General features: G+C 40.6%; 1 protein-coding gene across 3 annotated transcripts; it reads right to left on the reverse strand.

Annotated features, from left to right (window-relative positions):
* Positions 1–398: 398 nt before the first annotated feature.
* rab6a (RAB6A, member RAS oncogene family) lies at positions 399–75939 on the reverse strand. 3 transcript variants are annotated; one of them, XM_048532345.2, is made up of 8 exons: positions 75786–75939; positions 32090–32148; positions 27837–27890; positions 24322–24427; positions 14499–14610; positions 12093–12186; positions 4510–4576; positions 399–2586 (listed from the first exon to the last, which is right to left on the reverse strand). In XM_048532345.2, exons 2-8 carry the CDS (start codon positions 32117–32119, stop codon positions 2522–2524), a joined length of 528 nt encoding a protein of 175 aa, XP_048388302.1. In that variant the 5' UTR covers positions 32120–32148; positions 75786–75939; the 3' UTR covers positions 399–2521. The 3 variants fall into 3 exon arrangements, with proteins under 3 accessions (XP_048388302.1, XP_048388300.1, XP_048388301.1); XM_048532343.1 differs by lacking the exon at positions 75786–75939 and adding an exon at positions 75444–75779; XM_048532344.1 differs by lacking the exons at positions 24322–24427; positions 75786–75939 and adding exons at positions 24518–24623; positions 75444–75779.
* Positions 75940–101232: the final 25293 nt, after the last annotated feature.

The raw sequence follows: 101232 nt of genomic DNA on the forward strand, positions 1-101232 counted from the left end.
TTTGTGCTCAATATGAAAATAAGTAATGTTCAGATATTCAAAGAAGGGACAGGAAAAGTAGATGCCGTAATGCCCAAAAATGGTTCAGAATCAAAAACATGCCTTTATGTGGCAACATTAAGCCATTAACTACTTGCAAAAAACTTGGTAAAATGATGTCCACTATAGTTGGATGCTAAAAGCTTGTTCTAATACTAAACTAAGCACCTTGGTTCTCACTTCTGTAAAAGATGGAAAAAGCTGTACTTCATGAACATGCAATGATTTGACTAGGAAATTGAAAACATGTTGCTTTTGCTCCATGAACTGCCTGATTTGTACGGTCATTTCTCATCCCCTGCACCTCACTTTTATGTTCAGTTTAGGCAATAATAAACAAAAAACAAAAAACAGTTAAATACTTTGAATAGGCAGGTGTTTATTTTGTTCAGGCTTTGGGTTTTTATTTTACATTATCAAACAGAGCTGAGGTACTAGTGATATTTCGGACAAAAATTTTTCTTTTCATAACTTCAAGGGTTATCATAGTAACAAGACATACGCAAAAGTAGTAATGAATATACAGTTGCATGGGTACAACAGTCAAGCCAAATAAGCCATATTCTGTTCAAAAACCAGTACTACTGAAACTGCACACTACTGCACCACAGAAGCCTTGATAGCTTAATTTGTGAAAGAATTTTCAAATCATACTTGAGAAAAATGCTGCTCTCAAAACAGTGTTCACAAGCTTGTTAGTTTAGTCAGTGTATAAAGAAGTTCTGATAAAAATCAGCATGCTCTGGTTTGGTCAAAGAACTTCCTCAGTTGAGCTTGAATAATAATTATTTAATTAACTACTTAGATATTTCGGTGAAAAAGAATTTAGTGTTTTTTCTTGTACTCCCAAGAAAAATGTTTTACATAAAAATACAAATGGCAAAAACATCGAAAAATTAACCCAAGCCACACCATCTTACAGTATTTTCAGTAGCAAAAATTATGAAAAAATTAGTAACCTAACAATGGATAAGCAAAAAATTACAGCTCTGGCATGCAAGGCTGGGAAGCAGCCATTTCCAGGCAAAATCCCGAACTTTGATCGATGTCTCAAAAACCAGGACATCTCTATGCCCATGTATGCCACACCAAAAGTAAGGCAGAATTATGATTCTTAGCAACAATGAGACCAACCATACCTGCAGCCCTACTTTAACAACGCATGGGGTGTAGGCACTTAAAGGATGCAAAAAATCCCAACTGGGAGGGCATGACAGTTCCATTTGTTTATACTTTCTCCAATAGGAATAAGTGGTGTACAGCATTAACTGGAAACAGTTTCTCCACCCCACAACCAGTTAGTCTAAACATACTTCACATACTCAGATCAGAAAGAACGCCATAAGTAAAATAAAGCTATTATGTTCATGAAGTAAAACCTAAACAAAAAATAAAATCTATTGGTCACACATCTAAAAGATTTAAAAACTGGAGTACAGAATAAATTAAAACGTGGGGAGATAATCCAAGTTAAATAAAAATGCTAAATATTAATTCTGAGTGTTAGTCAAACCACACAGAATTACAAACTTCTAACCAAAATGGAAGCCCTAGAACAAAAAGTCATAAAAGATGCATAATTTTACAAGTCTTGCATGTGAAAGTTTTCCTTCCTTCAAATGCACAATTGAAGTGATCTCTGTATGCTAGATGACATTTTAAGTGTGCGCAAGTGAGCAAAGAGAACTTTCCACCGTCCACAGCACAAAGATTTGATTTTGATCTTTTTCTGCCCATTCAATGCAAATTCATTTAGCTGGAAATAGTGCATAATTATTTGAAAATGCACATCTGAGTAGCCATCACCATCTTAGCGCACACAACCAAACAAGTTGACAGAATTTTATAAAAGATATTGGGCTCAGGACGTGCTACAAAAGAAACTCAATTGCATAATAGATGAATCATGCACATAATGATCTGGGTGTTATATCACAAACTGGAACTGTTAAAACTAACAGATTTTTTTGTCAAGTGACATTTGGTGTAAATTAAGATGTTTTTAGTTCTCTTTGCACCCTTGAGAAATTTAGTTTTGTCAACAGAACACAATGAGAAACCTATCATTTAAAACAATTAAAAAGGACTAATTCACTGGTGTCTCATTGTTCAGATAACGTAGTCAATGTCATAAAGCCACTTAGCATTCAGATGTTATCTGTATAAACTGTCCTTTACACTAAACAGTTACAGAATTCCATCATTAAAAGTGCAATATTATACAACGCAAAGAACAAAATGTGTCTTCTGATTAAAAGTAAACTGATGCAAGTTGAGTTTTGGCAATCACATATTTTTGTATTTATTCCCAATGAAGACACTGACATTTTCTCCACGTTTGTGCTAGTGAAGCTAATAGATCAATTACAAGACAGCCAGCAATGATGAATTGCAATACTTTACCAACAGGGTAAGATTACTAGCCAATATTCACACTGTGGTGGATGGTAATGACAAATAAGCACGGCCTATAGAGCCGATATTAGCAAGAACACCCTCCCTCACTGACTGGTTGCTCTTGGGTCTTTTCCAGTTTTATATCGATCACTGAAAGTGAATGGTGTTAAGGAAACTTACCACGCACTGCCTATTTCGAAATCAAAAAACTGACCCCTTTAAACAAAATCTTTTGAACTAGCAACTATAACACAAGAAACCCAAATTAAATCCAGTTTTTGAACTCTGTCCCTGAAACATACTTGCAAAGTGTGTCAATTTTAAAAGAAAGAGAAGTTTTAAGTGACATGGTATCAAGCAAAACAAATTCAAATCTCAGAACTAAACTTCGCCATTACTGCTAAAAAAACTTAGGAAATGAATGAGTAGCATACTTGACAAGCCTGATAATCATCCACTTCATTCAATTCCCATCTGCCTTCTCTTCACTCCACTAGTTTCTCTTGGCTGGTTTTCTGGCACTGCCAAACGATCATTGGAGGTTGAACATTTAGGTAAATGCAAGGGAGTATTCAAAGTTTTGGCAAAGATCTGTAGCTCGGGTTGTGGGTGAGGTTGTTGACTTGCTCGATGATCTGGCTTGTGCTCATTCAGATGTTTCATTAACATGCTAGTTAACATCATCAGTGGAGCCTCTGATGAAGGATGTTATTCTACTCCACTACGACAAACACTCAGGATTAAAGGCCCCATTCCCACAAGATGCAGAGCCAATGAGGTTTATAAAATACCATGCAACAACTGCCAGACACATTACATTGGACAGAAAGGAAACTAGCCATCAGAATACACAAACATCAACTAGCAGCAAAACGGCACGACGAATTCTCCTTAATATCGATGCACTCAGACAATGAAGGCCATCGGCCTAACTGGGGAAAGATAACCATAGTAGCCCAAGCCAAACAAACATGCACGGGAATTCCTAGAAGCATGGTTTTCCACCTGTAATGCAATCAACAAACAAATAGAATTGGACCCTATTTACAAGCCCAAACAGATCAAAATCAGAAAAGACACTACTCACCATTACAGACCAGAGAGTATAAATTCCAAGTGGAGTAAAATAACATTGCTTCAACAGAAGCTCTGTTTATGTCGCCTAGCATGGTGACAAAATATCTAAACAAGAACAAGCCAGCTCAGTGAGCAAGTCAATAACCTAACCTAAATATTTGTTTGTCCATGGGATGTGGGAGCCGTGGGTGCTATGGGCTGTAAATGCTGGCCTAGCCAATCTCTAATCACCTGGGAGAAGGTAGTAGGCAAGCTGATTTATACCCTGCAGTCCTATAGTGTTAGTAACAGAACCGCAGGATTTTGACCGGCAACTATCAATAATAAGATAATTCCAAGACAGCATGGTGTCAGAAGGGAAATTGCAGATGGTATTGTTTTCACATATCTGGACCTCTTATAATCCTTGGTTGCGGAGGTCAAGGATTGGGAACGTGTTATCAAATGAACCTCATGAATTACTGCAGTGCATCTTGGAGATGGTGCATATTGTTGCCAATGTGCATTGGTGGTGAAGAGAGTGAATGATGGAGGTATTGGACTGAATGCCAATCTAACAGGCTGCCAAATCCTGGGTGCTATTAAGTTTTTCCAGGTGTTTTTGCAGCTGCACTCATTCAGCCAAGTGGAAAGCATTTCACATTCCTGATTTATGCCTCGTGTATGTCTAAAAAAGGTTGGCCTAGAACAATACCCCTGAGGAATTCCTGCAGGTGATGATCTGGGGGCTGGGATGGTTGACCTCCAAGATCTACAACCCTCTCATTTATTCCAGGTATGGCTCCAAACAGTAGAGAAATTCCATTTCCTCATATGAAAATACCAGCATTATAGAACAGAAGGAGATTAATTCAAACATGAAAAGCAAACAAAGACCAACATTCTGCTAAAGCTACTTAACTTTTGCCTACGTTGAGCAAGAAACTACAATTTTGCTGTTTTGAACAGATATATTTCAACAAAAAGTTTAAACAGGACAAGCCAAGGAAAGGATACTGTCTTCTCTGCTCTTATCCTGTGTGCTTTCCATTCCAGGCAAGGCAGCAGCTACACGTCGGAAAAGCTGGGGGAGGAGAAGAGGTAGAGATAAAAAATAATTGACGTATGATTTTTATTCATGATTTAGTTTATAGAAAACTGTAGAAAAGTTGATTAAAATTAGAAAACCAAATTAAAAATTAGAGGGGGAAGCTTGGCTATAATTGGGAATAAAAATCTAAGAACAGAAATAGGCAATTCAGGACCTTGCAATTGTTCTGCGTCCTTAAGCAAATCTGAACAGTCACAACCAAAGCCAGATATCATCAAGCTGCAAAAGATCAATGCAGCAAGGATAGATTTATACAAATTCCCATATCAAATGCGATACAGAAATAAATTGCAGAAATAGTTTAATAGACCAAATGCAGCCTGCCTTTCAGGCAAAAGGCAAAATACTGCAGATGCTGAAAATCTGAAACCAACAGAATTCTGGAGAAACTCAGGTCTGGCAATATGTGTCAGAACAGAAACTGAGTTAAAGGCATTTACACAGAAGTTTTGCATTAAAAAGTGGTCTAGAGAACCTGTACACAAATTTAAAGTCAAACAGTCAAATATTGGAATCTTTTATAATGGAGTAAAACTATGCAGGAAAATTCTCCACTTGAACAAATGGAGAACTTGGAGAAACAAACGTTAAATAGAAATACTGTTCAGACTTGCCAACTTCAAAACAGCTTTATGCAGAAATATTCTAACTGCAAGTTAAGGTAAGTTTCAAGCAGAACATCTACATAATTAGCAGACTATTTTAGAGTATAATGGATGGAAGTATTGAACTCAACCTGAAGGATCCTCATGACCAAATGTTTCATCATCATTGGGCTTTAACATTTAACACACATGCTACCAAACAATGCAAACCTGAAGGTTGCAACTCAATGTCGGTGACTACTTGATTACAACCCTAAAGTACCTGCCTATAGCCACTACATGAAAAATACTTCATGTAGCTGATCATGGAAGTAAAATGTCTCCATACCCATTGCAGTAAGATAGCGTTTTTGTCCTCTGCTGGCTTTTAACTAATGATATTAACAAGCTGCATTAAATTCACACTTGCTGCTTTGCATGCATCTTGTAAATTCTTTTTCCTGTTAAAACCAATTACATGGCATGATGAATATGGTGGTTTTCCATGTAGAACACCAAGGTATCATACCTAAAAAAGGTAATACGTTTAATATGTTCGTACAGAATTGTAGATAAAGTGCATGCATCAGGCCAATGAAATATGGTTTCAGAGCTCTGACTAGGTATCAATCACAGTAGATTGCAGACTTAACAGTTCAAATAAGACCAATCACAATTGTAAATGAAAGCAGTTTAGCTCATACACAGTGGAAAAAAAAAGGGGAAGATCAAAGCAAACACAAGTCCCTTAGAAAATTAATCTCAGGTGACAATTTCAGGACATAAGGAAATGGCAGATGTTTTGCAGTCTTTAAAGCAGAAGAACCTAAAGAATATGGGGGAGGAATTATGTACTCTTAAACAAACAAAACGTGGCTAAACGCAGATAAGTCCCCCGGACCCGATGGCTTACATTCCAAGAGGTTGCTACAGAGCTGCTGGGTGCATTGGTTATAATTTTCCAAAAATCACCATTCTGGAGAACAACCAGGTGAATGGCAAATTGCTAACATGACACCCATTCAAAAGGGAGACAGACAAGTAGTGAGAAACTATAGGTCAATGAACCTATTGTTGGAATATACTAGAATCAATTAAGGAAATTGGAAAAAATGATAATGTAATCAAGCAGAGTCAGCATAGCTTCATAAAAAGGAAAGCATATCTGAGCTTCTTGAGGAGGTCATAACCAAAGTGCACAGAGAAGAACCAGTAGATATACTGCTTTCGGATTTTCAGGTGGTGTTGCAAAGGACACCTCATGATAAAGTAAGCCACAAGATAAAAGCCCATTTTGTCGGTTGTAGTTTTTTCATATGGATAGAGAATTGGCTCATGGGCAGGAAGGAGAGAGTGGGGATAAGGGGATTTTGAGGCTGGTGACTAGTGGAGTTCCACAGGAATCAGTGCTGGGACTGCAACTGATTAAAGTATATAAAACAGGACTGGAGGAAGTGAATGCACTGTAGCCAAATTTGCGGGTGACACCAAAATAGGTGGAAAAGGCAGGTTATGAGAGGGATACCAAACAGTTTACAGAAAGATACTGATGAGTCAGTAACTGGGCAAAAAGTTAGCGATGGTGTATAATATGGGGAAAAAGGCAAAGTTGTTCATTTGGAAGGGTGAACAAAAGAACAGAATGTTATTTAAATGGGGAAAACCTGCAACATAGAGGTACTGTGCATGAAATACAAAGCTAGCAAACAGGAGGCAACAAAGCAAGTGCTGGCTCTTATTTCAGAGGGACTGGAGAATAACAACAGGGAAGTCTCAATGTAACCATACAAGGTGCTGGTGAGACCACACCTGGAGTACCAGGGGTTGTTCTTATCCCCTTATTTAATGAAAGACATTATTTCACTGGAGACAGTTCAATGAAGGATGATCTGAGATGGAAGGAGAGTATTATGAGTAAATGTTAAACAGGTCTATTCACTCCTCTATTCGCGAGTTTAAATGAATGAGAGCTAATCTCATTGAAATATACAGCATTATTAAAGGCTTGACAAGGTCAATGCCGAGAGGATGGTTTCCCCACCCTGCTCATGGAGAGTCTAGGACCAGAACAAAAGTCTCAGAATAAAAGGGTACCAATTTAAGACCGAGATGAGGAGGAATTTAATGAGGTTTGCATGTGTTTGGAGATCCTTGCTGCAGAAAGTTGAGGGCAGAAGCCTTGTGTATATTTAAGGCTGGCAAGGATAGACTCTTGATCAGTTGGGGAATCAAACAGGAAAAGAGGATTATGGATGTAACAAATATCAGAATAACCATTACCCTACTGAATGGCAGAGCACGTTCCAGGGCCCCGTTCCTATTTCTTATGGTCTTCTTAATTTAAAATGAAATAAATCCAGTTAAGTTTAATACCAAATTGAAATCTCAAATCCCTGTTAAATAGCCTCAACACAACCACCACTCTTCCTAGGATGGACACCATTGGACGGAACTGAATTTGCCATTTGCACTCAACAGAATCATGTTCAAACATGTGACGCATTCAAGGGACAGGCTATAAACTGAAGGACATCACAAAATTGAGCCCTCCAAATGTGCTTTTGTGCTTGAGCAAATACACTGCAAACCGTTCAATCAATTTCTGGCTAACCACAAAGAGGTGAAACTCTATAGCAAGACTACTTATTAGCTTGAATCTTACTGACGAATGATCTGCAGTAACAATCTGTATTGCTTTCATACATGTCTTCTTGGGAACTACAGAGAGGTGTCCATCAGTAACAGATAATCAAAATTGCTACAAAATCTTTAACCTGGGAGTAAGAACCCGATGGAAGTTGTAGAAAGATTTCCTATTCCAGATCAACAACTACTGAAATCTGTAAACCAGTTGGCCTGGTTCAGTAACCCGCACTTTTGAAAGGTTGATTTACTTCTGGATTTGTTCACTTATAGACAATTCATATTTACCTTCTACAAAAGATTTTAAGGTTGGACCTTGCCATTGCTAAGGCCAAACACAACATGCCACAGTGAATTCCTAATAACACCTAAATACTATCAAAGGCCCTATTCCTTTCTTTCTACTTCAAACATCAGCACTTGGGCTTTTCATTTATTCCAATTACCTGGATATGCCAGGTTGACCTTTCACAACACTGCAGGATGTGCGTAAGTATTTAATTCAGAACAATGAAAATGTAGCTACACAAATTATTCATTTCTATCATACTTCACTCCACAGTTCTAAAAGGCACAAAAATGAAAGACAAAAGCATAAGGAAAAGTGATTTTTTTTTTTAAAAAAAAAGGGATTTAGAAGAATGGCTGCATCTTTTGAAAGCAAATAATTTGATACATAGTGAAGTCTGTTTGCTGTGGAATTCAGCAATGTGTGGATGAACAAGCAGCTGACAGGTTGCTTATATATGTGAGGCAGATTAATTTGTGGACTATGGACTATTTATCACTGAAAGGTCCCGTGCCCGTCCAAAAACTGTGAAATTGGCCAACAAGTTGTTGAACAGCATAGGCAATGAACAGGAGACAGAAAAGGTGCCAGACTAGGAGATAAACCAGTCAGTCTGCAACAGCCTAAATCTCCGTCTCATTTTTCTTCAGTAAGAAGAAAAACTGAAGAAAACCAGTCTCAGTCCTTTAGCTGGTGTTGCAAGTTGTGACTTTAAATGGGATAGATCATAAGTGAACCAGGTATTTTGTGCCTCTTGCAAACCAGTGAAAGCAGTCAGAAAAAGGAAAAGGAAGACTGAAGAGAAACCTTCAGAGCAGCAAAAACCAATAGATCTTGTAAGCTAAGACTACAGAACTGTTCTTCCAGTTTTCTTTCCGACACTGTTTCATATTCATTTGCTTAAGAGGGAGTTTATACAAGACTGCATTTTAACTTGCATTACTGCTGCATGACTGATTGGACCCAAGGGTCTGTTTCTATGCTGTATGACTCACTTCTTCCCAACATTGAGGATCTACCTATAGCTCACGGACTGCAGCGGTTAAGACGGCAGCTCACCCCGCATTCTCAAGGGCAACTAGGGATGGAGAAATTCTTTAAAAATGAAACTTTAACTTTTAACTACTCTAGTAATAACAGGGCTTCATTTCTAACACCAGTCCAGTGAGTTGTGCCACTTTCAAATTAATTTGAGGATTCCTTTTTAACAAGTTTGTACTTTAGATACAATATGGCTGTGTTAACTGAATTAAACGTATTCAATTTAGGTTATTAGGAAAAAAATTAGGAAAGTGAGATTTGCCTGCATGGGTTACTTAAGAAAATGCACAAGGAACAAACTGATGTAGTCAAGTGGATTCATTCTACATAACAGGAAGCAAACAAAGAAGTAAACATCTAAACAAACACCTCACATGATGGACTGTAGCATCAGGCAGGTTATCTTAAGGGAAAGAAAAGAACCACACAACCAGAATCAATTCTGTGACGAGAAAGACACCAAGTTTGTCAAAAGATAGAAACAACTTTCCCAGACATACCTCTCATGTACAACTGCTAATTGACCCACAAAACATTCATTGGTGTTTTTAAACTTAAACTTGCACTCTTTCACATCAGGACCTAGATCAACAAATCTTCCTTATTACATCAGAGCACCCCACCCCTCACCACACACAATCCATGAGGTCACATCACATCACTGAGGCCTGTGCCTCCAACTCAGTGACAGATAAGCATGTTTACTTATTTCCTTTGCAGCTACATCCCAAAGGAGCCAGGTAAAGACAAGCCAGGGCTGCAGAGTTTGGTGGTGGTGGCATTCTTGAGATCCAGAGCATTTTCACAATTTTACTGCTTTAAAAGTCTGCACTGACCAAGTTCTTTATCTGCTAGGTACAACCTTAAATGCAAGTATGGGCTATCAGTCACGTTTACACTTTGGCAAGTCTCAGCAGAACTCAGTGTGGCTGCCCCCAAAGCCTATGCAGACAAACCACAACTTCCAGATTCAAGCAGGAGTAGGCAGCCCATATTTTGGGCATTGTCAATACGGCCCTCAATAGTGGCAACATTCTTAGCATTCACCATCAGAATTGTTAAATCAGGGCCACAATTTTCAAAGACTTGCACAACCTACCAGGTACTCTCTTCCCCTGCTTACAGTAACTCATTCCGAAGGGGCCTCTTTAGTTCTGTTAAATGGCAGTCAAGGATTATTGAACTCGATGAAAATATTCCTCCCAATTAAAGTACAGTTGTAATCAAAGAAATCTTAATTTAGCTTCTACTTCCTACAGTACAAAGCCCCAGTGTACACGAGAAATTGAGAGAACCAAATTATGTTTCAACAAAATTCAAAAGACAGACTATGGCATTGTATAATCCGAATTTGCTTTATTCAAAATCCAAGCTAAAAATACTTGGCAGCCCACAGAATTAGTACCTACTAAATCATGAGAAAGTGAAACTGACAGCAAGCTCTGCTGCAAGAAGACTGCATCAAAAATTCCAGAGCAGGAATAAATTTTTGATACAGTTGCCTTGATAAGCAATAAGTAACAGGCAAATAAAATTCAATAAAACTATATATACGGTATTAGGCAAAGAAGAGGACAAGTTAAAATATATGGAGGGTTTCATAAAGCAAGCAAGAATTAAAAAGCAGAATTTCCATCAATTGCAGACTTGTTTGTTTAATCCAGAACCCTAAAGTCAAAAGCTTTAAAGAACAATCATATGTAATACATTAGAAACACAAGTCCTGAAATCAGGACACCCCGCCTCCCCCCATGTAATAAAAGCTGAGAAATGGTTAATTATTGAAAATGTTGCAAAATGAATGGGTCAAACCTTTAATCAAGAATCCAAAAGTGAAATTCTGAAGATTACAGAAGCAACCAATCTAAAGCTGTTCAGCATTGTCTGGAGCCAAAATACTTCAGGATAATTTGAGTTTCAAACAACTTGACTAAACAGCAATCTCAGTAAATAATGTGGGTTCCTGAAATTCCAGCACATTTCAAAAACTAGAAAACTAACTAGACATCTGACTGATCAGCTGGATTGCTAATTTTGGATTTATATCCTAACTGAACAGGCATAAGGCTTTTATGTCTTCACATGGGATCCTGCAATTATTTGCTAGAAGACAAGGTAATAAAACACCGTTAACTGATGGACATTATAACCCATCTTTGCATCGCTTTCCATAAATTAGACAATCAAGTTTAAGCTGTCTGTTCACCTGTTATTTGCCTGGACAAAAGGCAAGACAAAACTAAAACTAAAACAAAGCACAATGCACATCAATATTTCAACACAGCAGACTTTGTTTGGGCAACAGATTGCATTACGCAAGATAAAATTTTTAAAATCTATAGTGCAGCAAAAAGAAAAATTCCACTTGGAAATTCATTGTTGCTCGTGCACAAGATATTCACAGAGATTGCTGACGGACAATGCAAACAGTACTGTACTTGTTCCAGCTTGTACAGCAGTGGGCAGGGACCTTAAAATTGCTTATGCATAAAACAAGTAATATGTGCACATCATTCTATGAAAGGCCAGTCTTCAACTCATTTGATATCACAGTCAGATAGGTATTTTGCACCTTTGGAGCCAAGGTGAAATATTATGCAGACAGCTAAACGCGCCTCATTGTCAAATTAGTTACCCTGATTCAGAAAGGAAAAAAACTCCGTGTTCCTGCTGCTATTGAGAAAATTGCAGAGGCCCACCATTTTTCTTTTGGGGAAGTAGGGTGAATGCGTCCTGCAGTGTACTCTTAAGAACTGTGAATGTTGGACTTCTGAAACAAAATCAAATTGTGGGCAAAACTCAGCAAATCTAGAAGCACCTGTGGGGAGGAAGCGCTGATGAAAAATCGGACTCAATGTTAACCCTGCTTTCTTCCCAAAGATGCTGCCAGATGTCAAGTTTTGCCAGTCATGTACTCTTATTGCTCACTTACCTGTTTTACGTTGTAGCCAGCTTTAGCACTAGTTTCAATAAACATTACATTCAGTTCTTTGGCTTTTCTTTCTCCTTCCTCAATTGCAACTTGCCTGCAGCAGAAAATAGAACTTACATTAAATTTTCAAATGTAGCAGATGACAGTTGGAAACATGAATTAAATATTGAATGCAAACAGATTATGTAAAGCCAACAGTCAAGTGATAACCCCAAATTAAAGGCTAGTTTTTTGGATTACAGATAATTCTTCCTTAATATAGTAGCTTCAAATTAAATGGACAATCACAATCACATTGAAAGCTACATGAAAAATCCAAAACCAGAACATGCACAGATTCTATGGAAAATAATACTGCTCCCAGTACACACCAGGGTAGTAAGTTTCTGGTCAAAACAAAAAATCCTCAGTGATTTGTTCAAAAACACAATAAAGAGCCAAAGGGCAAGTACAAAATTGACAAAATATATGTGGCATGATGTTAGAACAGAATTCTTATTTCTTAGACAGTCCAAGATGCTTTTACGTTGATGCCATTGGTCAAAAAGGATGAATAGGTTATTCTGCAAAAGTATTTTTGCACAAGGTAAAAATACAGCCCAATTTTCGTGCCCAACCTAGTAATACATAGGATGAATTATCACAATACTCAATCGCCACAATCACAATATCCTGGCACGGAACTATTAGCATTTCTTCACAGTTCGGTCAAAGTCCTAAAATTCCTCACTTAACAGCTCTGCTCATATGGACTGCAGTGGTTCAAGATGGGTTCACTACCATGTTCTCAACAGCAATTAAGGATTGGCACTAAATGCTGCCTTAGACTTTAACATCCACATTCCAAAAATTAAAAGTTTACAGAACAATTTTGTAAACAGCAATATCGTTATAAAATTTTACATCTCAGTCAAACATCCGTGAACGCTTCGATGTACCCCTTCTACACTATTCATTTTCTCCGAGGAGTCAAAAAAAAACAAATCAGAAAACCAGGTCATAAAAATCATTCTTAGAATTCCATTCCTCATTGGAAATTAGGGAACAGCTCCAATTTGGTACTCATCCCCATCACAAAGTCAATATTTTGAAGGACAAACAAGAATTGGCTTCATTATGAACTAACCAGCCAGTATAAATTGCCCTTCATCAATTGCACAAGCAAATAAATGGTTACAATCCAAATATGCTGAATAAAGTCCAGTATCCTGAAAGTATCTGGAATTCTGAATCTTTTGTTTCAAGGTGCAGTACGTAAGAGCTATAAGTAATGATCCTATACAAGACAATGATGTCACAGCAATGCTTGAAGCACTGGAGTCTCCCATTATATACCCGAGTAAAAATGCATTCAATTGGAAGTTGCATAGTGGGAGAAAAACTTAATTGTTGGCAAAATGTAGACGAGGTAAAAAAAAATGACAGAAGTATTTAAAAATAAAAAAGGACCGCACAATCAGGTACAAATTGGTTTCAGTAGTCGAGGCCCTTTAGAACAGTGTAGGAGGAAGTTGTTTTGTCACAAGAGGCCAGGGAATCACTGACTTATTGGCTACAGCTAAAACTGCGACTAGGAAACTTCCAAGAGTTGCTTCACGTCACAGTAACTTTGCTGGAAGAAGAACGCATTTGCATGTGTATTCCCATGTACATCTGGAGCACATGAAGAAATGACTGAGGAATACCTAGGATAATAAACAATATTCAACATTAGATCAGAAATGCGGAAGAAATGGGTCAAAAGCAATGTGGAAAAATGGTGCAGAAACTAACCGGCAATCACTGATTGCTCTAGCATTTTACTATCATTGGCAAAGGAACCAATTCATATTCATTGTGAATTCACTACCTTTGGGTCTGTAAACAAATTAAGGAAAATCACCCACTTACAAAAGATAGGCAAACAACAGGTCACCAAACAAAGATGAAGGAAACCAGTGTAAAAGGAAAATGTTGTGGGAGCTGGAAGCTTGAAATAGAAACAAAGTGTTAGAGAAACTCGGCAGGTCTGGCAACATCTGTGAAAAGAGAAAGAGTTAATGTTTTGAATATTTAGCTACTTAACTAATGGGGAAACATTAACCAAGTTTCTCTCTCCAGAGACGCTACTAGACCAGATGTGTTTCCCCAACACTTTGCTCCTATTTGCTGTGGATGAAGGCTGCTTGGGTTTAAAAGACAGTGGTAATTTTCTGAAGGAGGGCGTTGGCCTGAAACGTCAGCTTTCTTGCTCCTCTTTTGCTGCTTGGCCTGTTGCGTTCATCCAGTTCTACACCTTGTTATCTCGGTAATGAGCCAAGTCATCTTTGTACAAGTATATGCAGAATGTTAATGAAAGATAGAGGATAGTAAGTGAAAGATAACTGACTACTTTCTTGCAGTGGAGGTTTCACAAAGAAATCTTACCTTTTATCAGCGAGATCTGTCTTATTTCCCACTAACATTATGATAACATCACTTCCTCTTTCTGTTCGAACATCATCAATCCATTTAGTGGTTTGTTGGAAGGAGTTTACATCTTTTGTTTTAAAAGAGAAAGAGTATTAGGTGCAAATCCACCCCAGCAATACAAGCAAAGTTAGGTGCTTTTAAAATGTGTCCCATGTGACCAATCTAGGCAAAAAAAAACAAGCTTAAAGAAATTAAAATAGATGACTAATTTCTCCCGTTTTCTAACATCACAATGATCAGGTATAAGATGGACGATCGGGGAAGATACTTGGGGAAAAATGCAACCTATTTCCCTCAGCTGGTTTCACAGAAAAGCAATACCAAATGACAATAAGCAAGGTGATAGAGGAATTATGTAAATGTTTTTCTTAAACACAAAATCTGTTCACACGAATTCATTACATCAAGAACTGTTGCTAACATAGTTGAGGGATGAGTATAAAATTCAACATTAATATAAAACTATAAGATCCTCGTCCTCTTCAAAAACAGAGTCGCTCATTGACTTTAAAAGGCACAATTAATTAACTTAACAAAATAATCCACAAATGAACGAAACAAAAATTTCCTTGCACAAAATAGGAAGAGACCCAGACTGCACCCTCAACACAACCGTCGATACTTTCAATTATGCATATTTCTGAAGTATTACTATCCATTTGGACTGACTCGCTAGACGCAGAATGCAATTCGTGTTGAAAGAAACTATCATTTCAGATCAGTGGGCAGTGGCTGCACCCAGATAATTATACTGAACTGATACCCTCAGAACAGAATTCAACCCTCTTCATAAATGCCTAGATTACCTTCAGCCAACATTTTTCTTCTAATCAATAAGAAATCCGCTTTAGTTTCTTTCAACATTAGAGATTCAGATTCCCTTTTCCTGTACAAGGCAAAGCTTATGGAAATATTCTATCACTATCCTACTTTTACTTTTGATTTAATTTCAATTTCCATATACAAAACAGGATGCTGCACATTATACCTAAAAAGAAAAATAGCTGGGATATTATCCCTGTAATAGGCAACTTATCCAGGACTGCCAAATAAGTAGATCCTTTGGAGATCAAGATACTTAAAATCATGAGGTGTTAAGAGCTATGGAGACAAATTAGGAAAAGACAAAATTAGATTTTAAAAGGAAAGTAAGTAAACATTTGAAATTATGAAAAAACAAACAAAATGGGACATGGACAATGACGGACTTGTGCATGGAGCCAGCCAAATTGCTTTGGTATGTCTTACAAATATCTATTAATTTAAGACTTCCAGTCTATGAGTCAGATTTTCTTGCCTTTGCTTCATAACGAGTTAGATAAAGCTCTGTTTGTCAATGAGCATCCTTAACTTCTATCAACATTACATCTTGGTGCCATACATCCATCAGCTAAATGATGCAAGAATTAGAATTTAAAAATACAGCTCCAGTTTCAAATAGGAAGCAACTCACCTCCTGACTCCCCAAATCTTGTCCATCATCTACAAAGCATAAGCCAGGAGGGTGATGGAATATTCCCCACTTGCAGGGATTGGTGCAGCTCTAATACAAAAAGCTTGACACCATCCAGAATAAAGCAGCTCACTTAATTGGCATCATTTTAACAAGCCTCCATTCCCTCCACCATTGATGCAGCAATGTGCACCATCTACAAGATACACTGCAGAAGTTCAAAAATTCTTGCCATCTCGAAAGACAAAGGCAGCAGATATACCGGAACACCACCACTTGAGAGTCTCTTTCCAAGCCACTCCCATTCTTGACTTGGAAAGAAAACACCTTTCCTTCACTGTTACACATTCAAAATCCTGGAATTTCCTCCCTTGAGTATATGGACTGCAGTAACTGAGGCAGATCACCACCACCTTCTCAAGGGCAACTACGGGGCAAGCAAACTCTTGACAGCTAGCGACATCCATGACCCACCAGTGACTAAAAACTACAGCTGCTAAGGACACATCCACACAAGAGTGGAAGGCAAAGAGACACTGGGGGAAAGAGTACAAGCTCAACATGTTCCCTTTAGGGTGAAATTTAGGAGCAAGAGAACCATGGATATCTATGAATATTGAGAATTGGATAAAAAGGGAAAGACAGATGTACAAGTAGAAAGGCAGCAAATCAGTGGAGGCCAAAGAGTATAGAAAGTACACAAAGCACTCAAGAAAGCAATTAGGAGAGCAAAGAGAGGACACAAAAAGATATTGGTGGGCAAAACTAGGAAAAATTCCAACATATGAAGGGGGAGAAAATAACCAGGAAAGAGTAAGGCCCTTTAGGGACCATGGGGGAAATCTGTGGGGGGAGCCAGAGAACACTGGAGAAGTGTTAAATGAGACTTTGTATTTGTCTTCATGGGGGAGTTTTTTTTTGGGGGGGGGCGGCATTGTCAGAGCTACTGAATTTGGGCAAGACAACTGTGAAGTTCTCAAGTAGCCTGACATAAGGAACGAGGTGGTCTTGGAGATTTTGGCCAGCTTAAAACGGGTAAATTCGTGGGTCTAGATTACCTATCTCCTGCAGCAGCGTGGGTTAATTTTTCAAGGAGGATAGACCAGGAAAGCTCATGTCAATGCTATGGAAGCTGCTAAAGAAAATTCTGAAGGAGAAGATCCATTTCCATTTAGAGGCAAGGTTTGATCAGGGATAGTAAGCACAATTTTCTCAGAGGAAGCTCATGCCTAACAAATCTGGTTGAAGTTTTTGAAAAAAGATTTGTAGATCAGGTTGTGGACAAGGTTATAGACCTGCTTGTGGAGCGGGTGCGTTTGGGTGCAAACGTTTTGTCACCCCACCAGGTAATATGGTCAGTGCGCCTCCCGGTGAAGCATCAGTGTTCTGTCCTGCTGGTTATTTACATGCTTCGGTTCCAACCAAACTCCAAATACATCAAATTAGACCCTTTACACAAACCAGTGAAAAACAGAACTGGAAGTAATACAAGTCACCCCAAAGTGAAGCATATAAATATCAAGCAGAACTGAACATCAATGCAGAGGTGCACTGATGATGTTACTTAGTAGAGTGACGAAATATTTGCAATCAAAGCCATCAGCTCGGCAAGCAGGTCCACAACCTCAAATCTGGTTAAAATTGGCAAGCAAATAAATGAGAATAGTGCAGTTGATGTAGTTTATATGGATTTCAGCAAGGCCTCTGGCTAGGTTCCACATGGACACTGATGAAGGTAGTAAAAGGGTACAGGGTCCACGGTAACTTGGCAGGTTGAATTCAAAATTGGTCATAATAGCAGGAGACACTAGATGGTGGTAGAAAGTTGTTTGTGTGACTGGAAGTTAGTGTCCAATGACATTCAGCAGTGATCAGTGCTGGGTGCTTTGTTGTCTGTGGTCGATAAGAATGTGCATGCATTTGTGTATGTGGTGACGGTGAAAAAGGTGGTCTTAGGTTAAAGAGGACACAAACAGATGTCAGATAGACAGATGAAGCTTAACTCTGCTAAGCGTGAGGTGATGTGCTTTGGAAGAAATAACATGGAATACTTAATGATTGGCAGAACACTAGGAAGCTCAGAGGAATTTGGGGTCCCTTGTCCACTGAACCCAAAAAAGGGTGGAAAGCAGATGGAAAATTAAAATGGAAAATTGTCCTGAGTAGTATCGGCAAGTGACCACAGATGAGAACAGGGAAGTTATGTTGGAGCTGTGCATAACTTGGGTTAGGCCTCAGCTGGAGTACTGCGTGTAGTTCTAGTCACCACACCATAGCAAGGATGTGCACTGAAGGAGATGCAGACGAGATTCATGAGCAAGTTGCCTGGAATGCAGAATTTTAGCGAAGAAGAGAAGCAGGATAAGCTCAAGTTGTTTATTTGGAACAGAGAAGTTTGGGCGGGGGGGCGGAGTCTGAAAGAGGTGTATAACATTATGTGAAGCATGGATGAAACGGACAGAAAACAACTGCTTCCCCCGGGTGAAGGGTAAATAACAAAGGGGCACACTTTCAACGTGAAAGGCCAGAGATTTAGACAGGATTTGAGGAAAATTATTTGCATCCAGACTGTAGCAGAAATATGGAATTCATTGCCTGGGAGTGTAGTTGAGGCTGGTAACCTTATAACCTTTAAAAAGTACTTAGATGAGCACTAGAACTAATATAACTTGCAAGGCCCTGGGCCTAGCACTAGAAATTGGGACTAGAATGATTTAGTGTAGTTTTCAATTTATAGACTCAATGGGCTGAAGGGCTTTTCCCATACTGATTATAATGATAATGCACTTAACCTGTGAATTTGAATAAGAAAGTCCACTGAGCTATTTCCTGCCCTGTAGTTAATTTTTGACTCAAAAATCAAGCAAGATTGGGAGATATGAGCAAACCTTCCCTTTCATACGTAGTTTTAAGAATGTCTTTTTTAAAAAAAACTCACCAACTTAATCAAAAAATGTGACAGGTTGAAATCAACAGGAAATTGCCTCAGTATACTGCTACATAAAACATAACACAATCCTTCAGAGGTCCTAAGTTCAACTGCATTTCTCTGAAGGGCATACTGTGGGGAGTGATGAGCTATCCCAGGATATTTCAGCCCTCGCTGAGATGGTGCATAGCAGATTCAAGGAAATAAAATCTTTTGATTAAAATCAGAGGAATTCAGCATGCACATTTTTCACATTAAATAGACCATCATTGTTCAACCTTACCTGGATTGCTTCTTCCAAAACATGGTGGATAACTCCAATGAATTCATAAGCTACAGGACCACTTTCTTCTGGCCTTGTTACGGTACATTTAATCTCTTCAAGTTGGATTTTCAAAGTAACATTCACATGCACACATGCTTAGTACAATGGCAATACAACTATGTATAAGGCAACATGCAAATTTCACATTTCCCATGGCTCCAGGCCTTAAATGAAAATGGTTGTGTTTCATGTTGACAGTGTAAATAATTCCACCCCACAAACATTCGCATAGGGACTTGAATGAGTCAACTCTAGTCCTGAGATCAACCAAAGACACCACATGATTTGGCTCCACTACTTCTAAAATCAAAACAATCCACACTAAATTCACTGAAGTAACCACGACTCACTTACAATCCAGCACAAAGTTATGAGCATAAACATCCATGAAAACCTCTCCATGTTGAAAGGGGTGCTGTGGGGTTGGTTTTAGGGCAAGTTGGAGTTTACGCAATTGGTGACATTCACTCACCAATTAAGTGAGAAACATTTTCCAGAATCTTTGAAGTTCCCCTCAGAGGAGATGTTGCTTCTTGACCTTAAAATCTGCATAATGTCTGCAGGCCGCTGTGAACACAATCATTGCTATTTCTCTCTCTCTCATTTTTGTAACATACAGAAATACAAGTGAGATTGCAAATTTATCCTGCAAGTTAACTGAGGATACTGCTTCCATTTTAAAAAGTTAGCATTTGCTGCTCAAGTTGCACGTAACCTAGGATCACCATTTCATTTGAGCTGCAAGGGCATCAACTGATCATGGCAGGAACTACGATGGGCCTGCAAAAAAAGTTTTAAGCACGTGGAAGTTGGGAGACCCAGAATGTGATAAAGGGACTAATATTTGTTTTGCAGAGATCCTGAAGCAAAGTACACGGGAGTGAACATTACGGGAGATGAGGAACAAGCTCCACTCTAATGTTCCCTCCCACTTTTGTGCTGCCTGCCAGCTTCACACCATCTAAACCATGAAAAACTGTCACTTGGAAGAGGTACTGGAGGGTTTCTGGTGACCATGTGACAGCATGCTAATAAAAAAGGTCAACATCTTATACAGAGAATGAATGTAAATAAAGTGTTAATTTTATATCAACTGTTAAATTATACAAATGTGGAGACCATTACCTGGTGCTTTGCTTGAACACCTATAATGAGACACTGAAACCATGGGCTTAGAAAGTATGTGCTTTAACATCTCACGCTAAATTACCACAAGACTGAATAAAGAAGGGCTTCAGAATCCTTCAAATGGCTTTCTGGAATACAGTACTATGCTGGTTGTAAAGCAGCTTTCACATGGTCAAATTCCACATACAAAGGAAGAACACTGATTTTATAGTCAAAGGGTTTACTTTTTATTCTCACCAACTTGAAGATAATCATGTGTTTACATTCCTACCAATTCTTTCCACTTAAGACCATAAGACATAGGAGTGGAAGTAAGGCCATTCGGCCCATTCTGCCCACTCTGCCATTTAAATCATGGCTGATGGGCATTTCAACTCCACTTCCCTGCACTCCCCCCGTAGCCCTTGATTCCTTCTGAGATCAAGAATTTGTAGATCTCTGCCTTGAAGGCATCCAACGTCCTGGCCTCCACTGCACTCTGCGGCAATGAATTCCACAAGCCCACCACTCTCTGGCTGAAGAAATGTCATCTCATTTCAGTTTTAAATTTACCCGCTCTAATTTTAAGGCTGTGCCCACAGGTCCTAGGACTCCCCGCCTAACAGAAACAACTTCCGAGCACACACCCCTTCTAAGCCATACATTATCTTGTAAGTTTCTATTAGATCTCCCCTCAACCTTCTAAACTCTAATGAATACAATCCCAGGATCCTTAGCCGTTCATGTAACAAGGAGCAACATCCTAAAGGGTTTTACAGGAAAGAGCAATTTGCAACTGATTTGGACATTGCTTTGTCTGTTTATAGAGCAAACTAAACTCATTGAAATATGTATTTTCATCTGGTTATGTAAACCTCCTGAGGCTAGGTAATTCAGAACAGCCTGTTGTTGCAACTAGACCGATTCCAGTGCAATTCCTTCAATTTCCTTCATAGCCTTCCAACATTAGTTCAGAAAGAAACAAAGATTTTCCTCATTATTTCTATGCTAGCAAAAAGGCAGATAACAAAAAAGAAAATTGTAATTCTCTTCCAACTTGAATTGTAAATATTCTTCCTAAAATGTTGTTCTCTTAAGCCAAGAGACCACTTTCCACATTCAACCCATCAGATTACTGGCATTCCATGATTACAATATAAACATTAGTAAATATGATTTAACACCCACATTTTCATGCCATCCTGGCATCTGCAATAATCAAATACAATGAGGCTAAAAGCATGCAGATGTTCCAGGCCTTACAAATATCCTTAAATGGAACTGGACACATGGCTTTTCTTAAAGTCAGGAATCTAAAGGATTTGCAGAAATCTTTCATGCTGTCCAGAAAAATATCCATTGCACTAAGTAAAACTCAGTTGAAGCACCAACCAGCTTGATGACCTGACATAATGAAACATACTTTTAACAAGTAGTAGTTTGGATTCTTTTTCCAGGTCAACAATATCTGTTTTTCCTCATTGCTTGTCATACAAGAAGCAGTTGAGGCCTCTGGGTCTGCAGTAAAAAGGAGCTTGAAATGATGAGAAGAGATCTCATTGAAACTTAGAGAAAATGAAGGCCTGGATAGACTGGATAGATGTTTCCACTGGTAGGAGGGACGAGAAGTTGACATACAGCCTCAAAGTGAAGGGAAGACCCTTTAGGATTGAGAAGAGAAGTAACCTCTTCAGCCAGAGGGTGGTGAATTTGAGGAACTCACTGTCACAAAAGGCTGTGGAGACCAAGTTATTGCCTTTAAGACAGACAGGTACTTGATTAGTAAGGGGACCAAGGGCTACGTGGAAAAGACAGGGGAATGGGGTTGAGAAACCTATCAACCATAACTGAATGATCTGATGGGCCAAATGGCCTAATACTAATTACATGACCAAAAAATATAGCAAAGAAATTTAGCAATAAAGAGACTATATCCAGCTCATTATACAGGACCACGATTAAAGCTGCCAAACAAATTGTCCTTCAATGTAAACAGAATTTCAACACATCTGAGTTTAAAAGGCCTCATTTGAGAATAAAACTTAAATAAAACAAAACACTGGAATTGCATACTTTCATAAAAATGGTGCACCTTGCAATTTTTATATAAGGTTACTAGCAGGTCAATGCAAAGACATTGACATCAATGAATAAAACACAGAAGCGCTGCAATCCTTCAAAATTACAGAATATCGACAGGCTAACTAATGCCAAAATCTAAAGTGAAAACCTCAAACTTGTTCTCACAAAAGCTATGGATACCGGGTCACCTGAAATTTTCCAGACAAATCAATAGATTTTTACAAGGCTAGAGAGTATTAAGAGATGAGTATGGATAGATGAATCATGTTACAGCACAAATCAGACCTCAGGTTGGTGGGATGTACTCAAGGAGCTGAAATGGCCTTGTCCCACTTGTCAGTTCTAATGTGACCAGTTTAGCTCTATATTCAGACTAACAACACTGAGATGAGTAACATCCATGCATCGTAAGAACCTAGCACATTCCTCAGGCTTCTCATTTTATCAAGGACACAACAAACTTTGCACTGAGCACTGTGGAATATAGCAATGCCTATTGCTTTATCTGTTGACAAGAAATACAAGCAACTTAGATATCTTGTGATCAGCATTCAACTAAGGATAGCCAAAATAACAAATCACTACATGGTCCAAACATGCTGAATTCCTGAGATAAGTGACTGCGCTTGACATTAAGGCTACATTTGACAAAATGTGGCACCAAGACACCTCAAAGCCAAAGGGGATCAGAAGATTATTAAAAGGAGAATGGCTGTGGTTGTTACACAGTCCAATCAACTAAGGCTCAGAACATTACTGCAGGAAATTGTCAGGGCACGGCCTTGCCTGAACTATTTTTAAACAATATCCACTTTCCAGGAGGTCAGAATTGAGATAATTATTATTGGCTGCACGATAATTAAGTTCAATTTGAAATTCTTCAGAAGTTGAAGCAGTTCATGTTCACATGATCAAAACCAGGATAATTCAAGCTTGGCTACATGTAAGTATTAATACTATTAAAAAAAAGAACAGTCAGCAATCACATTCCTGATATTCAATTCTAGTTTCATCATTAATTCTACCACCATCTACTCTTAATGGTCACCATTGACAAGAACTTTGACTGGATCAGCCAGGAAATACCACAGTCACTAGTACTGCTCTAAGGCTACGTGTTCTATGGAAAATGACTCACTGGCTCAATCTTCTCCACTGTCTCTAAGAAACAAGTCAATAACGTGAAGGGACATTCATCCAGATGGATAAAGCTGCAATATTCTGCATCATGCAGGACAGCAATTCAACTGATTGATAGTCAGTCACTCAGCACCTCAAATATTCCATTCTCTCCATCAGTGCATCATGACTACATGTACTACCTACATGGAATGTGGCAGGAACTTCCTAAAGCTTTGCAAGAACCTTCCAAACACAGAATAGGCACATGGGAATGCTATCCTGACATTACCAGAGATTTTTTCATTCCTTCATTGCAGCTAGTTCCCCCTACCTAACAGCAAAATGGTATTTGAGTCATTCAAACAAAAATGATAAATGCTTAACAAACTAGCAACCCCCATGTCACAAGAATATTAAGCCAGAGCTAGATAGGATAGACTAAAAAAACTGTTCACTTCCAAGATACAAACAAATCTTACAGATTTCGCAAGATTATCTTAAGCAATTGAGTGAAATATACAACAATATATACAGTTTGAAAAGTTGCTACTGCCCATCTACTAGGAAAACGTTAAAAATTCAAAACATTCAAACACATTTTGTTTTTACCCAACATAAAACAAATTACCATGGTCACCAGAAACACAACCAGGTTTTCTTCATAGGCCTGTTGAGGTAGTTATGCTATAATGCACATGACAACAGGGGATGCACATTCCAATTAGAAGCCAATGTTAGAATAGCAAAAGGCCCCACTCACTTGTAATATCATAGACAACAACTGCAACAGTAGAGTCACGAATGTAGCTAGGAATCAAGCTCCTGAACCGCTCCTGACCTGCTGTGTCCCATAACTGCAACCGCACCTAGTCATCAGGCAAACAACAGCAAGAAAAGGGAGGAATAAGAACATCAAGGGCTGCTCCCTTTTGAATATCAAAACTTTATATACCTACTTGTAATATCGTAAACTACTACAGCTGCGGCTGAATCACGGATGTAACTGGGAATAAGGCTACGGAAACGCTCTTGGCCTGCAGTGTCCCAGAGCTGAAGCCGTATCTGTAGGATGGGAAAAAAAGTCAAAGAGAACAAAACCAATGGCAAGCACTGAAGCACACAAAGCAAATGAAACTGGAGTTGGGGTAGGGTGATGGAAAAGGAGCGCTAATGCAGGAACTAAAAGTCGAAGTATAAACTTGGAGCAAATTGGTGTTAAACTCATAAGTAGAAAAATAGCATGGCATCACGTCTCACAAAATAACTGAGCAAAACTTACAACCTTTCCACTCCATAGAACTACTATCTGCAATAACAAACTGCACAAATTTATGGTTTTACATTGGTGTTGAATGCATCATGGAGCGCTGAAATAGAGGCTAAGTGCAACTTGCGTAACTGAATGTTGAACTTAAATACTGCCAGCGGCTAGGAATCCTCACTTCAGGGTTCCAATAATGCAAAACATTCCACTGAGTTACAGGAAAGTAGCTTTTCACAGGTTATAGAGGAATTGTATAGAATTTTGTCTGGCTGTGTGTCTTTTGATATGGTGTTTTACTTTTTTAAATAATGCAAGTTCACTTCACATTTGGGAGAATGTCTGGATAATGCTCAAAGTTATCCTGCTGACAAATTATAATGCTCAAGAATTTAGAGGATAAAGTGGTATTCATAAAGAATACATCATTCTGTTTTCTCTCCCAGATTTAACTGGAAGCCAAAGATAAGATCACTAAACAAACCATTTGAGAAGGACGACAAGAACAAAAATGCATTCACTAATTCAAAAGTGGGAACCTTTTTTGTTAATTCCTTCGTGGGACAAGGGACTGCATTTATTGGCCCATCCCCAAATGTCCTGGAGCTCATCATAAAGACCAGCTTGACTGAATTGCTACAATCCTTGTGTATGGGAAAAAACAAAACAAAAAGCAGCAACTGCAAAAGCTGGAAATCAGAAACAAAAGCAAACAGGAAATCAGGTCTGACAGCATCTGTAGAGGGAAAGCAAAGTTAACATTTCAGATCCAGTGACTACACTTCCCAACTGATTTTAGCTAGCTTTGATGAAGATGGGATGAGCTGAGAACATGGGAGAAGGTACTCAGGCCCTAAAACTACTGAACTCACTATTGAGTCCTGAGGCTGCAAAGTCCCCCAAGAAGAAGCTAAGATGCTGTTCCTCTACTTTGTGTTGAGTTTTGCTGAAGCACTGCAGCAAGTCTGCGACTGAGATGTTGTCCAGGAAACACAATGGTGTGTTGAAGTAGCATGCAGTAGGAAGCTCGGGGTCTTTTTTGTGGACAAAACATAGGTGTTCTGCAAAGAGATCACCCAGTCTTCATTTTGTCTCTTCAATGAATAGCAGACCACATCATGATCAGCAAGTACAGTAGACTATATTAAGCGCAGGTAAATCGCTGCTTCATCTAGAAGGTGGTGTGTTTGGTGCCTTGGATAGCCGGGTGGGAGAAGGTAAACAGCAATGTTTTGCACCTTCTCCAATTGCATGAAAAGGTGCTGTGGGCTATGGGGTGAAGAAGTAGTAGACGAAGGTGTGCTGGAGTTAACAGCCCCTGCCAAAGGCTGACAAGGGAGTGGGCAGAATGTGTGTGGGGTGGTGGCATCCCACGGGAGGTGGCAGAAAAGGCAGTTAATAGTATTTTGGATGTGGATGGTGGTGGGATGGAGCAGGAATAGTCCGGAGATAACCTATTGCTGTGTGGGAGGGAAATGAAGGAGTGAGGGCTAAAGCACAAGAGATGGGTCAAGTTGAGGGCTCTATCAATTATGGTGGAGGGGAAATCATCAATTGAGTAGCCAAGTGGACATATCGGAAGCCCCCTTTCCAACCGTCATTGAAAGAGATGTGACAGAAATGGAGAATCTGACAAAATGGAAGAAGTGTCTTTACAGGAAGTGGGGTGTGAAAATGTATAGTCAGGATAACTGTGGCAGTCAGTGAGTTTGTAGTGGATACTGTGGCCAGCATCACCTGATGATATGTAAAGAGTGACAGGAAAGGAAGGGAGGAGTCAGGTGGACCAGGTGAGGCTGAGAGCAGGGTGGAAATTGGGAGCTAAATTGATAACCTTTTCCAATTCAAGGTGAGACAGGGAAGCACGGAGCATGTCGTCTCTCTACTGGAGAATGGTTGAGATTGGAAGCCCGAGTAGACTTGGAACAAGGAATGTTCCGTGTACCCGAAAAAGATAGGCATAACTGGGGGGGCTATGCGAATACCAATGATCACACCTTTCACCTGAAGAAAGTGAATGCAGGAAAAAAACAGTCCCAAGACCATCATGATGGGGAATGGACATGTAAAGGGAATGGACATGTAAAGGGACTGTACATCCTTGGAGCAGAGGTGGCAGCTGGAGCCGGCAGAATGGAAATTTTTCCATATAGGAAGTGTCATATATCTTAAATACTTTTAGACACTTGTATACCTGATAATAAATGTTAAGAACAGTTATTTACATGAGTAAACTTTGCTGGCTGTTGACAACAGTTGACAGAAGATGTAACTTATGAGAAAACATTCTATGAATAGAGGAGAATCTGAACAAAATTAATAAAAGGTGTATATATACACACAGAGATGAGATGACATACTCTCCTCTCGGGTGACACATCCTGGCAGAGCTTATAGAAAGGTTTCCAATTTACAAGAGCAGGCTTGCTCATTTATTGCAACATTAGAACAAACACTTGAGGCCTGGGATGACAGAACTCCTGGCTCAAATACTTACTCTCTGTGCGCCTAACCCATCTGATAGCTGTCGGTAATCAATACGGATTTAACAGTATTCCCACACAAGCACTAGAAGCAACTGATAAGCTTCATACAGTGACCCAGCTTCTCCCCATTTACCCTAGTGACAGCAGTTTCAATTTCCAACAGCTGCTAATATCTGCACTCTTCACAGGGAAGGGTTCCACATGCAAGAGCTACTGGAAAAAAAGAAGAGTGGACTCCAAAACAGATTACAACACAGCTGAGATGAAATGTTAGCCATTAAGCAAGATTAGCTAGAAATAGGATCCCACCTTGATGCGACATTACAACACGCCATACAGACAAGATAAAGCTTCAGCTCTTATAGGCTTTGCTCATTTCACCACAATGCTATCCCAATATCTTTTTACTAAGTACCTGGACAGAATTTCTAAGTACAGCATTGATCAATGTCTTCACTTTCCAAATCACTGATCAAATTTGCAAAATTGGTTTTTAAATTTGAAAAGAAATGCTTATAGATTACTTACTGTTCGATCTTCCAAATACATAGTTTTTGACAAAAAATCTATTCCAATGGTTGCCTGTAGGATGAAGACAGTGGGGCAGAAGGAATAAAAAGGATCAATTCCAGCAAAATACACAATCATATTTCAAACATCATGAAGGCACGTAATTTCTTTTGATAACGTAACACTCAGAACTCAATATGGTCTTCTATTATGAAGATTCTGATCTGTTTACCCTTTCCAAACCAACTTGTTTGGATGAAGTAATCAACAAATGCACCTATACATTATTAAATCATTTCTGCTCTAGGCCATTCATAGGTATAGAGGACTCAGTAATAAATAAGCATGGCAAACTCACAGTTGTCCCACTGGATCATAGAGCTACTCTCTCACTGGAGAGACACAACTAGTAATGGTTTAACCCAAGGGTCATCACACCTCAGACAAGGTTGAAAAGGTGGGATTTTAACAGTAACCTCAGCCAGTGTGGGAATTGACACCATACTGTTGGCATTAGTCTGTATCACAAGCCAACCACACACTTCCAAACCAAGAGTGTTTGATTAGAAGCCTGCAAATATTGAAACTGAGAAAAATTCAGGCTCTTACTTTTGTGGAAAGGTTCATATTGACAGATTTGGAATGGATTCATTTGAATTGTTTCCATAGCCTAAGACCAAGCTGTATCAGGAATCAGTTATCAGTTAAATAGGACCCCAAACAATCTTTGCAGGGGAGGGGGAATGCTGTGTGGGTCAGTGTGGGCTTGTGCTGAAGGGTCTGTTTCCACACTGTAGGGATTCTATGATATTCCTCAAATTGAAAGAGAGCCAAGGGAAATAATTGCAATCCAGGTGACACCATTTTTTAAAAAAAGAGCAAATAACAAACTCCTTCATGGAGCTCAAATTTCATACCCACAGAATTAAAAGTTGATTTTTGAAAATTGCAGAAAACTTGCAAGGACTTGTCTGCTCAAAAAGTAGTTTATTATTGACAATACACTGGGGTGGGGGGGGGGGGGGGGGGAGAGAAGAAATTACATATTGATATAGTTAAACGCATGAACTGTGAAAAACATACGTAAGCACTTCTAAATGCTACACAATTCAAACAGCCTTTTAAAACAAAGAATTTGTCAGCTCTAATGGCGCTGCAATTTTTAAAAAATTCATTCATAGGATTCAAGCAACGCTGACTAGGCCAGCATTTACTATCTGTCCCTAGCTGCCCTCTGGGCAGATTAGGGTCAACTACATTGGTGTAATGGCTGCAGTCATATGTTGGCCAGACTAGATAAGGGCGGCAATTTCTTTCCCTAAACAATGTGTGAACCAGACGGGCTTTCCAACAATCAACAACAGCTTCCCTGATTTTTAAATGAATTTGAATTCCACCATAAACTGGGTCTCTGGATTAATAGTAAGACACAGGAGCAGAAATTAGGCCATTCGGCCGGAGTCTGCTCCGCCATTCAATCATGGCTAAAGTGTTCCTCAACCCCATTCTCCTGCTTTCTCCCCCTAACCCTTGATCCCCTTCATAATCAAGAACCTATTTATCTCAGTCTTAAATGTACTCAATGACCTGGCCTCCACAGCTTCTGAGGCAGTGAATTCCATAATGCACCACTCTCTGGCTGAAGTATTTCTCCTTATTTCAGCTCTCAAAGGTCTTCCTTTTACTCTAAGGCCATGACCTCCGGTCCTAAACTGTCCTCCCAATGGAAGCATCTTCCCAACATCCACTTTGTCCAGACCATTCAGTATTCTGAAAGTTTCAATTAGATACCCCTTCATCCTTCTAAACTCCAACGACTATAGTCTCAGAGTCCTCAAACACTCCTCCAATGTTAAGCTTTCCATTCCTGGGACCATTCTTGTGAACCTCCTCTGAACCTTCTCCAAAGCCAGTACACCCTTCCTGAGGTATGGGGCCCAAAACCGGATGCAATACTCCAAACGTGACCTGACCAGAGCCTTATAAAGCCTCAGCAGTACATCCCGGCTTTAATATTCAAGTCCTCTCAAAGTAAAAGCCAACACTGCATTTGCCTTCCTGACAACTGACTGAACCTGCAAGTTTATCCTAGACTAAAACTCCCAAGTCTCTTTGCACTTCAGACTTCTGAATTTTCTCCCCATTTCGAAAATAGTCGATGCTTTTATTCTTCTTACCAAAAAGTGCACTTTCCCACGTTGTACTCCATCTGCCACTTCTTTGCCCACTCTGCTAACCTGTCCAAGTCCTTCTTGCAGCCTTGCCACCTCAATACCACCTGTCCTTTCACCTTTCTTTGTAGAGGGATAACAGCACTAGGCCATTACCTCCTATTGTGTTTCATAACTGATTTTAAGAAAATAAATTCTGACAAAGACAAAATAAAACAACAGGTCTGGCTAAGAACAAAATTGACTGGTGCTACTTTCAGTGTATGCATGTTTAAAGCTAGTGATATTGGGATAGTGACGTTTTATACCCTAAGTGTTGTCATACAAGAGATTGAAGTCTGTGGGCAAAGGCAGCCTCTGAAGTCAAATTAGAAATCCAACAGATGCTTGGGAAATTTGGCAGCAGTGAATACCACAGTTAAGTTGTGAAGTAGCCAACATGGCTCAATACATATCCCACACTTTAAGATTACTACAAAACAAAGATGATGCCCCCGTGACAATTATGGCATAAAACCAAGCTAAACTTTTGAGCCGTTTGAATATTCATCAGCTCACAACACTGTTTGAGATTGTTAACAAAGATACCCTAAAGCATTATTACAGATGTTGAACACTAGTTTCTCATGATAGAAATAAAAGATAAGCATTGGCAATAAATACAATAGGAGAGAAAATGCTAGAAATGCTTAGGTCTTGCAGCCGCTGTGGAGAGAGAGGCGGAGTCAACATTTCAGTTTAAAGACCTTTCATCAAAAGCTTGGTAAAGTCACAGTATAGCAAGATGGGCTGCTGCCAGAGATACAGGAAACCTGAGATAAGGATCATTAGGATTGGCAGATGAGCTGCGAGTTGATGAATTCTCCATTCATATTCGACAGTAGTCTTCACATAAATATTTAGACAGACTGCTTAAACTGCAGATCTGGTTCATTCATTGTAGCTGGCTGCCATTTTCCCTGTAAAAAATTCCACAGGGGCTGGTTTTTAACTTTGCAATATTGCAGTTATGTTTCAAATTTGGCAGCATTTCAGGCAATTATGTTCAATAAATGCAGTTATTTGTATATTCCTAATAATTAGTTGTAGGAAAGAGATCAGTCAATGCTTAGACAGAGTGAAATAAGATAGGCATACATCTCCTTACTCAACAATGTTGCCTGCAGATGTCTCTTTTTACTCTTGAAAACAATTAACCACATTAAAAGATGAAAGGGGCACTGTGCTCAAAGTAAATATTCAATCCATGTCCTTGTTTTGTGCATTTCAATGCTCTTTGATGGATGATTTAAACGGTTTCTTACATTTCTTCAGACTGGGAAAATGGTGACTGTTGCTCAAGGCTGCATAACATCTGTACAGTTGAACACTTTTGCACAACTTTAAATCCAAATAATTTAATGTGTGCGCACAAGACTATCAAATGGAATTGAAGGTTTAGAGTTTGACAACTCTCAGCCAACTTCCTGGGGTAGATAGGTTTCATGGGAAGAAAACTTGAGATTGAACAAACTTGTCTTTAGAGGTAGCTGATGGTTCAGAGGAGGGGAAAAATAGTTAACAGTATTAAAACTGGCCAGAGATAGTAAGAACTAGAGAGGCTGGAATCAGAGCTAACAGTGTGGAGCTGGAGGAGCACAACAGACCAGGCAACATCAAAATAAAACTGATCACTACCCTAAAAGTATCATCTGCTCCTCTATTAAACCAAACTGCAAAATTACCCAGTAAGGGGCCCAAAAAGGAAGTAGCTAGGGGGATGCATTAATTAAAAAGTTAGACACATTTAAACTGTTAAAAATAGATTACAGATACAGATCTTTGGGTTAACGATTAAAAGGGTGTGAGGAGAAAGCAGGAACAGAGTACTGAATTGGATGATCAGCCATGACACAACTGAATCGTGGAGCAGGCTTAAAGGTCTACTCCTATTTTCTAAGTTGAGTCCATTAGATTTCAGTAGTCAATTGACCCAAGATTATAAAATGTCAAAAATTTTTCTGATGAAGAGTACAAAATTGTTGTTATCAAATAAAATATCAAATTCAAGACTAATTTTATGACAGATGGAATAAAGCATTTTACTTATTAAGCCTTTACCTGGTAAGTGTTGTCAAAGCTGTCGTACATGAATCTGGTTATCAAAGAAGTCTTCCCCACTGAAAAGCAAAACAAGGACAAGCGTATTAACTCAAATTTTTGAATTATTGGCCATGAAAACAGCAAGGATTAGAAGACAAAAAAGTTTATTTGACAGACATTCTTCACAATGGATTTTCAAAGTTGATTTTATGATAAAAATGAATATTGTTCCTGGAATTTAAATTGGGAGTTGATATAAAAAAACAACTCCTAATTTAAATTCCAGGAACAATATTCATCTTCTAAATTTGTCTCTTTAATGTAAAAGACTCATTTTCTCTTCAGTGATTGAAATCAGAACATATTTTCAGACTCTCAACTGCATGTTAATTCCTAATTGGAATTTTTTTTAAAAACACATCCTTATTCTATCAATTACCGATGCTGTGTTAATGCAAATGTTGAGTGGATTGCGTCAAGTTGTTTTATTTTATCTAGTCATAGTTTGTAACTTTAGATCCTGTCCCAAAGTTTTTGACATTGACTCTATGTCTTATTAGGTCTCATTTAAATGTTTAGTATTCAAAGACGAAGCATCACCCTCCTTTCTTTCAAAATCATAAGCTGACTGAAGCTTGAAGCAAGTGGAGCATCCAGTAACTGGACAACGTGGCAACGAAGAATCTGCTCAAAATCCAGCTGCTACGGCCTAACACATGCTTAAACGAGAACTAAGTACATAACAGGGGAGTGGACTCCGTGCTACCCAGTGACAAATGTTTAAAAGCAACTGTACTTTTTCTTTTACTAGAATACAGAACAAAATATAATGTTATCTTTACTGCTAGGACCCAAAAACAAATCCAACCCAGATCCCCAGGATTAAAATCCAGTTATTGGTTTTTAAAAATGCAGTCTGGAGTGGCCTGGACAAAATTTACAACTAAATTCAAGACTAAGTAGAGAAGAAAATAAGGTCTTTCCACCAATGCCATCAATTATTGTCAACATGGCACATACTGTTGTCAGGAACTCAAAGCTGAGAATATCCAGTTAGCCTGTTTGGCATTTAGGTTATCAACAGCTCATTTAGTTCCCTTAAATCACATATTAAGGTGTCAAAACATTAAAACACAATGCAATATTTCTCACTGATTTGGCGGTAGGATTTCATGGGGACAAGATGCCAATAACATTGTTCCTTAAAACAAGAATCACAGGCAGAAGGGATAGTGAAGATGGGGTTTGGTCTGCTTGCCTCTACTGGTCGGTGAACTGAGTATAGGAGTTGGGAGACATGTTGCAGCTGTACAGGACATTGGTTGGGCCACTTTTGAAACATTGTCTGCAATTCCAGTCTCTCTGCTATAGGGTTGTAATTTGTTACGTAACTAGTTGTGAAGCTTGAAAGGGTTCAGCAAAGATTAACAAGGATGTTGCCAGGGTTGGAGGGTTTGAGCTGGAGGGACAGGCTAAATAGTCTGGGGCTATTTTCCCTGGAGTGTCAGACGCTGAAGGGTGACCTTACAGAGATTTTATAATGTCAAGGGCATGGACAGCATGAATAGCCAAGGTCTTTTCACCAGGGTAGCAGAGTCCAAAACTAGAGGGCACAGGTTTAAGACGAGGGGGGAAAGATTTATTGAGGATCTCAGAGGCAACTTTTTCATGCAGTGGGTGGTGCACGTATACAGTGAGCTGCCAGAGTAGTAATGGAGGCTAGTACAACTATGATATTTAAAAAGCAAGTGGATAGACACATGAATATGAAGGGACTGGAGGTATACAAGCCAAATGCTGGCAAACAGGACTACATTAATTCAGGATATCTGGTTAGCATGGACGAGTATGATCAGAATTCTTTGAGTTGGTAACAAGGTGGATCGAGAAAGGGGATGATGTAATATGTTTGAATTTTCAGAAGACTTTTGATAAAGGTGCCACCCAGGTTGATTCTACATCTTCTGATCCAAGATCATTTCTCGTTATTGTACTTTATCCATCTGTACAAACAAAGCTACCCCATCACCCTCTCCTTCCTGCCTGCTTCTTTGAAAAATCAGATACCTTTGAATGGCTCATTCCAAGCACTGATCTCCTTAGAATCTTTCTTAAATATTTTTATTCTTAATTTACTGCCCTTGAGGAAGTGGTGAAGAGTTGCATTGCTAAACCGCTACAAATTATGTGCTCACAGGTAGACCCACAATGCTAATGGGAGGGAATTTCAGGGTTTTGACTCAATGTCACTCAGGGAATGGCAATATATTTCCATGTCAAGATGAAGAGGAGCTTGGAGAGAAATTTACAGGTGGTGTTCTCACGTATCTGTCTCTCTAGATGGAAGTGGTTGTGGGTTTGGAGGTGCTGTTTAAGGGGCTTTGGTGAATTGCTGCAGTGCATCTTGTAGATAGCACAGACTGAGTAGTTGGGGGTGGAGGGCATTAACGCAGTGCCAACCAAGTGGGCTACTTGAACTTGGATGATGTCAAGCTTTCATAGTATTTGGAAGATCATGCCCAGTGACCTTTCTGTGCTATTAATTTATTTTGTTACAAATCATGCAAGCATTCAAATAAAAAGTCTTTGCAACTTTACCTTTTTGCCCTTAGTTTAATGTTCTCTCTATGGGCCTAGTGACTCGATTTTCCAGGACACTGGTGCCATTAAGGAGTAAATATACAAGGTGTAGAGCTGGATGAACACTGGAGGGTCAAGGCCCGAAAAGTCAGCCTTCCTGCTCCTTGGCCTGCTGTGTTCATCCATCTGTGTGCCTTGTTATCTCAGTTTCTCCAGCATCTGCATTTTCTACTATCTCCAAAGGCTATACTAAGTTTGGTGTCATTAGAAGATCAAAATGATGAATAGTAAGAAAAAAAAGCCCTAAAATGGTAAACTTCTCAGTTGTGCAAAAGGAACATTAAATTGAAGTATCATGAAAGACTAAAACATTGAAGCTTGCAGGTAAGAGCAGGGAAATGGTGTTGATGCAAGCAGCTCTGATATGAAGCTCATTCCTGCACATAACCAAGTCAGATGTTGCAGAAGTAAGATTCTTAAGTTAGTATTTTCAGTAATTAGTTGAAAATCAGTCCATGAGTCCATAACAGTATGGGAAGATAAAATATGGAATTCAAATGGTAGTAGCACAGCTAGCTAGTCTAAGAAGCTACTGAATTGTAAATAAAACATTGACACTGCATGTTACTTTCCAATGAATAATTTCTCCAATGTTTAATTTGAAACAGTTAATTCAAAAGCTTTTATGAATAAGATTTCACAAAATTAAGTGCTTTTGAAACGTGCAACATTTCAAGTTTTGTTTAAAGATTCGCTGTTCACAAAAGCACTCACTTTTTGTTTAACTCATTCATGGGACATGGATATGACGGGCTGGGCCACCATTTTTTGCCCATTCCTGTTACTGAAGCCAACTACTGGGCTGCTGGAGTCATTTCAGAGTGCATTTCTAAAAATCACATGTAAGCCTGTCCAAGTAAGGACATTTACAAACCAGATGGGTTTTTGTGACAATCAACAATGGTTATGGTTATCATTATGTTAGCTTTTAATTCCAGATTCAAACACCTATACTGACACTTCCATGCAGTGCTGAGGGCTGTGCTGCACTATCAAAAGTGTCAGAAATGCCGATGTTGGAGAATCTGAAATAATAAGGTGTAGAGCTGGATGAACACAGCAGGCCAAGTAGCATCAGAGAAGCAGAAAAGCTGATGTTTCGGGTTCGGAACCTTCTTCAGAAGCAGACACACTCAGGTGTGTCATTTTCAGATAAGACATTTAAAGAAGCGCACCTTCCTCCTTAGGCAGACATGAAATGTTATTGTGCTACATTCTTGAGGAGCAGGAAGTTCATCTGCAATCCTCACCCAGCATCTACAAAACAGATCATTTGGCCATTAAATTTCAAGACTGCTTACAAGATCATGCCGTGGACAAATTTTCTCAGGTTCCATATTTTTAAAGTTATATTGATTATTACTTTTGAATGCTCCAAGGTCAAATTTATTTTGAGGTCTTGACAGAACAGATTGTCAAATTAAGTATTAGTTTAGGAAAAAGTGAAAACCATTAAGAAATTGGAAAACATGTCCCAACATGGTAGAAGGAGTGAGGATTGAGCTATGAAAACTAGAGCAGGGCTTCCCAAAGTGCCAGTAAGGATCCCAAGTGGGACCATAAACTGATATTTTGGAGCTACCATCTCTAAAGCTGCAATCCATGATCATCCCCTCCCTTTGCCCGCATTCGGTATTCTCCACCCAACACCGCCGGCTTTCCAGAAGTTCATCAAGTGGTCACAAAGCCTAGAATTTGGGTCAGAGCAGGAAATATTTGTGAGCAGTGAAGTTAAATTGATGCTCTGTTCAAATAATAAGCCATCTCCAAAGTTTTGACAAAGGCAAAACACTGCTGTTTCCACTCACTGATGGAAACCTTTGAAAAAAGCCTAATTGTGAACACTTCTAAATAGCATGTGCAAAGTGCGGTGGAAGCCAAAGGAACTAGCTGTTACGTGAGCGAGGCACAAAACAGTTTCCTGTGTTGTGAATCTATGACTGATCACAACAGATGCTGGGGCAAAATGTGTGAAGTATGGAAGTTTTAGCAGAGAGAAAAAAAGTAGCAAAGAATGAAAGGAATGGGAACATTACCACCACCTGCAAATTCTCCTGTAAGACATACACACCTTCCTAACTTGGAAACACATTGTTGTTCCTTCAATGCTGGCAGGTCAAAACCCTGGCATTCTCTCTTAACCGACATTGTGGGTCTACCTACAGCACATGGATTGCAGCAGTTCAAGAATGCAGCTCACCGCCAGATCTTAAGGGCCACAAGGGTAAGGGAATAAATAGTGCTGATCCAGTTTTACCAATGTCACACAAGTGACTAGAAACAAAGGAAAAAACTTGGGGCTAAACTAAAGGCATAGCTTTAAGACAGTTTTGACAGCATCAAGGGAAATAAGCATAAAAAGACACTCAGACCACACCTGGAATACTGTTAACAATATTAGCTAGCGAAGTATGCTAGCATTGGTGTCAGGGCAGAGAAGATATCTAGGTTGATCTTGGTTATGGAGGGATTTTGAAGAGAGCGAGTAGGTACGGCTGGTATTCATGGGAGTTCAGAAGAATGAAAAGGTGATCTTACTGAAATGAAATTTTTAGAAGGTTTAACAAGTAGATACCAAGAGTTTGTTTCCCTTTATGGTAGAAGTCTAGAACCAGAAGCCATAATCTCACTATGTGAGGAATTGTCCACTTAAGACAAGTGAGGGAAATTTCCACAGTGAGTGGTGAATTTACAGAATTCCTTACTGCAGAGAATTCTAAGGGTTGGGTTGTTAAGAATAACCAAGGCTGAGATAGTGAAAGGAATCAAGCTAAGAGGAAGAGACAGGAAAGTGAGCAAAGGATAATCAGGTCAACTGTGATATCATTAATGGTGGTGCAGACTCAATGAGCCAAACTGCCTCTTATTGCTCCTACATCTTACGATCTTATAAATAAATGCGAGAAGTAGATCATCCAGTTCAATGAGTCTGTCTCATTCATCTACCTCAAACTCAAATTCTGAAAGTCCAAAGCAGCGTCTCAGTAGAAGTGGAGAAACCAACATTGTCTCAATTTCCAATTTAAGCAGCACATTACAGGTTGTCAGGGCTAAGCAATAAAGAGATCAGATCATAAAAATAAAAAAAGTTGATCTTCTGAACAACTCAAAACATGGACAGGACAAGAAGTGTAGAACTTCATACATGGTAATATGCACTGGAGCACTTAAAGGAGTTGAAATTTGAAAAGGATGAGGCAGGACAGCCTACTGAATAAAGTAGCAAGCATTCAATTGAAGGCAGTATAGGTTAAGACCTTTATAAGAGTGAGCAATGTTGCAAAGCTAGGAAAAAAGCTGCCTCCATTTTAAGATATCAAAATTATTAAAATTACATGCAGGGCAATTTAAAATGAAAGTAAAATAACCTTGGACCATGCTTTTTAAAGTCTGTAATATAACCTTGTACTTGATGGAAAGATAAAATTTCGAAATCAATCTACTTTATGTCTGCTCACTCTCAGACATTATGATACAGACATACAATACTCCCCAGTTATTTAGCACGCACAGCAGATCTGACCACAAATGCATAATTAGTGTAGATTCACCCAAAGAACCTTCAATGTCAGAAGGGACTAATTTCTCAAATCCAACTCAAAGTAGTGCCTCAAACAAATTACTCCACATAACTGTTGTTTATATGCCTGGTACTTTGAGGAGTTCTTCCTGTGCCAACTAGTACGTTGTGGTTGATTTGTTTACACAACCACCTGACTGCAGGGGTAAATTTTCCATTTTACCATAAAGTCACAAATTTATGTTTACATCCAAAGATGCAGTTAAGGTTACTATTTCAATCTGTCCATGTCACTGCTCATGGTTAGTGATGACTAGATGAACAGTTCTGTGCTACTAAAAATGTAACTGGTTTACTAGAACTAACTGGAAATCCCTTTACCCCCCAATTCATCTTCTAATTACCATCCAAGAATAAGCAGGAAGGAACAAGACTTCCAAAATTCATGAAAATTTGCTTGTGATTATCTTGTTACAAAGAAACCACGGACAGTGCGGAAATGCATTAGAATACTAGAAATAAAGCAGTGCTTTAAATCAGACAGATTTAACAATACAATTAGTGCATTATAGGTCTCAAACTAGTACCTAACCGTTTAAATTACACAATCCCCATGAGACTGATTAAAATCTTCTGCTCTAAAGCAATTTCTTCTCATTCCATATAGCAACATTCTACTGCAATCATATTATTATTATGCAGGGCTAAAATGCATATAACCCATAACAGTTTAACAATATTTTCTAAATTGGATTAGTTTCTTGATATTCCTGAACCCTGATTATGCTTTTAAAAAGTGCTAAATCGGTGTCATTGCTATATTAATAACTTACCTGGTAAATCAGTGCAACAAATGTTTGCTAAATGTTATGTACCCAGAATCATTCTTCATCATGGTTACAGCTCAATTTTTTGACAGTATTTCGATGCTTAGCTCATTCATAAACCAATTATTCTTAAAATAACAAAGGTCAGAGTTATTTTTCTGTCCTTAAAATATTCTTAAACAAAACAGAACCTGCTCCACACAACCCAGAAGACAACAACTAACTTACAATTAAAATAACTAAATAACACCTATTCAAGAAAAGAGAAAAGCAGAAAGCATAACACTGTAAAAGCAGAAAATAGGAGTAGGCCATTCAGCTCTTCAAGCCTGCTTGGTCATTCCATATAATCATGGTTAATCATCCAACTCAGTACCCTGTTCCTGCATTTGCTGCAACCCCTTTAATTCTTTTGGCCAGGTTAGCCTTACATCTGTTATGAAGAAACTGTTAGAATCCAGAATTAAGGTCAGTGTAGGAGACTCAAAATAAATATGGTCAGGAGACTCAAATACAGTTTCCTCTCCAGTGTTGGACGAATTCCAGTTCTTTGGAGGAAGTAAAATGGATGAGGAGCAACCTGTTGATGTGACGCATTTGGATTTCCAAAAGGCAATTGATAAAAAAAGGTAATGCAAAGGTCATAACAGAAAAAGACATGGTGCAGGGGCAATATATTAACATGGATTGTGAATTGGCTGAACAGCTGGAAACAAAGCTGGCCAATTATAGCCAGTGGAGTGCCACAGGTATCAGCGCTGGGGCTCAAACATTTAACAGTCTGCATCAATGCCACAGGACAAGGGACCAAATTTAGGAGAGTCAAATTTGCTGATGCCATCATTATAAATAGGAAACTTTGCAAAGAGGTACAGAGTCTGGAAAGGAATAAGTTAAGTGACTGGTCAAAAATTCAGTGGCCGCAACATAATGAGGAACATGAAACTGCCTGGTTTGACAAGAGTAGAAAAGTAAAAGACCACTTAAATAGAATGAAATTGGTGGTACAAAGGGATTAAGATGTCCTGGTTTATTAAATCAGTAAATTGGTGTGGAGGCATAAGCAATCATGAAAAGTAAACTGAATATTGGTGTTTGTTGCAAATAGAGTAGAATATAAAAGCAAGGATGCTTTACATCAATGATACAGGCCATTGATGTGTTCGCTTTGGGGACTACAAACACAATTTGGTCTTATTTGATGAATGATTTACTGCAGAGAAAATAACTCAAAGGATCACAACTCAATTCTGGTATAACGGGATTAGGCTACGAGGAAATTACTGGGCTTATGCTCATCTGAGTTCAGAAGAACGACAGTGAAACAGACAATATCCTGAGGGGACTCAACAGGGTGGATGCCAAAACCATTTAAACACATTAAGAACAAGGGGTTTCCCATTTATGACAGATCAGAATTTCTTCCTCATTCGTTAGCCTGTCAGATTATTTCTGCAGAAAGCAGGAGAGGCTGGGTCATTGATTTATTTAGAATTAGACATCTGACAGACAATGTAACCCAGGACTGTGAAGGGGCAATAGACAGGGAAGGCAACCACATCAGCTGCTATGTTATTGAATAGTGGAGCAGACTTGAGGAGCTGGAAGGCCTAAATGCGAGTCTCCAGTTTCATAGTCCAGAAAAAGTCTGGACTTTTGATTCATTTCCAGTGATACATTTAACAGTGAATCAATGGGTGCTGTGAAAAATTAAAACTGATGCAAAGAGAACTGGAAAGAAAGAAAGAACATGGGCAAAGAAGCAAGAACAGTAAGTATGATGAAGAATTCAATTATAAGAAAACACATTCCCCCACCTAGTTCTTGAATCAGGCATTTCTGATTCAGATCCATTCTACAGTATCTGTAATGTCTATTTCATCCACATCCACAATGTTTGGCAAATTTCAAATGTTGATCTATTTTCTAATTTGTATCAACTGCATGTATCCATTTACTACATCTCACCCTATATTCTAAGGACCATTAAGCAAATCAGCACAGAATCTTTTCAAAGTAGCCATACCTAAACATAAAAATGGAATACAGACAAATGGCAATTCAGCACATTTTATGAAAGCACTCCATAGTGCAATATTGCAAGGATGTATACCTATTCAATATTACTCAATACATTAGTCAGAAATAGAAAAAGTTGTTCATGTATCATGTTGTGGCTGCTGCATATGCAAATAAAGGCCTGGAAGCTGAAAGGAAGACAATAATAAATATTTATTACGTATATTGAAAATAGTCTTTGGAAGAAAGGAAAAGACGATACTTTAAGATATAAAATGGCAAAAAAGGTGCTCCAATATAAAATCAACTCTAATCATGATGTACCATGCAAAAAATGTACCTACTACTTTAGATTTCAAAATATAGACAGCTAGTTTTTCAAACTGCTGCTTGGTACAGCAGAAAAAAGTTATTACACTGTATGTTAAAGGAAAATTACATTCAAATAAAGACAAACAGACAATTCCCAGCATATTTTCAACATTTCTTTGTCAAAGAGATCCATTCCTTTATGCTTCTCATCAACTCTATCCATCTACTCTTCTCAGGAAAATTTACTGTTCATCAAGTTTTACATGTAGCAGTAGTGACACTCATCATCCTCCAGATCTGAAATAAACATGAACATGACTGCATACGTAGACAGTGACTATTTAGAACAATAAGCAACTTGGAAACTGAGTGGGTTTCGTTTTGTACCTCTTTAAAAATCATTCCAAGCTGATGAGGTGACAATTTCAAAGTGTTAAGGAACTGACTTAATAAGTAGGAAAATTATAGTCAAATATAGGGAATAGGGAAAGGAAGAAGGGTCTCGACCCAAAATGTCAACTTTCCTGCTCCACTGATGCTGCTTGGCCTGCTGTGTCCATCCAGCTTCACACCATGTTATCTCAGATTCTCCAACATTTCCTAGAGATGGTAGGAACTGCCAAAGAGCAATGTCCAACATATTCCCTACACTTTAAGGAGAGGATTCTCTCATTCCAACATCACCAATCCTGTGCTTTCACTGCAGTCAGTGGAAATCATTCTTCAAATTCAAGTTGTTCAAGACAGCAGACAATAATTGACACTGAAGGACGCAAGGAGATGTAAAAAAAAAATTTTTTAAAGTGTTCCTTACAGACAATTTTTAAGAGACATCTAGAGCAGTAGTTCTCAAAGTATGGGTCATGAAAAGCAATTTTGTTCACAAAATGTAAAATCACCTTACTGCCCCAGCAGGGAGATAGATAAAAAAAGGACAGGAGGATTTTGGACACTGATTAGATATAAGAGGAAGAGCTTTCACTGAGTGCTGCAGAAGATGGCAAACCCCACCAGAAAAGACAAAGGCAAGGGAAACATCAGAGTAAAAGGGAACAAGGAGGGGTAGTGAAACATGTTTTGTTTTCTCTCCTTGCCCAAGATGGCAGCAGAATAGCAGCACAACACGTGGTCTGCTCAGCCCAGGAGCTTGTCTAATCCCCTTGACTTTCTCCTTTCCATGCTTACATAAATATATTTCCATTATGGTGCCTTAGCTTCTATTAATGACTTCAGTGGGACTATCTTCTCCCAGCCCAGCCCAGCCCCAGAATGTCAGTACAGGCCTGACAGGACGGTCTCCCAGTGTGGCGAACTTGTCTCAGCATGGATGCGTTCTTTGACAGCTTCCAGGTATTCCAGCCATGCAGCATGAAGGTCCCAGTGCAGAGGTCTTGTCCTTGTTTTGGAAGCAGCTTCTGGGTCTTTCACCAGCCCAGCCTGGAGATCTTGCTTTGGTTGGGCAGTCTCACGCTGGCCCTGCAAGGCGGCTTCAGCCCAGTTTTTCCAGTGTACCCCGAAGTCATGAATTGAACTGACATGAACTTTTCCTTCTTTATTCAATCACTTGTCATTAATTTAAGCACTATGGTATGGGAGATAAAACTTTTCATTTTTTGTAAAATTGAATGTGACAATAAGCTGCTATTCTATTCATTGTTGCATAGAAAATCATTTTAGACATAGATTATGACAGTTGCAGTGCTGTTTTGCCAGCAACCAATGCAGGATTTTTAGCATGGGTGCCTAGATCAAACATGAACTTGGCATAGTTAATTACAAGACTCAAGATAGCCTCCAGCTTCATAGGTGCGTTATATAGTCCTTCACATTGATTACATGACCCAAAGACTCTACAGAATCTTTTTTAAAAACTCGTTTCTCTCTTTTTAATTTATAGACTGTGCTCCAGCAATCTTTTTGGGTTCCTCCCAACTTTTTCAAACTCTCCACCATGGAGAATCCAGTAACCAAAGTAACATTGAGATAACATTGGATTCATGGCAACTCATTTAATACTTGATCCATTGCCTTCTGGAACAGCAGTAGTGCTGCTGATGTGATGTCAAAAGGAAGTTGTCTGTGGCAGAAAAGTCCTGTGAGTCACTATCAGTGGCAACTTCACAAATCTCATCTGCAAGTAGAAATGTGACAGTTGTATTTTAAAAAACTTCCTCCACCCTGCTGGTCTATTACATAGGTCTTCTATGAAAGGAAGTAGGGGCTAATTGATTTGCATTCAGGGCTGGGTGACTATGACCTTCAAGTAAGCACAACTCCTCACTCTACCATCTTTAAGATTGGAACGATTAAGTGGCCCATTCACTGGTGGTTACTGGTTCCAACAATCCAAGATTCAGTCATTCCAGCTCTGCTTCCACTTTAGGCCAGATGGCGCACAGTGCAGGATGCGCCTTCAGATCCTAGGTCAAGCCTCTGGCTTCTACTGTACTTTAAATTTTGACACCTTTCATTTCCCCCAGGGTTCCTTTGGAAACATCCTTGTACTTGTTCAGACTCTCGAACATGCTCATTCATGTTCTCCAGTCTATTAACCACACCTCAATTCAACCTTAAATTTTGGAACCAGACATGTCCAAATAATGCAGGGTATTAGCCTTTTACTGCATACAGTGGCAATTCTGCACACTGGTCCTTTATACTTCCATCAGCACATAGCTCTTCAGTTGCACCATTTGTTCTATGCACATCGTATAACCTTGGCAAGCTTCAAATGCTACGGTCCTCAACTTCGCCTTATCAACCAATTCAGAGATTAGGGGCACCACTATGCCCATATCCACTTCCATTTTTACCGTCTTCTCTTCTACTTTGGGAAGGGCCCAGAAACAATCAATCAATCAGTTTCACCCCCATACTGACAGCATGCTGACTCTGGTTCTTCTGCTTCTCATGCAGACCCAGCTGACTCCCCGGCTACTTCCTATCTGGTCACATTTACCTAATGTCTTGTTCTCAGGATTGTTTCTTTCTGTTCATGTCCAGCATGACCCAGAGGCCACTTCACCACGCTGGTGATCACTATCCATCCAGCATCTGTAATTGAGCCAATCATACATGATATTTAGCTTAGCAATTAATACACTTACAGTTGTAACATGCTTGATCACCTCTGATTTGATTATCTTTCCCGACAAAGAAACGGTGAGAATATAATGAGACAGCTGAGGTGCAGAACTATTCAGCCTTTTCACCCGTTCCTGCAAAGTGTCCAGGCCTCATGACAGAAGAGGAGGACATTGCTTTCGTACATGTAACAAAGTCACAGACTTATGGTGCAGGAGGTCATTTGAACTATCATGTTTGCACAAGCCCTACAAATGAACAAATCATCAGCAGACATCTACCAATTTTCTCCACATAACCCTGAAAGGTCTTCTTTCCAGGCAACAGTCTAATTCCCCTTTGAAAGCCTCAACAGAGCATGGAAAAAAAAAATAGAAGGCACAAGAAGGTCTTCAGCCCCTGGAATGTGCTACACTATTGCGAGGTTGTGGCTGATCTGATTAGAACCTCAAATCCACATTTCCACCTGCTCCAATAACATTTCACCCCCTCACGTACTAAGAATATACCATTACCTAAACAAAATTCAAGCACTCTGCTGCCATCATCTCTCTGAGAAGTCTGTACCGAAGACTCATTGTACTCCATAAGGTAAAATTTTCATGTCTGAAATGGATGACTCGATGTTTTTCAATAGTGACTCCAAGAATTCTCCCGAGAGAGGAAGCATCCTTTCATTTATTTTGGAAAGTGGTGCGCTGTTCAGCCAGGTTGTGTTGAGCTTCACGAGTACACTATAGTAGGCCAAGGATGGAAATATCAGCAAGGGAGCTAGGTCATTTATTGAAATGGCAAGCAGCTGGAAGGTCAGAATCATTCCAGTAAACAGGTGGAAGCACTGGACAATGTAGTAACCCAGTGTCTGTTTGGTCGTGCCAATATAAAGGAGACCACATTGCAAGGAGCAAATAGAGCAGATGAGACTGAAAACAGTAGAAATAAAGCTGAGCTTCCAGCCAGATGCAGTGGCAGGCTGTGAACTGACAAGCATTACACCTTTTCAGAATATATGGGAAGGTGCCATGGGGGAATGAGGATGTGTTAGGTCTGACAGAAGACTGGATCGGGGTGTCATTGAGGGTACAGTCCCTGCTGACTGGCGATAGTGGATGGAGGGGAAAGTATGCCCTGTGGCAGCATCTTGAAGGAAGTGGTGACAAAAAAACAGCAGAAGATGATCCTTTGAATTTGGAGTGGAAAGCAAAGACACCAAGAACCTACTGCTGTTCAGGAAGGGAGTGTAAGGAGTGAAGCCAGAAGTGCAGGAGATGGGTTAGATACGGTTGAGGACCCTGTCAACTACAGTGGGGTTTTTTGGGAGGTGGGTTAGGGGTAGGGAGGGGTGGTATCCTTGGTTAAGGATAAAAGGAGGGACATAAATCGAATCTATTCTGCTGTTCAATTAGATCACAGCTGTTCTGAAAATCCTCAACTCCATTCTTTTGTCTTTTCCCATAAACCTTAATTCACTTACCAAGTAGAAGTCTCAGCCTTGAATATACTTAACGACCCAGCTTCTACAGCCCTCTGCCTACAGAACTCCAAAGATTCAGTACTGAACACAAATTCCCCTTATTTGTCTCAAATATGCAAGTATAAGAGATTATGCTGTCTGGTCAAAGCCTCTCCTATAAGGGCAAACAACATTTCTATAGCATTTCAAGTCCACCATGAACATTTATTTTAAAACTGCTGCCGCTCATTCTAAATTCCAATGAGTTCAGGCCAAACTCTCCAATTGTTCGCCCATATTTAGTATCAAGCCTAGTGAACCTCTCCTGAGCTGTCTCCAATGCCAAAATACCTGTCCGTAGATAAGGGGCCCAAAACTACTCTCAGCACTCCAGTTACAGTCTGACTAGTGCCTTGTTCAGCTTTAACAAAATATCCCTACTTTTATACTACATTACCTTTGAGATAAAGTTCAATATTCAATTTGTTTTCCCTAATACACACTGAACTTTAACTTATTTCAGGCTGATCTTTGTCTTCTCCATAATAAAAAGACGCATCTAACAGAGTTATGATTGCTGTAAAATACTCCCCCACTGATACTTCATTATTGGATAATGGAGCCAGGCAAGTGGTTAAGTTTAGGGACACCATCCACACTTGTGGCGCCTTCAACACACTGACTTAAAGAGCTCTCCAGAATGTATTCTCGTCATTATAGTTGTATCTGTTTTGTGGTTACAGTAAGACTGTCTTTTCACTCGATGCTTTCAAGACTGTAAACTGTTTCTCCTTGTCCACACTCCTCATGATTCTGAATACTTCGCAAAGGGCAACAGATAAGGGGAACACCACCATCTCCAAATTCCCTGCTGAGCTCGAGCATCTTGACTGTGAAATATCTTGCCACTCATTCAGCATTGCTGGGTCAAAATCCTCAAACTCCCTCCCTAATAGTGCTGTGGGTCTTTCCACACCAAATGGACTATCAGGTCAAGGCACAACTCACTACCACCTTCTCAAATGGCAACTGAAATGCCGGCTCAGCTAGCTACATCCGCATGCCAGGAATTAAAAAGTAGGACAGCTTACACACAAGAATAAATCAATAATCTACTTCAGTTTTGCACCTCACTGAGCATGTATACATTTGACTATAACTCAATGGGATAAAAAGCCATCCTAACAGTGACCACATAACCACAGTCAAGTGTCATAAAAACCCATCTGGTTCACTAATATCATTTAGGGAAGGAAATCTGCCATCCTCGTGTAGTCTGGCCTGAGGGAGACTGTGGACTCAGCAATGTGGTTGACTCAACTGCCCTCTTGGCAATAAATGCCAGAGAAGTCCACATTCCATGAACAAATTTTTTAATGTTAAAACGTTTTTGTAATTAACTAGAACTCAATATTCATAAGATAGTAATGAATTTCTCATTGCATTTTGCATCTAACAAAGGCACAAAAATAACAAATCGCAAACTTCAATAGGTTCTCAACCAAAAATTCAGTCAGATCAATTTGACATCCAAAAAAAAGCTGAATCTATGATTTTTTTTATTGAAAAGTATGGAGGCAAACTAACACAGATACTAGAAAATTAGAAACAAAAACACCAAGTGAAGAAACTCAACAGATTTGGCAGTGTCTGACCAGAAAAACAGAATTAATGCTTCAAGTCCAATGACCTGTTGTCAAAGGTTTCAAAGCCTACAACAGCAAAGGACAACTTGAAACTCAACTAAATAAATCTGGAACACAGTCCTGATGCTCAGGTCAATCTAAGACAAAGCAGCCCACTTGATTGGCATCCCATTCTTAAAAATTCAATATTCACTCCCTTCACCAAAGCACAGCGACTGCAGTGCACACCATGTACAAGATTCACTACGCTCCTCTTGCCTGCTTCCAAAACCTATGACCTCCACAACCTAGAGGGAGAAAGTCAACAAGTACATGGGAGCACCAAGCCTCCACAATGCCATAGACTGTCCCGAGTTGCAATTACATTGCCGCTGCTGGGCCAAAATCCTGGAACTCACTTCCTAGCAAAAAGGCAGATGTACCCAAGTTCAAGGCAGCAAGTTCATCATTACCTTCAATATGAATTACAATTCCTGTAAACAAATAAGAAAAAAAAGTAACAAGTCAGAATTAATACTTGCCAGATCTGGCCTTCACATCCAAAGGATTAGCATGAAAAATAGGAGGATGCCATTCAGCCCATCAAGCTGATAGATACTGGCATTCAATAGAATCAAGGTTGTTCTGACAAGGATTTAACTCCACGTTGTATGCCACTTCTACCTGCCCCCATAACTCTCAACTTGCTTGTTCACATCCAGGTTCTGACACAACCTTGAATACATTCAATGACACAGCCTCCTGTCTTTTCTGCAGTAGACAGAACTCAAAAATTAATGGTGTGACGTAAAGAGATTTCTCATCTTACTGCAAAAAGCTGTCAGAAATGAGCATGATTTTACACAGCCCCTTTTGAAATTGTAGTGATAGTCAGTCATACACAAGACAGCAGCTGTCACAACAAGGAATTAAGGATCAGCTTTAAATGGTTGCCTTGTCAGTGATGCAAACACATGAAAACCGAATAATAAATTAACCTTTCTGACTTGGCTAAGAGTGCCTATCACTGAACAAAAACTGAAACATGCGAAAACAATAAAATAGTGAACATTTAGAGCAATGAAATAACTGTCCAAGCTTGGGGCTGCACAGTAGTTCAGTGGTTCACACTGTTGTCTCAACAGCACCAGGAACCCGGGATCAATTCCACCGTCAGGCGACTGTTTGTGCAGAGTTTGTATATTCTCCCATGTTTGTGGGGTTTCCTCCTACAGTCCAAAGATGTGCAGGCTGGGTGGACTGAACATGCTAAATTATCCATCGTGTTCAGGGATACGTAGATTAGGTGGGATGGTCCGAGGGTCAATACAGACTTGTTTTGCCAAAGGATCTGTTTCCACACTGTAGGGATTCGATGATCTTTGTTTTTATTCATTCACGGGATGAGGGCATCATTGGCCAGGCCAGCATTTATTGCCCATCCCTCGGCAGTTAAGAATCAACCACACTGTGGATATTTGTCACATCTAGAATAGGCCATACAAGGATGCTAATTTCCTTTCCTAAAGAACAGTGAACAAGATGGATTTTTCCAACAATCAATGGATTCATCGTCACCCATTAGAGTCTTAATTCCACATTTTTTAGTGAATTAAAGTTGTGCCATCTGCCACTGTGGGATTTGAACCCAGGTCCACAGAACATGACCTGGATCTCCAGATTAACAGCCTAGTGATAATACTACCAGATCACTACCTACCTATGTTTAAATTCCATTGACGGTCAAGCAATACAAAAGGTATATTTCTAGAGATTTTAAAGGCATCAACGATATGGGAAAAAGCACAACTATGGCTTTGAGATAGGGGCTCAGCCATGATCCTTCTAAATAGTGGAGCAGGCCTATTCCTGTGTAAAAGCAAAATAACTGCGGATGCTGTAAAGCACAAGTTTCTGAAAAAGCTTCAGGTCTGGCTGCACCTGTGAAGAAAAAAAAGTCACCGTTTCTTGTCTGGTGACTCTTGCTCAGAACTAACAGCAGCTAGGCAAATGTCAGTTTAGTTGCAGAAATTGGGGGGGCAGGGGAGGAAAAGGGGTAAGGAGTTAACAAGGGTGGGGATAGAGGCTAGAAAGAATATTTGGACAGACAAAGATGTTGAAAGCAAACTGACCTGCTGTGAACGGACACTTACTGGGTAACAACTAGTGTGTAACGGTGGACTATGTGATAACAAAGCCTGGTGTGTGGAGTAGGGGGCTAGGAGGCTAGGCCAGGGGAGAGTTCAGGCTCTAAAATGATTGAACTCAAGAAAGTCCGGAGGGCTGCAGGGTTGCCAAGCGGGAAAAAATGGTTTCTCCAACTTCACTGGAACAGAACGGCCTATTCTCTGCTTCTTCCTGGAACCAAGGCCTGAACCATCCCCATTTACCAGCCCGCTTGACTGAGCTCATCTTCACCATCAACAGCTTCTCCTAACTCCTCTCATTTTCTTCAGGTCAGAGGGGTGGCCATGGGTCCCAGTTATGCCTGTCTCTTCACAGAGCACATGGAACATTCCTTGTTCCAGTCCTGCTGCGGTCTCTACCCACAACACCTTCTCCAATGTATCAATGATATCAGTGCTGCTTCCTTCTCTCTTCTTCCACCCCACCCTCACTTTCACCTGACTCCTCCCTCCCTCGACATTTTGATTTCCATTTCTGAGGATAGACTAGCAACTATAAACCCACCAACTCGCACAGCTATCTGGAGTATACATCATCCATTCTATTCTCACACTTTGTCTGTGCACATGTTCTGATGAGGCCAACTTCAGTAAGTTAGCCTCCAAAATGTCCACCTTCTTCCTCAAACAAGGATTCCAGAGCACTGTTGTCAACAGGGCCCTCCACTTGGTCTGACCCAACTCCCACACTTCCGTCCTCACACCCTCTCTTCACTTCCACAACAGGGATAGGGTTCCCCTTGTCCTTACATACCATAATTCAGAGGACTATTAGCCACCATTTCTGCCACGTCCAATGAGATGCAACCAACACATTCCCCCTCCCTTGTCTGTCTTCTGCAGGGTCCATTCCCTCCAGGGCACCTTGGCCCACTGTTCCTTCACTCCCAAAACTGCACACCCCCCACCCCCTCACTGCACCTTCCCCAGCAACTGCCAAAGCTGTAACACCTGCCCACTTACCTCCTCCCTCCTCAGTATCCAAGGGCCCATACTTTCAAGATGAAGAACACAACCTAATCTACTGGCATTCGTTGCTCACAATGCAGTCTCCTCTACCTTGGGGAAACAAAGCGTAGACTGGGTGGCCTCCTCTACGTTCTGCCCACAAAAAAGGAACCTGAGCTTCCAGCTGTCTGCCACTTTAACACACCATAGTATTCCCTGGTCAACAGCTGCCTTAGGGTTGCTGCAGTGTTCCAGGAAGCTCAGCACAATCTGGAAGAACACCGCCTCATTTTCCATCTGGGGACCCTGCAGCCCCACCCATTTCAATACAGAGTTCAACAATTTTACGGCCTGGACTCTCCCATGTCTTAGCCCCTGACTCTACAAACCAGGCTTTACTGTTACAGTCTGCCATTATATGCTACTTATTGTTAAGCAGTAACAGTCTCCATCAATAGCTATTCATCCTAGTCAGACCATTGTCCACTCCTTTATCTGTTCAACTGCTCTTCTCTTTGGACTCTATCCCCATCTATCACTTACTCCTTGCCTCCTTCCCCCACCCTATCTTCTCCATATAAACCAACACTTTCCCAGCTACAAAATCAGAAGTTGCTGGAAAAGCTCAGCAGGTCTGGCAGCATTTGTGAAGAAAAAAAAGCACAAAAATCAGATAACATTTCTTGTAACCCGAAGCATTAACTCTAGTCTTTCTTCACAGATGCTGCCAGACCTACTGAGCTTTTCCAGCAACTTCTGATCTTGCTCCTGAGTTACAACATCCGCAGTTCTTTCCATTTTCCTAGTGACCATCAGTTCTGAGCAAGGGTCACCAGGCCAGAAACATAACTGATTTCTCTTCACAGATACTGCCAGACCTCCTGAGCTTTCCCAGTTGTCTGTTTTTGTTTGAGGCTGATTCCTGTGCCTAGTTTCTCTGTTAGCAAAGGAAGGCAATTTGTTTCATGCTCGTTTTCAACAAAGTGTATATAATAAGGAACATTAGTGAATGCTTTTTATGGCCTCCTCCCAGATACTTGCCAAGGCAGTGCCAGATTTTGACCGGTTCAATTTATTCCACACAACAAGAACACAACAAAAGGCTCTCTGGTGGCACAGTGGTAGTGCTCCTACCCCTTCAGCAAGGAGCCTGGGTTCAGGTCTCACCTGCTCCAGAAGTGTAAGGTAACATCTCTGAACTAATTGATTAGAAAAGTATAAAATCAACAGGATCAATCACTTCATAGATATAGTGAAGAGTTAAATAGTTGGGCATAATCCAAAACAAAGAAGTCAGCTATGATTTTTAACTACTAGTCTAAATATGCAACACCCCCAACTCGCAAATATACTGGTCTGTAACATGTACTACTATATCCGAATAATTTACTTCAGCAACACCTCAAAGCGCCTTTGAGGAATGTCTCAAACTTACCACTTTCCTCAATTTAAAAAAGGACAAATTCAGCAGGTGTAAACTACCCTGCCTCAGACATAAATAAATGTTGCCTTAGTCATCCTTGGATCCAATAAATCTGATATTTACGTAAATTTACCAAAGTAGAAACAGATCCTTTTTGCTCTCATTTAACCCACTCGATTTTGACGATCACTATCTGACTCTCATCTCAAGTTGCACTCCATTTTTAACGGAGGATCTATGCATCAGAATCCACAAGTCTCTCCAGTACCTATACAGTGAACATTTATCTGGAGCCTATTCCAAAGGCAGAAGAATAAAACAAACTCAAGAAGCAAAAACAAACTGCTGTAACTGATCAGGGATACGCCTTGAATTCTAATCTCATTTGTCTCTTTCATTCATCTCTTCAATTTGTAAGTTTCAGACATTTAGTTGTCTAAAAATGTTTAGACCATAAGACCCAGGAGTAGAAGTAAGGCCATTCGGCCCAAAAAGTCCACTCTGCCATTTAAATCATGGCTGATGGGCATATCAGCTCCACTTCCCTGCACTCTCCCTGTAGCCCTTGATTCCTTCTGAGATCAAGAATTTGTCGATCTCTGCCTTGAAGGCATCCAACGTCACGGCCTCCATTGCACTCTGCGGCAATGAATTCCACAAGCCCACCACACTCTGGCTGAAGAAAATGTCATCTCATTTCCATTTTGAATTTACCCGCTCTAATTTTAAAGCTGTGCCCACGGGTCCTAGTCTCAAAGAAAAGTTATGTTCAATTACTGAGTTCAACTGTAGGTAACTGACTCCAAAAGAATCGCTGGGCGTTTTCCCCCCCAGACTGAACAGTTTGAGAAACAATGGTCTTAAAAATTTTCTTAAATAATTGTGCAATCTAGTTTACAAATTGGAAAGAACTGATGTTTTATTAGGATCACTAATGAAAAAAATTGTGTCTGAACTAACATTAGGCACTAAAAAATTAATACCACAAAGAACATCTGATCAAATCATCTATTTCATCTAATATTTCCAAAGAAATCAGAAATTTGACATGAAGTTACTTCATCATTCTAACACATCCAGGCTATTTCCTGGTTCTTAAATCAGAAATTTTAAAATTTCAGGACTTGATTTTTTTTTAAAAAATACTCATTTTTGTTGGGTTAATCACATTCTAAGGCACCAGGATATATTTTGTAAATGTAAGCTTGAGTTTCTTTGTAAAAATATTTCAATTCAGGAGTTGCTTTTCGATTCAGTTCCCTTCAAAGTCAGCCAGACACAAAAAGGGTTTGCAACCAAACAACTTGCAAAGTGTAAATTGGAACAGCATGCAGATGAGGAAGGAATATATTTACAGTCTGTTCAGTCTTGGCAAGCAGCATGAATGTTACTGCGGCTCAGATTAATTTTACATACAGTTTCCAGTTGGTCAACAATTTAGATTCTCCGATGGGTACAGCAGTCCTCACCAAGACTTCCCCTCCAGGTATACAGGATCATCTTACAAGGTGATATACCATAAATACAATATTCTTCAAAGATTTCACATAAAATTAGGTCGTCTTTTCACACTTCACATACAGAGCCTTATTATTCTTGACGCAGAAATAAACTGACAGTGCAGAACAATATTTTTGAAAGAGAATTGAATGGTTGGTAGTACACGGAGTTAAATCCCATTCGTGAAACAGGGACGTCAACTAATGTTAGTCCTCGTTCAGTCAGTTATCCTTGGCTTAATGGCAGCACCCACAAATGTTATTTGAAAAACATTTTTCCTGGCTAACATTTCATCCTCTTATTAGTCAAAATAAAAGTAGAGGGGTGGTCATTTTTCATTCTTGCTAAGGAGAACATATTGGGGTCAAATTGTCTACATTTCCTACAACCACAAACATAACAAAAGGATTAATTGGATACAAAGCATGTTGGGTTGTCTGAGACTGTAGATGATGCAGTGATTCCGCATACGGTATTTAAAAAAAGTCAAGTCCAGTTGACACAAAAACCTGTATCAGCATAAACTCAGAGACAACACTGAAAAAAGTCAATTCAGTACAGGCAACTATTTTCAGCATTTACTTTTTATTATAGAATATTTAGTCTGGCTGGCAAGGAAAATACAAGAAAGCAGTTGAACTAGCTGAAGAAATGCTATTTTGGAAAGCGAAAAATTTCCAAGGTAAACTTTTAAAACTTACCTGCCTCAACAGGTGCCAGCATACAAAAGCAGCATGCAGGCAGTTGTCAATGTCGTCCAGGGTTTTTTACAAATGTAAAACTGTTTTGCTAGATATGGACAGATCTCAGAATTTGAAAATGTGCACGTCAGATTTGGCAATGAATGATTTTGATCAGGGCTTCCCAAAATAGGCCCTGAACTCCACGGCAACAATGACCACCGTGAACTTTAGAGAGTTACAAAAATTGTCGTCCTGTTCCAACAGCCACCCTCTTTCACAGGGCTCTTCCCTACGTCCACTCTACCAATCTTTCCCCAACACCTGACCTGTTCTCAGGTTTCACTGAGGGGTTGTGACAACTTTCAAAGCACAGAACAGGGTCACGGTGGGAAATACTCTGGGAAGCACAGACTACTAAGCACCTCAGTCAGTAATTCATTCTACACCTTATGAATTTGAAGGAAGAGATTTAAGGCAAAAAGTGATAACTTAAGGAAATCACATTTTTCCCATTTCAGGGAGTACACACACCTATTCATATACATTAAAATAACGTAAAAGAACAACAGGGCTACGGGAGAAGCTCACAAGAGGCTATAAGCTGGCATCATCTTTTGAGTTTCTAACATTTCTTCTTATCTGAAGGCACACAAATTTGTGCAAAGACTTGGAAAACTTGAACAGTGCAACAATATTCTTTTAAATTTCAACTGAAGCTTCTTCAAACATGCCATAGAGGGACAGAAGCAGAGATGTCAACAGGGAGAGACAGTAAGATCCATCAGGATATTGTATTTCAATAAAACCAAAATTGTGGCACCCTGATTAAAAGTCTGCTTCATCACTATCAGTAACTATGATGAAATATTTCATGACCATATAGCAAAACAGAATAGTTAGTTTAACTTAAAGTATAAGTAGTGCATAGATTTGAAATAATATGCCTGTTTTCAAACTTTACTTGGAATAAATCATTGAAAAAAAATCAAAAGATCCCATTTAAACTGAAACAAAAAAAAGTTAAGGGTGCTTCCAGCATGCCAAATTGCAGAGTTCATTTTATGTATACACTGCATGCTTAACTGCAGAACACGTGGGGGTCTTCCCTGTGCCCTGAAACGTGCTGTACAAATGCAGGTCTTTCTCATGGCACATTGACAATTTCACCATGTACGCACAACTGAATCATCATTCTTCATGAATTCCCAGCAGCAAATTTAAGTCTCTCTTCATACATCATGGCTCCCAGGATTGATTGAAAGGAAATGGGAGATAGTAAAAGCTCTTGCAGATGTTGGGCACACAATAAGGGAATGAATTAGCAAAAAAAATCTCCAATTAATTATCAAGCTGTGCCACAGAATAAAGAAAGCTTACCAACTTTATTGAAGCATCAGAACCATTTCAGTGAATTAAGTGCAAAAAGTAAAAGTAAAAGTTAAAGACATGCAATGACTGCCATTACACAGTAGACACAAAACCCCTAAAGTCTTTGTCCAAAAAGGCTGGAGATATTTCCATCATACTGCAGGGAGTTACACTTGCTTGCACATAAAAGGCTCAGAGGAAGGAGAAAATGCACTCAACTTGCTGCATCTCACCAGTGTTTTTAAACAAATGCCTTAAAATGTTGCTGGAAATGCTTTCAGCTGACATCTCCTTTTGCCCTCAAAAGAGTAATGGGACCACATTACATGTGCAGTGAGATAGAAAGGAGACTGATTGGCAGAGAGGAAACAAAGAATAGGAATTACTGTGTGTCCTTTTCAAATTGGCAGGCAGTAGTGGGGATACCACAGGGATCAGCACTGGGACTCCAGCTATTCACAATATACATTAATGATTTGATCAAGGGAACAAAACGTAATATTTCCAAGTTGGAAAGATAATACCAAGTTGGGTGGGAGAACTGTGACAATGCAGAATCCTTCAGTTTGACTGCAACAGGTTGGACGTGTGGGCAAATGCATTATAATTTGAATAAAAGTGAGGTTATTCACCTCTGAAACAGAAACAAGGTAGATTATGACCTGAACAGCTGTAAGTTTGGAGAGGGAGTTTGCAGCAGGACCTGAGAGAGTCCTTATGCACCAGGTAAGCATGCAGGTGCAGCAGGCGGTAAAGAAAGCAAATGGTATATAGGCCTTCATTGCAAGAGGTTGAGAGTACAGGAGCAGGGATACATTGCTGCAGTTGTACAGGGCTTTGATGAGACTATAACTGGAATATTGTGCAAAGTTTTGGTCTCCTTTTCTGTGGAAGGATGCTCTTGCTCGAGGGAGTCTAGCAAAGGTTTACCAGGCTGAATTGGTGGATGGCGGGTCTAACATGAGATCAACTAGTTTGGGATTGTTTTTGCTCGAGTTCAGACAAGTTGTTGGGGGGGGTCAGAGTTAAAATTCTAACAGGACTGGGTCAAGGCAGGAAGGAGGATGTTCCCAATAGTGGGTACGCCCAGGGGATGTGTAGTGGCAGGCTATGCTGTACCAAGGCCTGGAGTGTGGGGTGGGGGGTTGGGACGGGACATGGGGGAGTTTAGGGCCTAAAATTATTGAACTCAATATTGAGTCCGGAGGGCTGCAGGGTCCCCAAGCAAAAAATTAGATGGTGCTGTTCCTCCAGCTTGCGTTGGGCTTCACTGGAACACTGTAGCAAACCACAGACCGAGATGTTTGCCAGAGAGCAGGGTGGTGCATTGAAGCGGCAGGCAACAGGTAGTTCTGCGAGCAGAATTTAGATGTTCTGCGAAGCGGTCACCAAGGCCCGAAACGTCAGCCTTCCTGCTCGGCCTGCTGTGTTCATCCAGCTCTACACCTTGTCATCTCTGGAGGAACAACACCTCATTTTCCACTTGGGGACCCCAAAACCCTCCAGACTCAATACTGAATTCAACTATTTTAGGATCTAAACCCTCCCATGTCCTAACCCCCCACCCAACATATCTTGTTACCACATAGCCTGCCATTACACACCCACTGTTGTTCATCACTAACAGTCCCCATTAACAACGATTCACTCTCCTAGTCTGATCGTGAGCAACTCCTTTGTCTGTCCAGCTGTCTCTCTCTCTGGGCTCTATCTTATCTTTTACTCCATACTCCACCCACCTGTCTATTTTCTGCATATAAAGTGATGTTTTCCCAGGCACCAGTTCCGAGGAAGGGTCACCGGACCCGAAACGTTAACTGTTTTCTCCTCCACAGATGTTACCAGACCGGCTGAGCTTTTTCAGGAAACAAATTCTTAAATCTTCAATCTCAAAATGTTAACACTAAAGTAGGATTGTAAATGTTCAACATTTCAAATTAGTGTACGTGGGGTAGTAAGCCTGACCACAACTCACCAATATTCTAGAAAGCTGAAATAATTTTAAACTCCATGTAATTTTAAAATGAATTTGGAGATTCTACAGAAGCAATTTTTGCCAGAAAAGTTCTGCTGTGTGAAGACCAAACACCAGTTCTCTCCAGAGCTCCTGAAACAAGGATGATCCAAGATATTTCAAAATCTTCATAAGAAATGTTAAAACTCTCCTTGATCACCAAAAACAAAATCACAAGTGACGTTTCCTGAGATCTAGGGGCTAAAATACATTATTCTTAATCTTCGATAATCTCAACTCTTAATAGATGCAAGACCAGAAATACAAAGAAAGTATTTCTATTTCAGTTCTTACTCCACTTCTCTCTCTCTCAATCATTTAAAGTCAAACCTATCACAAAAACAGTTCATCAAATTGATGTCAGTTCGGATTATTACAGGAGTAAAAACAGAATCAACTGTCACAGTACAAGTTTACAATCAAACATGAGCTGTCACGTGATCACCGGGCAGCCATTTTGGGAACAGTGGCCATAAATTTGTAGGATTTTGGATATTTGTGGAAAAGGGAGCGGCTGGACGCTGGACCAAGTGTTACTTTGTGGGCAGGAGGGCGACAAGTCAGATTCTGACGGAATTTGGGGTTTAGGTGGCGGCCAAGCGACCTGTTAAATCCGGAGACGCGTCATGTTGGAATCCTCCCCGCGGCCAATGGGTGCGATTTGGCCTCAGTTCTTTCAAAAGCAGAAATTCAGGGTCTTAGTGACGCCCCTCAATCCAATGCCGATTGTCGGTGAGCCTGGTTGGCAAATGCCCCTTCAGGCCATCCTCAGCTGGCGCAGACACCGCACGTGACTCCAGACCCATGGCGATGCGGTTAGGGCCAGCAATGCCGTGAACGAATGCAATAACTTGAGGCTAGAATTGGAGAATGGAGATCGGGAGGTTGGCGGGGGGGGTGTTGTTAGAGGGTAATTCCACATCTGAGATGGCTAGGGGTGCAGGACAGGCGTATTCCTGTGAAAGTGAAGGACACGAATGGGAGGATCTGGGGACCTTGGATAAAAGGGGAAATTATCAGGTTAGGCAAAAACAAGGAAGCATTCTGAAGGTCTAGGCAACTAAAAACAGACCAGGTTCTCGAAATGTATCGAGAAAGTAGGAAGGAGCTCAAAGGGATGAGTTAGGAATGAAATGGGCAATGAAATGTCCTTGACCAGCAGGTTAGAAAGAATCACAAGAGCAAGGGGGTGGCCATGGAGGGATTAGGATCACTCAAGAATAAGGGGCAGAGGTTATGTGTGAAACCAGAGCAAACAGATTAGATCCTTTTAGATGAGATCCTTTCCATCGGTACTCACTCAAGAGAGGGACTGAGAGGTTAGGGAAAGGTGTGTGAACACTCCCAGGCACAACGGAGGAGAGAGTAGTAAGGGAATGGGACGCTTTGCCTGCAACGGTAGTAGATTCGCCAACTTTATCTACATTTAAGTCGTCATTGGACAAGCATATGGACGTACATGGAATAGTGTAGGTTAGATGGGCTTCAGATCGGTACGACAGGTCGGCACAACATTGAGGGCCGAAGGGCCTGTACTGCGCTGTAATGTTCCAGTTCCAAAAAAATGCCATTTTTAAATTGAGACATTAAAAGACAGGCTGGCTCTACCTATTTAGGCGGACAAAAACAAAAAAATCTCAACTCGCATGCGGTCCAACATCCATCCTGTAATCAGTACTGGCAAAAATATCTTCATTCGCTTACGTTAATAGAACATAGAAAAGTACAGCACAGTACAGGGCCTTCGGCCTACCATGTTGTGCCGTGGAATAATCCTAATCCAAAATTAAAATAGCCTAACCTACACTCCCCTCAAATCACTGCTGTCCATGTGCATGTCTAGCAGTCGCTTAAATGTCACTAATGACTCTGCTTCCATGACTTCCACTGGCAAAGTATTCCATGCGCTCACAACTCTCTGGGTGAAGAACCTCCCTCTGACGTCTCCTCTATACCTTCCTCCTAACACCTTAAAACTATGACCCCTCGTGGCAGTCAATCCTGCCCTGGGGAAAAGCCTCTGGCTATCGACTCTATCCATGCCTCTCACTACCTTGTACACCTCAATCAAGTCACCGCTCTTCCTCCTCCTCTCCAGAGAGAAAAGTCCGAGCTCAGTCAACCTCTCCTCGTAAGACGAGCCCTCCAGTCCAGGCAGCATCCTGGTAAACCTACTTTGCGCCTTCTCCAAAGCCTCCACATCTTTCCTACAATAGGGCGACCTGAACTGGACACAATATTCCAAGTGGTCTCACCAGGGTTTTGTACAGCTGCAGCATAACCTTGCGGCTCTTAAACTCGATCCCCCTGTTAATGAAAGCCAAAACACCATATCCTTTCTTAACAAACTTATTCACCTGGGTGGCAACTTTGAGGGAGCTATGCACTTGAACACCAAGATCCCGCTGTTCCTCCACACTGCCGAGAATCCTGCCTTTAATCCTGTATTCAGCATTTAAGTTTGACCTTCCAAAATGCATCACCTCGCATTTATCCAGGTTGAACTCCATCTGCCATTTCTCAGCCCAGCTCTGCATTCTGTCAATGTCTCGCTGAAGCCTGCCATAGCCCTCGATACTATCGACAGCACCTCCAACCTTTGTGTCATCAGCAAACATACTAACCCACCCCTCAACCTCCTCATCCAAGTCATTTATAAAAACTACAAACTGCAGAGGCCCAAGAACAGAGCCCTGCGGGACACCACTCAGCACTGACCTCCAGGCAGAATACTTACCATCTACAACCACTCTCTGCCTCCTGTCAGCCAACCAATTCTGAATCCAGACAGCCAAGTCACCCTGTATCCCATACCTCCTGACTTTATGAATAAGCCTGCTGTGGGGAACCTTATCAAATGACTTGCTGAAGTCCATGTACACCACATCCACTGCTCGACCCTCGTCAACCTGTCTCGTGACCTCAAAGAGCTCAATAAGATCTGTAAGGCATGACCTGCCCCTCACAAAGCCATGCTGACTCCCTTTAATCACGCTATGCTTTTCCAAATAGTCATAAATCCTATCCCTCAGAATTCTTTCCAAAGCCTTGCTGACCACAGACATAAGACTGACTGGTGTCTGTAATTTCCAGGGATTTCCCTATTCCCTTTCTTGCAAAGAGGAACATTTGCCTCCCTCCAATCTTCCAGTACGACTCCCGTGGAGAGTGAGAAAGCAAAGATCTTCACCAGCAGCTTAGCAACCTCCTTTCTCGCTTCCCGGAGCAACCTAGGACAAATCTGATCGGGCCCTGGGGACTTATCAATCCTAATGTTTGCCAAAATTTCCAGCACATCAACTTCCTCAATCTTGATCTGTTCAAGCCTGTTTTCCTGCTCCTCAAAGTCCTCATTCACAACAAGGTCCCCTTTCCTTAGTGAAAACCGAAGGAAAAAAACTCATTTAGGGCTTCCCCTATCTGCTCAGACTCCACGCACAAGTTCCCTACGCTATCCTTGATCAGCACTACCTTCTCCCTGATCATTCTCTTATTCCTCACATATGAGTAAAATGCCTTCAGGTTCTCCCTAATCCTTCCTGCCAAGTCTTTCCCGTGCCCCCCCTCAGTCCACTTTTGAGCTCCTTCCGAGCAAGCCTGTAATCCTCCAAGGCTGTGCTAGACCCTTGCTTCCTCCACCTTACGTAAGCTGCCTTTTTCTTTTTGACAAGAAGCACCTCTGTTCCCATCATCCAAGGCTTCTTAATCTTACCCCTTCTTACCTGTCTCAGAGGAACAAATTTATACATCACTCGCAACAACTGCTCCTTAAAACAGCCTCCACATGTCTGTTGTGCCCTGTGGAACAATTGCTCCCAATCTGTACTTTCCAACTCCTGCCTGATAGCATCATAGTTTCCTTTTCCCCAGTTAAATATCTTCCCCTGGTAACTGCTCCTTTCCAGGCTTTCCTTACTAGGCTCGTAAGTAATTCAGTGCTGAGCATAATTCCATGCGCTAAGGATGCAATGACAAGTTATTTGCATTCATAGAGGTTAGATCCAATCCATACCAGACCACAAATCCTAAGCACTTAAGTATGTCCAGCATACAACACCTCAACTGCCAACTGATGAAATTTAAATACCAGTATTTCCCATTTCTTTTAAAATATGGGACACAGGCACTACTGATAAGATCATTCATTTCATTTCTCACCTCCATTTGTGCTTGGGAGGTGATTGCAAGCTCCTTTCTTGAACCACCATGGTCATGATGATTCAGGTACTCTCATTCAAGTACTGTTGAGAAGGGTGTTCTTGCAAGATTTTGACCAAGAGATGGTGAAGAGTCAATACAGTTCCAAGACAGAAAGCAGACTGACTAGAAAGGAAATATGCAGACAATGATCCCATCTATCTAATGCCCTTGGTCTCCAGATGCTAGAGATTGGAAGTTCAGAAGGTGCTTTCAAAAGGTTGTTAGTGAGGTTGCAGCAATGCATCTTGTAGATAGTGTACACTGTCAGTAGTTGAGGGAGTTAAAGCTTTGGCTGGTGGAAGAGATGCTGAAGCAAGTGTTTTTGAGAGATGCACCTATCCAGGTTACTCCATCATGCTCCTAGTTTGTGCCTTGTAACTAAATGGACAGGTTCTCGGGGAAATCAGGAGTTGTCTCTTACTACAGAATTCCCAGTCTCTAAATCTGCTCTGTAGTCAGTGCTATGGGGGTCTGTTTGTGGTGAGTAATAAGCCCAAGATGTCAGTAGTGTGGGGTAGAATTCACTAATGAGAACCTTAAATCACCATAAAAGGAGATGACTGGAAAATAGTTATTGTCTGCCACATATGTACTACCTGCCATTGTCAATACAAGCCTGACTACTGTCAAGGTCTTACTTCGCTTGGGCAATTGCAGAATATAGTGATCACTTCACCGTCAGAAAAGAGAGGGCTGTTCCTTATATTGGAGCAAAGTTCATTGATGAAGCGGCTGAAGACGGGTGAGCTGGGGAAAACTGCCCGAAGGAGCTACAACAGCAAACGCCCTGGGCCAAAATAACTGGCCTCCAACAACCATGATCATTTTCTTTTGACTCAAGTCACTCGAGACCTCACCACTTGCAAATTTAGGTTGGATGTTCAAATACTGTTTTGGTGTACAAGGACAGTCATCCACACTTCAATGTTAGAAAGGAGTCCTGAATGTACAATGGAGTTAAACACCAAGGTTGAAGAATGATGAATTTATAACTGCTGCAATAATTAGACACTACTGCTAAAGTTTTTACAGAGATCTGTAGCGCAGGTGGAGGCTAAGGTTGTCGACTTGCTTGCTGAGCTGACTTGTTTTAGTTCAGACGTTTCGTCACCATGCTAGGTAACTTCATCAGTGGAGCCTCCAATGAAACAATGTTGCTCTACTCTGCTTGGAATTTATACTGTCCAGTCCATTATGAGTAGTGTCATTTCCAGTTTTGATCTGTATGGGTTTATACATAGGGTCCAATTCTATTTGTTTGTTGATTGCATTAGGTGGAGAACCATTCCTCTAGGGATTCCCACGCATGCCTGTTTGGCTTGCGCCACGATGATTACCTTGTCCGAGTTAAACTGATGGGCCTTCATTGTCAAAGTGTACTGTTACCAAGGAGAGTTTGTCATACCGTTTAGTTGCTAGCTGATGAACATGTATTCTGATGGCTAGCTTCCTCCTGTCTGTCCAATGCAGTATTTGTGGCTGTCATTGCATGGTATTTTGTAAGTCACGGTGTTTCTGCATGTTGTGGGAAAGGGGTCTTTAATCCTTGCGAGTGTTTGTTGTAGACTGGCTGTGGGATTGTGTGCTACCATGATACCTAGTGGTCTTACTCCTAGAGTCTCATCATCAGTTCTGATATGTTCCTGATGTAGGGTACTGTAGCCAGTGTTTAAGACGTAGTGGTCCTCTTGTTTTTGTCTATTTAGTGGACACCTGCGGATGAAGTTGCAGGGATATACGTTAATAGCAAAGATATTGTATAGGTGCTCTTCCTCTGGAGAGTTGCAGCCTGTTTACCTGGTGTCCTAATGCAGGTTTGTTTAATTAAGTTGGGTTTGTTGCTGTGGAAGTTGAGGATTGGGTCAATGTGGGTTGCTTTCCTGGATGCTGAGGTTTGGAACTCCCGATTGAGCAAATGCTCAACTGACATTCAGAAACGGAAGCTGATTGTAGTTTTTTCCTCTCATAAATTTAATCTCCACAAATACTCTGTTGATGAGGTTGGGGGGGGGGGGGGGGGGGGTGTCTCTCTTCTCATTTGTTGTGTTTAATAATGACAACTGTGTTGGCTTTGTACCGGATCCACAGTTTAGGTTGAATGAGGGAGGGTGGTATGTCTAGTCTTTGCATGGTTGTATCCATGATGGTTCCTGAGTTGGTGACCCAATGGGGTGTGCCATTGATCCATTTATATACTTAACCATTAAAGGTCAACTGTGTGGCAAGACACAGGCCTACTAGTGTGAGTATATTGTCAGAGCTGGTCTGTTTTCCTGCTTCCTCTAATAATGTGGCCAGTGTTTCTTTCGCTACCGGGATGTTGACTGACATAAATAAAGCTGTGGCAAAGGATACCATAATCTTGACACTGATTTTCATGTTCCGAGGGTAATGAGGAATTCTTGGGTTGAATGGATGGAATGGGGTGATCCTTCTACTAGGTGTTTCAATTGCTGTTGTAGGTCCTTGGCTAGTTTGTGCAAAGGTGTGCCCAGCAGAAAACAATTGGTCTGAGGGGGATGTCAGGTTTGAGTACTTTAGCAAGTCCATAGAAGCGGGGAGTGTTCATGTCTTCTGATTTCATTTTCATGTAGTCCATCTTGTTTATCTGTCCTGCATCCTTTAGTCTGGGGTGACACTGCCACAAACATTACATCAGACAGGCAGGAAGGAAACTAGCTAGAACATCAGCTATCAGATAAATGACGCAACAAACTTACCTTAATATCAGTACACTTAGACAATGAAGGCAGTTTAACTGGGACAATAGCCAAAGCCAAACATAGACATGGGTCTCCACCCATAATGCAATCAAACATACAGAATTGGACCTCATACACAAACATATACAGAACAAAACCGGCAATGACGCTAACTCACCATAATGAACCTGACAGTATAAATTCCAAGCGGAACAGAGCAACATCACTTCAGAAGCCTCACTGATATTACCCACCATGGTAACAAGATGTCTGAATGAAAACAAGCTAGCTCAGCAAACAAGTCAACAACGTTACACACTGCTGCTAGTCTAGAATTCACCCCACATACATGTTAGCCTCCACCTGCAAGTTCATGGACAGCATCACTATAGCAGGACGAATATCTAACTTGTCAAAATATAGAAGGGAGACAGAAGGCTTAGTGACACAGTGTAATGAGACTCATGCAAGAAGAAGTGTTAAAAACCTAAGAAACAAAATCTAAGGCATCCAACCACTGGAGAAAAGCTGAGGTAGTATTTGCAGCCTTCCTCACTCTGCTAGAGCTGGCCCTCCCCTCTGGGAAGTCTAATGTAATTAAAGCCAAGGTATTTCTTGTTCCAAATGTACAATTTATTCAAGGTGGTCTACTGTGAAACACAAGAATTTCTTTTTATTGAAAAATTTAATCTCTCTCAAAAGAACAGACATTTACATTTTCAAACAAGGTGATGGAAAGAGTTCACACATATTTAGTATGTTGGGACAATCCAGATATTCTCCCCAATTGCCAATTTCCTGTGGCTGATGAAATCCTGGTTGTCTGAAGCCAAACAACCCAGAGGAACATGTGACATGGTCTTTGTTGCCAGCAAATCCAAGAAAACGTTGGAGAACCAGGAACTCTTCATTTCATTCATCAACCTGACCAAAACATTCAATTCAGTAGATCAAAGCTCTATTGACTGGTGGCCAGAGATCTGGTTGCCCAAAGACTCCAATTTTAAACCTTTTCATGGTGGGAGATTTGAATATTCATCTTCAAAATCCAGACTGGGTCAAGCAGAGCTATTAGGATGTACTATTTACAATCTACTTAACTGTGATTATTCACCTGAAAGATGAATTGCTCTCAGATGCAAACATTGAATACCAACTAGATAGAATCCTTTTTAAGTTTCAGTTGCCTTCTTGCAAAACTAAACTGACCACCAGACACAATGGCTTACCGCATACGAATGGCTGTGGTGCTGTTGCCTAATCTGCAATTACTCAACCTCTTCATATCTACACACAGTTTGAAAGCTGACAAAACTCATTAATAAAGACTTGGTCAGTCAAAAATTCCATTTCACGCAAGCTGTTAGGAGATTCTAGAATTTAAAATCGGTACTCCACATCTTTGCAGTCACCTTTCAAAAGGCCACCCATTGGTGAGAAGACCCAACTCTAGATCAGCTGCAGTCAATCACCCAGATGTACTAGTGGTTAACAGGCTGGAGTTAGCAAGACACTGCTGCAAGTCAACAGAAGTCTTTGCCAATGCAGTTGTCACACCAAGCTCCTGTACTGCAGCAAGATCAGAATTGTGTACCAGCAACAAAAAACTGCAAGAAAATATCCAGCTATGCCCTTGCCCCATTTTCCAGATTAAAATGGAAGGAGTAGCAAATCAGTATCTTACTACTTGTGTCAGAGATAACAGGAACTGCAGATGCTGGAGAATCTGAGATAACAAGGTGTAGAGCTGGATGAACACAGCAGGCCAAACAGCAGAGGAGCAGGAAAGCTGACGTTTCGGGCCTAGACCCTTCTTCACAAATGGGGGAGGGGGAGGGGGAGGGGGAGGGGGAGGGGGAGGGGGAGGGGGATCTGAAATAAATAGGGAGAGAAGGGGAGGCAGATCAAAGATGAACAGAGGAGAAGATAGGTAGCGAGGAGACAGGCAAGTTAAAGAGGCAGGGATGGAGCCAATAAAGGTGAGTGTAGGCAGGGAGGGGACAGGTCAGTCCAGGAAGGACGGACAGGTCAAAGGAGTGAGATGAGGTTGGTAGGTAGGAAATGGGGATGCAGCTTGAGGTGGGAGGGGATAGGTGAGAGGAAGAACAGGTTAGGGAGGCGGGAACAAGCTGGGCTGGTTTTGGGATGCGTTTAATGGGAGGGGAGTTGAAATGGTTTGCGATTGGGAGGGGCAGCTGTTTATTGCTAACTGACCGCAGTTGTTCTGCAAAGCAGTCCCCAAGCCTCCGCTTGGTTTCTCCAATGTAGAGGCAGCCACAACGGGTACAGCGGATGCAATATACCGCGTTAGCAGATATGCAAGTGAACCTCTGCTTGATGTGGAAAATCTTCATGGGGCCTGGGATGGGGGTGAGGAAGGTGGTGTGGGGGCAGGTGTAGCACTTCCTGCGGCTGCAGGAAGAGCTGCCAGGTGTGGTGGGGCGGCAGGGGTGTGTGGAGTGGACAAGGGAGTCTCGGAGAGAGTGGTCCCTCTGGAAAGCAGACAAGGGTGGGGAGGGAAAATGTCTTTGAGGGTCCCCCCATTTCTCAGACGACATGTCCATCCTGGGCCTCCTGCAGTGCCACAGGAACAGCAACACATATCCCGCTTTGGAACCCTGCAGCCCAATGGTATCAATGTGGATTTCACAAGCTTTGAAGTCTCCGCTCCTCCCACTGCATTCCAAAACAAGCCCAGCTCGTCCCCACCTCCCTAACCTGTTCTTCCTCTTGCCTATCCCCTCCTCCCACCCCAAGCCACACCCCCATTCCCTACCTACTAACCTCATCCCACCCCCTTGCCTTGTCCGTCCTCCCCAGACTGACTATCCCCTCCGTACCTGCACTTACCTCTACTGGCTCCATCCCCGCCTCCTTGACCTGTCTGTCCTTTCCAACTAACTTCTCCTCCATCCATCTTTGATCCGCCTCCCCCTCCCCCATTTCTGATGGAGGGTTTAGGCCCAAAACATCAGCTTTCCTGCTCCTCTGATGCTCCATGGCCTGCTGCGTTCATCCAACTCGACACCTTGTTACCTCTTACTTGTACCAGTTCACAAGTAGTAAGTCAAAACTCGTGGAAAACTGTGGTGGTCTGGACAGTGTCCAGATGAGTGAAAAAACATCTCCCGTGAGATTGCTTTCTCAACACAACAGCCAACAATCCAGAGAACGAAGTAAACAAGACAAAGACAAATGCTTCGTGAGCCATGGCAGTGTTGACTTTAATGGTAGAGATGGTTCAGAACGGTGACAACTTGTCCATTTAAGGGCATCATACTTGAGACCAAATGCCTTTATAGCAGAGGAACAGCAAAGAAATGAAAGCGAATCCCAAACTTCAGGCCTGACTACCTCATGGAACACACTGCCTCACATGCCCAAAGATCTATAGGTTATACATGCCTATTCACAAGATCAGTGGGAAAAACACCTGGCCCAAGAAGTGACATTCTCTAATTAAAGGAGAAGGAACAATTATTGTAATAAATTTGTATGATAAACTCATGTGTTAAAAAAGTTCTAGCTATCTCTACATGAGACATTTAATTGTATTCCATGGCTCTTTGTAATGAGTGAACTAGATAAATGCAAATGAAAATACAAATCAATTCTGATTCAACAGCCATTTGTGGTACTCATTCTGAAAAGCTTTTACATAAAAGCATTTCTTCTAATTTCTCTCCTGCTTCTCATACCAATTTTATGTCCAGGCACCTTCAACAACAAACCAGAAACCAGTGGAAATATAGTCCAGGAGGTCCTTCCAAAAACACTCAGATCCAATTACAATCCAGGTTTCCCAAGGTGAAACTGTAAATCTGTTCTCATCACAGCTAGCTATCCTCGTAGTGAAAACATAGCTATACCTTACCTACAGCTTCAGATCCTTTGCATAGTTTTGATTGCTCGACTAAGTACTTCAGCTGTGCTCTGAGCAATAAGACAAAAAAAAAGCAGGAAGAACCGCAGGTGCTGGAAATCAAAAGTCAGTTCTGAAGGGTCACTGCACCTGAAATGTTAACCGATTTCTCTCTACAAATGCTGCCAACCCTGGGATTTTCCAGTAATTTGATTTTGTACTCTAACCAATAAGTTATGTGCATGTTCATTTGCTCCTTACTGCACTACTTAATTCTCACATTTTTAAAAACATACAACTGCCATCGTGCAGACTTTTCATCGACTAAAACCTATGCTCTGCTCCTGCATAGGCAATTTTACCATTTCTGGTGTACTTTTGTTCTGTATTTGGGAGGCAATGGCCTTGTTGTTGGACTGTTAATCCAGAGAACATAACATTCTGGGGATCCAAGTTCCAATCACACCATGGCAGATGGTGGAATGCGAATTCAGTAAATATCTGGAATAAATAATGACTGAACCCATTATTAATGGTCAGAAAAACCCATCTGGTTTACTAATGTCCTTGAGGGAAGGAAACTGACATCCTTAGCTGGTCTGGCCTACACGTGACTCCAGGCCCACAAAATGTGGTGACTTAATTGCCGTTTGGGCAATAAATGCGAATAGCCAGCAATGCTCGCATCCCACAAATGTATAAAGAAAAAAATTTCTTACTCATCAAACCCCAACCTTTGCGCAGTCTATGTGTTATGAATTCGTAATCTCTGGCATGTCCCTATTTCTGAAAAGAGACACACATTTTAGGTCATTGGTGACAAAACAATAGCCTACCAATTCCAGAAATGTTGATTTACCCCATTTTTTTTTTAAAACTTCTGCCTCAATACACCATTGCCATTTATACTGACATCTCAAATGACACTGAGGTCCAAGTATACTTCATCTACAGAATTCCCAGCGTCTATACTTTTGTCTACTACTTTAAAGAATTCAAGTAAAATTAGTCAAGCAAGCCAAATCCATGTTAGCAGTACCAATTTATCATCACAGCGTAAGTATTCATTATTGATTGTTTTACAGTTTCTCAGCATTAAGTGGCTCTAAATTATCCTGTAGTTTTGCATATTTTTGAGCAATGAGGTAGAATTCACACATCCAGTTTTGAGGAATTCCAAAGTCTTATTTTTCATTTGTTCATGGGATGTGAGTTCCTCTAGCTGCACAATATTTATTGTCCGATTCTAGTTGTCCAGGTTAGTTAAGGCTAAAAATAGACTGATATACATTTGGAGTCACATGTAAACTCCATCACTGTCAGTCCCTCTCGGACAAGGATGACTCTCTTCCACTCTTGGGGTGAATCCGTGGGTGGCCGTACAGTCTGATGTGGCTTCTGCAGACTGTGCTACGCTGAGGGCAGCAGTTGTGGGAAAGGGTGGGTGGTGCATTGGCGTGGCTGTGCACTCTGTTTTCACCTGGCTCCCGCTGTGCCTGGATACTGGAGATCTTGGCCTGGTTAAGGATACTGATGTTGGTGAGTCTATCTTCCCAGCAGATTCGCAGGATCATGTGCAGGTAGCAGTCACAATACAGCCCCAGCGCGTTGCGGTGTCTGCTGTAGACAATCCGCATCTCAGAGCCATGTAGGGGGGTGGGAACCAACCACAGCTTTACATATCATAGGTTGGGTGTCAGATTTGTTGTTGTCGTCCTCGAAAACCCTTTTCCTCAGGCAGCCAAAGGTTCCACTAGCATACTGGAGGCAATGCTGAATCTCTTCATCAATAACTCCTTTGGTCAACTGGCCACTTCCAATACTTCTGTAGTGTCCTATGTTCTCTAAGGTCTCTCCATGGACCTCAATAATTGGTAGGCTGACTCCACGGACCTCAATAATTGGTAGGCTGACTCCACAATACTGGGCCAATTGCTGGAGGACCATTATCTTGCAGATGTTCAAGGTGAGATCCAAGCTCTTATACACCTTCCTAAAAAAAGCTGACGATTGTCCGGAGTTCATCCTCTGAATTTGCACATACCCAAGCAACATCCACATACTGCAGCTCAATGGGGAGTGGGTCGGTAGTGGAGCCATTTGTCATTACCACAGCTTCTATGTCATAGTGCAGCAGGCAAAAAGAATGGTGACAAACTTCATAGTGCAGCTGAAGCAGAAGGACACTCCATAATGTGTCCAAGTGGCAGTGTCAAAGCCAACCATGAACAGGGGGTGAGTTTTTTTCTTTGTATTGCTCCTGCAGCCTGCCCAGAGCTATAAGCTACTCCAGATAAGGATGATAAATTTCTTTCTGTAAAAGGATATTAGCCAACCAGGTAGGTTTTTAATGACCATCAACAGATGGTTATCCAGTTGCCCTTAGACTGGCTTTTAATTTCAGATGTTTGTTGAATTGAATCTGACAGAGGCAGATTTGAACTCATGGTCCAAATATATTAACTCAGGGTTTACAGTTACTAACCCAGTGACATTACTATTGAGCCACCCCCCAAATTAGATTCACTTTAATAGTATCAAGACAGTAGAACCCAAAAGGTTTAGGATTCCTTGATCCTTAAATATGCAACTAGAAATGGAAACTTACACCTTATTCAACTGGCATTTAAAGATTGACAAAAACAAAAGAACAAAAAAAACCTGTCAATAACAGTAGAGACCAAGTCTATAAGTGACCTGAACATTGGTAAGCAAGCAAACACATACACCTCAGTATTTTAGTTTAAATCAAAGAAATGTAATTAAAATAATCTAAGCTCTGTACACATTAAAATCTCCAAGGAAAGCTGAAATAAAACGCATCTTGCTATTCCAAAAAAGTAGCTTATTTACCCCATTGCAAAACCAATCCTAAAAATACGAAGTGGATGCGCCTGAAAAAAGATCACCCAACAAAATATGCAGGTGTAAAAATCTAAAACATAAAACACTGGAGATACGGTGCAAGTAGGTATGCAAGGCAAGTTTGCGTTTTGGGCGCAGGGCTTTCAGAACTGTCACTCCATTGTGAGATTGATGATCAATAATTAACCCCACAGTCTGATCAAATGACCACTGTTATTGTCAACATACTGGCGAACACAATAGTGATGTTCAGGTGCAGGGTTTTTTCTTTTGCAGTATGTCAGAACCTTTAGTTTGGTATCCCTTCTGACAAAAAGGCATTTCAAAAGTTCTCAGACAAGCCCACATCATGCTATTTAACAATAGCTTCAATTAAAATTTAAGCTTCCAAAATGAACCTATTGGGTTAATTTTGGCAAAATTGAGCAAGTGACTACTGCCAATCACACAAGTAATTACTACTTTGAATAATTAAGTAGAACACAATCCTGTGTACATTTTGAGAGAATCTTGATACATATCCAAAAGCAGAAACTTTAAATTTATGCATAGAAGGTGATGCTAGACTTTATTCTAAAAAAAGGGCTACAAGTTAAAATAGCGATAAAACTTCAAAAAAAGTTCAGATTCAATTATTTAATAACTGATGGTCAACACTAGAATTTAAATTGTGATTGAAGACATTGTCTAAAAAGAAGTGTTTCCCACACAGTTGATAGGAAAGAAAGTTTTACCACGAAGTATCGTTCTGCATGGTTCAAGTCTACCCTTTACTTTAAAACTTGAGAAATATCATGAACACAAGTTTATTGGAGAAATCGCCACAATTTAGTTACACACTACACAAGGATGACTTTGATAAGCTTAATTCTTTTAAATGTTTACATTTTGCATATGTTATGTCGATGTACTTTATCATCATTTGATTATGGTGTGAGGACATCACTGACTCGGACAGCATTAATTGCCTTTTCGGAATAGATTGCTCAATCATTTCAGAGGGGAGTTAAGAGTCATCCACATTTGGTGTGTCTAGTCAAATGGAGACCACCCAGGCAGAATTCCTTCCCTAAGAAGGACATCAGTGAACCACATGGGTATTCAAAAAACAACAAGCACTTGGTCACATGGTCACCATTTATTCCAGATTCTTACTGATTTCATAGTAGACGATGAGATTTGAACCTATGCCTCCAGAGCATAAACAAAACTAGGATTTGGGTACTGGATTCCAAGTCCAAAAGACATAACCACTAAAACACTCCCTGTCTACATTATAATTATAGCTTATAACCTTGCAGAAACAGTATAACCCTGATGAAAAAAAAAGCTGTGACTTAAAAAAGCTAACACACTAAGGGTGGAATCAGGTTGATTTTGATTTATAGAATTGAGGAAGCAAAGGAATCCTGTCTACTTCTAGTTCTTTTCATTGGAATTGCTGCTGGATTAGTCAGTTATGCTTTCTCCTTGTGATGTGACTTTGTTTGTAGGAAGAGGTGGTTCAGAGCTGGCTTGCAAGTTCTTTGGAAAACGTGAACGCAACCCAAACATAATTGGTTTGGATTATGCGTCCTACAGGTTCTACACTGTGCCCGGTTTTCAGGTGTCCACACCAGAAATGTTAAAACAACATTCCCAAGGTCCACCAAGTGCAGGTCACTCAACCCTACTTGCATGTATGCTTACTTATTGGTTGAGACAAAGCCCTTGCCTAAGTGAGTTCTTAAGAATCATGCACTCAACTGGTAGAGAAGGATCTTAATGGAACATGCGTTGGGCATCAACTTTGCTCCATAATTCCAAACACTGGTCAAGATCAAGACTGGTTGGTTATTTGCTCAGGAGAATGCACTGACCATGCACAAAATGGAATCAAACTTGAACATCTTTTTTAAAATTTAGTTCATTGTCATATTCAGGCTAACTACACTAATTTCATTGTGGCTGCATACAAAAACGTTGGGTGCCAACTTGCTGTATTTGTAGCAAAAGCAGTTTGATATATCATGAACTTACATATGGTAACCCAAGCAGGAAAATAAAACAGTAAATGTTATCCACACAAATCAAGTGAAGCTCCCATCAGATAAGCACACAAGATAATAAATGGTTGAGGCAAAAACACCCCAACTACTTGTGTTCTCCCCACTTTTGGCTTCACAAATGATTTCACGATCTATGTGGAAAGTAAAAAAATCAGAAAAGATTAGAGTTAAGCTTTTTATTCAGATGCCACTTAGCCAAAAGAGCTGTTTAACCCAAGTGACTGGAATGCCAAGCATTTCTTACCATACAAGAATTAAATAATGTGGATCAGTTATTGCAATTAGCTTGACCAAACAGGCTATTTCCCCAAATCCTCCGACGAAAGAGAATAATGATTGTAATATGTCGATTTTCACAAAGATTACCTATTTTGAATAAAAAGACAATTGCTTTAAAATTTTCCTAATATGAAATACTTCCATCCTCTTCGATAATACATGAAATCAAGGGCATATCAATGTACAATCCGAACAGTTTTAGTTCTGAAAACAATAAAATATTGACCTGCGCTAGTGTATTCTATGCTATGAATGATGGAGACTGGCTCACCACGCCCAAATTCCAGTTAGCTGGGCTCTTTTAATCAAAGTAAAAAAAGAGTTGGTCTTTCAGTATCGTATAATAGAAGCATTAAAGCCTTCTATAAAAGGACATTTTTTTACAACATTAACGATCACTCAAACTATATATTGACAATAAACCCTAATTTAAAACAATTTATACCTATACATTCACGTCGACTATTCTACAGAACAATTACCGGAGGTGTGATTCATTTAAAAAAGCCTTATCTTAAATATACCAAGTTGTTCTTAATCAACTTCGTTTGATAGCAACATATGTCTGCAAAATCTAGGATGTCGTTTAATCAAAATTAAAACCTGATCACTACGAGAAGAATCAATAAGCTATTTCTATTCCATATCAGCCTTATTGAAATCATTTTACGAGCTGCAAATCATATATCGCTTTCCGAAATACTCAGGCTTCATATGAAACGCAACATTTACTTCCTAGTCAATCTGCCTATTTAATATGGGGTTACGTTGCTGCATAATACAGTTTCGCAATAAGATATATGCCTTTATCAATGGAAGCTTTGCCCGTTTCAGGCGCTGATAAAATGTGAATCATGTGTGGCTGGAGCAATTTTCAATGAAATCATTACAGAATTCAATATTTACAGAAATCTTCGAGTTTAATTTACAGTAAAATTATGAGATCTCTCACTTCTGGTTTAGACAAAAGAAAAACAAGGTGCGGTTGTGTGAATATCAAAAAACGCTACACCAGTACGTAGGCCAGATTTCAAATTACCATCCGTACAATTCTAGTCCTACAAGAGGTTTAAAAATAATCTCCAGCATGTTTAACGCTCCAGGGCATAATAGCTGCACGAAGATTACATCCCTGGGTTGGATAATTATGACCAAGCCAATTTTTTTTAAAAACGCCCCTATTGTGTAAACAAGAATTAGTCAATAGCAGACTTGGTGCACCCCAACACAGCAGCAAAATGCGGATGAATCCAATTGGATTTATCTATAATAGCAAGACAAGTTGATCGAATATTTGCGTAGCAGCCACCACACAGATGCATAACGAACAAGACCAAAAAAAAGTAATTTTGACAGCAAAGCATCAAGTAAACACGATTATGCAAACCAAAGTGCCATCATGCAAGGGAACCATCAAAAGCGCAGTATTTTTTAAGTATCCAGTCAAATTTTGAGAGAAAAAAGGTTTTAACGCCCCACTGAACAAAACTCTTGCTTTCTTTTCTGCCCTGAGTCTCTCCATCCCTATTTCCCCCAGGGCCTCAGGTCGAAGGTGTGTCCACGGCGTGGGGGGAAATGAAGGGGGAGGAGAGCGGTGAAGGGAAAGAGGGAAGGTGAAGGTGAAAGGAAAGAGGAAAGGCAGTGAGGGTAATGGAGAAGGGATTGAGGTGTGGGGGAAGGTGTGGGGGGGGGGGGAGGAAGAAAGGATAGGAAAGAGGTGAGGAAGGCAGTGGGGGGAGGGGAGGTACAAGCCTTCCAGCTGAATGGAGGGTGAGACTGCAGCCCCTTCGACAACGGCAGTCGGCGTTACTCACCGCTCTGTTCACCCAGGAAAACGAGCTTGAATTTCCTCAATGGATTCCCGAAATCGCCTCCCGAAGTCATCGCGCGGAAGAAAAATAAGTTAAAATATATATAAAAAGAAGTCTCTGTTTTCTTTTCCTTTACGAGCACCGCTGGAATGTAATGTTTTAGGATATATAACGGCGGTAGGTTTAACGCTGAACGATCCTACCGGCTCTATCTATATATTATATATATATAGTTGGTTAATTATCCCAACGGGCACCGTCAATCACTGAGCCACAGACAGACACAGGGAAAAACTGAGCTCGCCTCTCCACAGTTACTATACTAAGCGCCGCTCGACAACCTACACTTGATGGCCGGAAGACTTTCCTGTTCCCGGGGAGAATAGACAGATAGACAACCCGAATGACCAATCGACAGGCGGACAACCAGGCGTCATGACGTAATCTGCCCACTCAACGGTGAAGGAGCGGGGCTGTCCACCCACCCAGTCTGTGGGGCTTGGTTGATCGGCAAGTGACCTGCGCACAGGCGCAGCGCCACGTAACCATCCCGCCCACGGGCTGACGTCGCCTGTCACTCAAGGATCCTCTTGCTCTGATCTTTGGAATGATGGTTTGGGATGGGTGTTTCAGCATTCAACCTGATAAATGCATTTCTTTTTGTTTATTCACAGCTTTCTTTGTATCTTTGCATGTCGTCGTGATCCCTTACCTCTTCTTCCATGCATTTGTTTCAAAATTGGCCAGGGAGAGCAAATTTTACATCTATTAATGACGTATTATCTTTGGTCTTAGGCAGAACAGATTGAGCAAAATGGAAACATGGAAGGAGAAGAGGACAATCCATGAGTCTTACGAGCTGAAGGGTTGGAGAATCGACCATTTGTGAGTTAGAACATAGAACAGTACAGCACAGAACAGGCCCTTCAGCCCGAGTTAGTTCATATAATGTATTTTCTATTTGAAAAGGACACCATCAGAGCATGGTAGCACAGAGGGAGGCCATTGGTCAATGCGTTTGTGCTGACTCTGCAAAAGTAATTTGGTTAATCCAATTTTTCTATCTTTTCCCCATAGGATGGCATTTCTCATCTCCTCACAATTGTCCTGTTCCCTTTTGAACTCAGTGATTGAAATTGCATCTAGATTAGATTAGATTAGATTCCCTACAGTGTGGAAACAGGCCCTTTGGCCCAACAAGTCCACACCGCCCCTTGAAGCATCCCACACACCCTTGGACACTATGGGCAATTTAGCATGGCTAATCCACCTAGCCTGCACATCTTTTGGACACACAGACAGTTGCCAAGGCTGGAATTGAACCTGCATCCCTGCTGCTGTGAGGCTGCAGTGCTAACCACTGTGCTGCCCCAACTTACAAATCTACCACACTTACAGTGCGTTCCAGATCCTAACCACTTGCTCCATAAAAAGCATTTCCTCATTTTGCCATTGTTTCATTTTATAATTATATTAAATTAGCTTTCTCTGGCCATGAATGCATCCACCTTTGGGAACAGTTTCCTTCCATTTACAAACAATAAAATACTGCAGATTTTGGAAATGTAAAAGAAAGCAAAACATACTCAGGTCTGCCAATACCTATGCAGAGAGAAGCAAAGTTAACATTTCAGGCATGTGACCTTTAAATGGGAGCATTACCTACACACTAGACAATCTGTCTAGACTCCTCATGATTTTGACACTGGCTTATTCCTCTTCCTTTCAAGCCCCTTCCTTGAACCTGTTCTGCCATTCAATAAGGTTATAACTGATGTACATGCCAACTCCACATATTTTAAATCATAATAGCTTCAGCTAGCAAAAATTTATAATTTAAGGAATCAAATTATTAATTGCACTAGCACTTTTTAATTTGCGTGAGAGAGATTCATTCTTTTTCCACCACTTGGCTGAAAAAGTATTTCTGAAGTTCTCTCCTGAATAGTCTGGCTCTTAAAGCTATTTCTTCATGCTGGAAAATCCTCAAGCAATGAGAGATGAAAAAGAGGGGTTGCTGAACAAAAATGCAAAGAAGGTGGATTAACATCACTACACATACATACATTTATGCAGACCATTGGGGTTCCCGAGTGACAGTGAGAGAGAGATCTGGATCAATAACAATAAGGATATTCACTGGGTTAAAGGTGACAGTACTGGAGCTACCTACATTTTGGCTATCAAACTCACAGTTGGATTCAGGCATACACAATCATAAACAAGTAGGCTCCCCAATTTGTCTTATTTTTCTTGGACTTCCTGGCCTGGTCAACCTGCTTCCCTTAGCAGAAACTGTAAGAACAAAATAGGATAATTTGCTCCATTACTAATAATGCCAAAATTGTCAATTTCCAGGAGATACCAGAGTTGATCTCTACAATGTTCTTTGAGCCACATTTTGCAGGTAATTTTCAGGATGTACCGGCTAATACATAAGCAAAAGAGGGGTAACTTTTTTTGGATATGAAAGGGAAGTTATCAAAGATACGGAGGGGGATTTATTTTGACTTATCCATTCCTTTTATATTTCTAAATGCCTCAAATAAATGGCTGTAGATATTGTCAATTTGGACTTTCGACCAGCATTGGGAAAATATCACATAACTGAGTTATTCAGTAAAGAGAGAGAAGACTTTGGTATCAAAAGAACAATTGATGTCTTGGAAACACAATTGTCTAAGGCATCTAAGATAGAGAAGAAGATAGATGAAAATATGAAGTAGGAGCATTGGTGAACCTTTTAGCTCTCCAGCCCCTTTTCAGGGAGATGATGGTCTTGTGGTATTTATTTATGATTTTATTCATTGTCATGTGCATTTCTCAGTGAAACAAAAACAGCAAAATACAATAAAAATCTTTTCCACTGTCACCACAATCCGGTGCCACTTTAAATAGTTTTAAGAATATGGAAAATAGAGATATAGTTTAGACAGAGTCCATCAGTACTGACCTAGGTTGTGTTCTGTGGACCTCGGTTCAAACCTTGCCATGGTAGATGATCAAATTTGAAGTTAAGTTTTAAACATCTGGAAATAAAAATTTAATGATGACCCTGAAGCTGTTGTCAATTGTCAGGAAAAACCTATCTAACTCACTAATGTCCTTTAGGGAAGGAAACTGCCATCCTTAACTGGTCTGCGCTACATGTGACTCCAGACACACAGCAATTTGGTTGACTCTTAACTGCCCTCTGAGCAATTAGAACAGGTAATAGGTGCTGACCTATCTGCAATGCCCACATCCCATGAATGAAAAAAAAAACCTACTGTACCCAGGGGCCTGGGTTTGATTTCAGCCTCAGATGACTGTCTGTGTAGAGTTTGCACATTCTCCTGGCGTCTGTGTGGGTTTCCTCCAGGTGCTCCGGTTTCCTCCCACAGTCCAAAAATTTGGGTGATTGGCTGTAGTGTCCAGGGATGTGTGGGTTGGGTGAATTATCCATGGAAAATGCAGGGGATAGGATTGAGTCTGGATGGAATGCTGTTCAGAGGGTTGGTGTGGACTCAGTGGGTCAAATAGCCTGCTTCCACACTGAAGGGATTTTCTGATTCTATGATACTAATTAGTATTGTCATGGCTGATCTTCTGTCTCAAGTTCATTTTGTTGCCTGCTCCCATTACTTCCCTGAGAGAAAAAAATCCCCGCATCTCAGTCTTGAATGTGGTCAGCAATGGAGAGTTCAAAATTTTCTAACGTAGGCAATGACAAAGATTCACAACCCATTGAATGAAGAGATAGAAGTATGGTTTAGTTTAAAGAGTATATAAACAAGCCTCTGAGATGATGTAATTGGGATTTCAGTAGTAATGTAATAGGATTTATTAGAAGAAAGGAATAGCAAGGAGCTTTGCAGCCTAAGCATCACATACATATTCTTCTTAACTGTTGTTTGAAAGAAACATAAAAGTCTTGTATGAAGCTTATAAGAAGAACAAAAAACCCAATATAAAACGAGGGAAATTCCTCATCTCGTTCTAAACAATCGACCCTTATCGTGAAACTCTATCCTAGCTAATGTTCTAGGTTCTCTGGAGGGACATCAACTACTCACTGTCTACTTTAAGATTCTTCCACATAAATGATTTCAATGAGATCATCTGATTAACCTAAATTCCAGAGTGAATAGGCTCAATTTGCTCAGCTTGTCAAGAGGACAACCCTAGAAAACATCCTACAAACCAACCTAGTAAATCTTTGCTGAACCACCTCTAAAACAAATATATTTCTCCTTACGTGCAATGAATAGTTTTTTTATTGACTGGTGAGAAACAGAAATGGGGTAATCTCTGGTCAGTACTTTTTTTGTGTGTATAGACATGATCGGGACCTGAACGCAAGTCTAACTTTCACAGTATGAAATTTCCTGTGTAGACTGTATACAAGCCTTTGAATTACTACACACGCACAGCCACACAATTTAAAGGGCCAGTGCACTTGAACTATTCATTCACACAACACAAAAAAGGTATATGGTTTCCTGTTTCAAAGTGTGTAGATGGTACAGAAATGGGCAACATTATATATCACAGTCCCTGACAGGGTTGACTGACATTGTGATAAACTACACTCATCGAGATATAAAGGACAATTCCTGGGAGCAGCTAAACAGTAAGTGTTCTAAGTTGCAAGCGAACAATGATGCATCTTTACTCTTAAGTATAGCCTGAGATCTTACAAAGGACTCTCATGTATTTCAGATATAATACAACTAGCTATTAAGTACTATGTAATGAACCTACTCTCTTTATCAAGACTGAGATACTGTTTTGCAAAAGATATCATTTCAGCATCTTACTCCATTTGGTATCAGTAACTTAGACTGATACCAGTTGTTTTGAAGGGTTCATTGTCGTAGAGTCATACAGTGCAGAAACTGACCCTTTGGTCCAACCAGTCTGTGCTGAACATTATCCTAAACTAAACTAGTCCCACCTGCCTCTGTTTGGCCCCTATCCCTCCAAACTTTTCCTGTACATGTACTTATCCAAATATCTTTCAAACATTGTAATTATACCCACATCCACCCCTTCCTATGTGTAAAAAAAAATGCCCCTCATTTCTTTATTAAATCTCTCGCCTTTCACCTTAAAAATTGTGAATTTGTGTTTGAAAGATCATAGACACCGTTTTTGTTAAGGGGCCAATGAAATGGTATTGGACTTTATTTATGAAGCATTTCTTGGTAGTCATTTTTTTTTGATGACTGCTTGTTCACTGGAGAGAAACTGCATGTCTGTCCCAGTCTGCAGCAAGTAATTGAAAAAGCTAAGCAATCCCACAATCAATGGACCAGATCTAAGCTCTGCAGTCCTGCCACATTTAGTCGTGAATGATGGTGGACAATTAAACAACTCAGTGGGAGAGGAAGCTCCACAAATACCCCCACCTCAATGATGGAAAAGCCCAACGCATCAGAAAGAGATAAGGATGAAGCTTTCACAGCGATCTTCAGCCAGACGTGCCAAGTTGATGATCCATCTCAGCCTCCTGCAGTGGTCCCCACCATTACAGATACCAGTCTTCAGTCAATTCGATTCACTCCACATGATATCAAGAAACAGTTGGAGGCACTGGATACTACTAAGGCTATTGGCTGTGACAACATTCCAGAAATAGTACTGAAGACTTGTATTCCAGAACTTGCTGCTCCCCTAACCAAGCTATTCCAGTACAGTTATAACACTGGCATCTACCCAATGTGGAAAATTGCCAAAGTATGTCCTGTACATAAAAAGGAGGACACATCCAACCCAACCAATTGCTGCCCCATCAGTCTACTGTCAATCACCAGAAAAGTGATGGAAGGTGTCATCAACAGTATCATCGAGCAGCACCTGTTCAGTGATGCCCAGTTTGGGTTCCGCCAGGGCCACTCAGCTGTTGCCCTCATTAAAGCTTTGGGTTCAAACATGGACAAAAGAGCTGAATTCCAGAGGTGATGTGAGAATGACAGCTCTTGACATCAAGGCTGCATTCGATGGAGCGTGGCATCAAGGAGTCTTAACACAACTGGAATCAATGGGTATCGAGGGAGAGCTCTTCGGTGGTTAGAGTCATTCCTCCACATAAGAAGATGGTCGTGGTTGTTGGAGGTCAGTCATCTCAGTTCCAGAACATCTCTGCAGGAGTTCCTTAGGGTAGTAACCTAGGCCCAACCACTTTCGACTGCTTCATCAATGACCTTCCCTCCGTCATAAAGGTCAGAAATGGGGATGTTTGCTGATGATTGCGCAATGTTCAGCACCATTCGCAGTTCCTCAGACAATGAAGCAGATGTGTCAAATGCAACAAGATAGCATGGTAGCTCAGTGATTAGCACTGCTGCCTCTCAGCGCCAGGGACCCAGGTTGGATTCCACCCTCGAATGACTGTGTGGAGTTTGCATCTTCTCCCTGTGTTAACGTGGGTTTCCTCCAGGTACTCTGGTTTCCTCCCACAGTTCAAAGATGTGCAGGGTATGTGGCTTGGCCACGCTGAATTACCCATAGTGTCCAGGATGTTTAGGTTACATGGCTTAGACATGGGGAGACGCAGGAGTAGGGAATGAGTTAAGGTGGAATACTGTTCAGTGGGTCGGTTTGGACTTGTTGGGCTGAATGGCCTGTTTCCACAATGTAGGGATTCTATGATCTATGATCTAGACAATATCCAGACTTGGGCTGACAAGTGGCAACTAAGATTCACGCCATACAAATGCCAGGCTATGACATCACCAATAACAGATAATCTAACCACCACCCTTTGACATTCTATGGTGTTACTAAAACTGAATCCCCCAGTAGCAACGTCCTGGGGGTTATCATCAGAAATACAACTGGGTTCACCTCATAAATACAGTACCTATAACAGCAGGTCAGGCTAGGAATACTGCAGTGAGTAACTCACCTCCTGGCTCCCCAAAGCCTGTGCACCATCTACGAGGCACCAGTCAGGTGTGATGGAATACTCCCCACTCACCTAGATGAGTGCAGTCCCAACAACAGGTCAAAGCAGCCTGCTTAACTGGCACTACATCTACAAGCATCCACTGCCTCCACCACCGCTCGGTAGCAGTGGTGTGTTCTATCTACAAGGTGCACTGCAGAAATTCACCAAAGTTCTTCAGACAGCACCTTCCAAACCCACAACCATTTCCATTTAGAATGACAAGGGCAGCAGATATAAGGGAAAACCACCACCTCCAAGTTCCCCTCCAAGCCTCTCAACATCCTGACTTAGAAATATATCACCCGTTCCTTCTGTCTCTGGGCTAAAACCCTGGAATTCCCTTCCTCGTGGCATTGTGGGTCAACCCACAGCAGGTGGAATGCAGCAGTTCAAGAGGGCACCTCAGCACCACCTTCTCAAGGGCAGCTATGGACAGGCAATATATGCTGGTCCAGCCAGTGATGCACACATCCCACAAAAATGAAGAAGAAATGTTGCACCTTTGGCTTGGAATTTGTGTAGCAATTGATGACCAGCCTGTTGAAAGAACGGAGCTTTCCAGATTAGCTCTCTGCTTCTGGGGGAAAAAAAACATATTTGCATCCCATGTGATACCTGGAGACTTAGCCCAGCTGCTCTTGCATTAGAAGCCGCTGAAAGATTTTAAAATCGATATTTCCTGAATAATTGCATCTTCAAAGATCTCCAGAGACAACTACATGTGTTCAGCAATATACTGCTTTGTGTGCCAGAACATGAGATCAATGACTGTCTGAGTGTCTAACATCTTATTCTCTTTGCCTTTAAGAATGAACCATAATTAGTCAAGAGTTTTTTTTTTCCAAAGCTAATTACTGCAAAACGAGAGAAGTCTGTTATTCTGTCTTCCTGGTGTGAACAGGAGTGTGTATTTTGGGGTATTAACATGGGTAGATATTTAAGCTCATATTGCAAAATGTGTCATGATTAGCTTTACGCCATTGCCTAATACGTTTTGTTTCCACAATAAACCAATAATTTTTTTTTAAATTCTCACGTGAGCATTATTGCAAGGCTGGCATTTATTGAATCAATGAACTGATCAGTTTTTGAGGCCATTTCAGAGGACAGTTAAGTGTTAACCATGTTGTTATTTATATTAAAAAAAATTAGATGATGAATTTTTTCATTCTAAACCCAAACTGCGTAAATGGTTGAAATCTTACTTTTTTTTGGCTTGGCTAAGTGCGAGTTGCATTGAGTTTTTGCAAGGGTTTTTTTTTGCCATGAGTTGTAGCAACTTCTCTCAATCTATCTTACTAAACTCAGCTTATTAACTGACAAACCAATCCCTATGGCATCGTGTTCATCTGATGCAAGCCCTACCTTACCACCTGCCATTCCCAGAACAACTTGCCAATCACCTGATGTCCTGGAACTGACCAGCACTTCTGGCGCCAGTGCTATCTTTTAAAAGTTCTTTTTGCACCCAGACAAGAATTGCCAGTCTAGAGCTGGTCTACATGTTTACTAACATTGGCCTTGGATACACAGAACAATAGGAAATGGTGCTTCTCTTTGCGGGCAGAGATCTGGATGTCCTGCTGGATGGGCTAGTTGACAGGCAAGATGTCCCATACCCCCAGGACCAGTAGTCAAAGCCATTTACCAGAACATTGTCAGGCTGATCCAAGGTTGCCACGTGGGTCAGTGTAGTATCAACTGCCTTGAGGAACAACAATGACCTTTTTCACTCCACCAGTCTAAGTGCTACTGTCTTCTCTGATACCTCACACTCATTCTATCTCTGGTTATCGTCCAACAGGTTTATTTGAAATCACAAGCTTTCAAAGCACTATCCATTCATAAGGTGGTGAAGAAAAGCATACAAACACGGAATTTATAGGGAGAGAGATCAGAGAGCAGAGAGGTCAAAAGATCATATAAATGGTGTCAGTAGAGTGTCCATAGGCTGAATAATTAGTCTCTGCATCAATGACGATAACATCTCGCCAAGATCATCTCTACGCCTCCACTTCTCACCTTCAAACAACCGCCAAACCTTAAACAGATCATTGTTCGCAACATTCTACCCAGCCTTCAGGACAGCGTTGACCACAACACTATACAACCCTGTCAGGGTAACCTCTGCAAGACGTCTCAGATCATCGACACGGTCACTACCATCACATGTGGGAACACCACCCACCACATACACAGCACATACTCATGTTACTCCACCAATGTTGTCCACCTCTTATGCTGCAGGCAAGGATGCCCTGAGGCATGGTACATTGGCAAGACCATGCAGATGCCACAACAACAGATGAATGAACACAGTGCAACAATTGCCAGACAGGAAATGTTCCCTCCTAGTTAGGGAATACTTCTGCAGTCATGGACATTCAGCTCTTTGAGTAAGTGCCCTCCAAGGTGGCCTTTGAGACACACAACAATGCAGAGTCGCTGAGCAGAAACTGATAGCTAAGTTCTGTAGCCATGAAGACGGTCTCAATCATGGGTCCATGTTGTGCTACATATAACACACCCACCAATTCCCTCCTGTGTTCGTAAAATCTTCCTTAATGTCCTGTTTTAACACCACCACCTTGATACCTTGTTATGATTTCTCCACCTTAATTAGTTTGTACTGTTTTGGGTTACTTGTCATTTTTGTTCGACCCTCAGCATGTGACTGTTTACCTATCACATTATTCCAACCATTTGGTTTGTCTCCAGCACCACTTTAATTTTAATTTTGTGTAATTATCTCTCTGCTTCAATTAATTGGATTCTAGCTCATCCCCTTCATTTAGTATTCAGCTGTTGACACTTTACTCACACCATTTGACACTTTTGATCACCTGCAAAGACTTATTATTCAGCCTATGGACGCTCCACCCACACCATTTGTATGATCTTTTGATCTCTCTGCTTATAAATTCTGTGCCTGTGTGCTTTTCTTCACTTCACCTGATGAAGGAGCAGCACTTTGAAAGCTTGTGATTTCAAATAAACCTGTTGGACTATAACCTGGTGTCGTGTGACTTTGGACCTTGTCCGACCCAGTCCAACACAGACGCCTCCACGTTACTGTAAGAGATAGTAGGAACTGCTGATGCTAGAGTGTTCTATTTCTGCTACTGTATCAACCTCCCATCAAGCTCACTATTGCTTGCAATGTCTTCCCTCGCTTCCCACCCAAAACCCTGACAGCATTAACCAGAACCACACCAGATACCATGCCAGCAGAGCTGGTAGCTTAAAATGTGCAATGTTAGCAACAGGTAGGCCTCACTACTTCATATACGATGCAAACATTGATGCACTTGTGAACAAATATTCAGTTCTATGAAAGACACAACCATCCAAGGAGAAGGAAAAGAAGAAAATATTGGATAAGAAAAACAGAATGTATCTTTAAATGTAAAGCACACAGGGCCAGTCAGCTAGCAGTTAAAGAAGATGGCAGAAGCAGGAACAGTACAGAGGTTGCCTACAGAAGTTCATAAGAGATAGAAATAATAAGACAAAAACTTGTGAAGACCATGCAGAGTCTCACTCGAGCTAGAAGGGGAAAGCTTCAAATCATAAACTTGGTTTAAGGCAGTGAATATTAGACATTAACTGTAAGTTAAATCCTTTATAAGAAAGTTGAAAATTCTTACATTTTGTAAAAAACTCTGGGCAGAGTAAAGAAATTTTATAGAACTGTATACTGTAAATGAGCATCATTATGATAATGTAGGTTGTCAGGAAAATCCACGAAAAACCTTTGCAACAAAGCTCACTCATTCAGGAAATTGTTAAATCAGTGGTATAATTCAAAGAAACTTCTCAGTCCTTTCAGTACTGAAGACGAGCCCTACTGCACTCTGAAATTTTACCCATGTTTCTTTCTCCATGGATGCTGCCAGACCACCTGAGTTTCTCCAGCATTTTCTGTTTGTTTCACAACATTTTGCTTTTATTATTAAAAATCAACCTTTTGAAATGAAAAGTATCATCTTTTACAACAGAAAGTACTTTCAAAGTTACAACAAAGGACAACATTTTTAAAAGTTTACAAAAGCTCAAATCTCAGAAGAAGCAGAAAACATGCTTATTTTTAAAAACAGCAAAAACTGACTAAAGCAATGCAATTTTACAATCCTTTTTCCTATATGGGAAAAATTAATCCACAGAATTTCAACATATTAAACAAACACCTTTCTAAAGCATTAACACTTTAAAAAGTTGCATGCAGAAACGTTTCAAAAATTCTCCGCTTCGATTCACAGAAATTAAAGAACATTTCTGAAAATGAAAATAAGATGATGCAAGTTAAAATACATTAAATCAAAAAAGCTTCTAAATGATAGGACTTTAACAACTCGTTTCGGCTCCCCTCTTTTTAAAATTACAATACCTTATCTATATGCCTCTCATAATTTTACAAACACCTACAAGGTCAGCCCTCAACATTCTACATCTGGGGACAAGTGTCCCAGCCTATTCTTCGAACTCAAAAACTCCCTCTCTGGCAACATCTTGATTATCATTTTCTGAACCCTTTCCAATGGAGGCTTTTTTTATAAAATCTCACTTAAAAACAGTGCCTTACAGCGATGCAGCATTCCCTCAGTACTGAAGAATCATATTAGCTAATGTTTTTCAGTTCTTGAAAACAGCTAAAACAATAAATTTCATGCCGAAGTAAGAATGCCACCATTTACCAAAACTGACTTAAAAAGAAACGAATGTGCAAGAAAAATAAATAGGCAGCAAAAGATGTTTCTTGTTGTGTCTTTAAGTGTATCAACCACTCTAATCAATGAAATGAGAAATAAAGGAAGATAACACAATAGTACAGAATATGCTATTCTACAAGCTACTCCGGCTCAAAATACATAATTTATAGGCAGAAAGGATAATTGGGACTTGATAGACTAAAATGTCAAAAGAGAAAAAAAGACAGGCAATGCTATGAAGGGCTGAGGAATCTATGTTGAAACTAAAAAAAAACACAATAATAGGGAATTTGAACAAGCTAATATAATGTTGAGAATACCCAAGTGAGCTAGTAAAAGTAATGCATGGCTTCATCCTGACCCAGTATGTCAGGCATGCCATGAGAGGCAACTCACATTTCACTTTGATAATGGTAAGTGACCCAGATTCTGGGAATAGAATTAGTGCCTCTCTTGGCAAATGTGAATAGAATATGATTAAACGCGACAACATCGGAGAAAAACTGATGTAGCAAACTATTGTCCAGACATACAACTTTAAAAGAATCAAGTGTCTACAAAACCCTCATTTGAGAACAAAATTATTACACAAATTAAATAAAAATATAGCAAAACTAGTAAGTTTGAACCATACAAACAGGATTCTCGAAAGATTATGACAATGTAATGTTTAATAGATGATAAAAACTGTATGGTACATGTCTGGTTAAAGGGGAGGCTAACATCTGAGGAGAGAACAGGAACTGTCAAGAAATGTAAATAGAAGAGGGAAAGAGAAGTGACATATATGTACATACATATATATACATTGTAGGTGAGATATTGTTCTGGTATTATAATTGTTGGAGGGCAATCAAAGAAAGAATGAGAACCCAAGGATGGAAATTAGTTGAAACTGACAATTAATCTTATACAATCCAATGAGATCTCTGCGCTTCTCTAACTCTGACCTCTTCAGCGTCACCAATTTTAATTTCTCACAATTGGTAGACATCCCATCACTTTCTCAAGTTCTGAACTCTGCAATTCTGAATCTCAATTCTTATATCAATCTTCAAATCAGCACTCTAACCCAGTGTTAAATGTTCTAACTTTTAGTTAGTGTTTGAGTTGAGTTTTGGGAGTGTAAGTCAAATGAGTACAGAAAGAAATTTGAATTAAGAAGTTTGGTTTCAAGAGTAAATAGTGTTATTATGCTTTTCATATCTTTAACACTGTTGACTACTTAATATTTATTCATTAGTGTTCATTTTTGTGTATTTTGCCCATGGGTACAAGGAACCCTTAGCTTCATTCTTTTGCTGAATTCCTATTTTTGGATTTCAAATCAGTGTATTACTGGTCTCTGAGATAATGGGAACTGCAGATGCTGGAGCATCCGAGATAACGAAGTGTGGAGCTGGAGAAACACAGCAGGCCAAGCAGCATCTTAGGTGCACAAAAGCTGATGTTTCGGGCCTAGGCCCTTCATCAGTAAAAAGCTCTATTACTGGTCTCTACCTAGATCACAGCAACTCAACACAATTGACCCCATTGTACTGGAAACAAGCAAACACAATAATGATCTTCAAAGAAAAGGCCCAAACAAACTTGGACAACAAGTCTTCTTCATTTTTAAAAAAAATTGCCATTAATCAGCAGGTATTATCTCAAAGATTATCTGCTGAAAATAGAAACCTGAGAAAGTTCAAAGGGCTCAATGCCGTCTGTCACAGAATCACACAATTGTTATGATGCAGAAGGCAGCCATTCAGGCCTTCATGTCTGTACTGGCTCTCTGAGCATCTTGACATAGTGCCGAATTTTGCCTTTTTCCCTTAACCCTGAATATTGTTTCTATTTAAGTAATCACCTCATGTCCTCTTGAATGCCCAAATTGAACCTGCCTCCAGCACACTTCCAGATAGTGCGTTCTAGACCCAGACCACTCAATGTGTGAGAATATAAATTCTCACACGGTATTTGCTTGTTTTACAGAATATTTCAAAAGCTGCTATCTGGTTCCCGATCCTTTAAAAATGGGAACAGTTTCTTGCAATCCACTCTATCCAGCCATTTCATTACTTTGAAAATACCTTTCAAACCTGCCCCTCAGTTTTCTCCACCATGGAAAATAGACCCACCTTCTCCAATCTATTCTCATTACTTAAGTTTCCCAGCATTGGAACTATTCTCATTTACCTCTTCTGCACTCTCTCTAATGCATTCATATCCTTCCAAAAGTGATGCCCAGAGTCATACACAATTGTCCAGCTGACGTTAAACCAGTGTCTTACATAAATTGAATGTAACCTTCCTGCTCCTGTACTCTATGTCCTTGTTAATGAATCCTAGAATACTGTATGCTTTATGAGCACCACTCTTTAACTGTCCTGCCAGCTTCAATGACTTATGCATAAATACACACAAATCTCTCTGCTCTCACACACCCTTCAGAATAATAATATTTAGGTTAAGTGTTTTACCTCACTCATCTTGCTGATCTGACAATGGGGTGCTCAAAGTTCTCAAACACTTTACGTAGCTTTCCGCATAAAATGTTGCCACATGAACATAAGACAGTGGTATCCTTGACAGATTTTAAGTGGACAACAAATTAACTTAAATAAAACATAATACACTGCTTACGAGTGTGATTTCAGGTTGGGAACTATGACAATTGTCATTCTCCAGAGAATAAATCTAGATTCTTTCTGATTCCTAGATTCTTATTGTTCATAATTTCATAATGGAGGGAATGGCCTAGTGCCACAGCAGATGGTGGAATTTGAATTCAATAACAATCTCAAACTACGAATCTAATGATGACAATGAATCCATTACCAATTGTTGGAAAAAGCATCTGTTTTGCTGTTATCCTTTAGGGAAGGAAGCTTCTATCCTTACCTGGTCTGGCCTACATGTGACTCTAGATCCACAGCGATATGGTTGACTCTTTAATACCCACAAGGGCAGTTAAGATGGGCAATAAATGCTGGCCTAGCCAGTGATGTCGTCATCCCATGAATGTATTTTAAAAAGTCATTCTTTAATCCAAAATTTAAAATAATGCAATCAAATTTACACGTGGAAATATGTGGAGAATACAACATGGAAATGGACCTTTTGATGCTGTTCCCACCTCTTCTCAAATATTTTTCCATCATTCCCCCGAAATAATCTAGTATTGAATTTTGGCAGCTTATGCATCAACCATTTAACCTGGAAGTGATCAGATCAATGAGTGGGCAAAAATAACCAGGTAATTCATTAAGTCTATCAAACACTTGAATGAACCATCATGACTAAAGACTTCTTTCCTCACCTCGATTTCCACAACTATTACTGACTTGGGAAGGGCAAAACAAAACAGAAAAGTCCTAGGGCTGATATGGGAAGAAACTGTTTGCTGGAAAATTGCTTTCCCACCAACACAGCCCAGCTACTAGGATTTCTACAGAAAAACATTTCTTTAGCCTTCTCCTAAAATATTTAATGTTGTAATGATTGTGCTTCATTCTTGATCCCTCTGTTGCTGGAAATTATCTATTTCCTCCTACCCATTCTTTCATATAATTGTTTAATGTTTAATACTATCGTACCACAACATAGCTTATGTTCTTCAAGCAAAAATTGACCTAGTTCTTAAGTTTTTATTTGTATTTGTGTTTCCTCATGCCAGGCATTGCCTTTGGGTTTTTTTATTTGCTCATGATACGTGGGCTGCGATATCTGGTCCATCATTCATTTTCGATTTCTAATTCCTGGAGATAGTGGTAGCAAGTTACGTTCTTGAAGGACTGCTGGGTTGGAGTGTATGTAAATCCACAATGCTGTTAGGAAGGAGTTCCAGGATTTTGACCCAGCAATGGTGAAGGATCAGTGATAAAGTTCATAGTCAGGATGGTACATGACTTCAAGGAGAATTACAGGTAATGGTACTCTCATGTATCTGCTGTCATTGTCTTTGAGGTGGCAGAGGTTGCAATTTTGGATAGTGCGGTCAAAGGACCTGTGGTGAACTACTTGTAGTTGGTACATAATGCTGCCACTGACTGTCAGTGGTGAAAGGAGTGATTGTTGAAGGTGGTGGTCAACCGTGTACGCTGCTTTGTCCTGGATGGCATCGATTTTCTTGAGTTTGTTCAAGCTGCGCCCTTTCAGGCAAACAGAGAATATTCAATGACAGTCCTGACTTGATCCATGTATAAGGTGGACATGTGTCAAGGAGTGAGGAGCTGAGTTACTGCAGACTTGCTAGCCCCTGACCAGCTCTTGGAGCCAAGGTATTTATGTGACTAGTCCTGTCCAGTTTCTGGCCGATGGTAAACCCAAGCATGTTGATAATAGAGAATTTAGTGATGGTAATTTTGTTGAACATTATGGGGTGATGGTTAGAATCTCTTGTGTGAGAAATAGTCATTGCCTGGCATTTGTGTGGCACGAATATTACTTGACGCTTGTCACCCTAAGTAAAAAGATTGTTTGGATCTTGCTCTATTTGGACATGGACTCCTTCAGTATCTGAAGAGTCTTAAGTGGTGCTGAACATTGTGCAATCAATCATCGGTGAACATCCCCACTTCTGACCTCATGATGAGGAAAAGTCATTGATGAAGCAGCTGAAAATGCAAGTGCCTGGCACACTGTCCTGAGGGACCATTGCAGAAATGTCCCAGAGCGGAGATGACCGATTTCCAACAACCCCAACAATTTCCATTGTGCTTAATATAACTTCAGATAGAGGAGAGCTTTTCCCTTATTCCCTTTGACTCTAGTTATGTTGACCTCACCTCTATTATGTCCACATTTTGACTAAATCTGTCCCAGAATCTCATCAGCTTGATCAAGATTTTAATTACCCTTGTTATTATCTCTGATTTATTTCTGTATGTTTCTGTGAAATGTCTTGAAATATTTTTCTATATCAAAGGGACCCTATAAATGCACATCGTTGTTCCCGATGCAATGCTCTATGACTATTTTATTGAAATGTCACTAAAAAGCCTGCAATAAAAAAAAGTTTGCATATTGAGATCAGGAAGTGTTTTTATAACTTCCAATTTCATCTTTAAATTTCACATGATAGATCAAAACAGCACAATACCATTTAGATCATTTAGTATTGTGTTGAAGTGCAGAATGTTTCTAGGGTGAAGTACAGCAAAAATCCTTCTTATTCATTGCAAACAAAATAATGCATGTTTAACTTTACATCCTGTAACAGGGGCTTAGAGGCCAAAAGCAACTGAATACCATGTTAGTTTGGTAGTTTTACTTTCAAAACCGCACTTGAGTATTGGAAAAGAAATGACAAGTAAAATGTAATACAAGGTGCTTTTGACTAAATTAATGCAGCTGTTTAATCAGAACTATTTAAAAAATCTTTATTACATTATTTGGATCATTTAGTTACATGGAATCTACTATATATATGTAAATTGTTGCTCCATTAATTAGTGACATACCTGCTCTGCATTTACCATCATTGTCAACATCAGTGGCAGAGCTGGTTTTGGGAAACTTAGGTGAGAATATGATAGACTTCATCTCAAGGCTGTCTTGACAAGGCAGTGAGGGACCAAATTTGGTACCTGGAGAATGCTGACAATCTTTGCCCAAAGGCTGAGCCGGGAAGTTCAGAGACTTGTAGTAGTACAGTCATAAAGATATACAGCACAGATACAGACCCCTCAGTTCAACTCGTCCATGCCGACCAGATATCCAATATAAATCTAGTCCCATTTGCCAGCATTTGGCCCATATGCCTCCTATTGATATACCCATACAGATGCATCTGCACATGGAGGCTGAAGACAGGTGACTCAGGTCCCTAAGGACAAAGTAGAGGCAGTTTTCCAAGTCATGTTGGTGAAAAAAATTCATCCTTTTCACTCACTCTGCCATCTGTCAACACTTTTGAAATCTTAGACCAAATATTGTAACTGACATTAATCATACACTAAATCCATTTAAAAATATGAAAAATTGCTATTTTTAAGACATACAGCAGAACATGTCCTATCAGAAAAATAATCTAAGTAAGGGAGGCAATGATATAGTAATATAGTCACTGAGCTAGAAGACCAAAGACCAAAGTAAAGCTCACAGACCTTGGGTTAAATTCTCAAAAATCTGGAATTATAAGTCAAAAGCTGATCAGAAAACCATTGGCTAACCGGAAGGACTTTTGGAACAATTGACAACGTTCCTTGGAGAAGGATATCTGCTATCCTTACCTGATCTGGCCGATGTGTGACTTCAGACCCACAGAAAAGTCATTGACTCTCAACTGCCCTCTGGAACGGCAAAGCAAGCCACTCATTTGTATGAAATCATTAAAAAATCTCAAGGAGATGAAACTGAATGGATCACCCCAACATCAGCCTCGGCACCGGAAACAGATCCCTCAAACATTAGTACCAAACCTGGGACAACTATCTCGCAAACAAGTCCAAGTGATGTAGTTCATACTCACATAGAAACATAAAACATAGAAGTAGGACAAGGCCATTCAGCCCTTCAAGCCTGCTCTGCCATTCATCACGATCATGGCTAATTGTCCAGCTCAATAGTCTAATCCTGCTTTCTCCCCGTTACCTTTGATCCCATTTGCCCGAAGTGCTGTATGTAGTTGCCTTTTGAATACATTCAATGCTTTGGCATTGACCTTTTCCTGTGGTAATGAATTCCACAGGCTCACCACTGTTTTCGGTGAAGGAATACCTCCTCAGCTCCATCCTAAACCGTCTACCCCAAATCCTTAGACTGTGGCCCTGGTTCTGGACACATCCACCATTGGGAACATCCTCCCCACATCTACCCTCTCTAGTCTTGTTAGAATTTTATAAGTGCCTATAAAAGCCCCCCTCATGCATCTGAACTCTAGCAAAAACAATCCCAACCTAGTCAATCTCTCCTCATACGTCAGACCCACCATCCCTGGAATCAGCTTGGTCAACCTTCGCCGCTCTCCCTCGAGAGCAAGGGCATCCTTCCTCAGAAAAGAAGACCAAAATTGTACACAAAATTCTTGGTGAGGCCTCACCAAGGCCCCGTATAAGTGAAACAACATATCCCTGCTCCTGTACTCAAAACCTCTTGCAACAAAGGCCAAAGTACCATTTGCCTTCTTTACTTGCACCTGCATGCCTACCTTCAGGCAACTGGTGCACAGTACACCCAGATCCCAATGAGCACTCCCCTCTCCCAACTTATAGCCATTCAGGTAGTAACCTGCCCCCTTGTTTTTGCCTCCAAAGTGAATAACCTCATGTTTATCCAAACTACACCGCATCTGCCATTGATTTGCCCATTCACCCAACCTGTCAAGTTAATGCTGAAGGATCTCTGTATCCTCATCACAGTTCACTCTTTCAGTCTGCAGTTTGAAAGAGAGAAGGCAAAATCGGATGTAATGGTGTTACAGTTAAATAAAGGTAATTACAGGGGATTGAGAGAGGAATTGACGAAAAATCGACTGGAAGCAGAGCCTAGCGGGGAAGACAGTAGACCAACAATGGCAGGAGTTTCTGGGTATAATTGAGGACACAGTACAGAGGTTCATCCAAAGAAAAGAAAGATTATCCGGGGTGGGATTAGACAGCCATGGCTGACAAAGGAAGTCAGGAAATGTATCAAAGAAAAAGACACAACCTATAAAGTGGCCAAGAGCACTGGGAAATCAGAAGATTGGGAAGGCTACAAAAACAAACAGAGGATAACAAAGAGAGCAATAAGCAAGGGGAGGATCAAATAGGAAGGTAGGCTAGCTAGTAATATTAGAAATGATAGTAAAAGCTTCTTCCAATACATAAGAAACAAATGAGAGGCAAAAGTAGATAGTGGGCCGCTCCAAATTGATGCTAGAAGGCTAGTGATGGGAGATAAGGAAATAGCTGAAGAACTTATTAAGTACTTAGTGTCAGTCTTCACAGTGGAAGACATGAGTAGTATGCCAACAATTAGGGAGAGCCAGGGGGCAGAGTTGAGTATGGTAGACATTACAATAGGGAAAGTGCTAGAAAAGCTAAAAGGTCTAAAAATTGATAAATCTCCTGGCCCCGATGGACTACATCCTAGAGTTCTGAGGGAGGTGGCTGAGGAAATAGTGGGAGCTTTGGTCGTATCTTTCAAAAGTCACTGGAGTCAGGGAAAGTGCCAGATGATTGGAAAATTGCTGTTGTAACCCCCTTGTTTAAGAAAGGACCAAGGCAAAAGATGGAAAATTATAGGCCGATTAGCCTAACCTTGGTAGTTGGTAAAATTCTAGAATCCATTGTCAAGGATGAGATTTCTAAATTCCTGCAAGTGCAGAGTCAGATTAGAACAAGTCAGCATGGATTTAGTAAGGGGAGGTCGTGCCTGACAAACCTTTTAGAATTCTTTGAAGAGGTAACAAGTATGTTAGACCAGGGAAACCCAGTAGATGTTATCTATCTAGACTTCCAAAAGGCCTTTGATACTGTGCTACACGGAAGGCTGCTGAGCAAGGTGAAGACCCATGGTGTTTGAGGTGAGCTTTTGGCTTGGATTGAGGATTGGCTATCTGACAGAAGGCAGAGAGTTGGGATAAAAGGCTCTTTTTCGCAATAGCAACCAGTGAGGAATGGTGTCCCGCAGGGTTCAGTGTTGGGGCCGCAGCTATTCACCTTATATATTAATGATCTGGATGAAGGGACTGGGGGCATTCTGGCGAAGTTTGCCAATGATATGAAGATAGGTGGACAGGCAGGTAGTACTGAGGAGGTAGGGAAGCTGCAGAAAGATTTAGACAGTTTCGGAGAGTGGTCCAGGAAACGGCTGATGAAATTCAATGTGAGTAAATGTGAGGTTTTGCACTTTGGAAAAAAGAATACAGGCATGGACTATTTTCTAAATGGTGAGAAAATTCGGAAAGCAGAAGTACAAAGGAATCTGGGAGTGTTGGTTCAGGATTCTCTAAAGGTTAACTTGCAGATAGAGTCCGTAATTAAGAAAGCAAATGTAATGTTGTCGTTTATCTCAAGAGGGTTGGAATATAAAAGCAGCGATGTGCTTTGAGGCTTTATAAAGCTCTAGTTAGGCCCCACTTAGAGTACTGTGTCCAATTTTGGAGCCCACATCTCAGGAAGGACATACTAGCCCTGGAGCATGTCCAGTGGAGAGTCACATGGATGATCCCTGGAATGGAAGGCTTAACGTATGATGAACGGCTAAGGATCCTGGGATTGTACTCATTAGAGTTTAGAAGGTTGAGGCGAGATCTAACAGAAACTTACAAGATAATGTATGGTTTAGAAGGGGTGGACGCTGGGAAGTTGTTTCAGTTAGGCGGGGAGACTAGGACCTGTGGGCACAGCCTTAAAATTAGAGGGGGTAAATTCAAAACGGAAATGAGATGACATTTCTTCAGCCAGAGAGTGGTGGGCTTGTGGAAGCCATTGCCGCAGAATGCAGTGGAGGCCGGGACGTTGGATGCCTTCAAGGCAGAGATCGACAAATTCTTGATCTCAGAAGGAATCAAGGGCGACGAGGCGAGTGCAGGGAAGTGGAGTTGAAATGGCCATCAGCCATGATTTAAATGGCGGAGTGGACTTGATGGCCCGAATGGCCTTACTTCTACTCCTATGTCTTATGGTCTTATGGTCAGTCCGCCTCCCCTTCCCTCCCTATTTATTTCAGAATCCTCTCCCCATCCCCTTTTTCTGATGAAGGGTTTAGACCCGAAACGTCAGCTTTTGTGCTCCTCACATGCGGTTTGGCCTGCTATGTTCATCCAGCTCCACACTTTGTTATCTCGGATTCTCCAGCATCTGCAGTTCACATTATCTCTTACCAATGCATCCATTATTTCTAGAGCCACTTCCTTAAGAGATGTAAATCATCAGGCCCTGGGGATTTATCTTCCTTCAATCCAATAAATTTTCCTAGCACCATTTCTCGACTAATATTGATCTCCCTCAATTCTTCCCTCACACTAAATCTTGCATTCTCCAATATTTCTGGTATCTGTTTTGTGAAGACAAAATCAAAGTATATATTCAGTTGCTCAGCCATTTCTTTGTCCCCCATTATACTTACCCCATTTCTGTTTGTCGGGGACATTTGTCTTTATTTGTCCGTACCAATCTCTTTCTCCTCATGTACTTATAGAAGCTTTTAATATTGGTCTTTATGTTCTCTGCAGGCTTACTTGCATACTGTATTTTCCCTTTTTAATCAATTCCTTGGTCTTTTCTTTGCTGAATTCTAAACTGCTTCCAATTCTCAGACAAATTATTTTTCTCAGACAATCTATATGCTTTTCCCTTGGATCAGGTGCTGTCTCAAATTTCCTTTATAAGCCATGGATTGGCCCTCTGAGCCATTTTGCTTTTGTGCCAGACAGGAATAAACAGTTGTTGCAGTTCCCCCATGTGTTCCTTGAATGTTACCTATCTACTGTCATCCCTTTAAATAACTCTGCTCAATCTGTCAAGGCCAACTCATAGCCCCAAACTTCATAGTTTCCTTTATTAAGATTTAGCACCCTAGTCTCTGAATGAACTGCCTCACTCTCTATCTTGATAAAAAATTCTGTCATGTTATGGTCACTCATCCCCCGGGGATCTCACACAGCTAGATTGGCAATGATTCCCTCTTATTAAGCAGTACCCAGTCTAAGATGGCCTGCTGGCTAATTGGTTCCTTCAAATATAAGTCAAGATAATCATCCCATATACACTCCATGAATTCCTCCTCCATGGCATTGTCACTAATTTGACTTGCCCAATCTATATGAAGATTAAAGTCACCCATGATCACCGATATTCCTTTATCACATGCATCTCTAATTTTACGTTTACTACCATTCCCAACATCACAACTTCAGTTGGGGGGGTCTATATATGATACCCGTAACTGTTTTTTGCCCCTTTGTATTTCTCAACTCTACCCATACTGACTCCACATTGTCAGAGCTAATATCTTTTTCTCACAATTGCATTAAAATCTCCTAACCAACAATGCCACTCCACCACCTTTTACTTTTTGCCTATCCTTCCTAAATGCTGAATACCCTGGGACATTCAGTTCCCATCCCTGGTCACCCTGCAACCATGTCGCCGTAATCCCTATTATATCATACCCGTTTACCTCTATCTGTACAATTAGTTCATCCACTTTACTGCAAATGCTCCGCATATTAAGGCGCAAAGCTTTTAAGCTTATCTTTTTAACATGGTTTGTCTGGCTCTTATTTTTCTCAACAGCCCTGTTTGAATTTTGTCCTTGGTTTCTCTAATACTTTTCTTATTCCCTTTTCAACCTTTTGCTTTTGTCCTTGCTACCTCCTTCTCTGACTCTTTACATAGGTTCCCGTCCCCCTGGCATAATGGTTTAAACCCTCCCCAACCCCTCTAGCAAGCACATTACCTAGGACATGAGTACAAATCCAATTTGTACAGGTTCCACCTTACAGACAGTGTTCCAGACAACATCATCACCATCCCTGGGTATGACCTGTCTCAACAGCAGGCCAACCCAGCATCACAATTCGCATGGTAGTATTGTGATACTATCCCATGGGGAAATCACTGGTTAGTCTCCTCATGGAAATTGTTGAGTATGCGTTCCATTGCCTAACAGGCGATGGCCATCCCTGCTGGAACTCATCACCTGGGTCATCTATGGCACAGTGGTAGTGTAAATACTTCTGAGCCAGAGGACCCTGGTTCAAGTCCTACCTGCTCCAGAGGTGTGCTATAACATTGCTGAACAGATGAACAGATTGATTAGAAAGATAGGCTAAATAAAAACAAGTTATAAAGCAGACACACTGAGCTCTGCTGGTAAATGCTGAATTTGCTACATGGGTGTTTTTACGTGTGTGAATTGTTGTTAAAATGAGTAAGAAGCTCATTCAGTTGTGTGTGATATCACTTCTGGGTAGAAAAAAATAAAGCAGACCTAGTCTCTTCTGACCTCCGTCCTCACCCCACCCGACCTCTTCACCTTTCTGCTTTGCATTACCCATTATGGGCTTTGCTTGTAAACATTGAATTGGCTACATTGGTATTTTATCGGTGATGGATAGTAGTTTAAAGATAAAGAAAGAAAAGTCATGCTGATTTTGGTGGTGTGATAATACTTCTGCATATAAAAATAAGCAGACACAGGGGCTGTTGTCATAGTGGTAGTGTCTCTGCCTCTGAGGGAACAAGGACAAAAACAAAAGATAGAAAAGGGAATAAGAAAAGTGATAGAGAAACCAAGGACAAAATTCAAATTCCCACCTGCTCCAGAAATGTGTAAGAACATCCATGAACAGGTTGATTAACCAAAAAAAGGGACGGGTCTGCAGAATTTTCTATCCAGGCTGGGACGAGCCTGTGTACGAGCAGTGACTCTATTTTGGTGTTCAACAATAAAGGACGCTCCTTTCCAGTCAGACTTCCTGAGTTATTACAAGAATACAGTCAGGGGTTAATTGCCCTGGGCATCCTGAACATTGACTCTAGATCCCAAGAAGTCTCATGACTTCAGGTCAAATATGAAAAAGGAAACTTCTAGCTAATTACCATGTATTTTCAGCTTATGACCCATTACTCCTCCATACTGAGCACCACTTGGAGACAGCATTGAGACTGGCAAGGTTGCAGAATGTACTCTAGGTGGAGGACCTTAATGTTTACCGTTGAGTAGCTCAGCAGCACCTCTGATGGAGATAGACAGGGCCTGGAGGACGTAGCTGCAAGACTGGGTCCCTGGCTGATGGTGAAGAATTGACAAGACAAAAGCATACCTGACATCATCCTCACCAATCTAACTTTCACTGATTTTATCTATCTATAATGGTACTAGTAGGAATAACCACTACATAATCATTGTGAAGATAAAACTTTTGGCATCACATTGAGAGTACTCAATATCATGTTATGTCCTACTGCCGCTGTACTGAATGGCACAGTCTTCAAAAAGATGTAGCAACGCAAGTCTGGGCATCCTTGAGACACTGTCATTATCACAGGAGCAGAATTGTATTCAACCACAGTCTTAACCATGTGGCTCAGCAAATCCCCCATTCCACCATTATTATCAAGCAAGGAGAGCTGGTTCAACGAAGAGTGCAGGAGGTCATGCCAGGAGCAGGACCAGACATTTAAGTGAGGTGTCCACCTGATGAAGTGGAAACGCAGGACTGCATTCACTCCAAACAATGTAAGCGGCATGCAATAGACAGGGCTATACAATCTGACAACTAATAGATCAGATCTAAGGTCTGCAGTCCTGCCATGTCCCGTGCTGAATGATGATAGACAATTTAACAGCTGGAGTAAAGTGAAGGCTCCATGCATATCCCCATTGGCAGCAATCAGGGGCCCTGAACTTCAGTGTAAATGATGAGACTCAAGCATTTATATCCATCATCAGCCAGAAGTGCTGAGTGAGTGTCCATCTGGCTTCCTCCTGAGGTGCCCCACCTCCAGATTCTGATCTTCAACCAATTTGATTCTCTGTACATGGTACCACCGAATGGCTGGAGGCACTGAATACTGCAAAGGCTTTTGGTCCTGATAACATTTACCATCAATTGCACTGAAGACTTGTGCTGCAGACCTAGTGTGCCTCTAACCAAGTTATTCCAGTATGGCTACAATGCTGACAGCTACCTGACCTGAGTTCTGATTAAGAATCACCAGACTCGAAATGTGAACTCTGCTTTTTCAAGCAGACTGGCTGAGTTTCACCATCAATTTTTGTTTTTGCTTCAGATCTCCAGAATCCACAATCCTTTGTTTTATCTACCTGACAATGCTGAAAGTTACCCAACACTAAAAGCAGGACAAATCCAACATGGCAATTTTTGCCCTATTGCTCTACTTTTGATCATCAAAGTGATGGTATGGGTCATTGACAATGCTATCAAGCAGCACTTGTAAAGGAATATTCTATTCACTAACATTTAGTTACACTCTGCCATTTAGCACCTGACGCCCTTACAGCCTTGGTCCAAGCACAGCCCTAGAGTTTGCTTCTTCTGTCTGAAAAAGGCAGACTTTTAATTGCTGAGGAAATCAAGTGTTATGGGGAAGTGGCAGGAAAGTGGAATTGAAGGTTAACAAATTAGCCACAATCTCATTGAATGGTGCAAGGGAATCAATGGGCTGAATAGACTTCTTCTGTTCCTATGACTTCTTAAGATGAGCTAAGG

The sequence above is a fragment of the Stegostoma tigrinum genome, chromosome 6 (genome assembly GCF_030684315.1).
Source record: "Stegostoma tigrinum isolate sSteTig4 chromosome 6, sSteTig4.hap1, whole genome shotgun sequence".
NCBI classification, from domain to species: Eukaryota; Metazoa; Chordata; class Chondrichthyes; order Orectolobiformes; family Stegostomatidae; genus Stegostoma; species Stegostoma tigrinum.

Coding starts and splice junctions, on each gene's coding strand:
- rab6a (XM_048532343.1), bottom strand. CDS start 75,513: ATGACTTCGGGAGGCGATTTCGGGAATCCATTGAGGAAATTCAAGCTC. Junction 24,428..27,836: donor TGTATTTGGAAGATCGAACA/GTAAGTAATCTA, acceptor CCTGATGACTAG/GTGCGGTTGCAGTTATGGGA. Junction 4,577..12,092: donor CTGGCTACAACGTAAAACAG/GTAAGTGAGCAA, acceptor CTCCTCCCCCAG/CTTTTCCGACGTGTAGCTGC.